Source organism: Lytechinus pictus, chromosome 6, assembly GCF_037042905.1.
Source record: "Lytechinus pictus isolate F3 Inbred chromosome 6, Lp3.0, whole genome shotgun sequence".
Lineage (NCBI taxonomy): Eukaryota > Metazoa > Echinodermata > Echinoidea > Temnopleuroida > Toxopneustidae > Lytechinus > Lytechinus pictus.
In genome coordinates, this window is record NC_087250.1 from 22486224 (window position 1) to 22623692 (window position 137469).

The following is a 137469-nucleotide window of genomic DNA, read 5'->3' on the forward strand; positions in this document are numbered from 1 at the left end:
GGCAATGTGAGGCTTTGCCTCCAATCGTTTGATTAGGACTGTCACCGTTTTATCAATATTGATGTGATTTTTTTTTCACTAAAATAGGTGACTGGTCTGTGATATATTTCATCCAATCAGGATCCTTATCATCATTTGATAACTATTGATATTCATTAAAACCCATTGCGTTTCAGACCTTTGTGACTTTGAAAATGGTAACTGTGGATTCAGTCAGATGACCTCTGACACGTTCGATTGGGAACTGATTCAGGCCAACACAAGAGGAACAGGTCCTATTGTAGACTACACTTACAAGACTAGTTATGGTGAGCTGCAATTGATGATACCCTACCTCATGTAACATGCACCCGTTTGATACCATTATTTCATTTAGTCACATGTAGTTTTGACTTTGCTCAAGTCCTTTACTTTCTTTTTCTTTTTATTTCTTGTATATCTGATTATATGTCTTTTATTTTCAAATTATGTTTTTGATGACACTAAAGCTTTGATTTCATGAAGGTCAGTAGTCTATTGTAGCAAAGAAAATTGTGTGTTTCCAAACATCAATTCCAAGTGCCTGATATAATATTTATTCAATATATTTTGTTTTTATTTTGGTTTGAACCTCTGTTTCAAAATTACCAATGTAGAAGACGAGAACAAACAAATCCATAAGTTTGGAATGACAAGACAAGAATAATCACTTTTTTTTCTTTATTGTCTGGTTTTAATCCAAGCATTCAATCTTGAAATATTTTTCCACACTTCTGAACATTTTGTTATACAATAATTTCATCATGCCAGCCATATTCTGGATGTCACTAATTTAGGTCATTTAGTAAATATGTAATGTGAAACCAAACTATGAACATAATTCAAGTTCTTTTTAATTCTTTTAAAGGACACTTCATGTTTGCTGATATGACCAGTCTCTCTTCACCTAATGACTATGCAACGGTTCAGACTGGGTTTTATGACCCCACCCCTACCCCTCAGTGTATGAAGTTCTCATACTATATGGGCACATCACAGGCTTCTGTTCTCCAGGTACATGTAATTGTCCTTTTATAGATTCGTTCATAGGATCAGAAATATGCTTACAATGGCAAAACATATGGGTGTTGTCTTACAAATTGTTGCAAATTGATCCAAACAACCACAACTATATGAAAATCCATTATTGTCATCATTTTTTTTACAGAAAACATGCACAACGTCCTTAGTAAACAAAAAGAAGCACACTGAATTTTCAAGAAAACAATGAATGTATGAATATATCGAGAAAGTATCATAGACAAACATGCATTTAGGATTTTGGTGTTTGATAGCTTTCAATAGCTGTGGATGATCAGATCAATCAGATCAAATTAAAACTTAACGCTGAAGGTGATTTGATTCACTCACCATCCTTGCGTAAAATGCATCTTCTCCACTCAAACATTTAATCCAGATCCTACTTTACAACCAAATACACATTAGTCTTATCACAGTGGGGTTTTCATCTTACCTAGATATGTTTTATAAAGCTTTGTAACATAGCGTCCTGGTACTCATTTTACACCTGGGTGGAGAGTGGCAAATTTGGATTAATGTAGGGCTTAATGCCAATATCTTGGGTAGATGTGGACATATTGTTTGAGGTAAGGATCTAGTTTTTTTTTCAAGGGTTTCAAAGTAGGAAATGGATATTGTACATTTAGAAAAGTGTATAAACATTATGTTTGAAACAATGAAATATCAAATCTGCTTGTGATGAAATAAAAAGGGGAAGAAACTACCTCAAACTGATCTGACATACCTCCCATCTTTGATAAGTCTATATATTAGTTTAAACTATTTTTGCTAATAATATCTGGATCTGTAGTTATTCAATTTTCTTGAAATATAGTGATATATCTCTCGTAGTTCTTAAATGAAATGTTACTTTCTACATTTTGTGTGTTTGAACAATAATGTTGTGGTAAGAAACCCGTTAAAAAGGTTATTGTTTCTTTCAAAAATTCTTGTTTTTCTTTTATTCATAAGAATATTGTATTATACATGTTCCAATATAACGATTGTTCTTTAAGTACACTTGCATTTGTGAAATTAAAGAACAACAGCAAAAATAGTACAGCTGAATATAAATGAGTCAATATCTTATACTCATGATTGAAATTAGGTGCAATCAAATAAATGTTTCCTCATTGCTTTAAAAACAGTTTCGCTCACATTTCAAGCTCATTTCTTTTTATCATTCTAACAAAACAAATATTCGTATTACACTGATAAGGTTTATCTACATGAAAGGAGCATTGGAGACTCGAGAATGTGGCAGATGAATACGGTCACAGGACCAGATGAATGGCATGTAGCTGAGATTAATTATACCAGCGCAGACTCTCATAGGGTAAGATGAATAAATAGGTAAAGATGATGGTGTGTGGTGGTGATTGTGGTAGTGGTGGCGATGTTGGTGATGATCGTGGTAAAGATGATGAGGATGATGGTGATGTTTGGGATGGTGGTGTTGATGGCGGTGATGATGATGATTGTGATGATGATGTTGGTGGTGATGGTGATGGTGTTAGTATTTATAGTAAAAGTGGTTGTGGCAATAATGATGGAAGTGATGATAATGCTGGTGATGGAGGTGGTGATAGCAAATGGCCGGGATGATGGTGATGTTGACTGTGCTAGTGATTCTGCTGGTGGTGGTGGTGGAGGTGCTGACAATGTTAGCTGTGGAGAGATGGCTCCTATAAACACTGATGATGGTAAACAACAAGATTGAAACCTAGTACACTGAATGCTAATGTGTTTTGATTAGCAACATAGTCATAGATATAACAATGGGGGCATTCCTAGAAACTCACAATCAACTGCAAGTCTATTTTGTGTTCAATGCTCAATCATAAATTTCTTATGATTATAAATTTGCTCTTGATTACTGATCTGCTTCTGGAAACCAGGGGGTGTTTCACAAAGATTTAAGTATAACTTAGAGTCGCACTTGAATGCATAGTTGTGTTTGGTATAAAAGACATCACCGTATTGGTCAGATCATGCAAAGAGTATAAACACTACGTATTGATCAATAAGATATTGCGTTGCGTATCATATACACTTCGGTATCTAAGTGCGACTCTGAGTCATACTTAAATCTTTGTGAAACACCCCCCATGAGTGTAACTTATTGACTATTGCTAAAACAGATCTATTAACTATAAGATTGCAACATAGATTTGCAAGAGATTGCAAATATTTTCTTCTTATACCCACTTAGTGTTCTTCAAAAAGCTTATACTGGTATCTTTTTCAACTGTCACTGAATTATAGTTCCGATTCCAAGCCTCAAGCAATCAGTTCCAAGTCAGCTCTGGCGTTGCAATCGATGACATTATAATATCAACAGAACCGTGCAATCCGTTTGGTTCGTGCTCCTTTGAGAATGGGCTGTGTACTTGGAAGAATGATCAGAACATGGACGACTTTGATTGGCTACTCATACATGGAAGGACGCCCTCAGACGACACGGGGCCAGGAGTCGACCATACTCTTGGAACACCATATGGTAATTTTTAAATGTCTCTGGAGCATTGTCCATCAATGCGTAAACATGTGTATGCATTTTAGTATGTAAGTGCGATCACCTTTCTCCACTAAACGTGTAGAGTATTTCATGTTGCAGTAGTAACAGTTAAATTTTACAATAAATTACTAATCAGTAGTGATGAAATTATGTTAAAGGATGTCTTTTGGGAGTGTTCTGTCTCATTAATTTCAACCTAAGCACAACCAATATCCCATTTTCAGATACTTCTCTTTCTCAAATCTTGATTTGTCATTACTTTATCATTAGGAACCTATGTATACGTTGAAGCCACTGGTCGCTCAGAGGGTGATGTCACAATCCTCAAGTCTAGTGACTTCCTGGCTGTGTCTCCCCAGTGCTTGGAGTTTTACTATCACATGGGCGGAGCAGATGTTGGTTCCCTTGAGGTCCAGACCTGGCCAGATAGTGCCACTTCACCAAGCACCAAATGGTCCCAGGACCAGGACACTGGGGACTATTGGAGACAAGTCCAGGTACTGGATGGGCTTGGTCCTAAAATGAGCTATATCCACTTTTACTGATAATCGAAACACAGGCTTCTGCCATTAAATATTAATACTCTATGGTATTAATGATATACAAACAATGATATTGATTGAAATATGGTATATTGCTTTATCATGTATTGGTGATAATCAGTTATTGGCTTAAGGTTAGAATGTGAACAGTTTTTCATTTTATTATTGTTTTAGCTAACAGTCAAATTTGTGAATGACTTGGTTTTAAGATTAGGATGATCTATCAGATAACACGACCTTCTTCACTATGTTATAAAACATTTTATACTCATCATTTTGCTCGGGCATTAGAATTACGCACACTTTTACTTTTGAAACAATCCAAATGCCCTCAGCTGTACCTGGGCTGTGTTAGAACTGTTCAAACAGTACCTTATGCATATAGTTTATATAAATGCCCTCAATAATATGTATTATTATAGATATATGGACTGCTTTGAGAGGCATGGTTGTTTCTAGAGGCTCAAGGGGACCACAACGCGACTATGCCCGAGGGCTTTGCCCGAGGGCATGGTCTGGCCGATGCGGTACCCGCGAGCCGAATTGAAACAACCATGACTCGAATATAAAAGCAGTCCATATATATTTTATGAACCGAATTATTAAACATAAACGTTAGCCTGGTCTAGGTTTAGATCTAGTAAAACTAAAACAAAAAAGCCTGCCCCTGGCCTAGGCCCAGAGCTAACGTAAGGTCTAGGCCCTTACTTAGCCCTGCCCTGAAGTTAGGTCTCAAAATCGAATATCAAAGCAGTTCCCGAGCAGTTCATACCGATAGGCCCTACTAGGCCTAGGCTATATATTTTTAGGAACCAAATTAGGGTTTGATTCTGAATAGGGTCTAGGGCCTACAGTGTAGCTAGATCTAAAGTTCAGTCTTAAAATTTAGACTAGAGTATAATCTAACGTTAGATCTAGTCGACTAAACCTACGTCCTAACGTTAGATCTAAAGTCTACTCTTAACTTCTTAGCTAACGACAATTAACATTAGATCTACCCGTCCTAACGTTGTCGTTTGTCAATACCTAACTGTCCCAGGCTATAAGGTTAAGTAACGACATGAACGAGTTAAACGTTTATTGTTAGAAAGTGCAGTGACCGTCTAATCTTTTCACCTGACTCACCTTTTGCGAGCATGCATTTGTGCGAACTTCCCCAAGACTTGATGATTGATATACATCCGTTATGTCCTTAATAAGCTAGTTTTATTTTCAATAAATGCCATATATTTTATCAGGAATTAACAAGCAAAAGTCAAAGATCGGCATCGTTCCATCGATATGTCATATCCGTTGCGCGCACTTGCGCAATAAGCGCGTAAATGCGCGAATTGTCTAAAACTTTCGATCAAATCGCGCGGATATTTATGGTATCCGTAATTACCGCAGAAAGCAACATTTTGCATGCAATCAAATGGGGATTTCAGCCAAATTTTGCTATGCCCGTCGTTAAGGGGCGGGTCAGGGGGCAACGGGCAGAAATCTTGTTAACTATGCCCGTTGCCCTTGGTTACCACCTTAGTTCGTTGTTTTGAAGGCATGGTCGTTTACATGACCTCAGTTTTGACCAATCAGAGGAACGGATTATTCGACATTCTTAAAGAGAGGTTTATAATTTATACTATTTCTCCTAGATTACTTTGGATGCTATTCCTTCAGCCTATTCCTATGAGGTTCTATTCAAGGGTACAGTTGGATCTTCCTTCATGAGTGATATATCATTAGATGATATCATGTTTTATGATGGGGAATGTTCTGGTAAGTTGGTTGGTTGGTTGATAGATTGATAGATTGGTTGGTTGGTTGGTTGGTTGGTTGGTTGGTTGGTTGGTTGGTCGGTCGGTCGGTCGGTCGGTTATTGATGGTTTGATCGTTTGCTTGTTTAGTCAATTACTTGATTAACTAATTTATTTTTTATTTATCAATACAAACAGAATATGTTTATTTGATATATGTCACTGTTATATGTATTCAAATCAGCTTTCTAAAAATTTAACAAGAATGCAGTTAAAGAGTTCATGACATTTAATACAATACGATCGATAAGGACAAGACCCACGAGATGACATAATATGTAATATGTTTCTGGATGCCCTAAATGTACAAATGTACAATTAGTTCAATAAAATGACATTTCAAATCAATCTGATGCAAGAACATGACAACAAGATATAAAAGATACTATAACACACATTACAAACTCACAAACTTCCATGAAGACCATATTATAAAAAGACATGCGTTGCCAGTATTGAATTTTAACTGTATATGATAATAAAATCACTTAGAAAAGATACTAAACAATTTACAAAGAATCAATATGGAAGAGGAACAGTCATTTTTTATTGCATCTTCTTTTCTTCTAGATCCTCCTACTGACTGTGACTTTGTGTGTAACGATGGAACTGACAAATGTCTACCCAATAAGCAGGTCTGTGATTTTGTATCGCAGTGTGGGAATGGCAATGATGAATTGGACTGCGGTAAGTTTTGGTGCTTGGAGCACTTCAATGGTTAGCAATGTAGACCCTGTTACTGTTAGTGTATATTATATTCTACATAAATCAAATACTGTAGTCTGATTGGTCTAAATAGTGTCATGTGACGAAGCATATTCTCACTATTTTGCGATGAAGATGAAAATGAAATACCCACTGAAGAAAATTTACTACTCCGTGACATCAACAGTGCACTATTCCATCATTGACATCACAGGTCATTGACACAGATCATGCAATCTCTCGGGCGCACTGGTCAGCGAGGTGATTCTACCGGGCAAGTCTTCCTACAGATAAAATTGATCTATCCGTTGTCAAATTGAAACCGAATAATTGCAATTGACTACATATATTTTCTTGCAACACCCCCTATGTATAATTTGTTACAGGTACAACTTGTACATTTGAAGTGGACACCTGTCGTTGGTGGAATGCAGGTCACGGTACGCACAAGTTCAAACGTAACCAGGGATCTACTCCCGATAGTAACACTGGTCCTGCTTATGATCACACTACACTCACTTCTGCTGGTAATATTTCTCTCTTTCTCTATAATTGATGAATGTAAGATTTATAGTGAATGTGAAATGTTTGTCGTTTCCTCTTTTCATTTGATTGCTAAACCCTGTCTTCTGAAGTCAGAGTTGCCTAACTCTGTACTACATGTATAATTATGGGAAGCCAAAAATGTCCACATCTGTGAAAAAGTTTGTGTTTCTTATGTTCACTGTGCTCTTTAATCATGCTATAACGGGGAATAAAACTGATTCAGATATTAGTCCCAGACATTTATGGATGATTTGTGTGACAGATGAGCTGATAGATTGAACCTGTACTATTAAACATTTGTGGCACAATTTGCTATCCATATTTACACTCTGACCTTAGAACAAAGTTTAAATGAATCCAGAGTTCAGAATATGGGCCTCAGAATATAAGTACACATTAAGAATCCCATACAGAATACAATTATCACAATCATGTACTGTTGATTTGAATAAGATTCCATTGTACTGTTCCATGCTGTGGAGATAAGTGGAATAATAATAGAAAGATCTAGGGAGAGAAATCGTATTGGTAGAAATAGATGTAACAGTATTAAACAGGGCTGATTTTTGTCTTGCCTGCGTAGCGGAGCGAGACATAGGTATCACTATTTCCGGCATCGTCGTCGTCAACAATTGTGTTGTACACCCAATAATTTTCTATAGCTTTGAGGTGGGATCACCAAATTCATACCAGAGGTCCATCTCCTAAAGGCACAGGTTAAGTTCGAATATGAGTCGAATTTGAATAAGGTCAAAGGTCAATGAACTTTCCATGACTGGCACTGTGCTGTGTTGTACACATAATAACTTTCTATATCTTCGAGGTGGGATCACCAAATTCATACCAGAGGTCCTTCTCCTGAAGGCACAGGTCAAGTTCGAATATGAGTCGAATTTGAATAAGGTCAAAGGTGCTGTGTTGTACACATAATAACTTTTTATAACTTTGAGGTAGGATTGCCAAATTCAAACAAGAGGTCCATCTCTTGAAGGTGCAGGTCAAGTTCGAATGTGAGTTGAATTTGATTAAGGTCAATGAACTTTCCATGACTGGCACTGTGCTGTGTTGTACACACAATAACTTTCTATAGCTTCGAGGTGGGATCGCCAAACTCGTAACAGAGGTCCATCTAAGTCATATAGCATACATGTAGTTTTGACATGCAGTCTCTTCATGACTGCAATATGCAGGCGAGACAACGCTTGGCGTTTACCTTGTTTAAAACTGATGGCGGCAGTAGATATTATAAGAAAGTTTTTTTTAATTAACATAACCTTGCATGTATTTTAATTCTTGAATGTTTTAAAGGATGGTCTATATGCTATGTATGTACCATGCACAATTACATTATTACCACTTCAAAATAGTATGAGCGAATTACGACACTTCCATAAAAAACATACTTCTTTTCCCACATAGACCAGTATTAAAGAAAAATCAATGTTTAAAATGTTCAATATCTCTCCCATTATCACCATAATCTTATTCTGATTAATCTAACTTTATAAAGGATGGTACATGTATGTCGGCACCACGCCTAACAGCGGTGCAGCCTACGCTGTCTTATCCTCTCGTATGCACCGGAATGCTGCAGCCACCTGTGAGGTCCGGTTCTGGTATCATATGCTTGGTGACAACATTGGGAACCTACAGCTTTGGGTACAAGAACAGTACTTCTTGATGCTACCTTGGTTTAAGTCCGGGGATCAAGGAGACCGCTGGCAGGAGGGAATCGCTGGACTGGGTCGCATCCATGGCGGCTTCAATGTAAGTCTCTAAAATTATGGCTAAGGGGACTATTTCATGAAAATGGTCGGCACTGGCAAGATTATCATTATCATCATTATCTAACGGTTACCATACATGTCAGACACCTGCCCTTCCGTGTCAGCCAAAGTGAAAGAAACTTGTCAGATCGGACAACTTGTCAGAAAATAAATGTTAATGAGATGCTCATTTGATGAAGATAACCATCGGGATCAGGCTCCTTACCAAGAAGTCTCTGAGGCATCCTTCTGCAAGGTTCCTGCTATGAAGAACTATAAGCCAATCCATAGACAATTACAGTAAAACCTGCAAATTGACGACCACAGTTTAAACCAAGAGACAAAATCCTCGTTCTAGCTCCCAACCTGCGTATGACAAAAAAAAGTCTGGTCAAAATTTACACAAGGGATTTTTACTGATAATCAAGGAGGAACTGTCAAAGAATGCTTAACTCTTAACAGAATACTTGTGTCTTATTAAGAGGATAAGTATTCTCTTCTCTTGAATATTTTCATTCTATTCACTTAAGATTTCATATTTTTAAAAGACTTTCCTCCAATAACTTTACTCTAATTGATACTTAACTCTTGTATATTTGTATAGAATACTTTTCTGTTACGTACTTCATTTCATATTACTCAATGTCAATTTGTAGGTGAAGTTCCAGTCCATACGTAACTTTGATGTTTTAGGGGATGTGGCCATAGATGACATAAGAATGGAGAGATGTGGTCTTCCAGGTAAGTCACTCCATTAGATTTAATGTGATTTCTGTTAATCGATGGTTATTTATAGGCTACATGCTCTTTTTGTCGAGCCCTCATTGTCAGAAATACTTTTTGTACATTATGACAATGCACTGTTTCCATTATTTTATGTTCATCTTATCTTCTCTTTTTTTTGTCAGTTCTTTTTGAGAATGAAAATATTTTGAATTGAATTATGCATCGTCTGTATTTTTAGCTGCCATCCTGAAGGGCCATTTTGTATTCAGTCAATAAATGTATTGCTGTACAATATCATGGGAAACCATATTCTAGATCTATTTTCCCCTTTCCCTATATGTTTTAGGGACTCATGGCATGCCACAGTCACAAACTTGCATCATATGATATGCAGAAATCTCATACAAACTAAATTTCAATAATATAACTTTAAAAATTGTTGAAGGTTCTTTGTTATTAAGTATAAAAGTAAAGGTCCAAGATCTGATAAAAGGTCCTTTTGTCTAATAAAGTGCACTTTCTGTGATGTACTGTGGTAACTCAACAGTACTTTAAAGTTGATCAAAACCAATAAGAAGGCAAATATATATAATAATATTGCTCTGAGATTATCACCAGCACAAACTTCTTAATGTTTGTTTTTATCATAACCAGCTGAGCAGTCTTCTGCATGTGCCAGTGATGAGTTCCGTTGTACCCGCAATGCATGCATTAACATCCATCGTCTGTGTGACTTCACTGATGATTGTGGGGACGGCTCTGATGAAGACCCCGCCATCTGTGGTAATTATTACTCAAATAGTCTTTCTTGGTATTTATTTTCCATTCAGCGCAAGCATATGTTATTGTAGAGTAAATTGGATCAGTAATCAGATTCTTTAAGAATTATTATATGAATGGAGCAAAGCAATTTCACAAAGTATGTTCGTCTGATCCCCCAGATGGGAACCTCTCTATAAGTTTTGTAGTTTGTATAAATAGGTTTATTATTCTTAATGGGTTTAGCACTACATGTACTTGAAGTGAATTCAATAAACAGGAACATGGGGGTGAGGAATAGACAAAAATTGATTATTTCAAGGAATTGCCTAGCACAAGCTCGATTGCTCAATTTTACATCTTTTGAAGATCCCGCCATCTGTGGTAACTATTACCCCATTGTCTTTTTGGTATTTCTTTTCATTTGGAAGGTTTTGTCAGCATTATTATATTTTCATTCAGCAGAAACATAATGTCCTGTCATTGTGGAGTAAATTAGATCTGTAATCAGATTCTTTAAGAATCATGATATGAATGTAGCAAACCAACTCCACAAAATATGTTCATCTGATCCCCCATTTTGGGACCTCTCAGAATTAAAAGTTTTCTAGTTTGTATAAATGGGTTTATTGTTATCAATGGCTTTGGTACTACTTGAAGTAAATTCAATAAAGAGGATTAAAGGGTTAGGAATAGACAAAAGTCAATTATTTTATGGAATTGCTTAGCACAAGCTCGATTGCTCAAATTTTTTATCTTCTTTTCTTTCTGCAGGAGGATACGACCAGTGCAGTTTTGAAGATGACTTTTGTGATTGGACCCAAGATGTCTATGATGATACTGACTTCATCAGAAAGACGGGACCATCGGATACAGAAAACTATGCTACAGGACCATATAGAGATCATACAACACAGTATACAGGTAGGCCATCTAATAAGTAAAGTGGAACCAGATTGACTATCAGTGGCAAGTAACAGTCTTGGTGCTCTACAACAACATAATATTACTGATTGGCGTCATCTTTCATTTTTGAAAGACAGAAGTACTAGGGTTCTGAAAGAATCACATTATTCATATTTCAGATAAATATTTGAATGATTTAATGTGCAACAATTAGAAGAAAAAATACTGTCTTGAAAAAATATATGTGAAATAGACATATATACATGTATGTTCAAATTAAATCATCAAAGGACTACATACATTTTATTACATGTGTTTGTGGGCCATTTCAAATCTTACTTTTTGGAATGATAAGATTTTGTTTTTACTGTACCAACCCTAAATCACTGGATGCTTTTATACCAAGTATGCATAAAAAATTGTTATATGTACCACATGCAGGCTTCTATACATGTATGTTCAAATTAAATCACAAAAGTACTACATATTACATGGGTCTGTGGGCTGCTTCAAATCATATCTTATAAAGATTATGCATATTTTGTATAATAAGATATAAAAATATCTTTATTATACCAAGTATGCATAATCTTTTTATGTAAAACATGCAGGCTTCTATCTGGTAATGGACTCAAGCGAGCAAGGTTTGTCAGAAGGAGATAAAGCAAGATTGTTCAGTCCTGCTTATCAACAAGTCAATCAGAACAGATACTGCAGGGTAAGACCTGGGGAGTGTTTCATGTAGCATCTTGTTAATGATTTTTCACTGGAAAACTTGCTCTGAGCCAATCAGATGCAAGGATTTTAGTAGCTTGTAACAAATATTCAGTGAAAATCACTGACTGATTGTTTTGATGAGATGGTTTCATGAGATTATGTTACTTTCTGTGCATTGTTTTAGTATCATTTTGTTTGTTCACCACAAATACCGTAAGCTTCTTTGAAAATTCTGAGATTTTTTTGTCAAAGTATGATAATTTGGATACTGTTTAATGATATTAGGGTTGCCTTAATTTCAGCAGGTTTGCTTGAAAATACCAGGGTTGATTTTGTCACAATGTGACATTTCTCAACTTCGATCTATGTAGTATTTTCTAATGATTCAATTTAATGGCATATTTCAGCAAGTTTCTCAAAAAATACTTTTGTTTTATTATTTTGCATGTACTGCTTGTTGAAAATTCTAAGAGAGAAAACATATTGACATTATATCCCCAAAGGAATATGAAAAACAGATAAAAATTTTCTCTCAGACTGATGGATGTATTTTTTTTCTTTTTTGCTAGAATCATCCCACCCCTGTCACCAAAATTTCCCATTCAAATATGTGCTCCAAACATCCCATTCATAAATAAATATGCTTTGTAGACTTCAACTGTCAAATCAAATCAACTTTTCATATTTGGAAAGCCAGGAAGCTTTGTCACCAATCCGCCTGATGGTGTTGTTGATGAATCTGTCCATGAAATCGTATCAATTGTTTTAAATTGTGTTTTACGCCATTTTTGTAAAGAACTTGACTAGTCTAGATATTTCTGTTCCCTAATATTCTAACAAAGATCATATTTAAAGCAACTTTATACAAGAAATGGTGCTCAACCTGTTACTCAAATTTGTCAAATCTTTGGAATATTCATATCATCTCTCGTTAGTTCCGTGTATGGTACCACATGTTCGGGAGTGACCTTGGAACCTTTAACATTTACTACCGGGTCGGCATTGGAGCCTATCTCACACCCCTCTTCTCAAAGACTGGGCATTCCAATGACTACTGGGAGCTTGCAGATGTTGAAGTCACATCAGACCTAAATTTCCAGGTAATATTTATTGATATATCACAGGTATCACTCTTTATCAATGTAATGACTACTGGGAATGTACAGTTGTTGATGTTATATCAGATATAATTTTCAGGTAATATTTATGGCTATATCACAGATAGAATTTTGTATCACTCTAATGATCATTGGGAGCTTACAGGTGTTGAGTCATAACAGATCTGATTGTCCAGGTAATATATAATGTTATGTCACAGAGCAATTCCTCTGCTGAATAAACATGTATGTAAATACTTGATGCATGTACCTGCTTAAAGATGTTACAAAACTAAACAAAATGTACCTTAGACTTCAATGCATTTTATAGACCTTTCTGCTTTATGAACTAATGTCATTTAAAGTTGTAGATACATGTATTGCAGAAGTCATAAGAAAATTCTAGGAATAATCCAAAAGATATTTTTTTCTAATTTGATTGAATTAGTTATACATGTATCTTTTTTGTCCCTGTTTAATGTGAAAAAGGCTGTTTTACCCCCAGAAATGGTGAATTATGCTTCCTTCAACATACTACACACACCAATATTTGTTTATACACACCAAGGTCCCGTAACTTAAAGGTTAGCGATTAATCGTAAGCTTGATTTTACGATTGATTGTACATTGTAGTCAATGGAATCTATCATGGAAAAATGTTCTACGATCATTGCTAAGCTTTGTGTTACGGGCCCCAAGTCTTTGTTTTGTGTTATGTTTTCCTAAGATTGCTATTGAAGATGTAAGGAGAAAGAGTCCAGTTGGCATTCTCTTCATACATGTATGTTGCTATTCTTTTCTTTTCTTAGATTGTCATTGAAGCTCTAAGAGGCAACGGTCCAGCTGGCGATATTGCAATTGATGACACATCTATAACATCAGATTGCATCAGATCACCAAGTGAGTTCAAACCTTAGCATTCTAAAATCAAGTTAACACAGATATTATGTGCATACCGGATGTCCCCCTCCGTCTAAAAATATCCTGTTGTTATCAAAACTTCTCAACAACAATGCTGATTTTTCCTCACAAAAAGTGGATGAAATGCTTTTATGTTGCATACATATAATATTTTGCATATCCAATAGATAAACTTGTTCCAGTGATAGTGTTCTAACCTTCAGATTTAAGGGCACAAGAAAACTCCTATCTAATATTTTGGTAAATTTTTAGATTATTTTACTTTTCTATGTATCTTTACATTCTGTAATCTCTTCAACCAAGTATGTTGGTACTATTTTCTTCATTTTGATGTTTAACACTTGCTTTAATTCTGTCTTTTTTTTCCCAACCCATCTTTTACAGCTGAGCTACAACCAGGTGCTACGTCGCCCCCTATAGTTACATACGGTCCATGTGGGCAGGGCAAATGGCAATGTGCTGATCTTAGCTGTATTGACTTGGATCTCTTCTGTAACTATGAGGCTGATTGCTTGGGAGGGGAGGATGAGGCTTCGTGTGGTAAGGATATGAAGAAGGGCATATCTATGATGGAAGGGAAATGGAAGAGGGGTGTAAAAGTGAGGCAAAGACTGTAGAATGTCCTGTTGTAAAACTGTCTCTCCCCCCCCCCCCATAAAAAAAGCAATCACTTTCTTGGAAAACTTACAAAGAAGAAAATGTGATTTCTTCCCATTTATCCCATGAGAGCAGGAGAGATACACCACACAGTTTGGGGTCAAAGGGGGCATTGTGCACTCTCACCCCCCCCCCCTCCTTCATTTGACCCAACATTAAGCTTACTGTGAAAAACCTATTGCCTATTGTCTGAATATAAAGCCTAACTGCCCTGATAGGGACTTCGCATAGAAGGTCCCTCTCAACAAGTAGTTTTCGTACTAGCCTTGTATCAAGACCAACTAGTTGATTAATTTGACCAGTCATTTAAATATTCTGATTAATTTATGTTGTTAATTGATTGCATGCCTGACATATCATGTGTGATAAGTATGTTTAGTAACATATTCAGATTCTAAAAAAATATGGTACTCTCAACAATTACCTGAAAGCTTTCTGTACTGACTGCACAGAAACATTGTTAGCGATAACAGAGGCCCTGTTACAATCTTTACTTTGGCAGCGATGCCTAAAGTTACAACAATGCATTGCTTCTGTAACTATGAGGCTGATTGCTTGGGAGGGGAGGATGAGGCTTCGTGTGGTAAGGATATGAAGAAGGGCATATCTATGATGATTGAAATAAATGTTTTGACTTAATAATTCGAAAGATGTGGCTGGGCTTACTCTTGACGCTCTGTTAGGCTAACAACATTTGTGTGCGACCGGCACTGAAGGATTGCCTGACATAGCAACCACAGAGGCGTGCCAACTAGATTCCATGTATTTTAGTTTATTCATTACTAACAGAAATGCCTTATTACATGCTTCCAAGGAAGACACATGCATTAATAATAATTATAATAATAGCTGGACTTATATAGCGCTTTTTGCCAGAGGATACAAAGCGCTTGCTATTATTACCCTGGCTTTAGCATGAGCTACCATCACCGGCGCTCAGTGCATGCAAGGAATTAATCGTACCGGGTACCATTCACCTCACCTGGGTCGAGTGCAGCACAGTGGATAAATTTCTTGCTGAAAGAAAACACGCCATGGCTAGGATTTGAACCCACGACCCTCTGTTTGAAAGGCGAGAGTGAGAACCACTAGACCACGACGCACCCACATTAAAGTTTAATCACGTAATAGACAGAACTATAATTATTATGTAATGTTTTTAGGATCGTGTGACTTTGAGAGTGGTCAGTGTGGTTACCAGGATGATAGCTATGGAAGCTTTGCTTGGAGTAGAGACCAGGGGAGTCTGATCAAAGATGCTGGAGGTAAGATGATTTAATATGATTGCAATTTAGTTACAAAAAAAAGGGAAGGTGGTGAAGAAGAAGCAAAAGAAGAAGAAAAGGAAGAGAAGAAGAGGAAGAAAAAAGGATGAAAAAGAAGAAGAAGAGAAAGAAGAAAAGGGGGAGAAGAAAAGGAGGAGTGTGGTGAAGAAGAAAATAAGAGAACTCGGTGAAGGAGAAGAGAATAAAGGAAAATATATTTTTAAAAGGGAGGTGAAGAGAAGAAAATGAAAGAGAAAAATTTGGAAGATTAGTTTTGAAGAGGAACAAGTAAAATGTTGAAAAGTTTCTAATCATATCTTTTTCAAATTTGTAGGCAAATTATTTAAAGAAGAAGGTACTGTGGTACAAACAGCCTGACTATAGGCTAGTCATATTTTAGAAGTTTTTTGAAGATGCTGGTGTGATGATCTCAGGTTGCCAGCTAGTGCATAAGGCATGATTAGATCTTTTTAATATTTTGTCACCATTCCATTTAAATCTTTCCATTTAAGAAGTTCGACTATTATGTGTCATTTTTTATATCAAGGTTTCTACATGACAGTTGGCAGTGGCAATGGACAGTTCAATGAACCAGCTAGACTTGTGAGTACAGTCCTTCCTGACACTGCACCAGCTTGTACCCTGACATTCTGGTACATTTATCAGGTAAGAGACTGTATATTAAGGCTATTCTTTAAAACACTTGCTGATATACTTTTTTCGATTTTTTGCATTTAAAAAAAATCTAAATTCTAAAAGCTAAACTTTATTTACAGACGGTTGAAAATAATGCAAATGAAAACTGTAATGATAAGTATATTTTAAAGCAATTACTGCAACATTAGTACCCCACCTTCAGTGTAGCAAGATATAAAGCAGATCAAAATAACTACCCCCCTCCCCAAAGGGACAGCAATGGTGAATGGTAAAACTTTAGGAGAGGCTAGTAATTATGGTTTATTGCAGAAAATTACAGCTCCAAAAATTTTCAGAATTGCATGTTTGGGATTGCTTTTGATTTCTTGAGTTGTATATCAAACGCAATCTTTTCTGTTACTGACCCAGATTAGTTTCAGTTGGATTGCAATATAGAAATAATATGGTTTCTTTGGGAGCATTTCATGAAACAAAATTGATTTTACTGACTTGTTAAAAGCTACTGCGAATCCTTTATTCTGATTGGATAAGAGCAAATTATGAAGTTTTTCATTTCATGAAACACCCTCATTTTCATTTCTAAGGTGTCAACTGCTGCGAATGTCCCTCTTACTGAGTTCTACATGCAAGTTGCAAATGCTAGTGATCCAGCGGATTCTGCAGATTTATGGAGGGCTCCCCCAACATCAGTGGCAACATGGACTCAAGCTACAGTCGGACTAGGAAGACAAATATCAAGCTATCAGGTAAAAAGAGTGTACACCTGTCAAAATATGTGCAGGGTCATATGGCAATGCTCCCCCACCCCAACCCCAAACAAAAGAATGATTATCATAAATGAATGTATAAATTGATAAATAGATAAATGAGTAAATAAATAAGTTTAATGAAATTCAGAATTTAAAAAGAAATTTAAAATTCAAAAGATAATTCTGTAATTTGTCTTTGGTGAAACTACAAAAATCAATGAACTTGAACACCAACAAGAAATACAGCCCCAGTCCAAAATGCTTAGCATTTATCCTTTCAGTACACACCCTGATAATTTCTTTTAACCAACCCAGAAGTTGGTTTGATGTGAACAGACCAATTGTTGATTACGAAAATTGCAATACATTTTTGCATTCGATTTTGCGTTAACCAACAGTTAACCAAGGATAGCTAAGCGATTTCTGTGGTTCAACCAACAGTTAGTAAGGGTAGATAAACACTTTTTGTGTCTTAACCAACAGTAAGGATAGCTGAACAATTTCTGAGAAGGAATGAAATCTTCAGAAGCCTTGTTGCTCAACAATTATGAGAGTTTTTTATGACAAATTTATTCATTTCATGATGGAGTTATTGTGCGTAATTTTTGTACCATATTCAGAGTGCATTTCATCTTTTTTTGTATGATATGTACATCCAGTGGCTTGTAACACAATCATAGCAACCATCGTAAAACTTTTTTTACGATTGATTGAATTGACTACATGAAAATCAATCTTATAATCAATTGCTAGCCTTTGTTTTACAGAACCCTGGTATGGTTTACTATTGCTACTTGTACTTTCTCCTCCCAACAGATTAAATTTGTTGTTGTCATTTCGGATGATGACGATGTCATTGCTGTCGATGACATCATGCTCACTGGCTGCAAGGTGGAATCCTATAGCCCGTGTGAGGTTCAATGCGACAACCTACTTTGTGTTCCGTTCTCAGAGAAATGTGACTACTCCGATGATTGCACAGATGGGACGGATGAAAGGACATGCGGTGAGAGTCCATTTGCTTTATTGTAAATTTTTTTGCAGCTCTGATCCATCTGCGTAATATTAAAAAAAACACAGCTAGCACGTGCTTCAAGTAATCAATGTGTACACACTAGTGCATACATTAAGCAAACTATCAGATTATGCAGCTCTTAAGCAGAGAGCGATATGACCTTGGTAAATATACCGTCGACATTTACAATGCAATTATATTCACCGAGGTGACATCAAAACTTGGAATATAACAAATGCGATCCTTGCAGCTATGATCATGTGATGGCATATTGATCTATCACTTATTTGAATCTACACAAGCATCTATTGATTCCTTGACTATCAGATTCCATAATTTCCATGTATAAAAGGTTTGTACATGGACCCTCAGGCTAAACAATAAAGAAAAAATATTTTTAAACTTTGTACAATCTCTAGTAGATATGAACCAATTCTTGCATACATGAGCAAAGCACGAAGCACCAGTGAGTGTTGGCTTGAGTCATGGATATACACATCCATATTAACTAACTATTTACTAAATGAATCAGTTTTCCTTTCCTCAAATTGGCAACATTCATTTTTTTAACCCTCTTACATACAGTAGTCTGAAAAAAAATATGGAGACGATCTAGGTCAAAATGAAGGATAATGGTAAAATATTATTCAAGAATTGCCAATTTGCACTTTTCAATAGTGATGATATATTTTTCATTGCATTGCAAATTTTGGAGTGCAATGACTAGGGTTAGTCGCATGGTTTTTATTCAGGAATGGCCCAAAAATTATTTATTTAACATAAAAGATTTCTCTTTCTGATGATGTACATCTATTAAGTGTCTTATCTGATTGTTTAAACTATATGCTTCTTAGCACAAGCCAGTGCAAGATGCAGATATTGTAATATCCTCGATGTTTTTTTTTTGTTCTCAGATTCATATCAGAGATGTGACTTTGAAGCTAATCTTTGTGACTGGAGCCAGAACAGGGAAGATGATCTTGACTGGTTGTGGATGACGGGTAATCAAGGGGCGCAGGGTGGTGCCCCTGGTGTTGACCACACCCTAAATACTCCCTCAGGTGAGTGTTTATTGGTGATTGGTTGTGAATGAAGGGTAATTAGAGGGCGCAGGGTGGTCGCTCTCGTGTTGACGACATACTAAATACTCCATTAGGGGAGTGGTTATTAGAGATGATCTTGATTGCTTGAGGATGAAGGGTAACCAAGGGGTGCAGGATGGCACACCTGGTGTTGATTACACCCTAAATACTCCATCAGGTGAGTGTTTAATGAAGATTAGTTGTGGATGAATTGTAATCAACAGGGACGGGGTGGCAGCCAACTAGTGCCAATCTCACCCTGAATAATCATATTGGATGAGAGTGTAATGGAGGTGATCTCGATTGGTTATGGATACTGGGTAGTCAAGGGGCGCTGGGAGGGCGCCCCTGGTGTTCACCACACCCTAAATACTTCTTCAGGTAAGTGTTTATAGGAGACTATCTTGAAGTTTGTTGATACCGGTATTCAAGGGATGCCGATTGGTGCCCCTGGTGTTGACCACCCCCTGAATACTCCATTGGTTGAGATGCTGACACCAGTTGTTTACACATTACTCTTGAACTTACTAACTTTCTCAACAGGTTTCTCCTTATTCTCTATGTTATTGTTTATTCTGGTTTTTCTCCCTCTTCTTCTTCTTGTTCTTTATCTTTTCCTTCTCATTCTTCTTCTTTTCCTTCTCATCTTCTATTCTTTTGCTTCTCGTATACTGTTTCTCCTTCTCTTTCTCTTCTTCTTTTCCTTTTCCTTTTTTCTTTCTCTGCTTTATCTTTTTCCCTTCTCCTCTTCCTCCTTCTATGATATGAAGTGGGACTAATATAAATTATCCTCTTTCACGATTGATCTTCTTTACAGGACACTATCTCTACCTCTATACCTACGACACCGATGTCAACAAGAGAGCAAGACTTGATGGTCTTATTTATTCCCAGCCGAATACTGCTGGTGATTGCCAGGTAGGATGACATATTTTATTATATTTCATTACTAACTTTTGAAATATGTTCTTACCTTGAGGAAATATTTTAATGGTTTCTTTAATTTTATTCGAAATGGTGGCACTCACACATTGAATACAATTAGAAAGAGGAAAATGTGCTTGGAATTGAGCTGTTCCTAAATGCAAACCATTAGTCATAACTGCTCTTTAAACACTCTTTTATTGCATTACAATTTAAAAAAAAATACTGTTTATAAATGCCTTTTTTAATAGAACACTGCCATCTTCTTAAACATTGAGTCTTGTTAAATGATATTTATTTGATTGAATTTTGTATTGAACTACTTTTGTCAAGAAAAAGCACTCCAAAATTACAAAGGGAAGGGATGGCCTGTCATAGCGCCAAGCAATAGGCTGTGTCACATGATGAAAAGTTTTCAATGACTGACCTTTGCCTGAGTAATATAGACACATTATTTCATGAATGCTCCTGATCAAAAGAGGCTACTGAAGCATGTGAATGAGAATAAACGAAGGAATGATTCCAAAAATCGAAATATCCAACCTTTTTTAGCAACATTGTGTTATCATCATTATCATAAGGCTATCTGTGTTATCAATATCATCAATTGTTATCAATATCGATCTTTGATTATTTTTTTTCAATCTTCCACACAGATGAGGTTCTGGTACCACATGAACGGTGCTAATGTTGGTACACTGAGGGTCATGACCCTGATATCCCTCTCTGATTACCCACAATCCATCTGGTCAAAATCAGGCCCACAGGGAGATGTATGGCTGAGAGGCATCGTTGACCTTGACCCAGGAAGTAGATTCCAGGTAAGAAATTGGTGATTTGTGGCCCGTCGCAGAAAAGTTACTATTATGTTAGCTTTGCCATTCAATGGTAACTACCACGCTGCCCAACTATGGCAAAAGGAAGCAAGTGACACATCAGTGAAATTTGAGTTTTTGTTGTTTCTGAAACACCCTTTGTATGTTGCACGTTCAGACATGCAAATTTCGGGGAAGAAATGATCGTTCTATGGAAAGATATTGTAGAAAATATGCTGTTAAATTTCATTGATGCCTATGTAATGACGAACACATATTGCTCATTTACAACAAATGATACTTTTGTAACTTGCATCCTTTTTGCCAAAGTATGGCAGCATGGTAATGATGATCAACAGCCAATCAGAATCAAGGATTTCATGCAAGTTACCAATGGATTGTAAAGTTAACATAATGGCAACTTTTATGCAACGGGGCCTTGGGCCAGTATTCAATTTGATACTTAAACAAAAAATTTGAATATTTTACTCAGTACTTTGCTCAAGTAAAATACTTAACCATCTTTGGTATCCAATTGCATCTTTTAAGTGATATATTTTGGGGGAATGGGTGAATGTATGTTCAAGTGAGGTTTTCATTTATTCTATTTTTCCCTTTAGGTTCTACTAGAGGGTGTGGCAGGTGGTAGTGATGGTCATATGAGCCTTGATGATATATCATTTACACCTGGATGTGTAGTCTCACCAGACCAGACCCTACCCATTAAGGTTACTCCTTCAAGTAAGTACTGCCATTAATTTTACAACACAATGTTGCATTACTAGATACGCACATTTATGTTTTCCACTAATTTGTTTTTTAATGTTAAATGAAGATTTAGTTTACACAGGATGTGGTCACACCAAATGAGACCCTACTTTTCGAATAAATATATCCTTGTATTGTACAACATTACAACGTTGTATTACTAGATATGCACATTTATGCTCTGAATGTGGAACAGTGTGAAGTTTGCATCGGATGAGTAATCTCACCCGATCAGACCCTACACACTCCTGCCAATAAGTGTATCAATGAATTGTACAACCACACACGTTTCTGCTCTAAAAAAAATTGTGAATGTTTAACAATGATAAAATTTGAAGGATGGAATAAAAATATTATTGATTGTTATCTGTTTATTTCAAGGTGCCCCTCACTGCAACACAGGTGAACGAGCTTGTGATGATGGATCCTGTCTTGATATTACTAAATTCTGTGACTTCAAGTTTGATTGCAACGATGGCAGTGATGAGAAAGAATGTCGTAAGTTGGCAAAGCGTAATTTTAGGTTAATATGTATATTTTGTAATATTTGTAGCTTGTTTTATATACATGAAATCTGATATTCAGTTAGCGCCATAAGTGTCACTGGAGAGGGTGTTCACTCTTTAAATCCGCACCACTATTATTAATAACAATAATATTTTTTTCTTTTGAAATTGAGTACTGTAAGCTATATTGTTCATAGCCTAAAGATAAAGAAAAAATTAACCAAAATTCACTTTTGTTTTTATTTTTTACAGCCTCAGTATGTAGATTTTAATGTGATATGTACTCATATCTATTATTTATTTTTATCACCTTAATATTTGTATTCCAGTGTTGTTCATCGTCTAAGAGTAGAAGAAAAAATCAACCCAAATTCAATTTTGTTTTGCTCTTTTACAGCTTCGGTATGTACATTTGAAAATGATATGTGCTCCTGGGAGCAATCTCTAAACGATGATTTTGATTGGCTGAAACACAATGACTCTGATTCGTTGGAATACCTTGGACCAGATACAGATCACACAATGAATAGTCCAGATGGTGAGTTATTAAATCTCCTCTCACTCTCTATTTTTCCTTCTCTCCCTCCCTCCCTTCCTCCCCCCCCCCCCCCTCTCCCTCCAAAACAAAATTTGTATTCTGGAAAACAAAAAAAATTTGCTGTTGTCAAACCTATGTTCTCGCAACGCTGCTAGCACTGAATGATGTCACAGACTTTGGGATGGTGATTTTTTTTTGCCTGTTTGCTGAGACATGAATGCATGTAAGCAAGCAAACACCCAAGATCCTCTCTGAGGGACCTGGTAATGAGGATATTAAAATGCCGTACTAGCACTAGCGCATTAAGGGGGAATCAAACCCGGGTCACCAGAATCCGAATCCCCCATTCTATCGACTGAGCTAGAAACCTCCATATAGGACAGTGAAAAGTGCAAGATAGCCCAATTTCGAAACCTGCTTCTTTGAGTTATTATCAAGTAAAAGGCTTGACTGTCAAGCAATGAGAGTATATAAGCCTAGCTGCCTTGAATTGTTATGTTTTGTAATAACTTATAAAATAGCTCATAAGCTGTTAATTGGTATATGATTTGTCATTTTCACATTATATAGCTCATAAGAAGGACAGACCTTGATAGGTCATTGTCCTACTGTCTGCCCCTCACATCTGCCTTATGATAGTTTTAACCTTGCTTTGTTTTTTGTTTTTTGTTTTTTGCTTATTGTGCTGTATATATATTATTTTGATATGTTCTTTGTCATTTTTGAGAGATGTGAATTAAGTTGAATTTAATTGAATTCAATAAGCTTTTAATTGGAGATGATTGGATTATGATTCATTAATTTCACATTTAGCTTCAGTTATGATCTCATGTTCATGACACAGTTAATGAATATGTGTTCTGGTTACATTTTAATCTTTTAAAGGAATTTACTACTTTGTGGATGGGACTCAGCAGGCCAGCGCACAATCAGCCAACCTATTCGCAACCCTGGTTGGCCCACGGTTCAGCCAGGCTGGTCGTATGTGTACCGCATCGGTGTGGTATTACTCGTATGGTGTGGAGTATGGTTCGCTTGCTCTGAAGCGCAAGGTGCTTACAGATGAGAGGACGCTGATGGTCGTGAATGCCGGGAATACTGTGGAGAGCATGTGGATGAAAGCAGAAATTCAGATTCCACAATGTCTAGTGGACTTCCAGGTATGGTTTCTTCAAATTTTATAGAGGGTACTCCACATGTTGTCATGGTTATAATAGGGATTACTAATATGAATGATTGCATTAGGATATCTACTTGATGGTTGTGGATCCTGGGAATGCTGTGGAGAGCATGTGGATGAAAGCGGAAATTCAGATTCCACAATGTCTTGTGGATTTCCAGGTATGGTGTCCTCAAATAGAGGATGACAGTATTAGCAATGATCAAATTACAATTTCTACTACTACTAAAAATGAAAATAGTCATAATAATGGTGATTACAGACAACAAAGAGGTTGAAGATTGCAAAGATAATGAATGAAAAAAAGTGATGAGGGAGGAAGAAAAGAAAGTAGAAGAGGGAGAAGGAAAATAAAAGGATGAATGAAATGAAAGATCAAAAGAAAAAAGATTAGGAGAAAAGGAAGAGCAAAAGAAGAAAAATGCTTTAAAAAAAAACAAAAATGAAGAAGAAGTAGTAGTAAGAAAAAGATGAGGAACCAGAAGAAAGAGTGAGATCTTGTAATTATTTCATCATTTTTTTTTTCCTTTTGAATTTAGTGGATAAATAATTTCTAAATGTGTTATGATAATTATACGTGCTTATATACTATTGCTTAACATGAAAGTGTAATGTTGCCTGATGTCACTATCTTAACATCTTTCTTTCTCACTCATACTTTTTAATCATATCTCTCTTTTTTTTCTTCCTCTCTCTCTATCCTTCTTATCGTAGTTCCTTATCACTGCAGAGAACCGCCAAACCCAACCCTATGCTGGAGGCTTCGCTATCGATGATATACGATTTGATAACTGCGCATACGACCCATATACTCCTGTAACATGCGAGGTCGGGGAAGCGAAGTGTGGTACCGGCCAGTGTTATCCAGCTAATAACAAGTGCGATTTTACAAAGGACTGTTGTCTTGACAGTACAGATGAGTCAGACTGCTGTAAGTTGATTAATTAACTTAATTGATTAAGTTTACTGAAAATATATAATTACTTCATCAAATTGAAAGTTGATGAAGCATATGAAAACCAAGTGGCAGTCTGCCCTTCTGAGCATGCTCAGATCAGCTCACATCTATTGTAAATCCAGAGCATTGTGACATCATTACCTCTGTATGTATAGAGGGCACCCTACTGACCATGCTCAGTTCACATCTAATGTAGATCCAGAACATTGTGACATCATTATCTCTGTATTCGTGTGTGTCTGTCTATGTGTATGTCATCATTCTATTGAAGAACTTTCTCTGAATATTCTTTTTGAAATACATTTTTTTTTCCTTCAGCTCCAGACAACAGTTAAGGTATCTAAGAGTTGAATAATAGTGAAAATAAATACATATCTATTTGTGTTTTCTTTAGCTGCCTACAATAGATGTGATTTTGAGAGTGGTCTGTGTGACTGGGATCAGATGACAGAAGATGATCTAGACTGGACCACAGTCCAGGCCTCTACATCATCCTACCTCTCTTTTGATCATACATTAGACAGCAATAGTGGTAAGGAAACAGATGGAATACACAATGAGGACTATTGTATTTGCTGTTGTTGTTGTTTCTTTGTTAAGTTGTTTATTTGTAGTCATTGCTTGTAAATTTCCTTTTGTGCAGTACCCCAAGTAAAACAGTGTTTGATTTACTGACGGGGTCATTCTCAGTAAACAAAACATATAGATAAGTAAATAACAGTTTTGTTTACTCCAATTTTAAAGGTCTTAATTTTCTTCAAACTTACCCTTTGAAATTTTCTCTTCATTTTGTCACACTTATAAAACATCTCTCTTTCTTGTGTCTCTCTCATTTACTCACAATTATTATATTTTTCTTGCTCCCACTTTTTCCCTCAATCTCTCTCTTTATTCCTCTCGCATTCTCTCTCACTATCTACTTTTTTCTCTCCCCTCACGCATTATTTTCTCTCTCCCTTGCACATGTTTATCTCTCGCTCTCTCTCACTCTCTCTTTCTCTTTCCATCACTCTCATCCTCTCAGGTTATTTCTTGGTAGTCAGTCAGTACCAGCAATCATCACCGGGTTCATCTGCTCAACTTGGTGGTTTCATCATCAGTCCAGTGACAACTGGATGCTCGGTAAGTCTTCATCCTCTACCTAAGTAAAAAACAAACCTCCCCCTCCCTCCCTCCCTCCCTCCCTCCCTCCCTCCCACACATCCACATGCACACACAGTTACAAGTTGCTATGCTTAATGTTGCATATAGATAATTCTAAAATCATACTTTTGGGTTTGATCTGGATAATAGAGGAGGAAACGCCACACGATTAGAAGTTGTAATGGTAGAGCTTGGAGCAAAATAAATCTTGTTGAGATAATATTACACGTTGTTGTAACAAGATCAATAATTGTTGAAGTGTTTGAAGCAGTACTCGGTGTAGCAGGAGTAGAGCTTGTAGTGATTGCAGCAGTATTAGTAGCAGTGCACATTGTAGACATAGTAACAGGAGCAGATTTAGAAATAGTAGTTTTGCTAGAAAAGGTATTAGTTGTATTATAAGTAGTAGTAGTTGTTGTTGTAGTAGTAGTAGTAGTAGTAGTAGTAGTAGTAGTAGTAGTAGTAGTAGTAGAAGTAGCAGTAGTAGCATTAGTAGAAGTAGCAGTAGTAGCATTAGTAGTAGTAGTAGTAGTAGTAGTAGTAGTAGTAGAAGTAGCAGTAGTAGCATTAGTAGAAGTAGCAGTAGTAGCATTAGTAGTAGTAGTAGTAGTAGTAGTAGTAGTAGTAGTAGTAGTAGTAGTAGTAGTACTAGTAGTAGTACTAGTACTAGTACCTAGTAGTGAAGTAGTAGTCATTGTATTAATAATAGTATTAGTGAAGTAGTCAACATATTACTTATAGTATTAGTAATAGTAGTATTAATAGTAATAGAGGTCAATGTAGTCATACCAGAAGGAATTTATGGTCATATCCCAGATAATGATACATCTAAAATAACATCTTCACACACCCTATCATACAGATGAGGTTCTACTACTTCATGAGTGGAGATGATGCATCCATAGCCATTAAGACTAGGACTCTAATAGGAGGTCACATGACCGAGCAATGGGGAATGTCAGGTGACCAAGGATTGACATGGAATCGAGGATCACTCCCTCTTGTCAGTGATGATGCATTCCAGGTAATGGTGTAAAAAGATGCTGCGGTGTCTTGAAAATTTGTGTCTTTTATGATATATGTGCCAATAACATTGATAACTTTATCCCAAGACATAGAAGATAGCATAGGCTGTAAGTAAATATTGCTTGAATCAAATCTTTGGTAGATGTGTACATATTGGAATTTTTTTATTTGTAATATGACATACTAATTTGTATAGTGCAGAAACTGTGTGCATATATTCTTTCACACCCAATAATACAATTAAATCTGTCTATTAAGTCTACCCAAATGAAACAGACGAGTGGCCATTCTAAAATATGTATTACTTCCAAATGGATGACAATTTTGGTGGCCACTAAAGAATGGTTTTAACTATGGACAATTGGCCACTAAGACATGTTTGTCTGTACATATGCCACCAACATCTATCATCATGAGAGGCTTATGGGTCGAAAAGTTTCTCGTAAAACGTACAAGATAGCACAGGCTGAAAGTGGGAATTGAAGTGTTAAATGGATACCCGGCTGGATGTAAAAGACTATGTAGTATGCCTACGAATTGAGTGTTGGAAATCTGGTTGGAATGCTCCCCAGGGAGTGGAGAAAGTGGATACATTGTATGCGGGCATGCAAGGATCCGATGATGACTAGGATGGTAATAATTGCACTGTAAAGTGCATAGAAACAAAGTTTAATAAGCGCTATATAAATGAAACTATCATTTTGTTATTCTAACAATATAGTTGATTGAATGAATCCCTTTGGCAAGGAAGAATAAGGTTTAAGAAATACATGTATATGTGAGATTCCATTAAAACTTGGTGTTTAAGTGAGGATTGTAATCACTGGTGAACCTAGGATTTTCCAGATAGGGGGCAAATTTTTTGGAGGATATTTCGTCCGCGAAAAAATTTGACAAGCAAAAAAAAAAAAAGGTCTTCAACCCAAAAAAAAGGATTTCTTACCAGAAAAAAATTGACAAGCCAAAAAAAAAGTCTTCGAATAAAAAAAAAAAGATTTCTTACCAGAAAAAAAAATTTACAAGCAAAAAAAAAGGTCTTCGAACCTCAAAAAAAGGATTTCTTACCAGAAAAAAAACTGACAAGCAAAAAAAAAAAAAAAAAAAGTGTTCAGGTTAAAAAGATGGGTCACACGTCTGTTTTCATTGCATTTTGTGACTCGTCATTGGGGCAGGGATACGTCCCCTGCGTGAGTTGTGACTCGTCAGGGTGGCAGTCTGCCCCCCCCCCCCTCAGGTACGCTAGTGATTGTAATCACTCTAAAAGAGAGACTCTGTGATTGAAGCGTGGTGCTGAGTCCTCTGTGATGACCAGTTGTTCAGCAGTGGCATCACAATAAAGGCTCAACTTACTATTAGAAGCACGAAAGGAAGTTCTTTTGAATTAAGTTAAGTCATTTTTTAAAGACCACAGATGTCTTTCATTTTTTTTTAGACCACAGATGTCTTTTTTTTACTTTAGAGAAATTAATTAGATACAAAAAAATGCCTTGACCCGGGCAAATATTTGTTGAGGAATGCTAGTTTACCAGTACTTGAATGTATCAGTGTATTCTTCTTGGAGATCATTCCTCATTTCTCTTCTCTCTTACAGGTTATCTTTGAAGCAACTAAAGGATTAGATACCAATGCCTTCTTAGCTCTTGATGACATTTCATTCACACCCGAGTGTGTCCAATCTAGCACCCCTCTACCAAGAAGTACTACCACCCCTCCATCAACCACACCCACTACCAGAGGTATTTTTATTACCCCTCAGTTTCATCTTTACAATCCTATATTACCTTTAAAATCGACCACATCCATTACCAAGGGTGTACTTTTACCCCTTAATTCCATTAGTGCTTTCTAATTACTCTTGATGATTATCATTCACACCTGAGTGTGTAAAATCTAGTACCCCTCTACTAAGAAGTACTACTACCCCTCCAACAAGCACACCCACTACCAGAGGTATTTTTATTACCCTCAGTTTCATATTTACAATCCTATATTACCTTTAAAACTGAACACATCTATTACCAAGGGTGTAGTTTTACCCCTTAATTCCATTAGTGCTTTCTAATTACTCTTGATGATTATCATTCACACCTGAGTGTGTAAAATCTAGTACCCCTCTACTAAGAAGTACTACTACCCCTCCAACAACCACACCCACTACCAGAGGTATTTCTATTACCCCTCAGTTTCATATTTACAATCCTATATTACCTTTAAAACCGACCACATCCATTACCAAGGGTGTACTTTTACCCCTTAATTCCATTAGTGCTTTCTAATTACTCTTGATGATTATCATTCACACCTGAGTGTGTAAAATCTAGTACCCCTCTACTACGAAGTACTACTACCCCTCCAACAACCACATCCACTACCAGATTTAATATGATTTCATCGTTAAAATCCCCATTGGACACTTTTTTATGACGGGTTATAGTCTAGTACCCCTCTAACAAGAAGTACTACCACCCCTCTACCAACCACACCCACTATCAGAGGTATGGTATTACCCCTTAATCCCATCTTTAAAATCCCCATCGGACACTTTGTTATAGATAGAGGGTTGCAATCTAGTACCACTCTACCAAGAAGTACTACCACCCCTCCAACAACCACACCCACTACCAGAGGTATTTTTATTACCCCTCAATGTCATCTTTACAATCCTATATTACCTTTAAAACCGACCACAGCCATTACCAAGGGTATGCTTTTACCCCTTAATTCCATTAGTGCTTTTTAATTACTCTTGGTGATTATCATTTACACCTAAGTGTTTAAAATCTAGTACCCCTACGAAGAAGTACTACTACCCCTCCAACAACCACACCCACTACCAAAGGTAATATGATTGCATCGTTAAAATCCCCATTGGACACTTGCTTATGAAGGGTTATAGTCTAGTACCCCTCTAACAAGAAGTACTACCACCCTCTATCAACCACACCCACTACCAGAGGTATGGTATTACCCCTTCATCCCATCTTTAAAATCCCCATCGGACACTTTGTTAAAGAGGGTTGCAATCTAGTACCACTCTACCAAGAAGTACTACCATCCCTCTACCGACTACACCCACTGCCAGTGGCATGTTATTACCCCTTGATACCATCTTTACAATCCTTTTCTATTATATGATGCTGAATATTTTCATTCTTACCATTTCAATCAATAATGGCATTTGAATGATCACCCAATGTAGAATATTTGAGCCCCTTCTGTTAATCAAAAAGTCCTGTTATTTTGAAAATTGCCAATTTAATGTTGTTTTTACAGTGACGTCTCCAAGCCAGATAGAGACAACAGTGACATCGACCACCCCTAGAGAAAAGCCTACACCAGATAGTCAGACGGGTGGAAATTCAGGTTAGTTCTGCTTAACCCGTAGATTCGCCGTCTTTCCTTTAAAAAACATTTTGTTGCAATTTCTTTTTTTCCAGGATGATGATGAGAAAGACAAAGAATGTACTGAAAATGTTCATACCAATACCAGTGCATAGATGGTGCCTTTTAATAAAAAACAATAATTTTAGTTAATCATGAAATTAAAATTGGCAACAAAAAAACAACAGTAAAATCTTTGTTTCATACAATTTGACTGATTTTATATCAATATTTTTATGTTTTCTCAAGGCTTGAAAATTGATTAAAAATCCATGATTGTTGCCAATTCAAAGAGCAAACTCAAATTAATTTTAATCTCATGTAAGCACTATACTTTTTTACGTCCTCTTGCAGAAACGGTTTACATTGCTGTTGGTGTTATCTCTGGGATCTTAATCCTTCTCATCTTCCTTGTTCTGGCCTACCTTCTGGTATCAAAGAAAAGAGGGTAAGTTAGTCAAATAACTTGCATGAAATTGATCTCACCCAAATTTAGACATCTCTTAAAAGGCGAGAGTCGTGGATGTTAGCAGGAATCTTGCAAGTATCTTCTATTTATTTATTTATTTATTCATAAATCATTGTATTACATCTCAGATAAAAGTAAGGATTGAAGGAAAGTGATCTTGAAAGAAGCTTTGCAGGATTTCTGCTATAAGAGACATGGCATTGACTTATATTACAGTGCTTTCCTTGGGCCCGTTGCGTAAAACTTTTGCCATAAAAAAACTGGCAAAAAAACAAACGCTGGCAAACAAATTTATGCTGTTGAAAATTACACATTAAAAAACTCTGGCAAAAAATTCCCAATTTTTTTTATGGCAAAATTTTTATGCAACAGGCCCCGTAAGTTACACTTAACTCTTGGTGAAAATTTAATGAAACAAGTAATGATTTTCACTGACTACTGTAATTAAATAAGCTAATTAATAGAATCCTTGCATCCCTGATGTGACTTTTGGTGGCAGCGGTGGGATATAAGCATACCTGGGTCCTGTGAACATAAAGATTAGCAACTGACCACGAGGCTAATTTCTAATTTATAGGGCCCTGATGGAGTTTTAGACCTTAGCTCCACATTTCTTCTTCATGTTCAATTCTAGACTTTAAGATTTCAATCCCAACCCCACCTCCAAAAAACTGATTGATCAAGAGGGAGAAAAGGATTGAGAGAGGAGGTGGAGTAAGAGAGATATAGACTGAGAATGGCAGAGAGAGAAAAAAAGAGAGTAAGAGAGAGACAAAGAGGGCATTAGAAGAGTGTGAGAGAAAAAGAAAGATATAGAGAGTGAGAGAGAAAAAGAAAGAGACAGATAATCCTGATATAACTTCCGAATCCCGCGATACACAACATAACATCATGCCATCATACTGATACTGTTAGAACAAAACGGTAAGCACTTGCATTGATATTCCCTTCATTGTCTCTTTTTCAGAACTAAGCCACCGGTAAATGAAGTGAATATACCTGGTGCTATGGAGAACCAAGGATATGATACTGATCTTAACATCACGACTGTAAGTATACTAATCGGTGCAGGAAAAACGTGAGGGTAACGGGGGCGCTTTCACCCTTGTGACAGCCGAAATTGCCCTTGAAATTCCTAAATTCTACAGTTAACCCAAGATCTGCTACATAAACAAACATTATTCAAGGACATTTAGAAAATGAATATTTTACATACTGCAGAATAATAAGATATGCATTTGAAGTATAATGACTTGTTGAGCAAAAAATATAGACATTAAGGGAATAGACCCCGCAATTCAGTTCTTGACCCCATATGGCAAAAATAGCCCTTATTAATATGAATCTTTTCCTAGCCTGATACTAATCCAAGTAGGGGGTTGGGCAAGGGGAGGGGGCTCATCACACTGAATTCATCTCAATTGGTAAATAGCATGCATCTTCCTGTTCAGAGGTGGATCTGTAAAGGTTTTTCATATTGTACGTCACTTCTAGAATATGGTCATGGAAGTGCTGAAATGCAAAAGAAAATGATGATATCATACTTAAATCATTTATCATAGAAATTGAAGAACAGTACATTATTTTGTAACAATCAATTACAAATTCATTGGCATCATTACAATTTCATTATTCCTTTATAAGTAAGATATTCATTATTACAATTTCATTATTCCTTTATAAGTAAGATATTCATTATTACAATTTCATTATTCCTTTATAAGTAATATATTAGTGATTTTTGCAAATATTTATGATTTTCCCTCCAGTTTGCAATGCATGATATTGATACCAATATGTTTGGAGCAAGTGGAACATACAACTCAAATGTAAGTATAGATGAACACGATAAGACTTAAATCGTGTATGTATAAAAAAAAATTATAAATACAGAATTCCCTAATTTCGTTTTACTACAGGGCCCCATTTAATAAAAAGTTGCTATGATAGCAAGCAACTCTTGCTCTAAAGTCTACTAACATGAAAACATTGAAAATGCTGCTTCCTGATCGGTCTTCCTATGAAAGTTGACATTCCAGCAAGGGTTGCTATTATGGCAACTTTTAATGAAAAAGGGCCCAAAAGTATAAACTGATAAAACTATATATTTTTTCCCAGTCACATAACTACCACAAGACTAATCTCAAGGGTATATCATTGTGGGGTGTTTTTTTTTTCTTTTTTTTTGTAATGACTATGCGTGGTCATAAAGTTCCTCAGTTATTGGGGACAAGTACATTTTCACATCTTTTATAGTAATTATAACAATATGCCACACATATATATCACTTAGGATAGTGTTTCTAAGCATTTCATGAAACAAGTCTCAATGACTCGTTATAAGCTACTGAAATCCTTGCATCTGATTGGCTTAGAGCAGACTAGTCAGTGAAAATCAATGAGAAGATGCTTTATGAAACAATACCTAGGAGAGAGGGAACAGGGGAGTATTTCACAATCAGTGATTATAAATGACAACTGTTATAAGCTACTAAAATCCTTGCATCTGATTGGCTCAGAGCAGACTAGTCAGTGAAAATAAATGAGAAGATGCTTCATGAATCACTCTCCATTCTTTTCATTGACATCTATAGCTTTGGGGAGGTAGGAAGGGTATTTTGGTACTTACATCCAACTAAGGGGAGTTGGCCTCGATAGGTCTTTGGCCTTTGCCAATCCCCTACATCCACTGTATTTTGGTTTTACCATTTTCTTTTGTCATTATATTTCTTCTTTTTTTATGCATTGATTGAATTTTGTCATTGTTTATGTAATTATTATATTTTGAATAAATGTGAATAAAGTGAATTATGAATAAATCACCCTTCTAAGTCATGTATTTTTATTTCACTGCTGATTATTCCTAAATCTTTTTTTCTTCCTCAACTTTACAGATATCTGGAAAAGAAGGCTTCTCAAATCCTACTTATTCAAACCCATCAACGGATTATCCGATCAATAACGATTCAACGGCGTAACCTTTCAAAACCAGCGCATATCCTTTCTTATGCATCAATTAAATTACCTATTAACAAGTTGCCTACTGAATTGTCCAATTTCCAAAGGTTTTGTACAGAGGCGATCTAGTTTTAGTACGCGAAGGGTTAAAAATGCAATTTTTTTATGACACAACAGTGTAACCCTTCAAAACCAGCGCATATCATTTTTTTGTGCATCAATTACATTACCTATTAACCTATTGACTACGGAATTATCTGATTTGCATAGGTTTTGTATGGAGACAATCTTATGGTTGTAGGCAAAGGGGTAAAAATTCCTTTACTTTTTTCTTATATTTCAAGGTGTGCTTAAGCCATCAAAAACTTTTCTACCTTTTACATTGTTATTTTTTTATAGTACCCTTCTACGTTTAGTACAATAATAATATGACAGAGATTTCTTTCAGGAATCGAATCCTGGACAAATTTTTGATAATGATATTGCAGGTATTTGTACGAGGGAAACTTGTTTTACTCTGATGAATATCATAATTAAAATGTATTTGTCTATCTCGGTAAGCAGCCCTTAAAAACAATGTAAACAACCCTGAAATTTATCATTTTATATGTATTTAATTAATAATTTCAATTTGAATAGTATTTGATAGTATATGTTTGTACATTGTATTTTGTATATAATAAAGCTATCATTATCATACGCAAGGCTGTATATTTTGATGTAAGTTGTATGTACTTAAATGACAAAAGAATATGTGTGCTTTATATATTTCATTTTCATTAGAAATTGGGGGTTACACGTATTAAAATACCAATAATACGTTAGACAGTAACAATAAATAACTACTAATAATCATGGGTATACATGCATGTGTGCTATTTTTCTATGTGATAGATATTGATATGATTTATATTTCTTAATTTATGAAAGAAAAATGTAAAGATTATATTTATGCCTCAAATCTCTTATTGAGATCATAGGCCTGAGCCCCATCTTACAAAGAGTTACGATCGATCCGATCAACCTCAAGTTTATGGAAATCCATCAATGTCATCATTTATTCTTAAGGAAATTTGCACGATGTCCTTTGTAGACGAAGCGAGGCACGCTGAATTGTCATGACAGCCATGAACATGTTTAGGTCATATCTTGAAAATATTTTGAACAAACATGTATTTTAGATGTTGATGTAGCTGGATTTCCATAGTTGCGATTGATCAGATTAATCCCAAATATAATGACGGGCCCCTGACATTTGACGTTGGGAGTTCTTGTTAAAAGTACTCCCCATGGAGGAGTAAGTGATCTTTTTTCGGGAGAGCCAGAACCTGATATCCAGAGTTAATACTTGATCTGTAAAGGGCTTATTAGAAAAAAATGTCCAATGTTTGAGCAGTGTGTGAAAGTGGGATTTTATTCAACATATTTATGTTGTTATTTTCGTCGGTCAAGTTTCAAGGCTTGTTCCATTCCGATGTGAATATTTACGTCTATATTGATATTCTGTAGTTTTTTATCAAGGAAATAATGATAGAATTTTACCACTAATAATAACTTTATTTCAATTCTTTGATGGTTTTACAGCTGTGAAATGAGAGTTAATATCATTTGAACATGAATAAAGCTAAGTCAACCGAACTTAGTTTTGCACTCGGGATATGCATCTTTGTGCTTCTTTTTAAAATCTACTTAAAGGACAAGTCCACCCCAACACAAATCTCATTTGAATAAAAAGAGAAAAATCCAACGAGCATAACACTGAAAATTTCATTAAAATCGGATGTAAAATATTAAAGTTATGACATTTTAAATTTTTGCTTAATTTCACAAAAAAAGTTATATGCACATCCTGGTCGGTATATGCAAATGAGGGAACTGATGACGTCACCTACTCACTATTACCTTTGTATTGTATTTTATTATATGAAATATTTAGATTTTCTCCTCATTTTCCCGTGAAGTAGAGTTTTATTCCTTACTGGAATTACCATTCTTTTGATATTTTATGGTGGTCCTAGTTGTCAAATCTGTAAAATTAGAAATATTGCATAATTCAAACGATAAAAAACAAAAAGAAATAGTGAAGAAAGGAAGGACATTGAATCTCTCATATGCATGTCACTGAGTCGTGCATATAACTCTTTTGTGAAAATTAAGCAAAACTTTAGAATGTCATAACTTTCGTTTTTTTAATCCGAGTTTAATGAGATTTTCAGCGTTACACCTCTCTTTTGATTCAAATCAATGTTTGTCTGGGGACGGTGGACTTGACCTTCAACATAATTGGCTAGATATTCGAACCTGTTCGGTCTAAAATTATTTTAATGTAACACCCCCCCCCCCCCTTGGCCATGGGGGCTGGGCTTCGATTGATTGATTCGTCAGTTGGTTAGAAGATTAATTGATTAGTTGATTGATTGAGTGAGTGAGTGAGAGGGTGGGTGGGTGAGTGAGTGAGTGAGTGATTGTTTGATGGATTGATAGTGAAAGATAGGTTTAGAAAAAAGATGAGAATAAGTTAGAATAAGAATAACTGGATGAAAATCTTAGAAATTAATTGATTTGCAATTCCTGTAATTTCAATTTCAAGGTAAAAATGTTTAGGGACACATTCTTTATTATCCTTTCAAATTTGTTTCAGTGTCGCTTTTATTTAAAAAATTAAAAAAATCATATTTTAGAATATCAGATGCTGACGTTTTGTAATTTATATACCGTCCATTACCAATCGACAACAAAAAAATGGGAAAATGGAGATGGTGTATGATTAGGTTTATAGCTCGTGTGTAGGCCTAGGTCATTTAAAAAAAAAGTATAGTGTTTCGGTTTTAAGCTCGCGCATAGGCCTACTGTCGATCCCTGTTCTAGTCAATATTTCTTTCTTTTAGTTAATATCCAAAATACTGTGTGATTGGTGTGAAATTGCTGAAATTTATGTGAAATTAAAATCAATATCCAAAATAATGTGTGATGTGAATGATGTGAAATTGCTGGAAATCTCAAGAAAAATCAGTGGCATACAGATGGGGCGGGGGGCTTGGGCCGCTTGCCCCCAACAATTTTCACGACCAAACAAATAGAAAAGGAAAGACAGAAGAAAGAAATGTGATGACATTTTCTGAATATGATGTCAAAATCTATCACCAAAAAATCTTTTTCTTATGAAGATGTCGGAATTATTGCTTGCTAGCTCAGTAGCTCTCGACATTTTATAAATTTGGCCCGATCGATACGCCATATCTCACCCCCTGAAAAATATTTCGCTCATTACGCCACTGAGAACAATCAATGACTAGATGTAATGACCATTTTTTATATGTTACCGAAATATTTCACCATGATATTATTCGTATTTGAAATCGTTATAATCCCCCCCCAAAAAAAAAAAAAAAAAAAAAGTATATTTTCAAAATGAATATCATATCAATCATTTTAACTGGCCAACGTGACTTTGGGGGTAATTTTCTTATATTATACAACAATCAAAACAACGTGTAATATACAATCTAGAATATCCTTTAAACGCGATTATCAGTGTGCACAATTTCATTTTAAATGACCCAACCACGACGGTGCGCCCCCTCCCCCCCCCCCCCCAGTCTGCAAGCACAGACCCTGATTGAAACTTTGATCTACAAGTGTCAAGTGTGTATCCATGCAAAGACTATAGCACATACAAAACTTGCTGTTTCAATTCTGAGCGAGAGTAGAGGGCCTTCAGTACACAAGGCATGAGTAGGCTGCAATTCAAACCCTTTACTCGAGTGAAGGGTTTGCGCAGCAGACTCCGCCCCCCCCCTCCCCTTTCCCTTCAGCAAACTACATTTCTCTAAAATGGGCCAATTTATTATCTTTAGTTGGTTATTTGATCCTAAAATAATTGAAAACGGATTATTGACGTTGCATTAGGCTACTTTATTTTACTTGAGTGTTTGATTTACAAAAAAATGGCTTGATTGCCACTTTGAAGCAAATTCGCCCCCACATAGGCAGAATTTTTCGATTTAGCGAATATGATTTCTGGTTATATTACAATGGGCATATCCACAGTCATGCATAGACTGAAATTATCAGTTAACCCAAACTGACACTTATTCGGCTTTGTTTTAATTTGTCACTGGCCGCTCTATTAATTACAGTATATGTTTTAAAAAAATAATTACGTAGAAAAAGTCAAAATGCTCGAAGCAGAAGGCACAGAATATTCAAAGTGCGGCAATTAGCATTGAAAGAATGTGCCTATATTCCTCATTTTAATTGCACACTAATTTATTTATTTCTTCAAAGCCAAACAAATCGTAGATCCCATCTTATGGTTGTATGCAATCTCAGGGGCCGCGGAACGGTTTTGAAAGTAAGGGGGGCTGGGCCAAAAGAGGGGGGAGCTGACCATGCAAAAAATCACAATCAGATGGTCCTTTTTGTTCATTGTTGTACACGGATTTTGAAGAAAAAAAAAGAGAGTGGGGGCTGAAGCCCGCCCCTCCCCCCAGTTCCGCAGCCCCTGTGCATATAGCTCTGGCATTCAATTAAACAATGAAGGTGTTTCTTTAGCACTTTTCGTAAAACAAACAATAAATCTTAAGAATAAGAAGCATAAGATAAGAAACATAATTATGCAGATTGGTAGAAAAAGGTAGCAACTTTTTTTATTATATAACAGACAGTTGGAGAGATAAAAACATTTCTAGTACATAGACCTACACTTAATATAACATTTTTTTCTGATCAAACCAGAGAGGAGATTTGGAATTAACTAAATAGTATGTTAAGATCAATAATCAAGAGATCAGCCTATATACTTATGTCTTTTTTTTCTCGGGGAAAATCCATCAGAATAAATTTTTGAAATGCTATATCCCGGCCAAAAATACGCATTATCTTTTTTTTTTATTGCCCAATGATTTATAAATGCAGGGGCCGCGGAACCGAGCGGCTGCATGGGTGGGCTTCTGCCCCCCCCCCCCCTCACTTTCAAAACCGTTCTGCGGCCCCTGCAATGTTTGCCTGACTGAGCTGCTGCAGCTTCTCAGCTTCTTTGGTTACGAAGGGCTCGAACCACACCAGCTTTTCCTCATTTGTAGTATATATAGGCACTCTATCTTTAAAATATTTGCAAAAATGTGCCGTATTCATAACGTGTACCGACTATGGTTACCTTGTCAACATGTCAAATTCCCTGGTAACATTGTTCTAACCTCACCAAACATTTGTGAATGAACAAATGTTAACTTTAAAAAAACAACGAAAGCAGAAGAAGAATGCAATATATAGTAATACAAAATGACGGATTTGCCCCCAAAATCATATTATCAACCAACCAAACATTTACTTTGTTCGTTTGTTTATGTACAGTTTTGAATATTGTTATGATAAACTGTATTTTTCATCTTTGTGTATTGTTAAAGCCATTAGCCATTGGAAAAAATTATTTGTATGCATACATTGACCAATAAAAGAATATTTGTTTCTTTTTTTAATGATGTGCAATTTTTAATTGTAGAGGGTACTTATTTAAGGCGTGATGATTAGTATAGTTCTCTATGCGCGTTACAATTATTAATAGGCAAAAAGTAACAATTCATCAACTTTTACAATAACATAAACTAAAATATAATAGGCCTATTACTAAAAATAACAAAGAAAGGGGAATTAACTGAAACAGGTCGACAGTGCCTCATTGATATGCATAATGTAAAATAATTAACATGGTAATAACCAGATACAAATACGAGAAATTAAGAACAAAATGAGGTAGGCCTACAGGCCAAATGAAAAATATACTGACCTTGATAAAAGAATGTCATCTTCCTGCATTTGGTTGTGAAACATAAAATAATCACATTAATATCAACGCCCATCTCAAATTTGACGGCATGATTCGTTTCAGATTAGTAATCTAATACTTTGTTTATTGCATCATCATCTGTACGGGAGGGTAGGTATAGTCCTGTCGATCTCCCGGTCGTAAACACTTGATGCATAATTATAAGACTAACAAGTACAGTGCGGGCGTGGATGTCAGACAATTTCAAAATGTTTGCTTGACCAAAAAGAATCTAATCCGTATTCAAATGAGTTGAAATGAGTATTGCACCTTGTATATTCATGTTACCCTATAATGGTAATAAACTAATTTTTATCATTTATTTATGAGTTACCAATAAAACTTTTATTGGTTTTAGACCAATAAAACAATCTCGAATTTTGAATACCAACTAATATTGCTGGACATCACACAATAATAGCTACTGAAATCAAAGTGGATTAGCGCCAGCTCTTGTCGATGTGCGGCAAGGTTAATTGCGAAATCTCGTCCCGTCATATGAGATGATCGTCGCAATTAATTGTACGCTGCTTGTGTTTTGATTGAGATTAGATTTGGGTCTTGACGCTCTCGCAACGGACGTGTTATTACTTTGGTGAGTTACTACTTAATTCTAAAAGTATGTCGTTTGTGTATAAAACAGAAGAATATGTGTTCATGTTCTGCGTTGTTATAAAGTAGATGGGTGGGAAATTTTGTCCTGGGACTCCTGCCCTGCAAAAGCCAAACGGGTCACTGTCCTCGCTCTGCCCGATGAAGTCCCGGGGATCGGGAGCGAACCGTCGTCTGCAGACTGACGTTAGTTCCTCTGTTTTTTCGAGTCGAGCGACGCGGGCCTTGGTTCTTGGCTTGAACAATTCACGTGAAGACCTAAGTTAGACAGGAATGACCGTCGTCTCAGGGGATTTAAATAACAATTTCTGACATTGTTGTCGTGGATGACTCTGTTTTCTGGTGGCAACATGAAAGGCACCTGCATCATTTTTCAAAAAAATGTCAACCATTTATATCTGCCATAATTCCACATTTTGCATGGCTATTACTATTTGGCATTAGGCATCAAAGTTAGTCAGTTGTTTAACGCTGGTTGTTAACTTTATGGACTCTAAACAGTTAATTCGAAGGAAAAATCGGAAGCATTACAGGATCACCCACTTCTTCCGTATGATGATGATGATGAAAGGAGAGGAAAGGCAAAGTGTGTTTAAAAAAAAAAAAAGCAAACCAAATCAATGTCACAGAAGTGAGTGAGAGAAGTGAGAAGAGCTAACATTATAGGAAACTGCTGGCTGCCCAAGATTCAAATTGTTTTTCTTTTGTTAGCCTTTTCTGCATTATACTTTTGTTTTAAACTTTCTTTTTACAAATCAATATTTCCATCAATGTTTAAATTTTCTATTTATATAATTGCAGTGTTTTATTTCAACCTTTATGTCAACAGATGGTCTTTCTTAATCATATAGAATTAAATTGTTATCACTTTTTTTGAACAGACAAAATATTTCATTCATTATTTGCTGTCCTCATTGTTACAGGAAACCTTTGTGAATCATTCAAATCCTTAAAATCTCGTCATCATGGGTGGTTTATTCTCATCTGAAGAAGTCAACATGGACGGCAAAGAAGCTACGTTCATAAGAGGTAAGAAAACTAGAAATAGTACTAGTAGAAGATTTGGGAAGACATTTGAGGGCCTTGCATAGCCTAGGGCTAATGGATGATATAGGCCTACCCTTGAATAAGATTTTTTTTTTTAATGTAAAACCTTTCTCTGATCTTGGTACTCTCTTTATTTGTCTTTTAAATTACAAATTTAATAGGTGGATATTAGAAATCTACATTATCTTTAAATTCCAGCTTATTCCATACTTGAGAATACACAGATGTTTTAGGTGTTGATCAGGTTCTTGATAAAATAAATCTTCCTGTAAGATCTTTAAGAATGTTAACTGTCCACACATAATGGTTTCCGGACATACATTATATGTGTTCGGAAGTATGAACTGAAACAGTCGCAAACAGTTTTAACAGATTTAACTGAAAAATCTTAAAGTTTTTTGGTTGGTTTGTTTTGTTATTGGGTATTCGATTCGCAAGGTACAGGTTACAAGTCAGATTGAAAATGCTGAGTAATCTTTAGTAAAAACATTAAGTTGGGGGGGGGTGGGAGGTTAACATCAGAATTAAAGAATGAGACAGTAATTATTTTTTTGTAATAGATCTATACTATGAATATATCTGTTTTGTGTTTTACTTTTTTTATGAACCAGGAATAACACATGACAAGTGTGTTGTAGTCTTCTCCAAGACTCACTGTCCATTTTGTCACAAGGTGAAGAAAATCTTTGAGGACTATGACGCTAATTATGAAGTTGTCGAGCTGGACAAACGTTCTGATACGAGTGCAATGCAAGCTGTCCTTGGCAAAATGACTGGTGCTTCTACGGTAAGAACATGCTGATCAAATATTAAGCCTTATGTCTATATGATCTTTTAATCTTCAAATTGGCCTTATTAGCTATTCTCTTGTTTTCAATTTTCTTTTTTGAAATCACGTACTTGGGTAAGGGAGAGGTGCTTAAACGGTAACATATAGTGATTCTGATTTCTCAAATAAATTTATTTTATTCATCTTTTATCCTTCTAATTGGTAACATAAATAAACAATTTGGCAAATTGAATTAAATACTTTAAAAAAATTAAAAGCCTTTTTTGTTCAGCTTTCGTCTACCAAATTTGCAACAAACATTTGGGACAATGAAGTATTAGAACCCTGATTTAATCAGCTTTGGCAACATTCTCTTTAAATATTTTGTATGTATTTATATTTATCAGAAATGGAAAGAAAACCCTTTGTGAAATGCTCCCCTAATGAGATTGTGAGAATTTTAGAAACTAAATATTTGAAACTAATTTTTGAATAAATGAATATGTTACAATGGCAATAGTATAAATTTACACATGTCGACTGTAGTCAAGAAGTCATCTCTAGATTATTGTGAGCAGCACTAATTTTTTTTACTTTCCTCCACAGAGGTACTTAAAAAGCATCCACAGAAGTGTTGTTCAATTTGCTTTAAATTTACACTTAATAATATAGACATTGCATTTATGCTAATACGATAAAATCAGCACAAATCAGGCCTGATATTTAAATAGTATGCACTTCGGTATTTTATAGAAAATCCTGCAACAATCAGTTCAAAGGTTCACTTGACATTCTTAAAGTCTATGCATACATTACTGTGTATATATGTTCTCTTAATGTGTGTGTCTCCACCAAAATCATTACCTGTTGGGTTTGAATGTGTATCATATGATTTCAATATGTTTTTATTTAATTTCTCTTGCATTTGTCTGTAGTGTGCTATTATAAAGCCCTGTGTCCTTTATCCCCTTGATGACATTTTCCTCTTGTGATGTCACAGGAGGCAGAATTGCTTTGCAACTTGCTATAACTATGTAGTCTGCAGGCACAGACCCTAAGTTTTCACAATTTGCATAATACACAATGCAGAGTCTGAAGAAGTGAGACTAGATTCACTATGTGGCTGACACAGAGAGTCTTTGGAGTCTAGTCTTCACCCCAGACCTGTTATTGGTTGAAGTGTCAAACATATGAGTCTATGCTTGCAGACTAATTATTTGCCATTATTGCATCACAAATTACAAGTCATACAATACCATCTCACAACCTTAATAACAACAAAAAAAACATTTTTGACAAAGAAGTAACTGCATTGTATGACACTTTTAACCCAATAGGTTATGATTTGTTGATGGAACACGTACGTGCATAGCGCCAACTTAATGTGTTCCGCCATCTTGCTTGTTGGTTGCCGATAAAATGCGCATTTTCAGATTTGTTAACGCTCAGTTATTACCCATGACTGAAACATTGACCAATCAAAAACTAAGATTCTATAAGAAATATGAATATTCATATACGAAAGTATAAACATAGATAATTCAGTTTTATGTGAAATTTAAACCCAATACTTCAAAATATGGTTAGTTTTATGTCTCTAAAATGACCCTTAAAACCAGAATTTTATTACTAAAAAATAAAGGTTTTCCAAAGTTGCCATGGTAATGCGGTCTGAGATATAAAAGCTTAGCAAACACTTCATTTCAGTGATCGAGGATGTATTTGTTTACGGTATACGTCTACATAAATTATAACATTTTTTTCCAGACCATGGATGAACTTTCAAAAAGAGACATTTTAGGCAATTTTTTACGATTTCCGGCAATTTTCTGACACAGGCACTTTGAAGAGGTAATTTTTACAGAATTAGAAGAAGACATCATGGATTTTCCTAATTATCACGACGGATATGCAACTTACTCGTAAACAAATCAAACAAAGTCTATGATACATTTTCGATAATGCAAAAAGAGACATTCAAGTCTCTGATTGAGAGCCGCAGATTGAACATTCGCACGGCGCAATGGTAGCGTTTTCGCCGAATTCGTCGGGGCGAAAACTCCAAGCGAGCCGTACCACTCACCAGTCCCGAACGCTGCGCTGTATGTTTGATGATTTATCTGGTGCCATTTTGTGCTTATAAATTTGTTTTTTCTACAATGCCACTATCTCATTAAAATTGTTTGTCATGATAACATTGGAAATATTATCGTTTAATGGCCCAAAGGATCGACTGTAATACAATATACTTTGAAATATTGTCAGAGAGTGATTAGTTAGGTGATGTTTATGGTCAGAATTTAGTCATGGCTTCGGTCGAACTTACGCGAACGCGGTCACTTGCTCACGGGGCGAGTCGGCCTGGCCCTTTGGTGGAAGGCCGTTAGGCAACGTGCAGTGCAGCTAGAGCAGAGTTGGGGAGTTATAGGTATAAAAATACTTTGAAATAAGTAATCTGCAAATATTTTTGTCTTATCCCTTTGGATTACTTAGATAAGAAATTCAAATTCTCAAAGTTTAAATCAAATTTTAGACAGTGACAACAAAGAGTGTATGGGGGGGGGGTGGGTCTTGCATGCCCCCAATTCACGAACAAGAAAAAAAAAGGAAAAGGTAAGAGAATCTTGCGAAATTGTTCAATTGGATTTTTGTAACCAAAAGTCAAAATTATGCTTATGTCGCTTGCTTGCAACTATATATTTTATAAATTTTGCCTGATACGCCATATCGTAGTACCCTCAATTATTTTCACTTGTTACGCCACTGACATGACTGATATAACATCTACTAGTTTATGATAACATTATTTGGTTGCGGGATCAAAGCATCAGCTATAGCTAAACATTTATACTTTATGCCTGTTCAACTTCCAATACAGGTTTAGGCCTGTATTTATGAGATGTTAAGATCTATGGGTGCCTTTATTATTTTCATTTTCAATTAAAACAATTATTAATTATGTACTAATTTAGTATTAACCTCGATGATACATTTTATTGTGTTAAATCGTACAATTTCTGTTGTATTAAGCCCCTTATTAAGCCCTTTTAAAATCATGCTCAGTAGCAGACCCCCCCCCCATATATAAAGACAATAGAAGTGTATATAGAATTAATTGACCCCCCCTATTGAGGACAAAATGAAATAAAATACTCAAAATAATCGACCGCCCCCCCCCCCCCCCCTTTGACGAGGCAGCTGTCGGTGGCCTGATGTCTTCATTGACTTCTTTTTGCTTGTAAAAATAATATTAAAGAAATAGGGACTACCGGTACTCTAAGTGTCCCCTATGAAAATTGATTTGGATCTGCAAGTGCATGAGGCTGCGCCCCCTCCAACGTCATAGCTACCCCATATCTTTAGGTTCTAGCTCTCATATTTTTCAGCTCCCTGATTTTTTGGAAAAAAAAAACGAGGCGAAAGAAAAGAGTGAAATAAATGAAATACGATTAATCAAAATTTGAGTTGTTTGAAAGAATTATACTTATCAGAGAAACTAAATTAAATTCTACAACCATGAAGAATAACAGCAATCTTGATAAATTCTTTTTTTTTTCAAAATCAGAACCAATCAACCTTTTTCTGATTATTCTGTCACTTTCCATATTTTGGAGAAAAAAATAAAAGTGTTCATCGACGCCCTGTACTGCATGATGAAACTGTATCCCCACTCGGCCCTCGTAACCCCCCCCCCCTCTCTCTCTCTCCCCCCCCCCCCCCACAATGCCCCTTGCTCATTTCTCTTATCTCACCTTGACCTTAATTAATTAATCTTAACTATTTGGCGGTACAGTCAAACGTGACTGGTCGCCATCATAGTTTCATCCCCAACAAACAAGGAACAAACAATAACAATTCTGTTTTTCGACACAACATCATTCCTTTCAATACGCGTAAGGCTATACGTGGGCATGCACAAACAACGTGGGTTAACAAAAACTGACCCGCGTTTGGACTGAAATTGTGATTAAAATAAAAATGTTATAAATATGAAAAAAATATGTGTATAATGAAGGAGATTTGATAAACGGAAAAACATCAATCGCTAATTCATAAAAATGCTGGAAAAGATTTGACAGAGGTTTTTAACAACGGTAATCAAGGGGAATTAGTGTATGGGTGAATGGCGTTCGAGTTTTAGCCGAGCGTTAGCCGGTGAGGGCGCGGGCCAAATCTGCCTGAATCTGGCAATATGGCGTCGTCCATTAAGCTGACGTTAGCCAGCGGCGACTGCACGTACGTGGGAAAGACTCATCACATTAAGAGAAGATATTTTGCATAAATGTAAGGGGACATTTCAACTATTCCAACAACATGTAGAGATAGGTATATGTATTTACAAAAAAAGATGTAGCCAATATGATGTCAATTTAGACAGTTTGACTCATCTTAGCCAAAAGACCACTGAATAGATGTGTATTTAGAGCATAAAATTATTTCAGTCCATACGTTTATAGTAAAAAAAGAAAATGATCATTACTTCATGTCACTTTTGGGTAATGTTACAAAATATCAAGTACCACTGCTGCATAATTGAAGATCAATATATTTTTTCAAGTATCGTAACCGTATATGCGTAGGTATATCGTTTACATACCAGTACATCTACATGTACAAATGGGACTGTGATGATTTAAAGTTTTGATATAAATTGTTTGAAGAAAGATTTTATTTCACCATCAGTGATGTGATTAACTAGGGAAAGTTTAATTATCAAACTGTTGATTTAGATAAAAAAAATTACCGGGAAAAAGAAAGCAAAACAATGAAAAGTTTTATTAAATTTGGCTGTAAAATACAGAAGTTGAATGATATTTCATGGGAGTTTTACTTATTTCAGTCAAACAGTATGTAGTTGATATTCAGAGTGCTTGTACTTAAATTAAAAAAATATATTGAAAATGCCTGTGGAGTAGTCTGCAGGCATAGACCCATGTTTTTTGTTTTTTTACAATTTTGCATAGTGCATAATGAGTAGTGAGACTAGATTCACTTGTACAGTGGTTGGCTTGACAGAGAGAGAGACTTTGGAGTGTAGTCTTCACTCTAGACATGGTTTTAGTTACGTCCCTGGTTAAAGTATCAAATATGAGTCTGTGCTTGCAGACTACTTGAACTTGTGATGTTCTGGAATATCTCTTGTCCAATTCTATAAATTATGTAGATTTTTTTCCTCATTGTACATGTATGTAATGTACTTGTGAATGTCAAACAAAGCTTGATTCCTCCCTGAACATGTGAAATTATTTTTTCTCAACCTTTTGCCATATTGTGATTATTTTGATTAAGACTGTGGTTTTTATTGTCATTTCTGAAGAAAAAAATGAATTATTCTTTAATTCAAAAATACAAAAGATAGAGTGCTAAGATGACATCATCCATATCTTGAATGTAACTGTTTTGTGAAAATAAGTTAAACTTTTCAAATCAATGTCAATAACTTTTGTGAGAAGTCACACATACATTCCCTAATTGCAGAATTTTCAGTGCTGTGCCTATGGTATTTTTTTGTCTTCATAAATTATGCAAATAAACAGTTTGGGATTGGATTTCCATTTAATTGAAGAATAAACAAAAAGTTGACAATTTCATAACTCTTTCTCTCTAGAGCTCTTATTTATGACAAGGCGCTTTTTCACTTTCTTGGAAAGGAATAATCATATCTTTATTTTAAAATGAGCACAGAATTAATATTCAGACCTGCCAGCTGTCCTGATTTTATCACGATTGTCATGATTTTCAACTTTCAAAATGGCCCCAAAATCAGGATATCTTGATTTCTGATATTTCATGTGAGAAAAAAATGTAGGGAAAATCCCCCCCCCCAAGAATTAATAAATCTCAAATAGACGACAGTGCTATTTTTTTAGGGGGGGTTAAAGGCCCGGGGGGGGGGGGCACTCAGTACATAATGCATAGTGGGTATGTGCCGCGGAGGGGACCCCCGTTTTTACACTCAAATTTCCGTTCCAACATTTTTGTCTTATTGAGAAAAAGAACAAAGAAAGCCGCTCCAAAGCATAGCATTTTCTTCTTATCGAGAAAAAAGAAGAGAGAAATCCGCTCCAAAGCTTCGCAAATTTTCCGTTACGCCGTTCCAGCCGTATTGATCTGCTACAATGAGCCGCAATTTTGGTGAAAAGCGGCCGCAGAGCGCTGTCCGACCATCGCATCTGCGTTAGCGCGCCCGTGCCTCCGGGCTAGCTGCATGCACGTATGCCCGTTCCATAGGGATGAAAACGCACTCATTCACAGGCGACCCGTACCAAGGACCCCCGTTTTCACAAACATTTGTAGTGCCGAAGCCCGTTCTGAGGACCCTCCTTTTTACAACAAGCCCGCTCCAAGGCCCCCGTTTTTTGTCTCGCCCGCGGCACATACCCACTACTTTTTTGGTCGAGTGCCCCCCCCCCCCCCCCCCCCCCCCCGGGGTTAAAGGACCAGTCCACCCCAATAAAAAGTTGATTCGAATAAAAAGAGAAAAATCCAACAAGCATAACACTGAAAATTTCATCAAAATCGGATGTAAAATAAGAAAGTTATGACATTTTAAAGTTTCGCTTAATTTCACAAAATAGTTATATTCACATCCTTGTCGGTATGCAAATGAGGAGACTGATGACATCACTCACTCACTATTTCTTTGGTATTTTATTATATGAAATATTCAAATTTTCTCCCTGTTGTCGTGTGAAACAAAGATTAATTCCTCCCTGAACATGTGCAATTAGCATTGTTCAATTCTATATGGTCCAATCAAGTTGGTCCTTATTGCCAAATCTGTAAAAAATGAAATATTGCTTAATTCAAACAATAAAAAACAAAAGAAATAGTGAGTGAGTGACATCATCGACTGTCTCATTTGAGTTGTGCATATCACTGTTTTGTGAAAAATAAGCGGAATTTTAAAATTTCATAACTTTCTTATTTTATAACCGATTTTGATGAAATTTTCAGCATAATGCTTGTTTGATTTTTCTCTATTTATTCAAAACAATACTTTTCTGGGGTGGACTTGACCTTTAAAGTTGAGAATCCAAGAGCTCTGCCCTTGGACCTTAGTCTGCAGGCACAGACCCTTTGATCAACAAGTGTGTCTCCACTCAAAGACTAGTACATACAAAACTTGCTGTTTCAATTCAGGGCCTTCAGTACAAGGCATGAGTCGGCTGCAATTCAGACCCTTTACTCGAGTGAAGGGTTTGCACAGCAGACTACTTGGAGCTTGCCAGGGGCCTATTCTGGTCCCTGGCCATTTTAATAAATAGTTGTCCAGATTCCGCACTTATTTATATTGGCAGGTATGAATATCTGGGACTCACTTCATAAAACTTTATAATTTACAATGATAGTTAAAAGCTACTGAAATCATTCAATTTAATTGTAAAATTGTATTGAAATTGTGCATTTTTTAAAAGTCTTTGTGAAACAGGGACCTGATATTTTTTCTTCTTACTTTTATGTACATGTAGGTTCCACGAGTATTCATCAAGGGGAATTGCGTCGGTGGCTACGACGACACGAAGAGACTTCAGGACTCCGGTCGTCTGGAGGAAATGCTCAGGGATTGTAATGCCATAGAATAGCCCTGCCTCCGCATCCCTCAAAATGATTGTACGGCACTGACAAAGGAAGATAAGAACTTTTGATGATTGTATTTATACATATTCATGGAAAAGATGTTGTTTTTTCCAGGGGAACTCCCTCAAAATTGTCGTCCAGGGCCCCGTTGCATAGAAATTACTATTACAGAGCTGCCAAGTAGTACAGATTTTCAGTTTTTAGTTAGCACTGAAAAATGAGAAGAATACTGATGGTTTCATGCAAAATACTAATTTCTCAAGTTCCAGTTTTATGTGTTGTCCTACGGTATTACTTCGAAAATACTGATTTCCTCACCAAAATACTTATTTTCAGCTTTTATCGTACTGAAATGTTCGTTTTCCGGTTGGCAGCTCTGCTGTTATACATGTAGTAACTTTGCCATCCAATAGTAATTACCATGGTAACAATGCTAATCAGCCAATCAGAATCAAGGATTTCAGGGAAGTTACCATTGGATGACAAAGTTATTATACATGTAATTAACTAGTATGCAATGCTGCCCAGTAATGACAAACAAAGATAAGAAAATTGATGATGGTATTATTTAAATCAACCATGGAATATATTGATGGAATTTTTTTCTGGGGCTATTTTGAAACTGACATGTACTTCACCAGTCACAATTCTTTGACTACCTGTTTATCTGTTTCAACCAGAGAACAGAAGATTCAGTGGACCGAATCTATTGTTCTCTGGTTGAAACAGGTAATAGTGAGTCAAAGAATTGTGACTGGTAGTGTAGTCAATCGCATTGTATTAGAGTTTACCTTGGACTCCATGGCCCGTATTCTGAAGCCGGGTTTAAAATCAAACTCTGGTCTAAAGTTGTGGTTTAACTATGGATAGCCAATTGCGACATAAATCTCTGACATTACATGTTCAATGTTAGCTCATTTGACTCTCAAATCATTCTTAACTGTCTGGGAGTGGGAAAGATGAATAAGATACTTGTCTTCACCGTTAAAAAAATTAGGGAAGTGCACAGTAAACATAAGAAACATGCAATGTAAACACATTTTGACAAATCTGGCTTCCCATAATTTTAGCAAATAGTTAGATTGTGGTCTTTATTAAAGTTTAACCCAACTTCTGAATAATGGCCTATGGATGCATGAAAATCTAGAATACATGTACTGCATGAACAATGCATCCATGAGTGAAGCCAAATGAGTCAATGTCCCAGCAATAGCTCCTTTTTCATCTTTATTATCTTCAGCTACGCAATTAATAGAATAAATACTGCATTACATAACATTTGTTTGTACCCTGTACAGATGGTTCCATTGTCAATTACTTCCCCACAATTACCGCCAAATATGTAATATTTTAAATTGTGTTTTCTCACTTACTGTGCATTTTAAGTGGTTAAGTAATGCAGGGTACTTTTCGTAGAACACGATACAATGCTAGTTTAAAGAAAAACAATTCATACTAATGCTATGCCTATTGTGAGGTTCTCTTTATTTTCATTTTGATTTGTATATTAATGCCTTGTGAATAATCTCTACATATATGCATCACAAGGCACATATATCAATTGATGAAATTATTATGTTCAATACAATCTGCACTTCTTCTCTGAAATATGATTTATTTTTTTGTGTAGATCTATAAAGACAAATGTATTTTCTGATATTTTTTATCTTCATACTTTGTATTTCTTGCCTTATCTGCATTATCTGATTTCAGTTCTTTTATGTCTTTTCTATTGAAGTTGTGTTGATTTCACATCTTTATATGTATGTGGGGTGCCCTTGTATCATTGATCTAGGTAGATTTAGATGGTTCTGTTATTTGCGATATTAAAGGGGAGGGGGTCATTCTTTAAAAAAAAATTGTACAATCAAATTGTGCAAGCTAGTGTCACTGCAAATAAAAAGGGGGGCTCATAGAGTACGAATGATTAGGTTTTGTGTTGGTGGAGGGCCCTTATTAAGTCTTATTGAGTGTTGCAAGAAACTTGCAATTGATCACTTGTAAGTAAATTTTGAGTCCCCAAATCAATCCTAATTCATGCAATTAATTGCAACTTTTCATTAAGCCAGTTCACGGTTAGCTCATGATCAACTTTTCTCACATGACCTTTGTGATTTTTCATTAGGATTAGCACTACCATTTTCAAATGTAGATGTTGCGTAAGCTTTACCGGTAGAGTATTCAAATTCTAAGAACAAAAAACATTGTATAGACCTGGGGGGCGTTTCATGAAAGGACTTGTCGGACGTTTTATCCGACAGTTACCATAGTAACAGTACCTCTCAGCCAATCAACATCAGAGAAAGATGTCAGATCTGACAACTTGTCGGATGAAAATGTTGATGAAACACTCCCCAGGTGACTAGAATAGTACATCAGGGATAAAGTTTGGAAATCTGTTTTATTGTCTGCCTTTGGCACATTTGACTATTGTTTAGGCTACTGTCAAATACCATTGATTATGAAGGCTCTATTTATTACTCTTCAGCTTGGATGTGATAAATATTTTGAAAAGAATACATGAATAATCATCAAATCACAAATGCCTATGTCAGTGAATTTGAAAGCCACCTTCATGGTTGTCTCCAATGACCTTTTTCTGCTCGTGCGCAGTTTACAACCGTGAACAGGCTTATTGATGATCAATTGATCACCAGTCTGCTTCCAAACAATTTGCATTATAATTGATCCATAAATCTGTAAATTTGCAACTTAAATTTGTTTTGCAATTGATTGCAAGTATTTTTTGCAACTTCCCTATTAAGATGTTGACACTAACTAGGCTTCCCTAGCTTTAAAAAAAAGCTGTGAATGTATCATATAGATAAAATATATTTATACAATGAGGTCATTTAAAATTAATACCCTGAAACGTATCCACACATGCCGGTTTGTTATTTTCTAAATCTGTATCCAATATACTACAATTGTAAACTTATAGGTCAGTATATTTTTATGGGTTGCTCACGTACATGTATGCCTTTGTCAATTGTTTTTAGATAGTACACATCCTTGGCCTCATTGCCTGCTAATCTTTAATCGGCCTTGTCAGCCACCTGGCATTGGATTGTATTTGTAAATCTATTTTAAACCTCATTTTATTGGCCTGAAATGTAAAAGATGGGTAGTATGGTGTGCATTAATATAAGGCTGAGGTTTAATTGTGTTACATTTATTGTGTATGCTCGACCCAGCTCAACGCAAGTGTTGGTTGATTTTTATGGTAGTGGTGTATGTTATTAATAATAATAGTTACATTTATATAGCGCATCATACTGTATGTTTCTAAAGCACTTTACATTGTAACTATTATTACCCCAATCATAGGATCCATTACTGTTCCATACATAAAAGTTACCATCTCCACTCCCTGGGGAGTATCCTGACCATGCAAACGTTTATTCATGAACATGGTTTATTGGTGCACACGTGCCAATCTAATCACATTGACTTATAGTTAGGTTTACATACATGTAGTGTTTGTATGGAGGATGAGGATTTTTGAATGTGCTAAAATCATTGACAGTGGTTGATTTTTGTAAGAAACATCACCCCTCCCTTCTTGTCAGTGGCACATTGGGGGGGGGGGGTATTGATTCAATTCGACTCCTACAAGTGAGAAAATTGGCCCTTAACTATTTTTCTACAAAGTAAAGTGACAAAGTAGTTCAAAGCTAATGAATTCACAAATTCTGCACAATGATCTAGTCATTTGACCTCATCATGTGACTTCATCATGTGACGACAATATTAATATCATGTGACAGGATGAATTATAAAACACCAATTCTGGCAGATATTCAATCTGAAGTTTCCCTCCTATTTTGAACACTAAAATACCACCTGGCAGACTCATTCAATATTTCCTGAATTAGTTGATCATATTGGCAAATGCAAGTTTTGATTGTTTTTCGCACAACTTATAATCAGATTTAAAAAATTGATAAAAAATGGTACATGTATGTTTAGTTTAATGATACCAAGTATCAAGCGCAGCAGAGTATTTGTATGTACATGTACATACTAACTGTGTTACATAAATGGACTTTGGATTATATTATTATTATCTTAATTTGGGTATTGTGTCATTGCAACAGTAGTATTCATGGGCATGTATAGGTAATTATTGTTTTGCTATTTGGATCCTTTGAAAAGCACTATATGAATCAAGCTATTCCTATTTTTAGGGTGTTCCATACACGTTTTCTAATGGTAAAGTCTGACAAGCTGTCTGTCTGTCACAGTTCATCAGAGCGTTTGTCTCTTTGTTTTATTCCAGTATTCATTTTTTTTTTGTAATGCTGAATATGTATGATAAATCCAAAAGGATTGTTTTTTAAAGGATGAATAAATAAACAATTTATTTGAAATAAAGATCATTTCGGATATACGTTATGTGAAATATATTATTGGATGTGTTCCTGAAAGTTAATAGAACAATGTGTGTTTTCAAATTTGGTGGTTGTGCTGGTGTTGGTGTTCGAAAATAAAAATAGGGTGCCTTACATAGCAATAATACCTAATCATAGATTCAAATCTCATAATTTATAGATTATTTCATAAAAATTGTTATGATATCAAATTTGCAATGACAGTTGAAAGCTATTAAAATCTTTCAATCTGATTCGCTGATACTAAACTTGTTATAGAAATTGTGTATTTATTAGTATAACAAGTCTTTATGGAAATAGGGCCCTCACAAAACTTGTTACAATAACAAATTTGCAATATAAGGTACTAAAATTCTTCAATCTGATAGGTTGATTTATAAATTGTTATAGAAATTGTTCATTCATTGTCTTTATATGAAACAGCCCCATCACAAACACTTGTTACAATAACAAATTTGCAATGACAGTTAAAAGCTACTGAAATTCTTCAATCTGATATGGTTGATTTAGAAATTGTGTATTTCTTATCATAAAAAGTCTTTATGAAACGGGACCCTGGCCAGGTTTATTTTGAATTTTGTGCATTGGCCCAATGCCAACACCAAAAGGTCAACACCGAACTTGAAATCACCCAAATAGAATATCATTATGGCTTTGATATTTTAATAGTTTATTCATACTGATACTACGAGTATCACTTTTATAGCATGTTTAATGGGGAAGGTCACCTGAAGAAAAGTGAAATACCAGAAAAAAGTATTTAAAATAATAATGATGTTTTGAGAAAAATCCATCAAGGATTAAAGAAAGTTATTAGAATTTAAAGTTTTTGATTTGTGATGTATACGAGCATCTGTCCCATATGTTATGTAAAATGCATGAATTTCTTCTTTTTTTTTAATAGTCTATGAGGACTAAAAAATTTTTTTTTTCTTTCTGGAGCAGGTGTGAAATGATTTGTCTGATGATTTACTGAATGTACAACAAAAAACTTTTTTTGAGAAAATAAAATTTCATTGTTTTTTTTTTTAATTCACGACACATGGAAAGCTGCTCACATATGACGTCACAAAAAAAAAAAAAAAATCTTCAAATAACTTTATCTGATGAAATTTCCTCAAACCATCACCAATATTTTTTTTTCATTTTTGTGCTATTTTTACAATAAACTTGATGTCAGGGTGATCTTTCCCTTTAATTTGATACTATATTTGCAATAAATGGGGATGACTATTAGTTATTATGCTATAAATCTGACAAGTATGTACATGTATGTACTACTTGGTATGTATGTTCTAAAGGTATATTACTATTTATGTAATCTGCATGTTATATTGGATATCCTCTATGTTATGATGTATTTGCAATAAATTTGGTACTAACAGTATAACACAATTTACATGTAGCAGACCTCATTTGTGGACTTTTACATGTAAGTGAAGTAAAGGTGAACCCCGCCCCCCACCTCTTATGTCTTTAGGCAATAATATCCCTAAGAAAGGAAGTATTTTCCATCATTATTTCCTAAGTTTCACCTAATCATGTTTTGATTATACCTTTAATGTAACCCCCTCCTTGTACCATTCAATCAATATTATTCCTGAAATTAGAAATGGATGCCTACTTAAACACATAGCCTACATAGATACATTATACCATTTTTTCTTGTTCAGATTAACAAAAAAAAACGACAAAATACATGGTATCAGAAATGGATGCATACTTTAACACTATAGATACTAATACAATATTATACCATTTTCTCTTGTTCAGATTAACCAAAAAACACACAAAATACATGGTATTATGAATTGACTATGAATGTGTAGTCTGTTTTCAAAAGGAACTGTCCCCAAAATGGTATCACTTAAGTATATCATCACGATCATGCGCACCAGCTGTGTAGTATTCAAATTATAATCCCATTGACCTTCAATTACTAGGCCTTGTGATTTTTTTAGCTCACTATTGTTAAAAGCTTGTGAAGGTTCTGATGATCTTTCTCTAGTGTTGTTTATTCATTGTGTGATTAAACAGTTTTGTGTTAAAGGGAAAGTTCACCCTGAAGAAAAGATTGCTGTAAAACTACCAGAAAAAAAATCATATTTGGTTAAGGTTTGTGGAAAATTCATAAAAGATTGAGATAGTTATCACAGTTTCAATTTATTGATTTGTGTCGTCATAAACGAGCAGCTACCCTTATGTTATAAAATATAAAATGCATAAATTTCATTTTTTCAAATAATAGTTCATAATTTTTTTCCGAAATAATTTGTTGATATAACTGAGGGTACAATAAACATTTTCGTTTTTTTGAGAAAAGGACATTTCATTGTTTTCAACTGCGTGATATGTGGGGGAGCTGATCACATATGATATCACAAATAAAAATTGAAATTCTTACTTTTTTAATCTGATGGACTTTCCTCTTACCTTTATCAATGTTTTCTAATATTTTCTTCTGCTATATTTGGAATAAAGTACTTTGGTCAAGGTGAACTTCCCCTTTAAATGCAGATCCGATCAAGGTAGCCATGCTTAATCCAGGTTAATAACATTGTCATGTTAAGCAGGGCCAGCTGTTAGAACAGTTTTCAGAACTGAAGGGGCTAATTCCCTGGGTAAAATATGACATTATTATTACTGTTATTATTACCAAAACCTTTAACCTACACTATACCATTTTCTTTTTTTGGGGGGGGGGTGCATGGTTTGCACTGACGTTACAAAGTGGCCACCATACTCTTACATAAACATCCATAATGAACCTCAATGTGCAATTATCCTTTGATCTCACACAGAGAACCATAAACAAGTATTTTATCATGTTTTCCCCGACCCTACCCTTAACAATGCCGCAGTTCTTTTTTCATGATGGAGGGGGTAGGGGTGGTGATAGAGCCCACCCCATTATCCGCTCTACTGACTATGAATAGTTCCAATCATTTCCATACATAATGTTGATGATGAAAAATGTCAGAAATTGATGTTTAAATCCCCATGCTAATCAGAGAGTTATTCTTTTCTATATGTATATTGGAACAGTCTTTGCTTTTGTTTACTTGGTATTTTCACGTCACGTTTGACCTTTAATCATGATTTAGTTTTAGAATTGTTAAGGGTCTGTGAATGTTGTCAATGCCCTATTGTTGTTTATTCATACATGTGTTGGTTCAGATATGTCATAGACTTTGCTATTTGCTTGTGTTTACTGGAATTGAATGAAGTATTTCATTTGCTAACAACACCTGTTATGACCTTGCTCTGTCTCAATCTTTCTCTTTTTTTAATTTCTGCTACACTCTCTTTTTTTGTGTCTCCCTCAGTCTCTCTCTCTCTTTATTTCTATTTCTCTTCCTCCCTCTCTCTCTCTCTCTTTCTCTTCCATTTTTTCTGTCTGTAATCTAATATAAAACATTTATTTGTATTTATTTGACCAATATAAAAAGTACAAATACATTACATCAGAAAAACTATTCAAATTTTACAAACCCTTTTTGGGGGATCTATTCCCCCCTCTCTCTCTTTCTATCCCCTTTTCTCTCTCTTTGAATATGAAAAAAAAAATCATCTTTCTATGTCTCTCCCTCCACTCCTCTCTCTATCTTTTATGTAAAAACAACATTTTTGTCTGTATGTGTCTCTCCATATCATCATTCAATCACTCTGCATCCCTTCCCCTCAATCTTTCTATTGCCCCCCTTTTGTCACAACTGCATATTACCTCAAGCACCCCCCCCCCCCCCCCATTCAATCGAACTCCAAGTTTTAGACTCATGGCACATTTTATTTTTTTACAAGTAATCATACAATTTATTGTCTGATGTTTACAGTCATTCATCTTTATCTCTTGTCATTTATACAGCTAAGCAATATACATTTACAAATATTAGGCTGTATAACAAGACTGATAATAATTAATACATTTTATACACTGTTTATATACGATACACTTTCTCCTGTATGCTTTTTCAACACATTTTTTTTGTATTTTCTTTAAAATTTGTCTCTTTTTGTAATAAAAACATACAGGCTATAAATTCATATACAATACATATTGATCCTCTATTTCCTACAGTTATGCTACTGAATGTTGCCTGGACCTGATCAACCGATTGCGCTTCTTGCAGCTCTGGAAATCACCTCACATGGCAGAGAGATGAAGATTTTTTTTGCTCGTGTCTGATACGCCATACATAAAATATAACATCGACCCTTTCATAAAGCTGTTCATAAGTTGCATGGCTTAATGTACAACTGGTGACCCTTTCTGTTTTAACATAATGCCTAGGAGTACATTTGTCCCATCTTTGGAGTCTCGGGAGAGAATCTGATGAAGCATCCATGTACAAGAAGGGGTCACCTGTCACGTGTAACTTGCAAACAGCTTTAGGAAAACACCAACAAGAAATTGACGGAAAAGGTCAATGCGCACACTTTGGCAACTTCAGATTTAAAGAAAAGCAGCATCTGTTAGGACTTCATACCTAATGTACAGATTGGTTCATACAATTATTTCCAGTGGCTTTTTTTCTTGGACAGACACCATATCCAGGCAACTTTCACATGGAATGACGTTTAGACCAAATTATACACAAAGAAAAAAAATCATAAAAAAAGAATAGATAATATGCATAAATCTATATTGTATGGTACAGTTTAGCCAGACCTTTTCTTCATATTCCTGGTTAATGTGATAATTGTGGTATTAGCTGGATTTTGACAGTGAAGTTTGCTTTTTTTTTAAAGTTATGGAAAAGGGATACAATAAGTGGATAATAATATTAGAAATATTGATAAAACCATTTATAGGGTGCTTTCAATGGGCATTTCAAAATACCAAACTCGGCTTCAATAGAAGTTTAGTAACCTAATACCCTTTCCTCACGACATTTTCTTAATCTGGACTACCGTTAACCCCATACTATCCCTAACACGTATTATAATTTTTTTCTTTTTCTCATAGGCCAAATAACCCCAGCTAACAAACAAATATCAGTACTCATGGGAGTAGTAGTAGCCATTTATTACCACTTATATGTATGTCTGATTGGACAACAGCACTGGCTCTGGTGTGAGCTTAATAACTTAATCCAACACTATAGGTGGGGCTAACTTGTCATTTAGCCCCAACTATAGAACGGGGTTTAGGGAAATTTGGCCATGTTGCATGAGACAAAATGAAAAATAGACAAAGCGGGTGTATATACATTACACAATAACCTAACACAAATGTGGAATTATGATCTAACCATGTTAAACCACCAAATCAGGAGCACAGAACTTGTATGAAAATGCAAAAACAACTTAATATTATCGAAGAAAAGATAGATTACATCTTTAAAACCACACAACGGAATTTTGATGGTATTCTTTTCAAATACAGATCTCCTTGTGTAAGAAAATGTGTTTACAATATACTGAACGTGAGTGGTCTTATTCCAATATGTACATGAATATCACATGATAACCTACATTGTAAGAATGAAGGTGAGCTTTCTTGCCCATAAAATACAAAAATTTTCCTTTGCTATATATACACTGTTTTATTGTCTGCTTTTAAGTATCGATGTTCTTTTAATTTGTAAGATTGTTGCTATGCCAGGCATTGGTAGTGTCAGTGTATTTTGGTAGGGAGGCAAGGTGAACTTTATCCTAAACATGACTTTATTTTTGAAAAAATGGGATGCATTGATTTACCTTCAACCCTCACTCTTAAAGATACTAATCTTTCTCCTTTGAATTCTATTCCTCCCAAAACTTCATGGCCCGTATTCTGAAGTCAGGTTTAACTTAGACCATGGTCTAACTCTGTGCTAAAATTATGGCAAGCCAGAAGTGTCAAAATTTTTATTAAGTTGTATGTTTCTTATATTTACTGTGACAATCATCTACTTATACTTCCTAGACAATTAGGAATGATTTGAGAGTCAAATGAGCTGAAATATGATATCTCTACCGTTAGTGATTTATTTAACAATTGGCTATCCATACTTAAACCACAACTTTAAACCTGAGTTTAAGTTAAACCCGACTTCAGAATATGGGCCCATGTAACTGACATAAGAAGAATACAGGAAAGGCTTACGATGAACCACACTGTGTCTCATGGGTTACATACATACAGAAAATCAGATTTCTTCTTTTCATAAAAATATTTATGCAGTTAGGATTAAATATTTCTCCTACTCAAAATGTGCTCATTAAACCAAACATAGACCCAAGCTTCTTACCTAAATCCTAATCCTGACAGCATTTTAAACCATAAACCCTCACTTTGTATGTTTTCAGACGAATCAGCAGAGGAGCATTTGTTATAAGAGCAAATGTCACATTTCCTAAAGATTAACTGATTTCAGTCAATATAAAACTATGCCTTGCCTAACACAGCATGGTCAGTATACCATAATTCGACCAACAAGAACGACACATTTGGTTAATCATAAATTTATCAGCAAATCAATGAACTGATTGATATATAGTTATGCTCTTTTTGCCTATGTAATGTAGAATACAAAAGGCATTGAAAATAAATAGCATTCAGAACAGCGTCAGATAATTTGTAACATTTGGAAACATGTACAATACAATATACAGTAAATGTTGCAGACAGGCCCACGTTTCAGACATCGGGGCCCCGTCTTACATAGATTTGCAATTGATCCGATCAACCACAACTATGGAAAGCCAGCAATGTCCATATCTAAAATGCATGTCTGTTCAAAAAAGTTTTCTTGATAAAGTATGTTTATGCGTTTATTTATTGTCTTGACAATTCAGTGTGCTTCTCTTTATTTACAAAGGACATTTATGCAAATTTCCTGCAGAAAAAATTATGACATTGATGGATTTCCATCAAGCTAAGGTTGATTAGATCAATTGTAACTCTCTGTAAAACGGGGCCCAGATTCAAGACTATGTGTGGACACAGACTTTACTGAAGCCCCATAAATCATTTCATAATCTATGAGTATATTATTACCTATATGTAGTCACTTTATTTGTTTGGTACTATGCTTTATCTGGATAAATCCTTCATCTTCATATTTTGCTGTTCATATAAATGAGCGGATAGTTCAATGAAAATGAAATCAAATAAAATCATGTCAAATATATTGCCTAATTCTAATTACATTTCTCTCTGTAGTAAGACCTAAGAGCCGTAATACATTTATCATCACAAAGATCAATTTCATCTCGAAACACATTATTCACGTAGGTCTATCTAACACGGACCAAAAACACACATTTGATGTGGAGAAATTAGACAAATATAACAAAAAATATTATTTTCATTCACAGAATTACAAACTAATGCTAATAGTACCCCACATGTGGCAATTAATAGTCAAACTAAGAAATATATTTCAAAATATTTCTTTCAAGAAACCATGTTTTTCACCCAATGAAAGGTCATTCCCTCTAGCCCTGTTTTTAGTCTTGAAATCAGGCTGCTTTACACAGCTTTAAAATTGCGATGAATGTGGATTTCCAAGGCTCCTTTTGGGGGATTTGAGGGACTACATCCCCCCACCCCCTTGTAATTTTTTCCCTGCTTTAAATTGGAAGCCTAAAGAATGTTATATCTTTCATAATGTAGTCTAAAACTGTAAGTCCACGATCATCATAATAATAATATTAGTAATAATAATAATAGTTACATTTATATAGCACTTCATTGTTTGTTTTTCTAAGCACTTTACATGTAATTATTATTACAGTCATAAATAATTTTCTGCTATTTTCATACATTATTTACTAAGAAACAGAATAGAATATAGAGAACTTTTCCAAGCTTCCTTTTTAATGATGAAGATCAAATAGTCTTCATCATATCTTTTAAATCAAAACGTAAATAAATTTCCCATAGATTTATAAAAGGGTATAGGTATCAAGATGAGGCAACAAATATACATGACTCTATGGCAAGAGATTACTGTGTATTGGAGTCTCCTTAGTCTTGGAATTCAGTCCCCATCTGGGGTCCAGTTTCACAAAACTTGTTATGATAACAAATTTGCCACAACAGTTCTAAGCTACTGAAATCCTTCAATCTGATTAGCTGATGGTAAATTTATTATAACAAGTCTTTATGAAACAGGACCCTTATCTTCAGCTTCATTGGGAAAAGATTTTAATTTGCTGACCCCATGCTGGTGGAAAGCACTAAACTAGAGGTAACAGTGTTAGGGTTACATTAATGGAGACAGCTAAAATTGCTGTCCAGGCGAAAGCGTTTCTTCAGCGTTCATGGGATGATAATCTTAATTTGCTGACCCCATAATGGTGAAAAGACCTGATCTAGAGCTAACAGTGTTAGGGTTACATTAGTGGAGCCAGCGAAAAATGAAGTCCTAGCAAAAGATATCATCAGTTTTCACTGAGAAATGATTAGAATTTGCTGACCATATACTAGTAATGGAAAGGAAAAAAAGGTTAAACAAGTGGAACCAGCTAATCTTGCTGCCTCATCTAAAGGCAGCTTTCACTGTAGTCCTGGCTATTTGTTACAAGCTACTAAAATCCTTGCATCTGATTGGCTGAGAGCAAATTAGTCGTGAAGAACATTAGATGTGAATGCTCCCTTGACCTGCTCTCCTTGAGAGACGTCAATAATACCCGGTCACATTTGCTCTATGGCGGCTGTACAGTGAGTCGAAAACGGCTGTTTTATTCATCTTTATTCAAACCACCTATAAGTAGCTGGTACAAAAAATGTTAAAACAGCTGTTTTCGACTCGCTGTACGGCCGTCGTAGATCAAATGTGACCCAAGTATAAGTATAAGGTGAAATACTTGGCCAATTTCTTGAAATTAATTCCAAAATTGGCCAAATATCTTATCAAAGCCCAAAATCAAAGTGAGATACCAATTTGCCTCATAAAGCAATGAATGGGATACCCGCCAAGAACAGTACTAAATTCCCCATGAATGCTTTAATACAATAATATTGCTCTATATCTGGTCAAATAAATGTACTCTATAAGAAAGAATCTTGAATTTATGTACAAATTTCATAAGAGATATTCATCTCGACTTCAATCTTGATTATGGCTTGTCGTGAAAAAATAAAAACAATTTATGATTCCACGACAGTCCTTGTGCCTCACGCGGGATTCCGAACAAAAAAACGAAAACATGAAAATAACTCTGTTACTCTGATTATTTTGTACACTGTTAGGCTCAACCACCTCTCCATTGCAAATATAAAATCTGTTAAAAGCGCATCATGGTACACGATTCTTTTGATACAAATAATTGCCTGGCTAGACAACAACAGTAGAGGGCACTATGCTACTCGTCTGAGTTGGCTTCTTGTTTGCTGTTTTGCGACGGCGAGACAAAGTGTTGCATCTGTTGTTTCTGCATTTGGAGGGGCTTCTTGACCTTGTCCGCTTTTCGCCATAGGGTCACTTCCTGTGAACAGAAGGGGACATAAAAAAATTGTAAACATTGTTAAAATTATTCAAGCCAAGAATAATTTTTTACATGGATAGCATTATAATTAATAAAAACCCTGAAACCAGAAAAGAACGAGATGGAGCCACGTGGCCAAGATCTAGGGTTCAAATCCTGGTCTGAGGTAGTGTAATTTTCTCAAATTATTTATCTGTGATTATTTTCAATCCTACTATTCATATCAAGTTATTTTGAAGTACATGTATACTCTTTTATTACAAGCTATCTTTCTGCAGCCTGTCTGTCTGTCTACCTCTAACTGATTCATAGATTTTCTTTCTTAAAGGTCAAGTCCACCCCAGAAAAATGTTGATTTGAATAAATAGAGAAAAATCAAACTAGCATTAACACTGAAAATTTCATCAAAATCGGATGTAAAATAAGAAAGTTATGACATTTTAGAGTTTCGTTTATTTTTAACAAAACATTGATATGCCCAACTTGGTGACATGCAAATGAGACAGTTGATGATATCCCTCACTCACTATTTCTTTTGTTTTTTATTGTTTGAATAATATAATATTCCATTGTTTACAGATTTGACAATAAGGACCGACTTGACTGAACCATATAGTGTTGAACAATGCTTATTCCACATGTTCAGGGGGGAATAAATCGTTGTTTCACTTGACAATCAGGAGAAAATTAGAATATTTCATTCAATAAAATACAAAAGAAATAGTGAGTGGATGACGTCATCAGTCTCCTCATTTGCATACCGATCAGGATGTGCATATAACTGTTTTATGAAATTAAGCAAAATTTTAAAATGTCATAACTTTCTTATTTTACATCCGATTTTGATGAAATTTCAGTGTTATGTTTGTTGGATTTTTCTCTCTTTATTCAAATCAATATTTTGTTGGGGTGGACTTGTCCTTCAAGTTTAATTTACATTTGTTCACCAGCAAGTACTAGGTTTGAAGACAGACATTTTTCCTCATTTGTAATTTACCCTTTCTTGTACTTCTCTTTACTTTTGCTCTCTTTAAGCGCCTTGAGCATTTAATCAAAATGGAAAAGACGCTATATAAATCATATGTATTATTATTATTTCCTGCATCTGAGCCATTCAACTAAAACAGCAAGGGAGTACATTTACATTGTAGGTTTAATGATCCTAGCTTGTGAAAGTGCAATTTTCTAACATTTTTTTATTGCTATAAAAGATGGAAGAACCCTTCCCCCTCCCCAATATAAAGAGAGATATTAAAGACAAGCATTATAAAAGAACAAAAGGAAGAGTCAAAGAAAGAGAGAGAGAAAGATAGACTGACAGACAGAAAAATACAGACACAAAGACAGACGGACAGGGGGAAAAACAGAGAGACAGACAAGAGAGACAGACAGACAGACAGAGAGACAGGGAGAGAAGGGAAGATTAGAAGACTAAATTTTTTCTGACCTGCTGTTTGAAGTACCGTCTTTCTTCCTCATCAACAAGTACAAGATTAAGGTAATAGCGAACAGAGAACTTCTTGTTGACGTCTCTCATCGTTGGCGTCAGCTCGTACCCCGAAAGGAACAGCCTGATGGGTATTGATTCACCTGGGGTCAAATGATATTCCACAGGCCAAAGGTTAAAAGGTTGATGACAACATAAACAAATTCATATTATGTAATACGGAATCGGAATATAGTGGCATGTACTTTTGGGGGGATCTACAAAAGATCAATAGATTTAATGCATGAAATTCATAGAAATATGTAATTTATACATGTAGATAACTAACAGAGTACTGCTTAAGTATCTTGGTTTAATTATATCCTACATAAATTAAATCATGTATGCTGATTGGTTTAAATAGCATCATGTGATCAAACATATTCTCACTATTTTGTGATGATGTTGAAAATGAAACGCCCACTGAAGAAAAATTGCTATTCCATGACGTCAATGATGGAATAGTGCACTATTCCATCATTGACCTCACAGATCATGACGGCGCAATCACTTATACGCATTCTGCATGCTGAGTGCGTGGCTTCAATCAGCGCAGCGGGTAATCTTGGTTCAGATTAAAAAAGGATAAACTACGAGTACAAGAACTAGATTATCAAGGATAAAGTAGGATATAAAACAGGCCTGTATTTCGAAAGTATAGAGGGAATTATTCATCCTCCGTTGTACTGGCAAAATCACTATAATGTGAGATGAGAATGGTTAATCAAATAAGCCTCGTGGGTTTAACAGTTCCATAGTTACCTTATGCTCACAAAACCTACTGATGCACTCACATTTTGCTTGTGCATTTAAATAATAACCCACACTTGTTACCTTGAATCAGCCTATAGAGTACCGAAGCGATGACGTCAGTTGCCATGGTGTCACGGCAGCCTGGTTCTAAACAAATGAACCCGGTGGGTGTTTCTCATTGGAAAAATGGCTGCTAACGAAATGTCATCACTTGCAACCTCAGAATGATGGTAATTTTTGCGAATACAAATGTGTAAAGGCAATCATCCGCTGCGACTCTGTTTCGAACCAGCTGGTTCGTTGTCATGAGAGTGACGTCACACTTCGGTACTCTATACACCCTTGACTAATAAAGTCTCAGGCGTGTTAGAACTGTTCCAAAGGTACCTCATGACATGGGCATAATTATTACTAATGCCCTAAATGATGTGTATTATTTTTATACTATTACATATCAACACAAAGCAGACACATACCTCTGACTGGTGCACCATCCATGATTTCATATTTTGCTATGGTTTCATTTTCATTGAATGTGTTGGGACCTGAAAGATAAACAAAAGAAAATATAATTACAATTGTATTTCTGTCTCTGATTCTGATTGAGACTTAGGACGAAGTTTGTTTTGGAAGTCATGCAAGTGATGCTCAATTCAATGTTCATGTTGCGTCTCTAAATTTCACAACATTGTAGGGTAGTGTTTATCCTCCATATTCATGACAGATGTAACGTAAGAAATAATTCGGTGAAAATTTTTATTCCATAATAATAATAATATTCATGATTATTTCTTGTTTTGAGCGTTTCATGTACAGTTAAACCTCCCTATTTCTATGTGGGAGCCTGGTTTAGTTGGTCCAACTTTTCTTTAAATGAGAAGATCATGGGTTCCATTCCCAGCTATGGCATGTTTTCTTTTCGCAAGAATTTACCTACATTGTGTTGCATTCGACCCAGATATTGTAAATGAGTATTTGGCAGGATTAATTCCTTGAATGCACCAAGCACCGAAAACAGCATTTCAAGCTAAAGCCAGTGTAATAACGATACGATAATGCATCTCAGAAGAGATTATTTCTAGATAGATGGTGCTTTACAAAGGGACTTGGATATCATCATCCTGGCATTAGCTCAGCAAGCCTATTACACCACCCAAGAATTTTAAGGGATAAAGTCCTGTATTGTACCGATTTACCTCAACTGTACTGAGTGCAGCACAATCTATCATACCATCAGCTTCTTCTGATTTCATAATACATGTACAATCATTTTTTGCTGCAGGATTAAAATAATTATGAGATAGCAACTAGCATTCCATAAAAAGTTAAAGAGAAATTCCAGTAGTTGCAGTAAACACTGATTTCATGAGAAAGTCTGTAAAACCAGGCTTAATTGTCAGTATATCATCGAGGATCTAGATCTGGTACAGTTACATAAACTGAACTTTGTGAAATCTTGAAATCTACGCTGAAAAATGTTCAGACTGAACTTCCCCAACACAGATAAGCGCACGTGGGACTGTGTATAATTATTGCTTTGAGCGTCGGGCCCCGACGCTCTACCCGAATCCTGTGCTTATTTGCTGATTTCTCAGCAATTACACAATTTCTTTCAGAATCCTTTGGCACATACGTTTTATTTATACAAACAGACACTTTGGTGGTCATTTCATTGGATTCTGTACGAACTCATTTTGATATCGTTACCAAAACTAGCATTTACCTTTAACCTAGTTTTAATATGAGAATACCACTGAGTTTTCAAAGGAAATATCATTTTACCTGATCCAGTTGTTTCTCTTTTGATGATAGCTAGTTCCATGTGTTTGATCTTAATCCTTACCAGAAGGAAATAGATTTTACCAACGATAACATCTTTGAGATGGTATCTGTAAATGAACAAACAGATGAACAAATTAATTAGTCAAATCAAAAATGAAAAAAAACCTTACGAGAAGAAATTCAAATTTACCAACAGTTAGTATCTTTGAGAGATTATCTGTAAGCCAACAAACAAATGAGAAAAAAAGTCATATCAGATAGTAAATTGTATTTTATTTAATAACTACATTAGCCGGCATGCTAAGAAAGCATTTACGCTTCTCATATTCAAAGAGATCAAATGGCTTTATCTATTATCATCACAGAGTATCACAATATAATACATTCAAGGGCTGCACTCTATCACATGATAATCAATGAGATTATGCATCAAATATCACATGCACTTTGACAATTGAGCACAAGATTTGGTCAGACTTATATCTTTGTGAAATCCTCAAATTGTTCAGAGACATATTCAACTTTACAAACACCAATGGTTGTGAATTACTCTTAGAACCAGGTGAGTGTTTCATAAAGCTACTCACTTTGATTTGTTGTATTCAAATTCTATATGGAGGCAGTCTTCAATACCAACTTCCATCTTGATGGATGAGTTGACCTCGGGGTAGTGTGAAAGGGTGTGAACGACAAGATCCATCTCACGCACTGTGTCTGTCAATCTCTTGGTGATAGTTACCCGTAGAAAGTATCTGCAAAGGGTCAAATGTCACACGTAAAAGTATAGTGTACCATCATTATCATTTTATCAAGGATTAACATGGAATATTATTTTTGAAGAACATAGACCATCTCAAGCACTGGGTCTGTCAATCTTTTGGTGATATTTACTCGTAAAAAGTATCTGCAAAAGGTCACAGGTCAAGTTTCAAAGTTTAATCCTAAAACAATGAGAAAGGTTTAGTAGGAAGAATCTGCAGGTCAGTGTTCAGATACAAAAGTGTTACGTAGGAGTTTTACAGTGTCATCATTTTTAAACCTGTTAGACAATAGCTGGTTGAGTTATAGGAGGGAAGTGGATAATATTTAAACATTTTCCCGCCAATTTAATGATTGTCACTCTAAGAATGCATCTACACAGGGTTAACGGTCAAATATTAACAATCCAAAGCAAAGAAAGCTCCATTGGCCCATATTCTAAACTCAGATTTAATTAAAATCCTGATCTAACATTGTGGTTAAACTATGGAAAGCAATTGTGATGCCAATCTCTCCTAGCAGAGGTTAACTTTATCAGCTCATTTAACACCTAATTCATAATAAATAAAAACTCTCTGAATAACCTGTTTCTTCACCATTAAAACATCAGTATACACGTCATTAGATTTATGAGCATACAGGGTAACTACATATCGTGTATTTTTTTTAATCCAAGAAATGGTCTGTTGAGAGAAATGTGTGCCACAGCTAAAACCTGATCAAAACAAGTGTATAATTTCAATGAATGTAAATAGATAATGAGATGATACTTTAAATTATATCGCGCACTTGTGAAGTGAAAAGACAGAAGTGAAACACAATGGTGTACCTACCTTAACCTGACATTAGCACCTGTGTATGACTCGTATGGTTTTTCTACGTTGAGGAATTCAAAGGGATAACTGGTTGATTGCGTGAGCTCTCCTGGTCTAGCAAGCTCTTTGACAAGCGATGTGAATTCATGATGGTTACCTCTGTCGTAATACAGCTCTACAAAAATAAAATGATTGTGAACCGCGAAAACAAATTAGAAAGTTAAAAACCTTAAAGTAGTAAATACCGGTAGGTGGATAGGTACATTTGACGAGAGATGTGAAACGATTGTTACCTCAGTCATAATACAGCTTGACAAAACTCAAAATATTGTGGAAAAAATTTGAAAGTTAATGAAACCAACAACAGCAAATAAGTGAACATTCACACACAATCTTGCTTATAATACCTTAATAATACATGAAAGCAGTTGCACTAAACACTTATCTCATGAGAAAGTCTGTAAAACCAAGGTTTATTGTCACTATATATCTGTGCCAGCCGCACAGAAACGTTGTTAACCTAACAGAGCACTAACAGTAAGCCCAGACACATCTTTCGGATTGTAAAGTCAAAACAGTTATTTCAATGTATAAGTAATTCGTTGATTGAAGCACAGGGCCTTTGTTAGTGCTAACAACGTTTCTGTGCAATCGGTACTGGCTGGGATTCCACGTTTATTTAGCTTTCTTGCTGTAAATCCCCATTTTTAAAATCTATGGTGACTGTGATAACTTATAATGAAAAGCTTCTTGCAGGATTCTTGCGGGAAAGACATGGATCTGACTTTTTACATTAGACACCGTTCTCATTATACATTCTAAAACTAGTTTACTGGAAATCGGTTCAGGAAACCAGTTTGGAAGATCGCTTTGCTAGCGTTCCCATTTTATCAGCCAAAAGTGGTTTGCAAAACCACTCTCAGTGGGGGCGACATATTTCGTGCGAAATTTGAAACCATAGCATAGACATTCTACACAGTGTGTGGAGTCGAGCGCTCAAATTGTGCAGAGAACGTTTCCGTAGAACGGTTGTGTCCTCACTTGCGCTAAAACCAGTTTTACAAGGCAAAGCGATCTTGAAAACTACATCACAAGGTGGTTTTCAAAACTGATTAGGAAGATTGCTTCCAAGACCGCTTAAGCCGTTCTCATTACATGTTAAACACGTTTCCAGTAAACTAGTTTAGGGCGGTAATGAGAACGGGGTCTTTGATGTTTTCACCTTCTTACCTATTTGACCAACAAACTCAATTCGGATGCCTTGATGTTCAAGTTTCTTGCCTTTAAGAGTGACATTAACCTTAAAAAAGAGAGAGAATGAACAAAAGTTCATCAATACAATTTAAAGGTCATATCAAGATAATAAAATGGTTCAATTCAAATTCAATTCAATTTACTATTATCTTTTTAATTCATGCAATCATGACGTAAATATTTACAATCATACGTGTACCTGGAGTATTCTGGGGCCTCAGATCAATTTAAGAGTAGGTAGGCAGACAATGCAGTACACACAATCAGATGGTAATTCATATGTTTCTATACATGCCCACTTTCCCACGGCCCATAAGCACATTGTACACATGTAGTAAGCAACATGTACAATGTAAGACTATCAATTATTTATAAATACTAAAACTTTTTAAGATAAAGGCTTGAACCGAACTCAATTCCATGTGAACATCTATGTAGCATGGAGCTGAAGTACAGACCTTACCAAAGATAAGAAAATCAACGAGAGCCACATAAGCATATTGCTTTACGTCTCAACATCCAAGTAAATCCAAGTATAAAGCAAATGCGATTCAACTCTTTTATTTTCTATATATTCTATAAACAATAAATATGCAAATTGATAATCTATTTTGTTAAAAATTGTTCTTTTATCATCAATATTGAGTTCCCTATCTTATTCAAGTTTGAATTTCATTTCCCTATGATCTAATTTTCATAAATTATGCAAATGAATCTAGAAAATTAATGGACATTGCCAATTTAAGAATCAAAATCAGATTAAATTAGATTCTATAAAAGTAACTATCTTACCCTTCCTGTTAAGCTCTCTCCGTCATAGAAGAGATAGAGTTTCTCTTTCCTGCCATCATCTGTCTTGATCTCTGCCTGCTTTCTTGTCGCGGCATCGTCGAGCGCGATGTCGATGTCGGCCCCTTGGCCAAGCCCAAAAAAGCTCTACACAATACAAAGAAAAACACAAATAAAACAAATAATTCAAAACTCTTATGAAAAATGGGAAAAGTATTACTGCCATCATTTGTCGTGACCTGAGCTTGCTTTCTCGTAGCGGCATCGTCGAGCGCTGGCCCCTTGGCCAAGGCAAAAAAAGCTCTACACAATACAAAGAAAAACACAAATAAAATAATCCAAACTTTAGTGAAAAGTCGGGCAGAACACTATAAGTAGCAGAATTTGAATACATATATTAATCAAATTTTGACTGAAAGAATTATAAAAAGTTCAAAAAGATCTACACGATAAAAAGAAAAACACAAATATAAAACAATCCAAACTCTAGCAAAAAGTCCAGCAGTATACTACAATTACCTTGACTAAAACGAATTAGAGGAAATTCACTCCCAATTCGTTTGGCTGAAGAAGGGGTAACATGCAATAATCAGAATTTTTTCCTGAAATTGATAATATCCGCTCTTAATCTGCTACATGTATATAGACCCCCTGTGTAAATAAAAGTGCTTCGCTTTGAACTTACCCGTCCAAATTTTACACGATTTTTAAATGGCATGATTATTCCTGAATAAACCAATTGCACACACTTTTCAGAAGAATTACTGAATGTAAGAATGATGTATATGCCAACAGTTATTAAAGCGAGAATGAAACAGTAGGAAATAAAATTGTTTCAGTATAAACCACTACCAGTAGAAGTTCCACAAGTATGTCATAAATCATATCATAATAAATAAGCTCAAAATTATTTAATATTTAATATCTCAGATTACATGGCATTATTTAATTTGGGACAGTAATTTATACTATCATTTGTCTTTATCTTCATTGATGAAATTTTGTTTAATTTCAATGAGAACAAAGTTATATCTCAACTCTTGTCACATGTAGTTCAAGTTCAGTTTATGGGAGGGAATTTATAAGCTATTTTAAGAGGAAAAGGTTAGCATTGACTATTTAAAAGCACTCATTGAAACTGGCAATACCACCCTACTGTAAGCTCGTGTGGAAAAAAAATCTTTATTTCTAATTCTAGTGCACTCTACTTACATGCAGTTTCAGCCCCATGGGCTAAGCTTCTCTTCTAAAGACTGATATATCCGCTCTTTCTTCAGAGTTTTTTTTAAACATTTTCTGATTTTTTTTTGTCCTCCTCCTACACAGACGGATGTTGTCTGCCATTGGGCTCGTAGTGGTGGAGGTTGGACCGACGCTTGCAAGTAAGATACAGTGTCTATGGAGAAAAGGGTGCGCTAGCGCAACCTCCTGGTGAACGCGCCAGCCAATCACATTCACGAATGTGATTGGCTGGCGCGTTCGTACGTTCAGCTGTATTACAAACATGACGGCAAATGATCGAAAAATAACCTGGCTGATCCTGAATGTTTGTCATACAAATTTGGTATTTTCCAGGATATATTTTGGAAAGATGGTAAGCTGATTGCATGTACCTCTTTATTATTGCGGCCCTTTTTGCCCATCAAAAGGAGGAATTACGCAGTAATCAAGGAGGGTGCAGCAAATTTTCTCCATAGATGCTGTAGTTAAGCGTCAGTTGAACCTCCACCAAAACAAGCCGATATGGCCTAGCCGTCATCGGTCTATTGACGGAGGGGATACCGCAGAGCCCGACGAAGTCTCAGCGGAGCATATCTATCCCTGAAAGAAATAGACTAATTTGTTGGTCTAAACTTGTGTGTGCTACGACACCTACACACTCAAACCGATAAATAGGTCTATTTCTGTCAGGGATATGCTCCGCTGAGGCTTTATCTAGCTCCGCGGCATCCTCTCCGTCAATAGACCCGATGACAGCCATTGGGCCCGTAATCGTGGAGCAAATAATTGCTGCTTAACTACAGCGTCTATGGAGAAAGGGTGCGCTTTTGCACCGTCCTCAATTACTCCTAAATTTTGCTTTTTGACAGGGTAAAAGGGAAGAAATAATAAGATGAATTCATATTACATATATATTCAGCTTACCACCTTTCCGAAAAATATGCCGGAAAATAGTGAATTTTGATGACAAACAGATCAGGATCAGCTAGGTTTTTCTTTGATCGCCATCGTCAGCACAGCTACAGCTGAGCCTACCAGCCAATCCGCTGGCGCATCCATACGCTCAGCTGATCTCGATCTGTTTGTCATCAAAATTTGCTATTTTCCAGCATATTTTTTAGAAAGGTGGTGAGCTGTTTGTATTTGATATAAATTTATCTTTATTGTTTCTTCCTATTTCACCCCGTCAAAAAGCAAATTTAGGAGTAATCGAGGAGGGCGCAAAAGCACACCCTTTCTCCATAGACGCTGAAGTTAAGCGGCGATTGTGTGCTCCATTATTACGAGCCCAATGGCCGTCATCCGTCTGTGTAGGACTAGGAGGACAAAAAAATCAGAAAATGTTGAAAAACTCCTCGGAAACAGTGACTTATCAGTCTACTGCACACTGCATCGTTTTAGGCGAAAGCAACCATGATTGATTAATAATAATAATTAATAAAGATTAAGTTAGTAGATCGACAGAGTGAGAAATTACAGTCTAGTTTTTATCTAATTTTATTCAAATTTAAACAGAGACGGATTGTCCCTGAAAACAAGGATATCCTCATTAACCAAAACAAATCATGTCTGATAAATTGAGATTGTCCTTGTTTATGGGGACAGTTTTTCATTTTCTTCACTTACCCCTGCGAGACATGGACGGCAATCACGGGTACTGAGAGTGCTAATAGATCGATGAGCAATGTTAGAAAATACCATTTTGAAGAACAATTTATAGATCTAGATAAAAATTATTATTTAACAAATAATAACATTTGAATTTTACTTTTAAATAATTATTATAATAATTATTTATAATCAAACTTCAAATTTTATTATTTGTTAAATAATAATAATAATTTATATCTATAAATTGTTCTTCAAAACGGCATTTTGTAACATTGCTCATCAAAACTATGTCATAACGAAGCAGATCAAGGGTCAAGCTTATTGTATTTGTGGTGTTTACGAATGGATACATGAGATCGGTCTGGTAAGAAACCTCTCATTTTTCATATTTATCCTAAGAGATTTTTCACACCTTCATACGCATTAGGCATATGAAGGTTTATAGATAAATGAAATCAAGGAAAAGAAAGTGATTTCTACTTCTAAAGATAGATTTCCTAGGGAAATCATTCAGTGTTTACATATCTCGCTTAGGCATGTATGCGCATGTCAAGGCTCTGTGATGAAAAAGTAGACCAATGCGTAAAAATAATTTTTAAATATCATCACGGAGTCCTCAAGGCTAGACTTAGATAAGTTATTGCACTCGACTGATGTCAGCACTTGACAAGTGAATGAACTTTCCTAGATTTCCTGTGTGGATTATTCTTAAAAAACTGAGACAGTCAGTAAACTGGGACGATCCCAATTTGCTGACCGGCGTGGTGCCTCTAACGTTATTTCTAAACTTAATCATGTTAATAAAGTCAGACATGAGCCCGAGGGAAAGGGGGACACTCAGTATATAATGCGTGGTGGGTGAGTGCCGCGGAGGGGACCCCCATTTTTACACTCAAATTTCCGTTCCAAGGCAGAGCATTTTCATCTTATTGAGAAAAAAAGAAAGAAATCCGCTCCAAAGCTTTGCATATTTTTCGTTACGCCGTTCCGGCCGCATTGATCCGCTACAATCAGCTGCAATTTTGGTGAAAAGCGGCCGCAGAGCACTGTCCGACCATCTCCTTCGCGCGAGCGCACCCGGCGCCAGTTCCATAGGGATTCACACACAGGCGACCCGTTCCAAGGACCCCTGTCATGCCTGTTTTCACACACATGATTTGTAGTTCCGAAGCCCGTTCCGAGGACCCTCCTTTTTTTACAATAAGCCCGCTCCAAAGCCCCTTTTTTTTGTCTCACCCGCGGCACATACCTACCAGTACCACTTTTTTTGTCGAGTACCCCCCCCCCCCCCCCCCCCGGGGACATGAGACAATAATGAGTTGATAGACAGTCACACTGCACCATGCACCTTCGACTTGGTCACACAAACAAAACAAAAACTTTGGCCAGTTGGCAAAAAACTTTGTCATGCCTCATGGCATGTTCAAGAAATCAAGACATTGCCAAGACATGACAATGTCAATATCTGTCACACTTTGATTCTTGGCTCCAGGCCTAACAGTTAGACTCTCAATCTCAGACACAGACAGTCTCACAAACTCAACTTCAATTCCAATTTCCATCTGCAATTGCAATTGCACAACGGCACAAATCGAGAACTTGAGTCGCTCGTCGAGAAGACACAAGTTCAGTCTTCACAGTCACACTCATCACAATCATTCACAGATCACACTCACAGCTCACATCACATCCATTTCTCAAGCTAAAATTCTCACAATCAAATTTTAGTTGTCAGTGATACTTACCATTGTTCTATAACCAGAAAGTACGCCTCAGTAGTTGTTTGGTAGTGATTTTATTGTATTTACCCTCGTTTTTCCGCGAACAGTCTTGTAAAAATGGGTGGATATTTTTTGGTCACGCGAAGTCTATTGAGAGATTGTCATCACGTCTATAAGTAACTGTGATTCGTATTTCTCAAAATCCTCTCGCAAGATCTCATACAAACCACCGAGAGAAGTGTCTACTTACCACTCTTTTTATTTTATCCAGTTGAATACGAGCGCCATCTACGTTAATCGTTATGTATGTGCTGCGGACGATTTTTTTGCGACTGAAAGCTATAGAAAATGCTTGAATCCGAGGAAACGATGTCCAAATCTAGTTATTTGTGATTTGTAAGTTATTCTTTGTTATGTACTCCACTATCTTCAGTTGATTTCAGGTGATTAGCTATTATTGATCTGTCATGTTTTAACGTGTTTGATGTTTATTAAATTTGGGGAAAACTCGCCAGCATTTTTTGTTACGTATGGGACTGAAGTGAAATGGGAATTGTGTTGCGTGAAGGAGCAGGTGATATGTGCGTTAATTCTGTGTGTGTGTGTGTCTAGGCCCTAGAGAAACTCCAGTCCAAGTCCATAATCAAGCTGACCAACATGCAAATAATTGCTGATCCTCGAATATCTGGGGGGGGGGGAACGAGAGGAGATGAGATTGCAGAGATGCCAACCCTCCCGATTTCATCGGGAGGCTCCCGAAAATTCATCCCAACTCCCGCCCTTACGATTACCATCCTTATCCTCCCGAAATTACGATTTTTTTTTTGCATTGATCAAATTGGATTGGAAGTACATGTATCGTCTGCTGACTTTAGCATGTAGTAACTCCATTACGTTCGCTGCTACTAAATTCTGTGTGAAAGGCAGACAAATAAGGAGCAGCGAAAAGCTGGTGCATGTGATATGCCCAACGGGAATCCACTGTGCACCAGGCCGGTAGGCCCGGCTAGCTTCGCGAGGCGTGTGCGCTCGCGGCCGCTGGATTTGTCGTGTCGTGCGATGGAATATCGGTGTGTGATTTCGGCGTATTGATGGGTTGATATTGACACGAAATGGCGGAAAATCAACAAAAGAAGACCAAGAAATGGTCTCAGAAGTATAAGACTGAATACAGTCTCCAGTACCCGTGTAATCGGAAGTCGGAAAGAGGAATTTACCATGCATTTTGCACAATTTGCAGCGTGGACATTAAAGTTGAGCACGGAGGTCGTGATGATATTCGGAAGCACGTAGGGAGCAAACGGCATACGGACATTGCGAAGACGAGATCTTCGAGCTCCACTAGTACCCTGTTGACTTATTTCACCAAGCAAGGGACCAGCGAGGAGGAAGACGTTACCCGCGCTTTAATAATAATAAAAGAGGATAATTCCTCATTATTATTGTTGAACAGGTACTTCTCTTCTATTGTCCCCTCATTTTTTTTACATGTAAAACTAAAAATGCATATTTGATATTTTTCTTTATTTTTTATGTTAAAAAAGTGGGAACAATGTTTTTTTAAAAACATGTGAAATGCTCCAAAATAAGGGTCAGATTGCACCAGAGAGCATCTAGAAACCCAGAGCTTCCAGCTTGCAGGACCCCGGCCGCAAGGGTCGAGCGCTCCGCGCTCGAGATGTGCGCTACGCGCACATAATTTGGTGTCGGTTGCAAATCCTCCCTAATTCTGATTTCCAAAAGTTGGCATCTCTGAGATTGCGGGATTCATAAATGGTGGCATGAAAATGTGGCCTTGAACTTGAAGGACAATTCCACCTCAACAAAATGTTGATTTGAATAAAAAGATAAAAATCCAACAAGAATAACACTGAAAATTTCATCAAAATCGATGTAAAATAAGAAAGTTATGATATTTTTAAATTTCGCTTAATTTCACAAAACAGTTATACTTATACTAGATCTATGCACATCCTGTTCGTTCTTTTGTAGAGCGGTTCTACAAAGACCATTTCATGAAACGGGCCCCTGCTTATCACAATTCCATTTGCCGCCAAGGTAATCGTTTTGCAGCAAATGTAAGCAAAGAAAATTTGTCTCCCAAACTGGAGACTGTCTCTGAAATTTGATACCCAAATTCTTCACAAAACATAATAAATCGCCCACATGGGAGACAGTTTCCCAAATTGGCCATGCGCCTAGGGTTGCAAAGTGCTGGAAACTTTCCGGAAATTTTGGAAAATGTCCATGGAAAGTTTCAGGAATTTTCAGCTGCCGGGAATTTCGGAAATTTTCATTTTTCACAAAAAGTGTTAAATTGTGTTTTTTAATACAAAATTATAAATTGATATCCTCAAATATTATATTTTCATTTGTATTTAAACTATTCTTCATTCTTTAAATTGCCCAGGGTATAAAATATTCATCAAACTGTACATAAATACATTATACATGTATATGTTCAGTAACATGATGGAGCATAATGTACAAAATAAAGCTTTTCATTTCAACATGAAAAAAACAAAACTTTGCATTACACTATTTTTCATTTTTCTTTATTTTTGTCAAAGGTTTTTTATGTAAGAACCTGCCTTCCATTTACCATTACATAATAACATGTTAATAGAACAGTGCCCCCTACATGTACCGTAGTCTGCACACACAGACCCTTATTGAAACTGATCCACAAATGGGTCTTCACACAAGACTAGCATGAATACAACTTTCTGTTGAACAAAAGGACCTTCTGTACACAAGTTATTGGCAGAAACCTTAGGCTGCATATTCAGATCACTTTCCTCAAGTGAAGGCTTTGCACTAGCAGGGCTCGAAATTGGTGGCGGTCAATTGACCGCCTAAAGCTCCGTCGGACACCCTAAAAGTCGGGTAATAGTGCCCGGGCTGACCACCAGAGAAAATAAATGTAGAAAACCGAAAATGAGTAGGTCTAGAACGAATGAAACCTCTCTCATGTAGAGCGTTTAAACTTACATTTTGTTGCTTAAGTGCTTACAACAATGATAACAATTGCATTAAAATACTTGATACAGGTTTGAAAATGATACAGAGGCAATTTGTCAAAAAAAATAAACAATGACTGTATTGTATTCACTGTTAAACACCAACTTCAAAGAGCTCCGAATAAATTTTAACCCATCCGGCCTTCCCCTCGGTACACAGTGTACATGTGCGTCTTAAAATAGAACACACACAGAACAGCTAATTGCTGATCTGTGATTGGCCAGCGCTCCACTGATGGGAGTTGCTTTCAAGCGCGCGTGTGACCATTATCAGAAAAGGTCATGACTTCAGAGAAAAAAATCAACCCCTCCCAATCTGTGTGCGTGTGTGAGAGAGAGAGAGAGAGGAAAGGAGAAAGATAGGGGGTTGAAATCATTGAAAGCGGGAACCCTTTCATGTTTCAAAACAAAGCAAAGCAATCTGTATATTACCCCCTCCCCCATACACAGGCACACCAATTTTCCCCAGAGGCCTAAAAATAACATTCCAACATGTACCCTTCGCCTATTCATTCCATGTCTCGACTAGTCTCCAAATATAGACCCAGTTATAGGTTCAAATTATCAAAAAATTTAATTTGGAACTTAGGAATTTTGATTTTTTAATTGAATAATATTTTGCAATTACTTTTTTTTAAATACAGTGTGTAGCATCGTGGGCAGTGCAACAAGCTTGGGTATGGCACGTAGGCAAGGGATGTTTTTTTTTCCCCAAAAAAAGTGTCTCTGTCACAAGAATACGGCGTGAATGTATTGTTTACTGTGAATTGGAGACAAAAAAGACGTAATTGGACTTTGGACTGAGCTGTGAACAATGATCTGGACTGATTCATTCATATGCGGGGGTGTATAAAAGCATTGATTCAGGAAATTTTTTCAATTGAAACAATAAACTGAAAGTTATTTCATGTAATTTCTTTTGACATAGTCAAAGAAATCAAAGGGGGAATAAGTAGTCATACTTTCATTTGTGAGAAACAGACCCTTGATGTTCAATGCAGTGAGGTCCAGTTGTATAAGTGTGGCATTGAGAGTTGTAGATTTTCTGCATTTTTGGTCACTAATAACATAGGTCAACTTTTGCGATTTTAGAAGACGTGATTCCCAACGAACAATCGAATCATTCAATTGTTTTTTCAGGAAATAATCGAATGGTAAAAACGACATTCGTCCCAGGCCTAAACGACATGATCACTTGTTTATGTTTTGCCTCATCCAAGCCACTTGTGGTTTTGTTCCCACTCTTTCTGTAATGTATACTTCTGGGGCCCATTTCATAAAAAGTTGCTATAAATTCTTTCGCAGCCAGAGGCTGAAGTGTGGAATCTTTTACAAATAAAAAATATAAACATTACATAAACATCATAAATAATTACACAATTACACAATGCAAAATTAAGATACTTATATGATATCCAAAAACAAACTATGAGTACAGGATTTCATGCATTAAAAGAAAACAAATTAAGCACAGAGACTCAGAGTTTACCTTAGAGAGAGTGACAGAGAGAAAGGGACAGGGACAGAGAGAGACAGTTACACAGAGAGAGAGAGAGAGAAACATGGACAGAGAGAGAGAGAGAAACATGGACAGAGGGGGAGAGGGGGGAAGGAGCGAGAAAAGGGGGGGGGGTTGAAAGTGAAGCCTTTATATCAAGTTAGTACATTTAGTATTGGGGGTAAAAAAAAGGAAAAAATAGTTTACACATGTGACAGACCAAATCATGACAACAAGTCTCGGTTTGATTCACTTTATGGAGTGAGTGCACTTCAACATTTCCACGGCAACGACTGTTAACTTGGTGTGATGTTTTGACAATAAATTTATCATAACCATGATCAAATGTGAATTGAATGATGTTCTTTCCAATTTCAGTTTGGTGAAGTTGTATTCATTTTATTATGCATGGTTTCCCTCAGTGTTGGTGAGGGTGTTGTGCTTTTATTTCAGAAAAAATTTCATTGACCCTTGTTCATTTTAAAACGTACCTCTAACTTTAAGTCTAAAAGTGAACAAGTCTCAAGTAAAACAAAGGTGTGAAAAGGATCATGAGTAATTTTTTTATCTCCTTTGAAACAAAGGCTTGAGTTTGTCCTTTTTAATCCACAGAAAGGTTCCACCAGTAATGTAGTGTTTCGCAGCAAACTTACACATACAGAGTTGATACTTTACAATTTGTCATGATACAATATTTTCAATATGCACGTAATGACCACCTAAAGTTCAGTCCAGGGTGCCCGGCTGACTTCCAAAAATTAAAGTTAAAGGACAAGTCCACCCCAACAAAAAGTTGATTTGAAAAAAAAGAGAAAAATCCAACAAGCAAAGCACCGAAATTTTCATCAAAATCGGATGTAAAATAAGAAAGTTATGACATTTTAAAGTTTCGCTTAATTTCACAAAACAGTTATATGCACATCCTGGTCGGTATGCAAATTGGCAGAATGATGACGTCACCCACTCACTATTTCTTTTATATTTTATTATATGAAATATGAAATATTCTAATTTTCTCCTCCTTGTCAAGTGAAACAAAGTTGTATTTCTCCCTGAACATGTGGAATTACCATTATTTTAACAGTTTATGGTTAAGTTAAGTTGGTCCTTATTGTCAAATCTGTAAAAATTGAAACATTGTATTATTCAAACAATAAAAAACAAAAGAAATAGTGATGGACATCATCGACTCTCTCATTTGCATATGGCTGAGTTGTGCATTTAACTGTTTTGTGAAAAATAAGTGAAACTTAAAAATGTCATAACTTTCTTATTTTACATCCGATTTCAATGAAATTTGCAGCGTTATGTTTGTTTGAGTTTTCTCTATCGATTCAAATCAACAATTTTCTGGGGTGGACTTGACCTTTAATCGAGAGGCCTGACTAGTCTGCTGTGCAAAGCCTTCACTCGAGTTAAGGGTCTGAATGTGCAGCCTACTCTTGCCTTGTGTACTGAAGGCCCTCTCGCTCAAGAAACAGCAAGTTTTGTGTGTGCTAGTGCCTAGTCTTTGAGGAGACCCACGTACTTGTTGATCAAGGTGTCATTCAGTGTTTGTGCCTGCAGACTAGGTTTGCACAGCAGACTATTCCCATTAGTAGTTATGGCACTGACTTGAGTCTTTAAATGGGAAAAATCAGGTCCAGGAACGAACAATGTTAAATTATTAATTTATTTCTGAGATGCCCCCTCCACCCCCCTAAATTGGGGGGGGGGGAGCAAGAAATAACAATATGATGGCTGACTTTGAAAAAAAATCAAGATGAATAATTTTTCACAAAGGGGGAAAAAAAATTGCACTAAGTTTGTTGACCTCAAATGAACTTTGACCTTGATTGAGATTAGTTATTTCATATTTTTTGTGATATTAAATGACAATCTCATATCAGTTTCATTTAATTTGATCTAGTATTTTGAAAATAATGAACAAAGTGTTTATTTCTAAGAGGGTTAATTGAATTGAAATAAACTTTAAGCTTGAAGCAGCAATCTGTATTTATACTCATCAAATTAATGCCGCTAACAGCACCAAGTTCCCCTTCTGCAATTCAGAAATAACTGACAAATAAAGTAATGATAATAAAATACTAATAATAATGCTTATAACAACAATAATGTTATAATTATTATTATTGATAATGATTCTCATCATCTGCAAAAAGATCAGAATATCTAATAGGCATCATTCGATGAACAATGTATATCCTCGTGTAAAGCATGCCGTGTACATATACATGTACTGCAATCACACGTACCATTTACTAATACACTAAATCAACTTTTACATGAAATTCATTGAAATTCTGCTTTGTCTGACTGTCATAGCATAATATTTGGCTTGAAACTTGCTGACCAAGCACAATTAAGCATCATCTCCCAGGGTACTCCTTTCAATTCCTGGATATAAATATCAGAAAATTGCTACCTTTTGAAAATTCCCCAAATTCCCAATAAATTCCCGTTTATTCCCATTGAAAGTTTCCACCGCGAAAATTCCCGGGAATTTTGCAACCCTACGTGCGCCTCTACTGGTGAAGATGTGTATCTTCTTCTTCTTCAAGCTACACTGACTGCCTCCTTCAATCCTGAAGATTCTTGCAGTATTGTAGTACCGGGGACCAGCAGGTGCAATACACCGGGTGAACACCCTACTCTTTGACGAATAGTGTATTGGTTTTAACGTGCATAGGTTGTGACTTTCGTGTTCAGTGCGGGTGTGAATGCAGTTGGAAAACACTCTGTCCATCAGAAAGAAGCAAATGTTGGTCCCATGTATAGGAGAGTCACTCTCCTTTACACGGGACCAACATTTGCGTCCTTTCTGATGGACAGAGTGTTTTCCAACTGCATTCACACCCGCACTGAACACAGCAGTGAGGCACGCTAACACACGATGCTAGCATCAGTTTTTTTTGTTAGACGTCTTCCGGCATGCTGCAGGACTCCAACGCACGCACATTGAGATCTATGATCTTATCCGCAACAGGCGCTCTAACTGACTGAGCTACGCTGCCTCTCTGGGCCGCACAACAAAATATAGGCATTATAGCATACACAAATAACATAATGTTCGCTGCAGCAATCGGCATTATTACATGACGTCATCCAGCTATGATCGCAAGCCAATATACTAAGCATGTGCATTGCAAGCCTCCCAGCTGTGCCCAGCACAACATGGCATCCAAACAAGTGTGCAACTCTCTTTCACCTCGTACCAAAAGCGACATAGAATTTCTCTAATTATATATTTTATTTCAATAATGAAAGGCATTTTCAGACGATCTATTTACTTCTCACATTTCTGTCAAAATCATACACAATAGCTCCATAGTCACATCATGTTCGTCAGAGTGTACAGAATCTATCGCAACGTGTACAAAGTTAGTGGAGTGCTGGGTTTCTGAGCGCCACATGAATATGCATGAAATTGCCAAATATCGATAATTTTCGATCGATACTTGAGCGATCCGATCACGAGCCAAGACAATTTCAAGTACTGTATGGAAAACGTGGCTGAATATCGTTATCGCTATCGAAACTTTTGCATACTTTTCGGCCGAATTATTTTTGTGACCACGTGATCATGACATGATCTGCGCAGTGAACCAATCAGCGGTCTCTGAATCGCTGCCGTGAGCTGTGCGGAGCTTGGCTGGTTGTGTCGCACAGTCAATGGGCAACATTTCATAGTGGGCCGATTGTATGAAAGGGTCTTTCATGTCGCCCATCTTTTATGATGGGATATGCAGGATATTTCTGAAATTTAAGATAAACAAATAAAATTTGTCAGCTAGCTTTTAAATCAATTTTTATACAATTTCATGAGATATCACATGTTATAAACAATAATTTTGTTAACTTTAACGTACAAATAAAATATATTTGCAGGTAATTTATTGTAGATGCGTTTCACATGGCGCATCATAATAAATGGGCGACGCAAAAGACGGTTCTTGCAGAGACCCTTTCGTGCAATCAGCCCTTGGTGAATTCTTTCAAGATAATGCAAAAAAATTAGTTTTAAAACAACAACAAAATAACAGTGCCTATTGACTTTCATGCAGCCATAAAATAAAAATACCATTTTAGCAACCTAATTTTTAACCTTTTTTCAATTCTTGCCCAGATTTACTTTCCAGGCCAAGAGCCAGATTCTGGAAACCAACCTTCAGACAAGCCTGTTCACCACGGAGTTAGCTCCAATCTCCCTTCCATCACTCCCTGCTGACCTTTGACCTGACCCCCCGGTGAACTCCGTCCTCTTGTGAAGTAACGTACCACATCTGAAGAGCCAGCATGTCTAGTCGAGGGAGCAAAGGGGTGGAGAGAGTTCCCATCCAGAGCACTGCGGGTGCTATACCCGTCAAAAATGACAAAGGTAAGTTCTGGGCCCCGTCTTACAAAGTATTGCATTCGATCCAAGCAACCACAACTATGGAAAGCCAGCGACGTCAACATCTAGCTTGTTTGTTTTTTTAATGATATTTTCTAGATATGATGTATGTTCATGCATTCACTGTTCTCTTGACGATTCAGTGTGCTTCTCTTTGTTTTCAAAGGACATTGTGCAAATTTCCATAAGAAAAAATTATGGCATTGATGGATTTTGATATACTTGAGGTTGATCGGATCAATTGTAACTCTTTGTAAGACAGGACCCTTGGCAGGTTGCATGAAGCTTAGTGATTGATCGTGGTGTTGATTTTTACAATTGATCATACACAATAATCAATGCAATTAATTGTAGAATCAGCCCTAAGATCAATTGCTATGCTTTATGTAACAGGGCCTAATTTTTTCTCTCTAAATTCAACCATATCAGAATCGGACAAAGGCACTAAAAGATTTTCAGACATATTTTGTACATGTAACACTATTTTCATTTATGGGTTGCTGTTTTTTAAATCATTAGGGTTTTTTTCATAATTTTTACCATTTAATGCAAACAAAGATCACCTGTATTCCAATGCTAATCGACTTCCAATCATAATATTGTAGGAGTGACACCATACATGTACTGTAGTGACAGAATTACCAGAAAATTGAGCCATTTTCATTGAACAAAAGGTTCAACAAACATGGATTATACCAATATTGTTATCATTTTAGGATTCAAAGATTTATTTTGGTAATCTGGCTGGGTCTCCTGATGGAAATCAAAACCCAAGAAGAGAAGCAATCTTAATGGAAAGAGTGAAATGAGAGGAACAATATAGAGCAAGTTTCATCAAAATTGGTTATAAAATAAGAAAGTCTTGTTGTACTTTCTATGGGGATCCTCAAATTGGCAAACATGCTTCAAAATGGCTGATTTTGTGGACAACTCTCCATTTGTTTTGTACACAAATTTTCAAATTTTCCCCTTTATTTTACATATTTCACATCATCCCCGCCTGACCTTGACATATGTGGTGTGAAATATATATTCCCATGATATATGTTATGCTCAGAACGGGGCAATATGCAATTTGAAAGATAATGGGTGAAATCTGAAAAATTTTGTACAAAACAAATGGAGAGTTATCCACAAAATCAGCCATTGTGAAGCATGTTTGCCAATTTGAGGATCCCAGTAGAAAGTACAAAAATACTTTTTAAACATCCATAACTTCCTTAATTCACAACCGATTTTGATGAAACTTTTTTTAAATTATTCCTCTCATTTTATTATTCCTCTCATTTTTCTCTTTCGAATAAGATTGCTTCTCTTCTTGGGTTTTGGTTTCCTTTAAGTCTGACTAAAAATTTGCAGACAAAGGCAGGTTGCATGTAACTAAATTATTGTCACAACGGTCGGATCACGTTTGTTAGTATGGGTAGCACTTGAGCATGATTTTCACTCAGACTGAACAAACTAGTATCATGATTAACATTTTTGTGTTTTTTTGTTTGATATTATTCAGGTGAAATTAGTATGCAGAAGGTAAAAGTCAAGAGATATGTGCCTGGTAAAAGGTAAGTAAGAGTTTATTTATCTTTTTTTTGTGGGGGAAGATTCTATATCATGGGTGTTCTGCCGAAGTAATGATGATCTTTAATGATAATAATATGCATTTATATAGCGCCATCTATCTAGAAATAATCTATTCCAAGGCGCATTGATTATTATTATTACCCCAGCTTTAGCTCGAGCTGCCTTTCAGCGCTCAATGCATTTAAGTAATTCATCCTGCCGGGTACCTATACATCTCACCTGGGTTGAGTGCAGCACAATGTGGATAAGTTTGTTGCTGAAGGAAATTACACCATGGCTGGGATTTGAACCCACGACCCTCTCTGATGATCTTTATGAAATACCAAGTTGTTTAACCTATTGCATACTGGTACCATATGGACTATGTGCAATGCCTTTGGAGATTACAGAACTCGGTAGTCAGTGGATTAATAACCTCTTTTTATTCAATTTTTATTTTCAGACCTGACTTTGCACCTCAGTTTAGTAGCGATGAGGATGAGGAGGCTGAGGGACCTTTTATTGGGAGACGCAAACAGCATTATCAGTCGTCAAGGCTCGATGCTGAAGACGCGAGAATCAGGAGGTTACGCGTCAGGCAGGAAGATGATAGCGATGACGAAGAAGATGAGAGGTGGGTACTGTGCGAAGTCATGGGGGAAGCAGGCATTGCTCGGTTTTTATTCAGTACAAGAATAATTAATGATTATTCTTGGACTGAGTTCCTTCTTTCAATTTTTTTTGCATCAGTACGACGGACTTGAATGACAAACAGACTATTTTGTGGAAATAAATACCCGGTAAAGCTTTTTTGCAAATTGTGTACGAGTTGATCTGCCCATGATTCTGCTTTTTTTTCTCTCTCTTAAAAGTCTGCCCAAGGGAGGCAGGAAAGATGGTCTTTATGAGCAGGTGCCCTTTATAGATAGGTTTCTATTATACAGTAAAAGATTGATTGGAAGATGATTTCTATTATAGATAGGTTTCTATTATACAGTAAAAGATTGATTGGAAGATGATTTCTATTTAGTAGGGGAGAGAGATAGGGTTCCCATGCACCCGAATGATATATTTTCCTAACCTACATTTTTGTAATCCTTAAGATGTCTAGTGAATGAATTTTGATGTTCCCAAAACGAAATATTGTCCCATGGGGTTCAAATTCAAGATGGCGTCCAAAATGGCCGCCATATTCATGGGATTTGGATTTTCGTACATAGATTCCGACACAAACATTCATTTGCCACAAAATTAGTGTCATATGAAAGATAAATAAATTTTCTACAAGTTGATACTATTCATGGGTGATGAAATGGTAATTCGGCTGAGATTTTAATGAGAAAAGTACAATTTTGAGAATTTTTTCCAAAAAATTGAAAATTTGTGAAATACATGATTTACCATAAATCTAAGGAAAGTAAAGGAATCGCCTCGAAAACTTTTAGAAAACTTTTCTAATATACAATTATTAAGTGGACGAAATTCCAAACTGATATCATTATTAGTCACAAACTTATTATGTCTCAAACTTGAAAATTCAATTTTCAGAAATTTAGCTTTTTTACTGCATATCGGAGACTTGGATATATTAATGTATATTGTCACATTTTCAACCCAGAAAATGGAAAAAGGCCTTCATAAAATGCGAAATTATCTATTATTTTGTTGGTAGAATTTACTACAATCCCTTTATTCTTCGATTTCAAGTCGGTTGATAGTTTTTAAAAGAATTAAGACTTTTGGCCAAAATTTGTATGTTTTTGGTAAAAAAAAATTGCACATGCACTGTTATTGATCAGATTTATTATGAATATCAGTAATAAATGCACAATCTCAACATTCGATATGAAAGAGGATGTATCAACGAGAATATTTGCAGGCTTCATGCCACCATAAGTATCTTCATTTGCTTCAGATAGAAGGAAAATATGCTGAATGTATTGAGCGATTTTGCGCTAAAGTGAGGCCAAAAAGCAACCTTAGTGTGGCAGTCACATCCATGAAAACGATTGCAAAGTGATGAATGGTATGTCATTCAAATAATACAATAGCTTGGATCAGCCTCTCGCATCGATTGTGTAGGTATGACTAACAAACCGTAATGTCCAGTATGTAATGTGCATGGTAATAGAAATGTATCTGATTCAGAAGGATGCAAAGACAAAAAAGGTGTTTCTGTTACATTATAAAGAAATTTATTAAATATTGTCTCTTGGAAACAGTTATAAGATACACTAGCACTGCAGGTAATAAAGATGAAGTTCTTACACATCAATACACAGCTCAAAGGAATATGTCGAAGCTACCCCCACTTTATCTGTATTTTGAATCTATGACCTGTATTCCTAAATCAGGTTTATCTTCGAACACAAAATTAGTGTCATATGAAATATGAATAAATTTTCTACAAGTTGGTATTATTCATAGGTGATGAAAAGGTAATTCGGCTGATCTTAATAAGAAAAGTGCATTTTGAAATTGTTTTCCCCAAAAATGAAAATTTGCAAAATACTTGATTTACCATGTATCTAAGAAAAATAAAGGAATTACCTTGAAACTTTCTAGAAAACTTTCCTAATATACAATTATTAAGAAATTGATTTTTTTACTGCATTTTACAGACTTAAATTACTATATTGTCATTATCTTTACCACCCCTTTTCACCACATTGATAAGTTTGTCTAACCTTCACCTTTTCAATCCTGGAGTCGTATACTGAATGAATTCATTTTGATGTTCTGAAAACATGAATATTGTCCCTTGGCCGCCACTTTGACGGCCATCTTGGATTCTGACAAAAGAACTCTTACAAATATTTTGAGGGTGTTCTGAGTATGAGAAATTAATTGAGTGGGTTATCTTTATTCTTTACAATTTAAATCAAACAATTCTGATACATTAAAGTGCCAAAAATGACAAAAACCTCTTTCTGTTGACCAATGTAAAGAAGGGGAAGGCATTTTTGGAACATTGAGATGTGTATGGCTGTGTTATTAATCTATTTAATATTTTCAAAAGTAGAAAATGTGGTGACGAATCAGTACCACGGAAAAGGCCTCCTGTAAATTGCATTTTACAACTTCCAACAATTAACTTATATCATGTCAAAATGCAAGCTTTATGGTTCTTAGGGAGGACTTTGACAAACAGGCAGTCAAGCTTAGAAGTCATTGGCAGGCTCATGTGCCACATTTGGGCGATCTTTTTGAGCTAAAACTTTGTGCCAATGTACGTGATCTTGAAAGATATATTCCTGATCCAGAAGTTGTAAACTTTGGACTGGAAAAGCAATTTTGCTTGCTGCAAAATTCAAGAGAATGTTATTCTCTTTGAGAAAAAAAACATGATATTTTCTTGGTTGCCATCCGGGCAACCATGATGGCAGTTTTGGTTGCCAACGTCACCCGGGCGACCGCTAATTTCGATTCCTGCTTTGGAGTGGGGATGGTGGATGGAATTTCCCTCAGGTGTGATCCGATCCTTCTCAAGATTCCTCCGTTTGGCTTTGATACTTCGTAAGACCTGGGTTCCTCACTGGCTGTCCTACATGCAGAGGTGGTAGATCAGAACTTGCATGTCGATAATGCACTTCTTTCACCTTGCCTTGCCTATTCAAGAGAAAATCAGTGGCAGTAGAATCTCTCGAGAAATAGTGACTTGATAACGTGGTTCTGATGGGTCTACCAAATAACATTTCTGCTGGTGATCTAAAGTAACTTTCGACTGGTGTTGCTCTCAGGTTCATCATTGCTAGTTGACTGTCTTGGCCAATCTGAGAACATTTTGTACGAACCATCCTCTGAGCTAGTCCGTTTGATCTTGGATAGTGTGGAGAAGAAGTAATGTGCTTGATATTCGACTTGCTTGATGTTTCTGGCATGTTTCACTCTGCTTTATCAACTGGTCGATGTACTCGTTGATGTTTGACAAGAACACTGTCTCACGAGCAAGTCAGTTGGTACATTCGATTCCCATGTGTCCTAGGTGAAGCTGTCCAAGGATATCATTCCTCAGTGACTTCGGTACGATGACTTGACTTCCCGTGAAGAGTATTCCATGTGATAATCCGATGTTATCTCTATACGACCAGTACTGCATAAGGGATTTCAATAACTCTTGGATTGTTTCAGGCCAACTCTTAGTAAATATCTGCCATAATGGTCTAGGTATTGGATCATTAGCTGTTTCTCTCTGAAGTTCTGTCGTCTTGTGTTTTCCGAAGAGTAATAGGTCGATCGCATATGCGAATCTTTTTCCTAAGAGCAGATGGATTTAACTCTGACACCTAACGGTACATGCTTTCTTGGGATTACAAAGTCAACTCAATGAATCGGAAAGAATCATGTTGTTTCCAGGTCGGTAATTGACTTGAATCCTGTTTCCTTGGACTTTGATTATAAGCGATCGCTGTAGATGCAGCAGTGCACTTGTAAGAGTTTTTTCCATATAATTTCCAGTGGTCTGTGATTGTTTCACTTTGAATTCCTTCCCGAACAGATATGTATGGAAGCGTTTGATACCAAACATTAGGACTAAGATTTCCCTTTATGTTTGAGTAGTTGGACTGTGCAGTGGAAAGACTTTGGATGCAACCGCAGCAGGTTACCATCCTGAAGCAAGGCATGCTCCTAGATCTTTCATTGATGTATCCATCTCGACAGGCCTCTCTCTCTGGGTCATAGAACTGTAGGCATGCACCTGATGATACTGCACATTTCATGCTGTTCAAGGAATGTTCATGATCATCGTCCCAGATGAACGGTACTTCCTTGTGGAGAAGTTATCGAAGTGGTGCTGACTTTTCCCACAAATTAGGAATATATGCTGCTAGGTATTTGAACAATATTAGGCATTTCTGAACATCACCCTCTTCGTCCTTGGGTAATAGTACTTGGGTAATGTGTTGGCTTCTACCTGGCTAGGATCTGAGTAGATATCTGATCTAGTGCACATGGAGCCAAAGAAGTTGATAGGTCTCTTGATTGTGCACTTGGAGCTGCTGAACACTGAGCCTTCTTGCTTTGCCGTCTCCATGAACAAGTACCGATTCGTGTCGTGTTGATCTTGTCCTTCAATAATTAATGTGCTGCACTTGCGTGGTGCGTCTATGGTAGGTTTAGCGATGTCCTTGACATGAAGCATCGTTTTTTCCTTCGAAACTACCAATAGCGTCGAACTGCTCTGGAAATGCTTGTTCTAGATCCTCATCACTTGTGATAAGTATTTGTTCAGGTTTAGGGTTAGGTGTTGGTGTGTCATAATTGTACATTGAGTAAATTGTGATAATTCCAAGGTCAGTGCAACCTAACAACCCAAGGATAGCTGAAACCTTGACATCTGGTACATAGAATGTCTATGTTGACCATTTTGGACTGTAACATTTTATGTCGAATTAATGTACCTTTACATTTAATTGGAATCTCACCATAAGCTTCAAGTTTTACTGTTTCACTAATGATTCCCACTTTGAACTTATATTTCCTTGGCGTACGGACTATGATAGTGTTATTACTTGCACTTGAGTCAATTCTTAGGTAGAGCTTATGTTACCCGGCTCTGTGGGCATATGTAAATGTTAGCAAATGCTACTGTGCCTTCTGAATTTACAACTGTGTGTGGTCCATTGGTATGTATTATGTCAAATTATGCAAAGTTGGATTGACTGCCCTTAGACTGATAATGATCAGGATCTGTGATAGTATCGTGTGATGTGTCCATTTCGCTGATTGGTTAGTTCTTTCGACGTTTTGATTTTGATCGTGATTTCTTTTGTTTTGGTAAACGACTATCACATACCATGTCAGATCTTCGGTCATCTGAACTACGTTATGGTTTTCAACTATGATCACTTTTTGACTGACGACAGAATTACCCCTAATGATTTTTACTGTGGAGAGCAAATTCCATTAATATTGACCCCCAAATGGTTCATAGTTATCTGAGAATGATAATTGAGGTTTTTTCCTTCATTATGAAAGCAAACGGAACAGAGTTGTAAACATAAGAGATATACAATAAACAGAATATTGGCTCTTCATAAATTTAGAAAAGAGTTAGAACGTGTTGGAAAATAAACCTGATTTTGGAATACAGGCCATAGATTCAAAATACAGATAAGGTGGGGGTAGCTTTGACATTTTCCTTTCAGTTATGTATTGATATGTCAGAACTTCATCTCTATTACCTGCAGTGCTAGTGTATCTTATAAATGTTTCCAAAAGACTTCAATAAATAGATTTCTTTATGATGTAACAGAAACACCTTTTTTCCCTTTACATCCTTCTGAATCAGATACATTTCTATTACCATGCACATTCTATACTGTACATTACGGTGTGTTAGTCATACCAACACAATCGATGCGAGAGGCTGATCAGAGCTATTGTATTATTTGAATGACATACCATTCATCACTTTGCAATCGTTTTCATGGATGTGACTGCCACACTAAGGTTGCTTTTTGGCCTCACTTTAGCGCAAAATCGCTCAATACATTCAGCATATTTTCCTTCTATCTGAAGCAAATGAAGATACTTATGGTGGTATGAAGCCTGCAAATATTCTCGTTGATACATCTTCTTTCATATCGAATGTTGAGATTGTGCATTTATTACTGATATTCATAATAAATCTGATCAATAACAGTGCATGTGCAATTTTTTTTTACCAAAAACATACAAATTTTGGCCAAAAGTCTTAATTCTCTTAAAAACTATATCAACCGACTTGAAATCGAAGAATAAAGGGATTGTAGTAAATTCTACCAACAAAATAATAGATAATTTCGCATTTTATGAAGGCCTTTTTCCATTTTCTGGGTTGAAAATGTGACAATATACATTAATATATCCAAGTCTCCGATATGCAGTAAAAAAGCTAAATTTCTGAAAATTGAATTTTCAAGTTTGAGACATAATAAGTTTGTGACTAATAATGATATCAGTTTGGAATTTCGTCCACTTAATAATTGTATATTAGAAAAGTTTTCTAAAAGTTTTCGAGGCGATTCCTTTATTTTCCTTAGATTTATGGTAAATCATGTATTTCATAAATTTTCAATTTTTTGGAAAAAATTCTCAAAATTGTACTTTTCTCATTAAAATCTCAGCCGAATTACCATTTCATCACCCATGAATAGTATCAACTTGTAGAAAATTTATTTATCTTTCATATGACACTAATTTTGTGGCAAATGAATGGTTGTGTCGGAATCTATGTACGAAAATCCAAATCCCATGAATATGGCGGCCATTTGGACGCCATCTTGAATTTGAACCCCATGGGACAATATTTCGTTTTGGGAACATCAAAATTCATTCACTAGACATCTTAAGGATTACAAAAATGTAGGTTAGAAAAATATATCATTCGGGTGCATGGGAACCCTACCTCCCTACCAGACTAATTATAGATAGGTTTCTATTATACAGGGGTGTGAGAGTTCAGATTTTTATCTGATTTCAGATTTTTTTGTTTTGATTTTCAGCTTAATTTCAGCTTATTTTTGGCCTTCCTCTGTACAAAAAGTATGGGAGCTCTTTCTATTTCAGACTTTTTCAACACTCTTCGGCTTTTTTCAGATCTTTTTATTTGTGACCACTCACACCCCTGATTATACAGTAAGGCCCGAATTCACAAAGGTCGACTAAAGTTATACCGGGGTTAAATTTAGTCGGGGGTTAACTAATACCGGGGTATAAAGTTAGTCCACCGCGCTATTCACAAACGGTGGACTAACTAATCCATGGACTAACTTTAGCACCCGGTGCTAAATTTAACCCACGGCTGAGTTATACCCCGGTGATAACTTTAGTCCATGGATTAAATCATGGACTGAAGCTAGCATACTATTATAACACTGCACTGAGCATGCTCAGTGTAATAAAGCAGTACTGAGCATGCTCAGTGCCGTATTTGAGAGTTTCGTCTGCTAGGGCCATATGAAACGTCGCCATTGCATCACATGAGTTAGGAAGCAGAACTCAACCCCAAAATCATGTATCAGCAGCATGAACTTGAATTCCTTAGCAATGAGGTGTTGACAACGAACATTGTCATTACTTATTTGTTAATATTTACCAACTTAGGTTCGGACTAACGTTAGCGCTGCCTGCTTGCGAGCTAGCTCGACTGCGCCTGCAGCATCGTACCATATCGAGAAGTTCAAACTCCGTCAATGTACGGTTACCGTGCGATAGGTGCACTGCAACGTGAAGAAGTTTTAACCTTTTTTAGACAGCTGCAGCAGCCGGCTTTTTCGATGGGGTTTTACACATTTTTTTTCAATTCCTTATTTCTCAATTGGTTAGTGGAGGCAACGGAGTCCAGCGGAACAATGACAGAGACCAAAGTTTTTTTTGTTTTTTTTGCCTTTTTGGTCTAATACTAGTATGAAGTCCAGATCGATCGCCATCGTATTACAGTGCAGTTAGACGTGGATCTAGCTAGTAGGCCTATAATAGCGTGCCGTAACTGCGTTTTAGGCCTGAGGAAGTTACTTAGATCTACGGAAAAATAAATCTAACGTTACACGCCAATTACATCTAGATCAAGTGCACATTTGTTGAATTAAATCATAACCAATCTGATTGTATAATCCTACCTACCTTATCGTAGTCCGGTGGAACTTTGCCCGGGGCTAGCTTTGATAGAAAATGGAAATATGGAATTGAATCTTTGTTTGGGTTATGTACTTGGTAAATGGTGGGGCCAGCGTCGCGTGGGGCGAAGCGACATGACCTTGATCTGATCTCGCGTCCACAAGCGCAGCGTGCCCCTTTTCCTTTCCCTCAGAATTGACTTTCCCATTCGAAGTAATATTTTCAATTCATTTATTTATTCTTGTCTTTTTATATGGTGTATCTCAATAAATTGATTTTAAAAAAAAATTAAGCGAGCAAAATTTTTTTAAATTGACATTAAAATCCTAGTTTGTGTTAGATTTTCACATAATATCAAAAAAATATTCTATTTCACCCTCGTTTCTTTTATCTTTTTCTTGGTCGTGAATTTTTTTTTTTTTTTTTTTTTTTTTGGGGGGGGGGGGCAAGAGCCCCAAGCCCCCCCCCCTCCCTATTCTATACGTCAGTTCTACCAACATCTCTAAAAGGAGCTGAGATACTCATTAGTAGCTCCTCCACACTCACTGGTCACTCTTGCAATCGCATTATTCCCAACCTTAACCTATATACTCAAGTTTGCTTTGGAGGGGGGGGGGGGGGGTCAAGCTATTCACCATGATTGCAGTATTTTTTTCCTTAAAGGAAACACCATTTCCTTATCAGAAAAATAAAGACTTATCAATCCTGGATAAGTGTAAAGGGTATTCCACCCAATCATAATAATATATTTGAAATTGGGGAAATATCAGTGGGCTAAATATGGCATATCAGGTAAAATAAAAACTTGCGAGCAAGGAAAAATATTCAAAATTTTAATATCAAATATCCAATTTTGTGATAGATTTGACATAATATTCAGAAAATAATGTGTTTCACCTTTCTTTCTTTTCTTGGTAATATATATATATATTTTTTTTTTTTGGGGGGGGGGACTTTTTTCCATGGTCAGTGGTCCATGGTCCGCCCTCTATACTTTCAAACTGAAGGGACTAAATTTCCTAAAATAAAATAACTTTTAAACAAAGATTTATGCTATAACACCACTGGCCATTCTCTCATTGACACATGTAGCTACCTTTACTCCTTTCATTTCTCATTCGCTTCCATCACATGTACATTATTGTGCATCTTAACGTGCAATACTTTTCTCTCAATTAAATTCTATTATAAATAATTTTGCATTATACCCTACAACAAGTTTCTTAAAGTATATCCTCCTGCACAAGCAAGCAATCACTTGACTTTCTTCATAAACAACCTTAACCAACATACCATTACCACCACCCTGCCTTACACATAACCTTAATCTCTCCTGAGCACAATTTTTATCTGAGAGTAAATAAAATAAGTCTTTCTTATATAAATTTATTTTTTGCCTCCTGCAAGAACGATGAACCATGCAGCATATGGACAGAATTGATAAAAGAATTTCATTTTTGTTTTCTCCCGACACAATTACTTGAAAACGATATAAAAGGACAAGTCCACCCCCACAAAGTTGATTTGAATAAAAAGAGAAAAACCCAACAAGCGTAACACTGAAAATTTCATCAAAATCTGATGTAAAGATATTAAGTTATGACATTTTTAAAGTTTTGCTTGACCACACACTTATATGTACATCCCAGTAGGCATGCAAACTATTTCTTTTTATTCTACTAGATGAATTATTCAAATTTTCTCTTCATTGTCAAGTGAAACCAAGATTAGTCCCCTCCCCCCCCCCCTCCCCGAACATGTGGGATTTGCATTATTTTAATACTATAATTTTGGTTTAATCAAGTTGGCCCTCAATGTCAAATCTGTAAAAAATGAAATGTTGTACAATTCAAGCAACAAAAACAAAAGAAATAGTGAAGGACGTCATTGACTGTCTTATTTGCATGTCACTGATCTGTGCATATAACTGTGTTGTGAAAAATAAGCCAAATCTAAAAATGTCATAACATTCCTATTTTACAACCGATTTTGATGAAATTTTCAGCATTATGCTCTGTTGATTTTTTTCTATTAATTCAAATCAAATTTTTTCTGGGGAGGACTTGACCTTTAAAATCAAAACTTATATGTACATGTGTAGTAGACAGAGCAGTTTATTTAGTGCATTACTTTTTAAGGTAGATTGAAATTCTTTACATAATGATACGAAGATTGAATAGACTGTTTACGTTTTCTTAACAATGCATCAGAAACTCTGAATGAAAATAGATAAACAATGGATTAAAAAAAATTTCATGAAGATTTTAAACTCTACAGCTAAAGCATGAATATCACAAGTAATTTGTCAAATATATTTCTGAAAGAAATTAAAGGATGATTCTATAAAATAGTAATATCAAACAAATGATAATAGCTTGCAATGTATTTATAGTGCTTACTACAGAAATGTATCTTAGGCCCTATAAAAATAGGTTGAAAAAAAGGATGTTCAGCAAAAATGATATTTTATAATTTAAATTTGATAAATTAAGAAGCTGCATATGCTAAGAAAAATGACTGTTTAGTTAACAAAGAGGTTTTGAAATTGAAATCATGAGGCTTCAAACATTGATTGTTGATTAAAACGAAATTGGTATAAAATATACCTGAATCATAAGAAAGACCAAGTCCATCTCATGCCAAACTTAATTAAACGAAAAAAATGTTGCTTATACCTCTCGTGTCCCTGCTTATACATTAGCCCATCATGTGTGTCATTTATATCCTGGAATTCACGTCCCAAACCTTTTGTCAAACAAGAAAAATGTTGTGATTTTGGGATTTAAGAAGCAAGATGGTCATTTGATCACGAATGATAAATCGGAATGCATGAATACATCCTATCAACCAAGCTACCATATTTTTATCACAAGTGTCCACTTTCATGCACAGATAATCCAATGGAATGCTTAATACCCGAAGCACACCGTCCTTTTCTATTGACAACAGAATGCAGGCAGGAATTCATCAAAGAGAGGAGCAACGGATACCTGCAATAAGGATCAAAACAAAATGAATATTAGAAAATTTGCTCTTCGGTATTCTTTCTGGAAATATATCTTCGTTGATCAAGCAATTAATAAATCCTTTACCTGAATAAGCAAAATGCATTTTTTTCTATTTTTCATTTCTCCTGCAATAGGAAAGTTAGCAGATTATCTATATTTTTTTTCTTCAGTGAAATCTTTGAAATTGTCTTATTTCACATATTAAGAGTATAAAATTAGAAAAAAATTTGACCAACAACATTGAAACTTGATAAAAGACAGTAAAAGACATGTAGTAGGGGGCCAATATATTTTTTCTTCATTATCACATACCTCTAGTAGGTGTTGAATACAGAGAATATCACATTGAAAACTGAGTGAGTATACCAACCTATACATTTACAGAAGACCTGTTCTTCCTGCTAAGTACAGGGCTTGTTCCCCATCAGGACTCCTGATGTAGACATGGCCTGGATTGGCCCCAATCGATAGCACCTATGACTCTTGGAAACCTGAAGCAATCATCAAATTGTCGCTGGGTGGTTTGAATTTCTCGTCATTGGAAACTTTATTCACTGTTACTCCTTGCTATTGCCTCAGAAAAATCTTTGATGATTCTGCACACGGATGACTGTGATATAGTTGCTTTGTCTGCTTGCATCTTCTAAAAGGTACCTTTAGTTATCGAATGATAAGTGATGTTATGTAATTGGTTTATTGATATGAAAGCCAATTGATACTTTACCATTTACGTTTGCAAACATTGTGCTTCTGTTATGACCTGATGTTTATGATGCACTGGAACTGCTTAAAGAGATTTTTCTTTGATTCATTAAAAAAAAAACTCTACTGCAATAACAATCCATGCAAAATGGAGAATATCTCTCTAGCTGAAATGACATACCAATATTTCTTTTTGAGTGGTTATAAATCATCCTTCATGATAATTTCCCACTTGAATATGACATATTTGTATTAAAAAATGTTGCTACATTGTAAAAAATGAGAGAAAAATAAAATCCCCACCTATTTCCAACCCAAAGGGTTACGTGTTTCATTCCGACAAAAACCTTTCTGTGAAATACCCCCAACACTCCCCCTCCCATGTAAGGGGTTACTAGTACTCCTGGCTGAAAGCAGAAACAAAAATCGTACAATTTGGATGATTAATAATGAATATTAGGTTTTGCATTAATTATTTCTGTAAAACATGTGCATGTTTTCATGAATATGCAAGAAATAGCCTGATGATGTCACATCCACACATTTTCCACACATGAATGTACAAGGGTTCCATGATATTTGCTCTGGCGACAATTACTCAATGGAAAATCTGCATGCTAAGCAAAACATGAAACTTAATTTTCATGACTAGATACTTCCAATCCTTGATCCTTACATTATTCTGAACTCGCAATAACTATCTTAAATATATAATCAGCAGTCAACCCCATTTTTACATTCCTGGAGGAAAAAATTAATGATTATAATTTCAGATCACTAGAGAACAAGTGGGGATATGAATATTGCATATGAGATACACAGAACTGTTTCCCCCAAGTTATGTAAAACTTTAAAACTGAATCAATTCATAATTCTCCATCCAATATTGATGGTTTTTGCTAGTCGAATTGTTCTTTATCAAAATCTCATCATTTTTGGCCTGGAAAATCACTTTCATAGAACATAATTTGACCCCCCCCCCCCATTACCCTCTGCTTTATAGTTTGCACATGAAAACTCACCAATGACATAAAAGAAAGTCCTGTCAAAACCTGTAACATGACAGGCAATGTGTGGTTCTCTCTGTTGGTACCCCACTCTGAGAGGTTCATCCTCGTAGTATTCAAATGGATTCTTCCTGTCTCTTAATCCATGCTGTGGTCTTTCTATGTGTTGCTGAATCTGCATGGAAGTTGGAAGATTGTGTTGAAGAGTCACCATGAATGGGCAATTTACTCTTTGAATTTCATTTAATTCAAAAGTGTTTAAAATGAGGAACAGAATGTGAAAGATTATACAGAAATCCTTAAAAAAAGATAGGATAAAAATTCTAATTGACATGAGTAGCTTTTCTATTTACCTACTTGTAAAAGTGAAGAAGAAAAACCTGCCAATTGTTGCTGATCATCATCATTGATCAAACCACGCACGTCTTAGAGATGCTTCTATGAAAACTGATTAACTGAATCACTTTCAATTGGCTTTAATAAAGAAGGCAAGGCACTAATTTTATGGAACTTTGTTTACACAAATAGAGGTTATTGCTTGCGAGTGATTTTCGAATAACATATTTTCATGAATCTTCATCAAAGTCTCATTAAACCTTTTTTTCTACCCCCCCCCCCCCCGGCATTCATCAGACTGACAATGTTTTCTTTCTCTCTTTTAAATAAATATTCAACAAAATGTCAGGATTAATTGGAGATCAACAAGCCTTAAAAAAAAAGCTAGTGACCAGTAGACAAATATATATGTTAATAACACACAAGCAAGGTCCCCCCCCCTCTTCTTTTTTGTCAATTACTATGACAAGAATGAAAAAGTAACATACATGTCACATGATACATTTACAATTACATGATGAATTCAAATCCCGGAAATAATATTTTATTTAAGAAGGCCATTTTAATGACATTTAATTTTTTTTAAATATGAATTGATAAGGCATACCTCACTCTCTTGCAAGACGGCACAGCAGTTCAAAATTGTGAGCCATGTTTGCCTTGTCTTGATTGATCACAATCTGCCGAGTATGTATGGTCTGTTGCTGATATGGAAGAAAAAAAAATAATGAAAAAAATATTCATTCATCAATCATACTGCAATGTCAAAGTATAAAAAAAAATAATAAAGCAGCTACAAATGTAGATTGATAAAATCCGCTGTTTCAGAGGAGTCTTGTAACATTTTCTGATTTTTTTTTTGTGGGAGGGGATGCTGCGGAGCCACATGAAGTCTCAGGGGAGCATATCTCTGACAGAAATAAACCTATTTATCGGTCTACTACAAATGTAGAGGACTTAAGATCAAATGCACTTGTCTGTGGTCTCATGTGAATTTAACATTGAAAGGACACCTTGTGAAAAAAAAAATACTTGAAACAAAGAGGGTGGGGTAGAGAAAATAACCCCCAAAAGAGAGAATTTTCAAAGTTAGACCTCAGTTAGATCTACTCAAATTATTAATAAGGCCTAGGATTTCCATTATTTTGTAATGTTTTGACGACACCGTAAATCTAGTATAAGTGATCGCAAATGCGATGCCGAAGGTCAGTAAAACTTAGTTTTAGTAAAAGTAAAATCAGCTCATTTATAGCTGTTGGAGTAAACAGCGGTGAGTGGAACCCAATCTTTTTTTTTTTTAATTTCCAAAAATAATTTAATCAGGGCTTAGTCCACTCATCCTACGAACGAGCCTTAGTCTTACTAGAGAGGTGACCCTTATTATAATATTTTTTTTTACTCCAACGATGTTGTAGGACTAACTCTAACATGGCTACCAGGTAAGCTTCATAGCTTGACCATCTATCCAAGCCAAGGCAAAGCCAGCCCAGAGTAGAATGTCTATACCGGCTCTGTATTTGTAACGTTAGTGTTTAAAAAAAAATTATTTGTAATTGTAATTTGTATTGCTGCTATCCTGCCAGGAGTCCTGGCCTTGCCTTGGCCTTGCTTTAGGCAAAATTAGATGCACAGTAGATTGTGTTGGCAGAGCCAGGAGAAGTGGCAGGGGTATCGTAGACAACAAAAATTTCATGAAAATCACACGAAATCGAGAATCACTCAAAATCACTGCCTGGCATAACTAGTAGTAGTATCGGCCTTTCAATCACGCCTACCTTGCCTGTGTAGTGTACGCTAATTGCGTCTCGCACTGCACTGCACTGCTCATAGATATGAACGCACACAAAAGTACATGGCTGGGACTGAGCAGCTTAGAGACGCGACGATAACAATGATTCAGACCGATTCAGATACCATTTCAAGTTTTCGAGTATACTTTTTGGAAAGTTAAAGCTATCAATAATAGTTACAGATGGAACTGAAGGCTCCGTCATGATTTAAGCTCCAAAAATTATGTAATTTACTTACAATCTCGGTGGAAGTCGTGAAATATGAAGCTTTAGATAAGCCGATCACACCAAATCTCGTCTCTGTCCAAAAAACTTTTTTCTTGCATGCAGCAAACTTTTCCGCAATCGAAATGCTGCTCTCTGATTGGTTAAAACAGTGGACTAACTTTAACCCACCGATTTAGTCCACCCCAAAGAGCTGACTAAGTCGTGACGTCAAATGACGCGTTTTATACCCCGGTATAACTTTAGTCGACCTTTGTGAATCGCAAAAGTTAGCCCCTAGGTGCTAACTTTAGTCCATGGATTAAAATGACGTCAAATGACGCGTTTTATACCCCGGGTATAACTTTAGTCCACCTTTGTGAATTCGGGCCAAAAAGATTAATTGGAAGATGATTAACCCTTGTCTAATTTAGGAGATACTTTTGCATTTTCTCAACCAGCTTGCTAGCAAGTACAAATTGCATATGGTTGGAAAGATGAAAGAGTACTTTAAAAATTGATACCATTCCAGAAACTGTATGTGATGCTGTTCCTGATTAAAGCCAAGTATTTTGAATTAATCATTACCCACTCAAAATTGGCAACATGATAAAATCACAATTTAAAAATGCAAATTGGCAACTCTTCAATACATGTATCCCTTCATAATTGATTTAGACTCGTGTCATATTTCCATATTTCATGTTCGAAGTATAATGAATAGGAAATTCATGATTGTTGCCAATTTAACGAGCATAGGAAGATTAAAGATAAATTCCAGTTGTGGGAACGATCTCAAAATGACTTTCTACAGAATTTAATATAATGATCACCAAAGTGTCTGTTTGTATGAATATTAAATATGTGCCAAAGGATTCTGGAAGAAATTGTGTAATTGCTGAGAAATAAGCGCGGATTCGGTCACTTCCGTTGGGTCTTTATTCCTGCAATAATAATACACTGTCTCACGTGTGCCTATCTGTGTTGGCGATCTTCAGTGTGATCGTTTTTTAGCTAGATATTATGATTTCACAAAGTTCAGTTTATGTAACTGTACCAGATTTAGATCCACGATGATATATCAATACACAGGGTTGTTTGATTTAAATCATGTCGATTTAAATCATGATTTAAATCGCGATTTAAATCACTTGATTTTTTTCAAAAAAATCACTGATTTAAATCAACTTTTATGAAAAAAATTAGTTTTCTCTATTTTCTCTTCTTCTTAACAGATACTTTCAATGTAATCATTTTCATTTCTGTTCCACATGCTTTAGAGATACTTTAAAAGAATGATACACCCTCATGGAGTCTGATTTAACACCACTGTTTTATTTTCAAATTGTAAAACAAGCAAAACTGATGAAAACAACAAGTTTCTAACGAAGTAATGATAAATAACTCTCTGTATGTACACCAAACTGTTAAATCTTCAATAAAATAATATATAAAATCTACAAAGGTGCTCAAAGTCCACAACTTGGATACTATTACAAAACAGCTGAACTACTTGTATGTACCTCCTTCTTGTTACTATTAATACCCATTCTTTAAATTACTTAAGTTGAAGGCATATGTGTACATTGCACTTTTCATGGTGTGTTTTCATCCGCTTCACAATCCCCATCAACTCAAAACCACATAGTTTGCACTTTGCTCTGCATCCAGTTGCAGATTTTGATGGCAGTTTCTCAAAAAAGTACCAAATGGGGTCTGATTTTCTTCCAGACATGCTTATTCATGCATCACAAAAGCTGCAAAACCCTTGTTTATTAGCTATTACCAGCTGATAGTTGGGAAGTCCCCCATGTGATAGTTTTAGGAAATATTCCTAGCTAAAATCCCCCATGTGATAATTCTAGGAAATATTCCCAGCTAGAATTCCCAAGGGCAGTATAGGAACCCTAACAGGCCTTTAATAATGTCAATTTTGTTGGAAATTCTAAAGTTCTTTGAGTACTTCATGCATTGGAGTAACACTTCGGATGTTTTGAACTGACTGATATAAAAATTTCAAGAGTTTAAATGTATACATAATACATAACATTACTTGGGCTTCCATAAAATTTCCCTCTCTATAATGCAAATAAATTAAAAAAAAAAAAAAAAATTACCTGTATATAAGTGGATTATTGTGTCAAATAGTACAATACACAATGTTCAAAAGACTACTTGACCACTATTATTGGTGTAAAACAGTTTAAATATAGTTTAAAACTTGTTAAGTGTGACCATTATTTTTCGTTGGAAAAAAATCAAAAAAATCTGATTTAAATCATAAAAATCCGATTTAAATAAAAAAAAATCAAATTTTTTTGATTTTTTTAAAAAAATCAAAAAAATCAACAACCCTGTCAATACATTACCTTGGTTTTACAGACTTTCTCACGAAATCAGTGTTTTACTGCAACTACGTTCATTTAGCTTTAATTTGAACTTATGAAAGCTCTAGTGGTCTGAAAATGTTTTTCTATTATGACCGGTAAACTAACTATATTGTTCAATCTGTGTAGGATTGCACGTCACAGGCATATCCACGGTCCAGAGATTCTCGACGAAGACAATAAGGAGGAAGAAGAGAACGATATCAGTCATCGAAGCCAGGACCGTGGTCGCAGGCTGCACGAGCGGCGCGAGGAGAGCTCCGACGATGAAATTGTCGCGGAAAGAGAAACTGAGGTGTATTCGAGGAGCTTCCGGGAAGTGGACCGCCGGGAAGCAGCGCCCAGCAAGGTGTATCGGATGGAGGTGGAGGAGAGTTCGTCAGACGAGGAGGAGCTCGATGAGGAGGAGATCGAGCGGAGGAGGGCGGCGATGAGGGCTCGAGCTAGACAACGTTTTCAGGAAGATGAGGAGGTAGGGTAAAGGGGGAGTTACGGACTGACCGGCAAAAAATGTTTTTTTACTTTCTGGGGGGCACTTTTCATGACCTAATGCCTAAATTTGCTTTAGGATTAGCTTTGATATTACAGTAAATCAGTATTTCCAAGGGCTCATTACAATATACAGTGCTCTTGAGCCCTGTGTAATTTTTTCCCTTGCAGACCAACATTGAGTGTTGTCTCATATTGACTGTGTGTTATTCATAATTAGTCTGAAATATACCATTCTAGATTACTTTCAATGATACAGAGAATGAATTAGCCTATAATTTCATTCGTGGAGAGAAATTGAAGTATTATTTTAAGAGGAGAAGCACTTGTTTAGCTAAGTGGTAGCATAATTATTTCGGTATGAATGTATTGAGTAATAAATTACTGTGCTATCATTGAAGCGGGACTATATTACAAGACTCAGAATATTGCATTATGGGTTAGAAACCTGGCCAGATCCGAGTGCTTGGAAACTTAAGATGGTGCTATACAAAGCTACTGGTTGTATTAGCTTTAAACTTCCTTTTAAGATTTGTAAACTCATCGGCCCAAATTCACAAAGGTGGTTTTTAAAACCATCGGTTGAACCCATGGTTCATGCAGATTTCCTGTATAAATTACGCTTATTTACGGCTTATGTTGAAAAATGTCCAATGCTGATGCGCGCTTTTGTCAAATTGCACAAAATTGACGCCTGTTGCCGTGGTTATCCACGCTATTATTTTTATTCATGAGTCCACTGTTTGAAGAGTGGACTCATTAATTCAAAACAGTGGACTTATAAATAACCACAGCAACAGGGGTCAATTTGGCGCAATATGATAAAAGCGCGCATCAGCATTGGACATTTATTTAATATACGCGGTAATTAAGCGTAATTTTTACAGGAAATCTGCATAAACCATGGGTTCAACCGATGGTTTTAAAAACCGCCTAGGTGAATTCGGGCCATAACCTTTCACCTTTGACCCTCTTAGGTGCTTGGAGTGGACGATGAGATCAAGAAGGAGAAAGTAGATTCAGAAGAAGAGGAATCCTCAGAATATGAGGAGTATACAGACTCGGAAGAAGAAGATGGACCAAGGTTAAAACCAGTCTTTGTTGCTAAGTAAGTGTTCAAAACCATTATTATTATTATTATTATTTGTTTTGGCATCACCTGTGCCTGGTAGGCGTAAAGCGAACTGAATCACTATGACCCGCAGGTCTCTCCTCCCGAATAACTGATTGGGCGGAGTGCAGGTGGACCATTACACTGGGATTCCCCCTACTCTTATACGAATAGTGCAGTGGGTTCTTAACGTGCAAAGGTGGTGACTCTCCTCTACACGGGGCATCCATTTAACGTCCTATCCGAGGGACGGATCCATAGCCTGCATCTATGAAATATGGGAGAGACGTTTACTAAAAACGCACTGGCTTCAGTCATCCGCCCGGGGTGGACTCGAACCCACGATCTTTGGTTCGACGGGCAGACGCGTTACCGACTGAGCCAACAACGCTCTCGACTGATATCAATTTTATAGCCCATATTCTGAAGTCAGGATTAATCTAAACTCTGAGCCCCGTCTTACAAATACAATTGATCCGATCAATCACAACCATGGAAAGCCTGGAACATCAACACCTAAAATGCATGTTCAAAATATTTTCTAGGTATGTTGTTTATCCATACATTCATTGCTTTCTTGAAAAGTGAGGGTGCTTCTCTTTGTTTACATAGGACATCACGCAAATTCCCTTTAGAAAAAAATACGACACTGATGGATTTCCATACATTAGAGGTTGATTGGATCAATCGTAACTATCCGTGAGACGGGGGCCCTGGTCTAAAGTTATAGTTTAACTATTGTCAGCCAATAGTGACATAAATAAATGTATTTTAATGTATGGGCTCATTTCACTCTCGATTCACTCTTCACTGTCTGGGAAGGATGAATAAGATAGTTGTCTTCACCATAAAAAGAGCACAGCAAACAAAAAAACCATACCATGTGAGCAAAATTTTGACATATTTGGCTTCCCATAATTTCAGAATAGAGAAAGACCATGGTCTAAATTAACCCTAACTTACCCGGGGGAGGGGGGGGTTCAGCCGGTACAATGCATTTAAGACATACATTTTATGTATCTAAGCGCTTACAGATATATTATTACCGCGATCATCGGATTCAATCAGTCATTCCCGCACACAATGTATGCACATCCTCCACTCCCTGGGGAGTATTCCAGTCAGTCGCCGGTGAGGCGCACACAGTACTGGACAAGCTACAATGACTTTCCCATCCTACCTGGTACCCTTTTAGCACCTGGATCGAGAGTGGCAAAGTGTGGATTAACGCCTTGCCAAAGGACACTTGGCAGAGAATTCACATATAATCATTTGTTTATGAGCCACTTTACCATTCTATCATGATTTTGTAATTTCATTGTTTTCAGGAAAGATCGTGTCACTATTCAAGAAAAGGAAATAGCTGCTATGAAAGAGCAGGAACTAGAACAAGACGCCAAGCGCAAGGCTGAGGAAAGGAAAAGAGAAACGATAAGAGTAAGTGTCATTCTTTCAACCACTTATTAATTCAATTGAACTGGGGCATCAGGTTTTATGTGAATTCAACGTCATTTACCTGGGACAAGTAGTAGGCATCTTGTCTGCGTAGGAACCAGGCCAATAACACATTGACTTTATGGGGCTTATTAGGAATTTGTGTGGTCATATATCGGGCATTGTACCGACTCCCACCGAGTTCGTGTGTGATGTCATCAATTTGTTTGGTTCTCTATTATTATTTTAAGTAGTAGCTGCGTTATTATTATCATAAATATTATTGTTGTTGATGCTGTTGTCATTATTCTTACCATCATCATTACCATCGTCACGATGTCATCATCATCATAATCCTCGTCCCCATCCTCCTCATTATCATCATTATTAATATGAGTATAATATTTATAAATAATATTTTGATTATCATCCTGTCATTGTAGATGGTGGAGCTAGATGCAAGGCAGCTCCAGCAAGTGGAGGAGGACGTTGGTTCCAACGAGCCAAACCTCTTGACCGTAAACACCGACGACGAGAACGACGAAGTCGAGTACGAGGCTTGGAAGGTTCGCGAACTCCGCAGGATCAAACGTGACAGGGACGAACGTGAACAGTGAGTAGAGTTTCTTGGTTCCCGAAACATTAATGGTTTGACTGACTTTTGTGATTGATCATACACATTAATAAATGCAATCAATTCTCGCTACCCCAAATAGCGATTTCGCCGAGATCCGGGAAAATCCCTGTAACGCGCATTGCATTATGGGATAGCTTTTCGGTATTACAACTTCCTTATCGGAAGTCCAGTGCACTGTTTTGCCATTCAGATCAACAGTGCCGTCATGCACAACAACACAACGTCGCTTTCGCTCGGAAAGTTCGTGATCACAACCCTCTCTTTCACATTTTCACGTGAAATATATTTTTTATTTCTATTTATAATTCAAATGGAATCAAAACTGACCAAATTAGATAAAAAGTATTATAATCTGTACATATTACGCTGATTTCAGCGTGGTGGAAAACTCAGTATCGCGAACCTCGCGCGAGCATAACTCTGAACCGGAAGTGTTGATGACGACCCGACGAAGTGAAAATTATCTCGTCTCGCGCATTATGAGATTTTTGTTCCTATTTGGGGTAGCGAGAATTGTAGAATCAGCCCTAAGATTAACAGGTCGCTGGTATATGTAAATGTCTTGTACTACAGTTGCATGTCATCCTTGGTAGAGTGCAATAGAACCAGGTAGGTGTTTCATAAAGCTGTTCGTAAAGTTACGCACAACTTTACGAACGACTGCAATATGTTCTTAGGTCCTGAATCATTTACATAGGGACATCACATAACACAAGAAAGGATCACCAGTCGTGCGTAAAGTCATTCGTAACTTACGAACGGATTTATGAAACACCCACCTCGCCAGTTTAAAATCCTCTCAACTTTAATTTAAAAAAAAAACAATTAAATACATGAGAGAGTTCAAAAACGTATGATACATATTTTAATACATAATTTAAGAAGATTATGAAGATGACATCTGCCAAACAAAATTGAATTTGGGTGTTTGATATGCAAATAATATTTCTTGCATATGAATTCACATAATTCATGTTAAAGAGCAAGTAATAAGTATTCAATTCATCATTTTACACTCTGTAATTTATGATATTAGGAGTTTATGAACAATTTTTTTTCTTATGCCTCGTTCGCACTGCCATGTGATCCTGTACGAAAGCCGAGATTGGCCTTTCGTAACTGATTGCGAAAATTTTTGGACCATTCAAAAAATTTTCTACGATCAATACGTTTGCCACGACTGATCTGATATGAACTGATACAATCTGATATGACTTGATACGCTCGCTACGATTGCGCCACAATTAAGAGGATATTTTAATCGTGGTGCCAATCATGAAAGTGGGAACTAGGTATTAGCCAGTGAATGGTGACCAAGGTAAGGGGGCCACCTGGCCCCTCCCTCCTCCAAAATAACCCAATTAGGGTTAAACTTGCCTTCTTTTTATTTTGTGATTTCAGGATTGAGAAGGACAGACTTGAGACGGAGAGATTAAGAAACATGACGGAGGAAGAGAGAAGAGAAGAACTAAGAGTGAATCCTAAACAGATAACCAACAAACAGAGCAAAGGAAGATACAAGTTCTTACAGAAGTATTATCATCGTGGTGCTTTCTATCTGGTGAGTGTTAAACCTATCCAGCCTGGGAGGAAGCTTATTTAACCCCCCTCCCCCTCAACATTTTAAGAAAAAAATCTGTAATGCAAAATGACTGTGTCGCGATGTCTCATTAGTTTGTTCTTTCGGGTTTAGCAATCTTTTCAAGACCAAATTTACAATGCCCTGTTACATGTTTTTAAATTGATGCTACATTTATTGTTAGTGCATGTCAGACCCAAAATTGCTCAAAAATTGATTTCGTGTACAAATCCGAAGCAAATGCTGTATGTAGCTAATAGTCATGAATGTAACATTATTTTCACTTTTACTGATTAAAAGAAATTGATTTCATGGTATTTATGATTGACCTATAATTTTGAACAAAAAAAAAACATGAAATGATAAGAAATTTGAAAATAGATAAAGGTTTATAAGAAAAAATGTTATTACTGGCATTCATTAATGATCCTAAAAAGAGTGTCCAGAGTCTATTTAATAATAATAATGATAATAATAGCCAATTTTTATCTAGCGCTTTTCCAAGAATGGCTCAAAGTGCGTTACAGCTTATTATTACCTTGGTCATTGGATTCATTTCAATCCCGCACGAAAAGTGCACAATTTCCACTCCCTGGGGAGCATTCCTTGCATTCATCGCAGCCTCATTATGGCGCTGGCAAATTCAAACATACAATATCTTTCGCATCCTACCGGGCACCCATTTAGCACCTGGTTCGAGAGTAGCAAAGTGTGGTTTAACGCCTTGCCAAAGGACGCTAGACCGCGTTGGGATTCGAACACACGACCCCCTGTTTACAAGGTGAAAGTCAGAACCACTACACCACGGCTCTTCCACTTCTATTTCGGCTCTACGGCTCTTCTATTTAGTAGTTTTGTAGCTTTATTTATAGATTAAAACCTGAATTCAGATTTTTATGCATTGATTAGCATAATTCATTTATGATTAAAATAAATTTGATAAATTTTGGTATAGTTCCCTTTCCAATTTTAGATATTACTTTGCAGGTGACGTGCCTGCCGATTTTCGTCGCAGTCAATGGCATGATCATTTCTTCGTAGATTTGACAGAGTAGTGTATATAAATGTGCCAGATGTAGATGTATGATGATTTGATGACGATTGACTTTGATTTTAAAGAATTTCTTATGAAACTATTGTGTGCTAAGACTACATTAGATAAGCTCTAAATCATTTTCTTTGACGTTTCCTTACAGGATGATGAGAAGGAGGTTCTTAAAAGAGATGTCTCAGGAGCCACTCTTGAAGATCACTTTGATAAGACCGTCTTGCCTAAAGTCATGCAGGTAAAGTAACTTTTGGCCCCAAATTTTCTTGAAGCTAGAAACATTTTGAAAGCTTTTGTTACTTAAAGGAGAATGAAACTCTAGGAGCAAGTTAGCTTTTGTGAAAGCAGAAAAATCAAAGAATAAGATCAACAAAACTTTGAGAAAAATAGGACTAGCAATAAAAGAGTTATGAGCATTTGAATGTCGAGATCACTAATGCTATGGAGATCCTCCCATTGGCAATGCGACCAAGATCTGTGATGTCACACACGTACAACTCTCCCATTTGGACACTGAAAATATACCCCAAAACATCTCTTTTTGCTCATTCTAATCATATGACAAACGATTCATCAATTATATAATGTTGTGAAACCTCTGTACTTGTCATCTCATAAAGAGAACACCTCACCTTGTGATAGACTCTATAAAAGTGAGAATATAAGTGAAATAAGTACTAAAGTAATGAGGGAGTTGTACGTGTGTGATATCACAGATCTTGGTCGCATTGCCGTTGGGAGGATCTACATGGCACTAGTGATCTCAATATTCGAATGCTCATAACTTTCTTATTATTCATTCAATCTTCCTCAAACTTTCAACAATATGTTTCTTTGATTTTTCTCTTTGATATGGATTCAGCTGGTTTCAAGGGTTTCATTCTCCTTTAAGGAGTATCCTATAGATTTCAAACTTTGTATCATTATGTAATGTATACAATGTCATATATTTGTTAAAAAATAAATGAAAGAAAAGAAAGAAGAAGAAAAAATAAATAAAACAAAAACAAGTAGGAGAAGGGGGAACCAGGAAGGAAAGAAGAATTAGAATAAAAGAAGTAAAAGGAGGAGGGGTGGAAAATGAGGCAAAAGGGAGAAAGTAAGGGGAGAGGACAAGAAGGGTGATAAGGAAAGAATGAAAATTTGTAGAAGCAAAAGAAGAAGGAAAATCAGGAGGGATATGAAAATGAGCCAAGCAGAAAATGACGCATTGGGATATTTCTAATAAGATACATCAAACCGTACCAAAGACGGCTAGAAACCATACCTAATTTTGATGACCCAAAGGACTTTACTAAAGTCAGTGGGGTGTCAGCTTTTGATATAATTTACACATGGTAGATCCCTGGTAGATCAGGATTTATGACTAGCAGACGTTATGTAATGCCACTGGAAAATACCTTATGGTAAAGTCATCATCTCACTTTCTGTGTCCTGATACTGTTGCCCAAGACTTGGCTGAAGATATCTTTTTGGCACTCCGAGATTGCTTTCCCCAAAGATATCTCTGCTACTGGGTATTTCCAATAATTTTTTTTTACAAAGTCTGGGGTCAGCAAATAATAATCCATTTTCTATGAAAGCTATTGCCCCACTGGCCCGTATTCTGAAGTCGGGTTTAACTTAAACTCAGGTTTAAAGTTGTGGTTTAAGTATGGAGAGCCAATTGGAGCATGAATCCCTAACAGTAAACATTCAGTTTTTTAACTCAAATGACACCCAAATTGTTCATAATTGTCTGGGAATGATAACTGAAGTATTTTCTTCATTATGAAAGCAAAAGGAAACAAAATATTACGCATAAGAAATATAAAATATAAACTTAATTTTCGATTTCTTGGCTTCCCATAATTTTAGTACAGAGTTAGACCATGGTCTAAGTTAAACCTGACTTCAGAATACGGGCCACTGACTTTAATAAAGTTCGATTTCCTAACCTACTGGTACAAATATTTTTCTTCCTTGTCTCTTGCTCTTCAGGTCAAGAACTTTGGACGGTCTGGTCGTACCAAGTACACCCATCTTGTCGATCAAGACACCACCTCCATGGACTCAGCGTGGACCAACGAAACGGCTCTCTCCAGGAAGTTCCAGACCTCTGTCGCCGGAGGCATGAAGCAAACCTTCGAGAAACCTACCGCAAGGAAATCAAGGAAGGCTCCGATGCAATGAGAGTGGACACTCTAGAAAAGTGGCTGTCGTTGCAGCTGAAAATTCATTTACTTTACAGTGGTAAGTTTCCTCAAGGATGTTCCAGACAACTGTTACTGGTGGCATGAAGCAAACCTTCGAGAAACCTACCGCAAGGAAATCAAGAAAGGCTCCAATGCAATGAGATTAGACACTCTAGAAAAGTGGCTGTCGTTGCAGCTGAAAATTCATTTACTTTACAGTGGTAAGTTTCCTCAAGAATGTTCCAGACAACTGTTGCTGGTGGCATGAAGCAAACCTTGGAGAAACCTACCGCAAGGAAATCAAGAAAGGCTCCGATGCAATGAGATTGGACACTCTAGAAAAGTGGCTGTCGTTACAGCTGAAAAATTCATTTACTTTACAGTGGTAAGTTTCCTCAAGAATGTTCCAGACCACTAGAATCCTTCCCACTACCGCAAGGAAATGTAGAAAGGCTCCAATGCAATGGAATGAGTTTTGAAGAAAAAAATCAGGAAAACTGGCTATAGTTACAGCTGGAGATTCATGTACTCTACAATTGAAAGTTTCCTCAAGGATGTTCCAGATTGCTGTTACTGGGGGCATGAAACAAACCTTAGTGACACCTACCTGCTACCGCAAGGAAATCAAGAATGGCTCCAATGCAATGAGCTTGGAAAAATCAGGAAAACTGGCTATAGTTACAGCTGGAAATTCATGTACTCTACAAATGAAAGACTTCCAAATGACATTCCTGGCCATTATCTCTGGCAACATGAAAATGTCTTTCAAGAACATATGAGAAGAAAGCCTGGAAAGAAGTCAATGTAGTGAAATTGGAAAATCAAAAAATTGGCTGTGGTTACCTCAACCCCTGTGCATTACAATTGAAAGATTTCTCAAGGAAATTTCAAACCATTGCCTACATCAGGAAAGGCTCGAAAGACTCCAAATGCAATGACGGCCCCATAACAGAAAGATTAACCATTCCAGACCATTTTCTCTTGCTGCTTGAAAGTTAAACAGCAAAGTCTTAAAAATGATACGTTTTTTTACTGGGAGCCATTGTAAGGAAGGTAAAACAGGACTAATGTGAGTGCACCTGGTGGTTAGAGATATGATGGGAGCAACAGAGCTGCAAAGTAGTACTAATTATCCGTATTTAGTACTGAAAAATGAGAAGAATACTGATGGTTTCATGCAAAATACTGATTTCTTTAGTTTCTGTTTTATGTGTTGTCCGTTGGTATTTCTTTGAAAATACTGATATCCTCACCAAAATACAGATTTTCAGCATGAAAAATACTGACATGTTCTTGATCGGGTTGGCACCTCTGGAGCAGAAGCATTGTAAAGTTTCTGGAATTTGAATTAATGATCCTAGGAAAGATTGAACAAAAAAGAATCGCCAAAATCGAGGCAGGAAGGAAGTAAAGCATGAACCAATTATTCTGTTTTAATCAAACTGAGTAAAGGTTAAGTTCAAGATATCCTGAAATAAATTTGTATTGCAAGTTAATCTAGATGTTCTTCTGGGTGCATTGAGATTCCTTCATAATGAAAAATAGATATCAAATCTTGGTTGTTACTTCAACTCTCAGCCTATACAGGGTCTGAAACTTGAGACTAACATCATTCATGTGCTAGCACAATGGGCACATGAGCACTTTTAAAAGCAAACAATGGGCCCAGGGCTATGTCATTGGGCTGTTTGGCTTTATTCAAATCCTGAACAATAGAATAAGGTCATGTGGGGGATTAGTATTGTAAATAGGGAACTCTGAACTGAGTTCCAATCTAACCTTGGTGTGTATGGTCTAGGTTTACATCCAATCGGTCTACAAGCAGATAATGCTTTTGAACACCATCATGGCTAAACCCACTTGGTCGACTATCAGTTTTGTCTTGGAGCCGATTGGTCCAACCATCACATGACCTGATTGTTATTTACAGGGGTGTGAGATTAACGATTTTTAGCTGATTTTTTATTTTGATTTTCAGCTTGATTTCAGCTTATTTTGGTTTTCCTCTGTCAAAAATTATGGGAGCACTTTCAATTTTACCTTTTTTCAATACTCAGCTTTTTTTCAGCTTGTTTAATTTGTGATCACCCACACTCCTGCATTTATACCTCAATCACATTGCCCTACGGCGAGTCGAAAACAACCGTTTTAACAGTTTCTGTACCAGCTGCATAGGTGGTTTGAATAAATATGAATAAAACAACTGTTTTTGACTCATCGTACGGCCACCGTAGAGCAAATGTGACTGAGGTATTAGTCTCGTAGTCTAATTCCCACTTTGTCTGTTTGTTATTTTTTACTTTGTCAAATGAAAATTTTGTTATTTTTTCATTCATCTATTTGTATAGACAAAGTGATGTTATACCAAGTGACTATTAGATGAAATGGTATAGCCTTGGTGGAAATTACTCAAAGTGGTTTATATGTAAATGGCACTTAATCAAGGTATTGATACATAGAACTTTCATTGATCATGTATGTTGAGTGCTCCAGACTTTTCTGTAAACTCCTTAAATAAGAGATGTAATGATTCAGTTTTGTGCAACAAAGTTGTTGCATGGTATATATATAACTGTATAGAATTAATTAAAGACTTGTAAATAAATTCATATTAAAACAAAACCTGTCTTGTATTTCTGTGTGTTTGATACTTGGTTGATTGTTCCTCTTCAATATGCTAAGGGGAGTTTTAACTGGAGATTGTTTTGATTCGTAATCAAGTGTTTTTAGACTGAAAATTAAATTGAGGGAGTTTAGTAAAGAGGATACGACAGCCGAAAAAGAAGTAGATATTAGAGTGAATGAATGAGTGAGAGAGAGAGAAAGAGCGAGTGAGTGAGTGAGATAAAGAAAGAGCGAGTGAGTGAGTGAGAGAAAGAGCAAGTGAGTGAGTGAGAGAAAGAGCAAGTGAGTGTGTGAGTGACAGAGGGTGGGTGTATATGTGTGAAGAAAGGGATAGAAAAAGAAGACTGGAATTTAAAAAAAAATAGCAAAATGATGAGAAAGATTTTCAAGATACATGAGAGAAAACAAACATCAAGAAAACTGGTATGACTGAAAAAAATAAACAAGAGACACTTAATGAATATACAGGGAATAAAATAAAAACATGGGTGGAATTGAAATTGAATGAAAGAAAATATAAAGTGGGGGAATTTCTTGAAACTATAATAAAAGAAATACAAAAAACTCCTTACAACCCAAATGGATGCAATTGCCTTAGTGAAAAGAGGTTCCAAAACAAGGCCACAATTGAATAACACTTCATCCCCCCGCCTCCGATACGGCCATTCCTAATTTCTTTCATGAATGAACGATATGAATATTTCGGGGAATATAATTTGTTATCAAAAGATAACACATTGCTGCAGTCATTTATATGATTACGACCGTTGTATGAAAAACTGTGCTGTTTATTGTCACTAGATGGCGCTTCAACATTTGGTCTTGTGGCTCGTCGACTATGAGCGCATGCCATACGCTAGACAGCTGAAATCACCCTGTTTTGTGGAGGCTAGCCGGGAAGCTAGGGAACATCAAAATAATATTAGAATAAATCGTTGTTAAAATGTTCCACATACAATTAATTCATCTAAATTTCAAGGATTAGAAGAGAAGCAATCTGGTTGGGAAGAGTAAAATGAGCCGGACGAACAATTTAAAAAAGTTTCATCAAAATCGGTTATGAAATATGCAGGTTATGGACATTTAAAAAGTGGTAAAGTCTTGTTGTACTTTCCATGGGGATACTAAATTTGGCAAACGTGCTTCGGAATCACAGATTTTCGGGACAACTCTTCATTTGTTTTGTACCCAAATTGTCAGATTTTCCCCAATATCTTTCAATTTGCACCTTGCCTCCTTCTGAGCATAACATGATGGGAAAATGATAATTCACACCACATATATATTAAGGTCGGGAGGAATGTGAACCGATTTTGATGAAACTTGTTTTAAATTGTCCCTCTCATTTTCCAATAAGCTTTGCTTCTCTTCTTGAATTTGGCTGAAAATCTGTAATTTGAACCAGTAGAGAAAAAATCAAACTAACGAAACATTGAAACTTTCATCAAAATGGACAGGGAATACCAATGTTATAACAATAAAGTTATCCATTATCCGGACAGTTATAATTATGCATGTCTTCATGAATATGAAATGAAACTGGTTAATGATGCCATGTCGCCATTTCTACTTTGTGCTTAAAATTCACATTTTGTCCTCCAAGAATGTAAAAGTATGTTTGACTTCTGAGTAAGTGTGTAAGATGATTATTGCTGAAACTTATTTTTTTAGGGAGACAATTAATGTTTCATGAAATTTGTAATAAATAAGAAAAGGGAAACTGCCTTCACATGGTATTTCCGAGATTTTCAAAATTGTCAGATTTTGATGGAGTTTTCAGTATGTTGCTTATTATCCTTTGTATTTTGTTGATACCTCTTTTTTTCTCTCCTCTCTAAAGCAAATTACAATTTTCGAGAACACTGTGGCGTACGGGACACTCGAAATGTGTCGTACGGGACATCTCTAAATTGAAGCCAAACTTACTTACTTTATGTCTCTTTGACTTCTTCAATCACTTTATTTGGCTGATGATAATGATAATCCTATCAAACTAAAGACATTCATTATGTTAGAAACCGCTATTGGCTGAATATTTCTGTCAATATATATAAACAAAATAATGTGTCGTACGGGACACTTGTGTGTCGTACGGGACACTTGTGTGTCGTACGGGACACTTGTGTGTCGTACGGGACACTTGTGTGTTGTACAGGCACTTGCGTGTTGTACTGGGCAGCCTGAATAAAACAATGAACTTTTTATCAATCAGAAGGGGAGCATTGCCCCTAAATTCTTCCTTTTTATGCAAAGTCTTTTAATAAGTAGTCATTCAGGACAATATAATTAAGTAACCTCAATATATACAATCGGGAGCAATATGTTATCATTTTTTTTCATGATGGGAAATATACAAGGGTTCACAGCATTTTTATGAGCTGAAAAACTTGAGGTTTTATGTGAAGTTATATCTTAGTGAATTAATTGATGATTTCCAATACACTATTTAAACAATGTGTGAATGAAACTGTTTGTGTAAATTATGGGGCTAAAATTTTATAATTTTTCATATAAAATGTATATATACATGATATAGATCACAACTGTCACTTGTAATTCCACAAAATATTTTCTTTCTAAAGAAATGCGGTTCTACTTTTTCAAACCTTTCTGCATTTAATGAAACCATATGGTTTGTCTTATTTTCCAGATTTTTTTTTGAACAACATTTTTTTTACAACTTGAAAAAAGTAAGGAGTTTCAATACTGTATATAAAAAAATTAGTGATGATCAAGGGAAGTCCAAATAGATGATTGATATGTAATTTTTTTTTACATCTTATAATAATTCCACATTAGCATGCAAGAGGAAGTCATCTTCCAGGCTAGGGTGAATCAATTATAAAAGTTTTCTTTTCATGCTCAATGACAAAGAAATTAACCCGCTCTGACCAGTGAAAATCACCAGTTTAGCTGAAGGGATTCACCGTGGAATACGCCTACATGAAATCAATCAAAATGGTTAGAATCACCTATTTCATGTTCTATGAAGATAAGAAAGTACTTTTTCAGGTCACTTTATGTCAAATCAATTACTTGAATTAAAATAAGCCTACTATTTATAGTTTCTGAATCCAAATCCTGCAATTAAATGCATTATATATTGTGTGTCGTACGGGACAACTTTTAATAGGACAATTATTGAAAAATGAAGGGCAGTAATTAGATCCTTATGGGATAAATCGATCACCCATGGGTCAAAGAAAGAGAAACTGATATTGTGAAATTGCATCATCAAAAATAAAATTGTAGGAAAAACTTTTTTTTTTTGATGTGTCGTACGGGACATTGCCAAAAATAGGTTCGGAAAAATCAGGGCTGCCCCTATTATGGATCATGAAAATGTTGTAGATATTATTTGGAACCATCAATGATACATTATTCCATTGACCTGCAATATTTTCAATCTTCTTGCGCTTTGCCAATAATTGTTTCAGGCAGTGTTTGTACTTGACTATTTAATTAGCAAAATTATTGAAAATTGAAAATTCCATTGTTCCCCCCCAAAAAAAACTATATCTGACTTCACTTTTGGTTAAAACTCATAATTTTCATAAAATTTAGGTATCATAGTAAAATATTACACTACTTGTGACTTATTGAAAGCATGTTGAAATTTAGGATATTTTTGAAGTTCTAGTGTAGAATCGCCCATACAGTATTTTATAGAGGACCACACTCTTCACTTTAGTCCGGTGTTATTTTGTAATTAGCGCTATAATTGACAATACAAAACGAGTTTTGCAACTGAAAATTTCGCACGCTAGGCCTATTATAATTATATTCTCTCGCGGAAAAAAAAGGTTCTAAATATATATCTTATCAATCAGAAATCACTTCATAAAGGCTTTGCTCAACTTAACACACAACTAGTTCACGTATATAGATAATAATCTCATGGTGAATATTCGTTTACACCAAAATGCCAATTTCGACATGATATGCTTATGTGCCCTTTTTGGTTTTGCCCCCAAACGAAAATACGTTTCGCCATCCTTGCCTAATGGTGTCAGTTTTAACACTCCCATATTTTAAGGTGTGAACTAAAACTGTAATTTATTTCTGCTGATTTTAATTATACCTGACTCTTTGCCTGGTTTTGAAAGTTCGTTTTGTCATGGCGGCATTCTGTTTTCTAATAATTCTGTACTGGATAAAAAAGTACGAATTTCCTTTTTTCTCCATTGTAGCGATTATTAGAATGCGAAAACAAAATTACTCCACTGTCTAAAAAACATTATCATTTTCCATCCGAGTATTAAAACTTTGCATTCGAACAAGTGACATTTTCATTTAACTTGACGCGATATTGATTTTACAATTTAAAAGCACTTGAATGAATCCTATATACTAGTAATTTATAGTTGTTTTGAATATTATAGTACGAAATTTGGTGAAAGAAAATTGAACACTTAACAATTTTATTCTCATTCGCGCAGCACTAGATGATTTGGATTTCAGAAAACACTTCTTAAATGAGGGGGGGGGGGTGGGCCTTCATTATCTATTGAACCCCTTTTTTTTGCTTTTCAAATTTATCGGCACCAATTTGATCTCCATCTTGTAGTGAACCCCCCCCTTTTTTTTTTGCTTTTCAAATTTACGTCAGCACCCCTAGTCCATAAATCGTTAATAGGGCCCTGAGGGGGGGGGGGGGACCTGCATATGTCCTATAATGCCATATTTTATGGAAAAAAGACATTGAATTTTATGCAAATATATTTGCTTTAAAATTTCAGATTATGTTGAAAGATACCAATTCAAGATGAACCGGTAAGGGATCAAGGATTTCATAAATGATGAGGGTGGGTGACTGTTTACCCTATTCGGGGGGGGGGGGGTCTGTGTCGCCGAAGAAAATTTACATGGGGAAACGAGTTGAGGATCTAGCGGTCGGAACCCCCCCCCCAATACCATTATCATGTAGGCCTGCACAGTGGCGTAACAGGCGGGGGGCAGGGGGGGCAAGCTGCCCCCCCCCCCCCGGCGGAGCTCACCGGGAAAATTAAAAAAGAAACGGGAAAAAGAAAAAAAAGGGGGAGGGAAGGGAAAGGGAAAGGAAAGAAAAAAGGGGAAAGGGAAAGGAAAAGGGAAAAGAAAACTAAGAAAAAACATAAAAAAGGGAAAACGGAAAGATAACGGGAAAAGGAAGGAAAAAAGAACAAGTGAGAAAGAACAATTCGCACCGATATACAAATACATTAGCATGATTAGTAAGACAGGGAAATAAATTAAAGATGACAAAAAGGCAAACAAAAGCTGGAAATAAAGGCAGAATGGAATTAGCCAAAATCTAAATTGGAAAATAAAGACTAGGGACAAGATAACGTACACTACCGGGCTGCCGAGGATTGAGATAACGAGCGGGAAGAAAAAGGGATGATATATAGCATAATGTCGTATGAAAGTCTATCATAAACTTGCTAAATCTCCAAAGGCTCTGTCCAAGAGTCAAGACCCCGTGCAGTGGGGGCTTTTCATCTGTAACCTTTAATGGGTTCTATAACGGGCCCCTATATGGACCCTTCCTGCATTAAGCTTTACGTTGAAGCACTGGCGTACCGGGGGTGGTTCCACAGCAAAGGGGAAATAAAAGAAAATAAAGGAGGCAGCGAAATGAGATGAATGAAAAAAAATATATGACATGATATTTGCTATAATGATGTAAAAATCTATCACATAATTAGAATTTCATTTTAACAGGCCATTTTTTTCTGGCTCGCTTCGCTCGCTGGCGACTTTTTACAAATGTTCCCACATTTGCTATGGTGTGCCCCTCACAATATTTGGATGATTACGATACACAACTGTATTGAATTTATTTGTTGTGTTAAAGCTATATAAATATACACGCAATTTGATTAAAATAAGTGGCCATCTGTAAGGTTTAAAATGGCTTTGATATCAAGAGGTTCCGGGGCTCTGCCCTGGACCCCACCCATAAGGCACTGATATATGGATGAGTTTGGACCATGGCCCCCAAAAGTTCTACAACCAAACGAAAAAAAAATGAGGAAAGAAAGGAAAGTGTATTATATTTTTTTGAATATCACGTTAAAATTTATCTTCGTATTAGATTCTCATGAAAAGGTGATTTTTTTTATCTCGCTCGCTTCGCTCGCTCGGGACTTATATTAAGCTACTTCTTGCCAGAAGCGCCATACTCGGCCCCCTCGAGCATATAGAGCTTCGCCCTGATGCTCACAATCATAACAAAAATCCTGTTCACCATGGCATACAAAAAAAGAGAGAAAAAATGAAAAAGAGGAGGGTGAAATATAATATCATCTTTTTACCATTATGTCAAAATCTATCACAAAATTTGATTTTTTGGAATAAAAATGTCAAAATTTTTTGCTCGCTCGCTTTATATATATATATATTTGCCCAATACGCCATATCGCCCCCTCAAAATTTTTGCCTTATGACGCCATTGCCTGTTCCATGATATGACCGGGAAATTTTTGGCTCTTGCCCCCCCCCCCCCTGGCCACCGACCCCTGTTACGCCGCTGGGCCTGCACTGCAAAAACTCCGTTGTTGATTTAACACCAGCCCGGAATCTATTATGTCCACATCAGATAATTGTTAAACAACCCCGTAAACAACACCAGTTTCGTTTCGGTTTTACACCAGAAAGGTGTTTATACAACACCAATAACAGCATCGGTTTGATTCCAAACTGGTGTTGTTTCTATACTTTTTTGGTGTGGACATATATAGATTCCAGGCTGGTGTTAAACCAACACCGGAGTTTTGACCCCAAGTATTTTCGGGGGGGGGGGGGGTGAAAAAGTAGGCCCTTTTCGTGAGGGCTTTCTGAATAATGAAAAGGAACTTCAAATTTGGGGGGGGGGACACTTTGCTCACAGGTGCAAAGTTTACCCCCCCCCTCGATCTGAGCTCCTTCTTGCATGTTTAAAGATAAGGTGCCTGGCGAACTGCTTAGTAATATTCGTCAGTAATATGTTCCAGGAAGTGGACCTAAAAATCGTTATTCAACTGTTTGTTTTACTTGTGTGTACATAATTTCGAGTATCCGCATGGACCCGAACATATTTTTAAAGGGCCCTAGTTCCTTGTCTTGACAGTAGGCCTACTTGGTTTCCAGAACTAGAAACAATTTATTATGTCGGTAGTGTTGCGTTTCCTTATCTTACATTGTTTATGTATTACTTTTTTTTCTATAAATACCAAATTGTGTGGATACTCATAGTTTGAAACAAATAATACGCCGGATCGGCGGCGATGCGCGAAATTTTCAAGAAAGTTTGAAAGTGCCCCACCCCTTTCTAATATCCGACAGAGGCCTCGAGATGGCGCTAGTTTACAAGGTCCTTTTTCGCTGTTACTTTCTCTATTGTATTTCAAGGCGTACAGTTCAATAGAGATTGCGCCCTATTCCCGTTTATCGCAGCGAATGAAAACCCGCTATGGCAAAACTGTGTTGTAATTTTACCACTCAATTTTGTACGCCCAATGCGAGACGCCGTGTGCTGCATGCATTGCAATGTTGGATAGTTATTTTTAAGTTGTTTCCGTGATTATTTGATTAGGATAGTTTGCTGACAGTTCGGATTATAAGTACTGGCATTTCTTGTGAGGTAAGTGAAAATGTTTAAATTTTGTTTTTGTTCATTTGAAGAATGAAATTCACCTGATTAGGAAGTTGGTTCTCGATCTGTCGACTCGACTCGAGGCGAGCTCTCGAGTCGCAGTCGATTCGACACCTCAACCTGGCCTGAAAGTGAGACTGAGAGATTGATTTGAGAGTTAATGTTATACCGAGGTTTTCTACCTGACTGCTAAGAAAGCACGAATGCCTGTGAGCAAGCAACCAGGGGACCAACGGCTTAAGGTCCTCTCCGAGGGACCTGGTAATGACGATAAAATGCCTTACCAAAGCCAAGGGCACTAGCGCACCAAATTGGGAATCAAACCCGGGTCACCGGAATCCGAAACCCCCGCTCTACCGACTGAGCTTACTTCTCAATCTCATCTGTTTGCGAGTGTTCAGCGATATTTTTCATGTTAGATTGATAATCATGTTATCAAACAATTGAGAAAGGACCAGGAATTTTACATGTCCAGTTGACAAGCATTTAACTTTTCTAAACCCTTTTTTTTTAAATAATTTTAAATTGGAATTTCACCACAGCATGTTGATGTTCAGGAGACCTGGCCTGGCACAACTCCGAGTCCGCGTCTGGGTGTAAAAAATAAAATGAAAATTCAAAATGAGTGCAAGTGGACAGTGGTGTACATGTTTAATTTGCATGTGGACGTCGTCTAGACTATTAATTTAGAACATGACAGAATGTTAGATTCGTGCAAGTGTGCATTTTTGGAATTATGATTTTGCTAATTTTGTCTACTCGCAATTTTCATATTCACTTTGCTGCACAATGACAATGTTTGAGCTTAACTCAAGCTCGAGGAGCTCTTCCACCTAATGACTGTTTATTAACTTTCATGGCATCAAATCATCCTCACCTTCATCGTCATCATCGCAGTCATCATCATCATCACTACCATCATCGTCATCATCATCGTCATTCACAGTCATCATTATCATCACCATCATCATCATCACCATCATCATCATCATCATCATCATCATCATCACATCATTGCCACCATAATCATCACCACCATCACAAGCATCATCGTCATCATCACCACCACCAAAATCAACATCACTATCATCAACATCACCATCTTCCTCCTACTCCTCCTCCTCCTCCTCCTCCTCCTCCTCCTCCTCCTCCTCCTCCTCCTCCTCCTCCTCCTCCTCCTCCTCCTCCTCCTCATCATCATCATCATCTCATCATCAACATCATCATCATCATTTTTTTCTCCACGCCCAACTCTATCGAAATCTATCAAAGTCCTGTTGACTATTAAACCTTGATGACCCTCTTGTTGACCTTGGAGATTTGTTCACCCTCACTTTTTTTTCTTCTGAACTTGTCGTTTTCCAAGGCAAGGGATTCATCGTTTTCATTGACGAACACAATCAGGGTCCGTGTTTGACAGGCAGGCCCTGTTTTAAGAGTAAACTGTCATATTAAAATCAATTAGAAGTCAACTTAAAATTTCTTCTTTTGTATGCTCATTACATGTCGAGTATGTATGCAAATTCTTGGAGCAAAAACAAAACTCTGTAGGTGTGTACAAACATTGTATGAGATCACTTTTATAATGAACATGTTCATAGTGGATGTTCAAAGTGGAGTCATATATGTAGTCTTCACTCTGCAAACACAGACCCTTACTATCAGTACTGTAAAATCGGTCTTTGATGATAGAATTCTTGAATATCTGGTATACCAATTTTAGACCTGGCTTGTAAGCAACATGTAAAGTACACAATCCCCATTCAAGTCCAGTAGTTTTAAAATTCTGACCAAGTCTGTAACATGTTTCAGCAAACTAGGGTTTGTGCCTGTAGACTAGAAGTCATCCATTATTCAGCTGTTGTAATGTCTGCTCAGATGGTGTGTTAGGCTCATTAGAAGGAACAGATAAACATTCCAACCTATTAACAGGGCCTGATTGCACCAAGATAAAATCATTTTCTCAGATTCTACATGTACATGTACAATGTATGTTGAAGGAAAAAAAATTCATGGGGGCTGGCTGGGGGCGATTCAGCCCCTGATAATGCTCCAAAGAGCCCAGGAAAATAATTAAAAAGGAGCGCTACACCATGTAGAAATTTCCATGCATTGCAGTGTTAAAAGCTTATCCATTGTTGCAGATTGAGGCAGTATATTAGTTGTGAAAAGTAGTCCCTTGAAAAAAACAAATTAAAAAAAATCATTTGGCTGCTAGATCCCATTCTCATTATACTTTTTCTTGAACAAGGACCCCGTTCTCATTACGTTTTCTAAAACTACACCATGTACAAGTAGTTTACTAAAAACCCGTTCAGGAAAACAGTTTGGAAGATCACTTTGCTAGCGTTCCCATTTGATCACCCAAAAGTGGTTTTCAAAACCACTTCATGTAAAGCGGTCTTGTTGCTATGGGAACACTCAGTGGGGTGACATGTTTCACGCAAAATTTTTAACTGCAGCGTAGGCATTCCACATACAGTGAGTAGTGTGCTCGAAATGTGCAAAGATCGCTTCCTGAAGAACTGCTGTGTTCTCACTTACACTTAAACCAGTTTAACGAGGCAAAGCGATCTTCAAAACTACATCACGAGGTGGTTTTCTGAACCAGTTTGGGAGATCGCTTCAAAGACCGCTTCGACCGTTCTCATTACACGCTAAACTAGTTTCCACTATTTAGTACCCAGTTTTAGGACAGTAGTGAGAACAGTGTCTTAGTTTCCACTAAAAAACAGATTTCCAGTAAAATAATTTTAGTACTGAAACGAGAAAGAGGTCATTGAGCTGGCTTATGTACACGTATAGAAATAGAAGGAAAGGTGAAGTGTTCTTCAAAAAGGTCTAGCATAGAGCAAATCTCCTACAGGTACATGTAGGCCCATTTGTTTTGGGAGAGTCAAGTTAAATCCGAACAAAAGTTGATTTGAATGAAGAGAGAGAGGGAGTAAAATACACATGCTTGTAAAGGCTGATAATTTCTCCAAATCGGATGTGATATTCATAGAAAGATATGACTTTTAATAAAAATGTTGCTTTATTTCACACAACAGTTTATAGATATTATGCACATACTGGTTTGTACATGTACATGTATGCAAGTGAGAGGATGAATGACACCACCCACTCCCATTCTCTATATGAATATGATATAAAATAAATTATGTCTTTTAAACAAAGATTTATTCATCCCTGAACATCTGGCATTACCATTGATTTAACATTTTGTGGTTCAATCAAGAGAGTCCTTTATACTGGTATTTTCAAATATGTAAAATTTAAATATTGTTAATTCAAAGTTCAAACAATAAAAAAAAAGAAGAAATATTGAGTGAGTGGCATCATTGACTTTCAGGATTTGCATCATCAAGTTGTGCATTTTACCATTTTGTGAAAAGAAAAACAAGCAAAATTGTAAAATGTTATCATAAAATCTTCATCCCATTTTGATGAAATTTTATTCTTGTTTTGATTCTCTTTTTTTCAGGATTCAAATCAACTTTATATTTTCTGGGGTGGATTTGCCTTTTAAGCTTTTGAGTGCTTGAGCTGTAGGGTGTGTAAAAAGTGAAAATGTACATGTACCTGTATGTTCATTGTATACACACACTATACGTGTGCATGTACATTTGTAAATGTAAATGTGCAAACAATGGATGTTACAATTTACATTCACCGATGAAATAGTTTGTTGTTATAGTACAGGTATCATTTATTTTCATTTTATTTCACCTTTTTATTTACTGTGGATGTGTATCATCATCATCATCACCATCACCACCAATACCATCATCATCATTACCATTTTGACCCCCACTACCACAAAAGGGTCTTTGCAAGGACGTGTACTTGTATCTTCCACATGTGGGTATTCCAAGTATAAATAAAAGTCTGATAGTGGAGACTAGCTGTACATTAGTAGGATAATGGTGGCTGGTAGTGACAGCCAGGCATCAAGTAAAAGCCTGTATGATCAAGTCTAAAGCATGCATGTGGCCTGAAACACCTGTAGACCGGTACATCTTGCACTCTAGGGGATTTCCCTGGTAAGGAGCCATCCGCATTCCATGTTCCTTTCATGCTAAACATTTCCCCCAAAACAATGACTCAGATATCAGGAACGATTCTGCTGATTGGAGATGGACGCACCAGCTCAAGTCCCAAACTACATGTACTCGACTCATAAAGTCTGGTTTAACTGTATACATGTACATGTAGGCCATGGCCTATTAAACTCTGTTGAAATTATTGGAGACCAATAATTTCAAGATCACGTTTGCACTTTTATCTTCCCTGTCTTAACTTTACCTTCTTTGTCATAAATGGTGAACAAAACTTTCAGTATTATTTCCAAGATTCAGTTTAATACGAATGATTCAAGTGTCACTGTATGGCAGCACTTGTACTGTATAGAATGTGTTGGAGAATACATAGTTTATAAAGACGAACCAAGTACTTCAACTTGTACCGGTAATTGATTTCTTCATACATGTATCTAAATTTATGATCAATGATTCAATGGTTTACATGTAACATATACATGTACATGTATTATTTTAGTTTACATGTAACTTTGGAAACAAGGTACTGTACATGTACTTGTAAGTACAGTGTGTACATGTTAATAGTAGATACAGTATTCATAAGACCACCAATATGAAACTGAAATTTTTGAAGAACAACTAGAATTCTATACAATTTTATTGCCCTTGTATTCAAGCAGTTTTGAAAGGACAACTTGAGTATCTATAAATCTATTTTATAGAGCCTGCAATTGAAGGCTTCCAAATGTTTTGTATGTAATTTTGTGTATGCAGTTGGGACAGAGCTTATTCTCCCCCCTCCCGGAAAAAAAATTACATGGGAGGGGGGGGGGGGGCGGGGCTTATAGCAATTTTGTTGTAGAATTACTTGAAAGAGCCCTGGAAAATCCCCATGTAATACAGCTTATCCGATATTGCAGATTTAGGCAGTAATTTGTGAAAGTAACCTCCGAAAATAAAAATTCATTTTTGCCCATCTCCCCCAAATTGGCAACATTTATAATTTTTCTTGTTGCTGCATGAAATGAGAGATGATCAAAATACTAAATAGATTCTAGAAATATGATTTGTATGAAAAAAGTGAAATTTTCATCACATCACCAAAATCAAAAATAATAAATAATCCCAAGAGATACCACCTGCATGTACATGTACACTGTAACATTGAAACTTAATTTTTCATCAGAGAATCTTTTTGGTATTTTCTGAAAAATAATACCTGCATATTTTATACGAGAGTAATTTCAATCTGACATTGACAGTGAATTTGCTGACTGACTATACAGTAATGTACCCGCATATATGTATGGTTCAGAACTTCAGATTTCCAGTGAGCACTATATACATACACTGTACGTGTACATACAGTACCGTTTACCTGGAGACCAAAATAAACCACAACTTAAAGGGATGATCCAGGGACTCGATTTTAAGGCGCGCGAGAGCGATCGCGCGCTACATGCGCGCCTTAATCCATTTTTGGTAGCGTGATTAATAGCGCACCTCGCGATAGCTAACCTGCGCGAAAATGCCTAAAGTCGCCCTCGAAATCACCCAAAATCATGCTTTCGGGGGCGACATAAAATCTGAATGTCGCCCCCGAAATTATTGCCGAGTGATAACAACTCAACGGCCCACTAGTGCCATATGCTCGAGCTCCGCTTACCATTTAAAAACCATCCAAAATCCACACTCAAAATCACGAATAAGCCTTAAAAGTAGCGAGTAGCGCAGTTTCAAATTCCGAAGTTGCGTTATTTTTTCTGTACCACGTATTTCCATACACATGGTACCAGGTATGGAAAAAAAAATCAACGCAACGGTCGGGAAAGAGTTGCATGTATAGGGATCCATTATGACTACCACCGTGTGCCATTTCGAATGCACATGTTTCCCCTACAGATATCACAATTCTGTGATAAAATAATTCGAATTACACAGGAAATAAATCCCAGTCTAGTAACCTAGCATTGGTGAGTTGTCATTCGGCTTTGCTTTTCAAAACGGCTTATTAACTTCCAAAATAAGTTATCTAATTTATCAATTATAACTAAAAAATCATTTGTTTTCTTTTTCTAGGGGATGAGGTATTATATCAGACAATAAATCATCAAACAAAGCTCCATCTTTTTTACAAGGACGGCGGCAGGCTCACGCATTGGCGCTTTTACTAGCTAGCCAGTTGGAGCTCTGTCTCTCTGCCAGAGCTCTGGGGGACAATTCGCTCAGTAAAGGCCTCAATGATGGTGATTTTCTGTTTCAGACAGAGTTTACATTTCAGGAATATTATTCAAAACTGCCAATAAAGTTTGATGATTTCTTCATTGTCATGTACATTTAAGTTCTTAATGAATACATTCTCACCAAATTTAGACTCCCCCATAGAGAAATTAAATTTTCATGGAGATCTGCGTTTTCAAAGAACTTCAGGAAAAGTTAGGGTACGTAAGTGGGCCTTTATTACATGTACATGGCTGACTAGGGTATTGTACTGGAATAAATGGAGTAGAAATTATATATTGAATTAATTTATATCCAAGTCCAACTCACAGTCACACACACACGCACACACCCACACACACCCACCCATCCACACACACCCACATCCAAGATTCTAAACATGATAAATAACTTTAAAAATCATACAATATTAAACAAAAAGTAATAATTCCTTAATAAGTGAACAGGTATTCCTCAAAATACAAAAAAGTAGCATTTAAAAAGAGCCCCTCAAATTTGACAAAAAAATTAAAATGGAGCCCCCGAAAAAAAAAAAAAAATTGTCAGTGACTTAACTTTTAGCCAAAGTCAAAACCTAACTAAAACAGGTTTTACAACACACAATCTAATTACAATACATTGTAAAACAATTATAAATACTTCCTTTGGTTGTTGATTGTAATTTTATAGTACATACATTTCCTCCATCCATTTTGTTAATTGGGCAAAAAGCTCCCCTTGTATGTTGAAGAAGAGCTTTTTGAAGTGCTCCTCTACCGCTCTCCTTAAAAGTTCTAGGAGAGCTTTTTATTGCTCCCCTTATAATTATAAAACCGAGTCCCTGATGATCCAGGCTGGAAATATTTGAATCTTTAATAATAAATAGAGTAAAATTCACAGAGCAAAATGCTGAAAATTTGATCGAAATCGCATAACAAATAAAAGTTATTGAATTTTTAATTTGCATTATTCCGGTGAAACAGTTCTAGGCATGTCTTTATGAATATTCATTAGGTGGGCTGATGATGTCATATCCCCACTTGTTCTTTGTATTTTATTATATGAAATTAGGTTTATTCAAAATGTTTCTACCAAGAACTATTAAAAAACAATTGGATTGACAACTGATTACATGTACATGTAAGTGCATTAGTTATTTTATTGCCACAACTTATTTCATCATAATGGAGACACATCATTTACACATGTATGAAAAAATGAAATATTTATGATTTCATGTACTGGTAATGACATCTAAGGAATGTGGGGATGTGACATCATCAGCTCATCTAATGAATATTCATGATGATATGCATGTAACTGTTTTCACAAAATATTGATAAACTTTAAAATTCAATAAGAATAACTTTGTTTATATTTGTTATCCGATTTCGATGAAATTTTCAGCATTTTCCTCTGTGAATTTTATAATAGAATTTTGGTCTATTTATTTAGATATAAATATTTTCAGCCCGGACCATCCTTTTAATGCGGGTCCATGGTTTTAGACATGGGTTTCTGTGCCACATATACTTGTATTCACTGTAATGCAAATATGGTTTCTTATTTTGGTTTTGGTTTTTACATCTTTTGTTGTATGTAGGCTAATTGCATTGAGCACAGTAGTAACACTTGAGAGACAATCAAATTGTCAGAGCTGTTCTTAAAATAATTGTCAAGTACTTCCTTCTTACATGTATTTCAAATTCTTGTGAGAACCAGTTTCTTCCATTGTTTTGGACAACTTCCATATTCATACACATACATACATACAGAATACAGTGTGTGCTGTATTTTATAGAATCTAATTTTGAGAAATGCATGTAATTCTCAATCACTGGACAATATACCTGTACCAGTCTTGCCAATCATGTACAGTGTTACATGTACAATGTATACTGTGTAGGCCTTCATGTACATCATGTTTCTCATGAAGTTGTATTAAAATTGGAGAATTTACATGGAGGCTGATGCAATTTATAAAGCAAGAGAGAAAATCAACAAGCTTTGAGCCTGGGTACATGTACTGTATATTGTTGAAACATAAACAGAAAAGAAAATTATGATAATATTCACATGAAAATTTGTTTACAAATTGCTTGAGAACATTTCATATTTGTACACAACAGACTAGATTTAGACACTGTGTTGTGTTCACACAGAAGTAGTGTACATGTAGAACCCTATTTCTAGAAATAACTCATTCTTGACCTTGCTGGTCTGCACAAATCTACATATATGTGATCAGCCTTTCCGTATATTACATGTTGGCCTAAATACAGTAGGCCGAAATGTACTGTTGTGTAGGCCTATTTGTGTAACCATCAGGAATAGCTCCATTGTGTATTACTCTTGAAATTGCATGTAAACCCATGGGGACTACAAACGGAACTGAAAGTGAAATGGGCATTGTTTGTTTATCAGCCTGGATCTCTAGTCATATCCTGGGCTATTATGATTTCCTCATCGTAAGTGGCCTGATTGCTACTCATGCTCGGTACTTGTTAGTGTTGATTGATTGATAAATGTGTGCATACATGTACATACCTGTTTGCCACTACTGGGCCTCGTCTTGCAAAGAGTTACGATTGATCCGATCAACCTCAAATATATGAAAATCCATCAATGACATAATATTTTTTAACAGGAAATTTACACAAATGTCTTTGTAACAAAGAGAAACACTAAGTTGATTTTTTAAGAAAAAGATGGGTGTATTGCTTTCAACAAAATATTTTTAATAAACATGCATTTTAGATTTGACATTGCTCGCTATTTGTGATTGATTGGATCAATCGCAACTCTGTGTATTAAGACAGGGCTCTGGGCTATTATATTTCCTCATCATAAATGGCCTGATTGCTAGGTACTAGTGTTGATTGATTGATAGATGTATGTATACCTTTCTGGTTTTGATTGGACTTGCTCAACAATGCTTTTCTCAAGATTTGATGAAGAGTCTTGATTCAAGTTTGATTGTTTTGTATTCATTCAGGTATTGTTTATAGAGATCTGTAAAATTATATTTTCATGTAGGACTTTGTGCTATGGATGAGATGAATTCACAAAGGGTGCACGGACGGGACATCACTGTCGAAGATATGGGGGGGGGGGGGATGGTCTCCCAAAGTTCCATGACCAAGAAAAATAAAATAAAGTTGTGTCCCCCAACGTTTTTGGCTCAATTGGTCTTTTACACATGTGCAAAATGGACAAAGAAGTGGACATGTCATTGAAAAATTTTAAAACAAATTTCAGCTTATATACAGTATGTATGACTATTTTCTCACTACATGTACATGTGCCTTCCTAAAACTACAACTACATGTACGTGTAGTTTAGTGGAAACTAGTTTAACGTGTAATAATGAGAACGGTCGAAGTGATCTTGGATGCGATTTTCCAAACTGTTTCATAAAAACACCTCATGATATAGTTTTCAAGATCGCTTTGCCTCGTTAAACTGGTTTTAGCGTATTAGTGAGGACACAACCGTTCTTCGGGAAGCAATCTTCTCACATTTTGAGTGGGCTACTCTACACACTGTGTGTAGAATCATGCCTACGATGCTGTTTCGAATTTTGCAATACCGGTATGTGAATTTTTTTTGAAAACCACTTCCGGGTGATCAAATGGGAACAATAGCAAAGCGATCTTCCAAACTGGTGAATAGACCTATAGTTGTACTATGTACATGTATAGACACTCGGGCCCGCATTCTGACATCAGGTTTAATAGACCATGGTCTAACTCTGTGCTATTAAAATTATGGAATTATGAATTTTCCTTACTTTGTACAATACATGTATCTTTCTTACATACTGAGCTCATGAATGGTGAAGAAAGCTATCTTATTCATCCTTTCGAAAAAGTTAAGAATGATTTGAGAGAAAAATGAGTTGATATATTGAAATTCTACTGTTAAGAGATTTACATGTATGCCACTATTGGCTATCCATAATTAAACCACAACTTTAAACCAGAGTTTAAATTAAACCCGACTTCAGAATACGGGCCAATATGCTCAAGGCCTGTAAAGTCTGGTTGTTTTTATCAGACCAGGGACCAGACAGTGCTGAGCTTGTTGCTCATGTATTGTACACTGTACATGTATTTTATATTTGATGTGTTTTATACATGTACTGTACATATATTGCCAATATGATACAGTATACGGTAGGCCTATAGCTTTGTCTTCTGCATGTAGGCCACAAGTAGGCCTACAGTACATGATGCCCAGCAATTCTGTATGCAGGTGCAGTTGCTGTCATTTCATATAAACCCAGTAAATACCTGTAGTGTTATGATGCAAAGCGAGAGGGAAAGAAAGGAAGGAAAAGCGAGTAACCGTTGAATTTACTGTAATAGATTTTAGATGAAGTGTGTAATTGTCTAATATCCTTGACATTAGTTTGGTGTGCAAACAAGCATAGGAAGAGTTGGTTATTTACAATGGACTCTTTCCAGTCTTGCTCATTTTTTGTTGTTGATACACTGTACATGCACTTGGTGGGTGTAAAAAGCTGTTTTTATTTAAGTTACAATTGGATGAAAATGCCTGACTGATGACCCTGTTCTTGTGCTACATGATCATGTACAAGTAATTAGTATACATGTGTGTTTGTTTGTAAAGTACATGTAAGATTTAGCACTTTAGAACATGTTCCAGTCTTTCTTGAAGTTGTTCAGTTGTACTTGCAGGAACAGCTTTACGACCAGCTTTGTGAAACTCCCACCTGGGCTCCATAGCACAAAGATTAGCGATCAATCTCTAAACGAGCTAACCAATCAAGATCAACATTACACGCGCATTTGGCGCAAAATAATGACCCGGATCCAATCAGAAGTGTTCTCTCATACTTGCTATTCATCGCTATAAATCTTTGTGAAACACCCACCAGGTGACTGTTTCATAAAGCAGTTCCTACATTAATAGTTACAAGCAACTTTACAACCACTGGTGACCCTTTCTTGTGGTCATGTAGGACTATACCATACTGTATACATGTACCAGGTTTTCGTCTAGCTTGATTTAATAGTTCCTGAGAAAAGGGTCACCAGTCGTTCATAAAGTTGCTTGTATTCTACATGTACCAACAGCATGAAATACCCACCAGGCCGTTGTACAGTAGTCGTGGAAGTACTGTAGTACAAATGGCTATGTGACAGTATACAAATAGCGAATAGGCATGAGTGCGATGGTGCGAGATTTCGTATGAGGTGAAAGAAACATGCTCTATTCAACGAGGCGTTCAATCTTGCACCATTGCACGAATAAGAATATTCGCTATTTGTGTTGTACAACGCCTCGGAGTTTAGCGAAAATATGAAAAAAAGAAGAGTTTTTCCCTGCAGTAATCTATGAAAAGGGAGCAAAAATATTGAAAGCGAAAAGCAAAATCCCACAAGCGCACATGATCTTGGGCAGCATTGCGCATTTAGCCAGCAGGCTATATATGCGTATTGCACCTTCATTTTTACTGAGCGCAATGAATAAAATCGTATTGTAACGTCACCTCCTAAAGTCGTGCAACGGTACATTTTGGACGGTACATTTTGACTGGTATGTCGTGTGTGCAACGGTACGAATGTTTGACATTCAGCCTCCCATTTGCTTGTGTACAACAAGCTATTAAGTAGGCGTTGTACAACATGTGACATTAATACAGACAGTGTACAATACATACCGGTACGTGTGCATATTTATGTATGGAGAAAGGTGTGCATTGTACATGGAGGCCTACTGTAATCTGTACAGGAACAAACTCACACGTATGTATCCAGACGTCTGGCAGAAAGGGGGAAATCCCCTATTGTTTTTTGGACATTCCCAAAAGGTCAACACAACACAAGGGGGTAGACTTGGGAAAACAATGGGGGCGAAAACATGAATAATGTCTACTGTTACATTTGCATACTTACATATATGTGCAGGGGTGTGAGAGTTCAGATTTTTATCTGATTTCAGATTTTTTTGTTTTGATTTTCAGCTTAATTTCAGCTTATTTTTGGCCTTCCTCTGTACAAAAAGTATGGGAGCTCTTTCTATTTCAGACTTTTTCAACACTCTTCAGCTTTTTTCAGATCTTTTTATTTGTGACCACTCACACACTGACTGTACAATGTACAAGGCCTACATGTACCGGTACATGTGTTTTATGACCGTGAAGGATATGCTGCACACATTTCTACACCAAATGTGTATTGATCAACAGTGTTCTTGTTTGATCAAGTGGTTTACCATAGTGTGTAGATTATGAGTTTATTTGCTAACCTTCATGCTTTTGTAATGATGATTCACATGAATAGTGTTGACTACTGTTTGAAAACCTTGGGTGATACTAGAGGAGCTACATACTGTACATTGTACATGTACATGTAGGTCCGTATTCTGTCCGTATTGTACATGTACATGTCCGTATTGTACATGTACATGTAGGCCCGTATTCTGAAGTCAGGTTTAACTTAAACTCAGGTTTAAAGTTGTAGTTTAAATATGGGAAGCCAAGAGTATCTAATTTTTATTAAGTTGTATATGTTTCCTATGTTTACTGTGCTCTTTCCTGATTCATCGATGGTGAAGACAATAATATATAAATGTATACTTCCTAGACAATTATGAATGATTTGAGAGCCAAATGAGCTGAAGTATGATATCTCTACTGTTAGTGATTTATGTAACAATTGGCTATCCATACTTAAACCTCAACTTTAAACCTGAATTTAAGTTAAACCTGCTATCAGAATACGGACCCATATCAATATGGCAGGGAATGTACGTGTAGGCTACATGTACATGTACATCAGTGTAGTACATGTACATGTACAATGATTCCCAAATCTGAATACATGCTCCAAACATTTATGCTTTGAGGCGACCATTTTTTTCAAAATCATTCGCTACTTTGAGTTTTTGTGCTACATGTACAGTGTGCAAACAATACCGTACCCTAGAAAGCATGTTTGATCTTTAATGTACTGAAAATTTTATTAATTAATTAATTAATTAATTAAGTTATTTATGTATTTATTCATTCATTTACATGTATTTACTTATTTATTTATTTGTTTATTTATTTATTTATTTACTTATTCATTAGTTTCATTTATTTTTTAATAAAGAAAAAAATAGGGGGGGGGGGGCTTTCAGTGTTCATGTACTTTGCAGGAATAAACATGTACATGTACACGTACAGTACTTGTACATGTAGTACATGTACAAGATTTGTGTCATTTGTTTTTTACCATCTGTACCAGCTGTTAAATTTTAGTCCTTGAACATTTGATTTTGTACCAGTCGTAAAAAATATTGGGCTGTCTATTAAATTTATTATTTCTTGAATACTAAAGTTTTTTTTTTTTTCTTTTTTTTCCTTCAGAATCTCTTGACATCTTTGAAGTTGTGAAAGTTGTAATGTAAGTATTGAATGTACAGCAATTGTACACATATTTTATTTTTGTTATAATACTACCTGTATTTGAAAAAAAAGATGTATTGGCAGAATATAAACAATTTCATTTCTTTCCAAAATTATTTATTTCACCCATAGTTTAAAGTACACGCATCATGCAGTTGTATGAGTTTTTATTGACCAAGTAAAAGATCTGGGCCCTGTCTTTCAAAGAGTTACGATTGATCCAATCAATCGTAACTCTATGGAAATCCATCAGTGTCATAATTTTTTTCTACAGGAGATTGGCACAATGTCCTTTGTAAACAAAGAGGAGCACAGTGAATTTTCAAGAAAACATTGAATGCATTCAGAACATACACATCATATTTCGAAAATATTTTGGACAAACATGCATAATACATGTTGACGTTGCTGGCCGTCCATAGTTGCGATTGATTGGATCAATCATAACTCTTTGTTAGATGGGGCCCTTTATTCCCTTTTTACAGTGACCCATTTCATCACAAGTAATTAATTAAATGATGGCATGGTATTGGTGATACTCGGCAAAATGGACTCTCGTAAATTTGCGCCCGATCTCCAACGAGTTGCAGATGAATGATGTGTCATGAGGG

At 36.2% G+C, this 137469-nt stretch overlaps 5 protein-coding genes and 1 long non-coding RNA gene across 10 annotated transcripts in view; 4 read left to right on the top strand and 2 right to left on the bottom strand.

Moving 5' to 3' along the window:
• LOC129263112 (MAM and LDL-receptor class A domain-containing protein 1-like) overlaps positions 1-35783 on the top strand; it is a 158035-nt gene extending 122252 nt beyond the window's left edge. For both annotated transcript variants that reach the window (XM_064101201.1, XM_064101202.1), the window contains 37 exons: positions 177-308; positions 887-1032; positions 2258-2374; positions 3304-3538; positions 3827-4053; positions 5733-5856; positions 6465-6581; positions 6986-7126; positions 8656-8912; positions 9568-9652; positions 10292-10420; positions 11171-11320; positions 11914-12020; positions 12955-13119; positions 13926-14016; positions 14422-14577; positions 15858-15959; positions 16507-16625; positions 17201-17362; positions 18182-18371; positions 19295-19441; positions 20280-20380; positions 21043-21207; positions 21822-21942; positions 22351-22467; positions 22873-23013; positions 23899-24173; positions 24908-25124; positions 25546-25683; positions 26176-26273; positions 27157-27318; positions 28912-29056; positions 30594-30683; positions 31056-31149; positions 32138-32219; positions 32940-32999; positions 34065-35783. In XM_064101201.1, the coding sequence (XP_063957271.1) occupies positions 177-308; positions 887-1032; positions 2258-2374; positions 3304-3538; positions 3827-4053; positions 5733-5856; positions 6465-6581; positions 6986-7126; positions 8656-8912; positions 9568-9652; positions 10292-10420; positions 11171-11320; positions 11914-12020; positions 12955-13119; positions 13926-14016; positions 14422-14577; positions 15858-15959; positions 16507-16625; positions 17201-17362; positions 18182-18371; positions 19295-19441; positions 20280-20380; positions 21043-21207; positions 21822-21942; positions 22351-22467; positions 22873-23013; positions 23899-24173; positions 24908-25124; positions 25546-25683; positions 26176-26273; positions 27157-27318; positions 28912-29056; positions 30594-30683; positions 31056-31149; positions 32138-32219; positions 32940-32999; positions 34065-34148 (5189 nt within the window). In that variant the 3' untranslated portion in view covers positions 34149-35783. The remainder of the gene's footprint in view (positions 1-176; positions 309-886; positions 1033-2257; positions 2375-3303; positions 3539-3826; positions 4054-5732; positions 5857-6464; positions 6582-6985; positions 7127-8655; positions 8913-9567; positions 9653-10291; positions 10421-11170; positions 11321-11913; positions 12021-12954; positions 13120-13925; positions 14017-14421; positions 14578-15857; positions 15960-16506; positions 16626-17200; positions 17363-18181; positions 18372-19294; positions 19442-20279; positions 20381-21042; positions 21208-21821; positions 21943-22350; positions 22468-22872; positions 23014-23898; positions 24174-24907; positions 25125-25545; positions 25684-26175; positions 26274-27156; positions 27319-28911; positions 29057-30593; positions 30684-31055; positions 31150-32137; positions 32220-32939; positions 33000-34064) is intronic.
• A 4633-nt stretch (positions 35784-40416) lies between these two features.
• LOC129262817 (uncharacterized) lies at positions 40417-55750 on the top strand. Of its 4 annotated transcripts, XR_010293948.1 has the most exons (6): positions 40436-40550; positions 41491-41596; positions 42226-42401; positions 49856-50591; positions 50720-52028; positions 52622-55750. XR_010293948.1 is itself a non-coding variant. In XM_054900813.2 (4 exons), the coding sequence occupies exons 2-4, from the start codon at positions 41533-41535 to the stop codon at positions 49967-49969; spliced, it is 354 nt and encodes a 117-aa protein (XP_054756788.1). In that variant the 5' UTR covers positions 40417-40550; positions 41491-41532; the 3' UTR covers positions 49970-55750. The 4 variants fall into 4 exon arrangements, 1 of the variants encoding a protein (XP_054756788.1); XR_010293946.1 differs by having other exon boundaries at positions 40417-40550; positions 49856-52028; XR_010293947.1 differs by having other exon boundaries at positions 50720-55750.
• A 2406-nt stretch (positions 55751-58156) lies between these two features.
• On the bottom strand, positions 58157-76154 carry LOC129263110 (vacuolar protein sorting-associated protein 26B-like). The gene is made up of 9 exons (XM_064101203.1): positions 75988-76154; positions 71414-71557; positions 70598-70667; positions 69386-69542; positions 68381-68545; positions 67794-67900; positions 66488-66556; positions 65220-65362; positions 58157-63772 (listed from the first exon to the last, which is right to left on the bottom strand). Exons 1-9 carry the CDS (start codon positions 75988-75990, stop codon positions 63650-63652), a joined length of 981 nt encoding a protein of 326 aa, XP_063957273.1. The 5' UTR covers positions 75991-76154; the 3' UTR covers positions 58157-63649.
• Positions 76155-76246: 92 nt separating this feature from the next.
• On the top strand, positions 76247-91049 carry LOC135154349 (microfibrillar-associated protein 1A-like). The gene is made up of 5 exons (XM_064100482.1): positions 76247-76359; positions 84608-84859; positions 86385-86436; positions 86898-87068; positions 90995-91049. Exons 2-5 carry the CDS (start codon positions 84778-84780, stop codon positions 91047-91049), a joined length of 360 nt encoding a protein of 119 aa, XP_063956552.1. The 5' UTR covers positions 76247-76359; positions 84608-84777.
• A 5356-nt stretch (positions 91050-96405) lies between these two features.
• On the bottom strand, positions 96406-100812 carry LOC129271648 (uncharacterized). Its single transcript, XR_010293827.1, has 4 exons — positions 100696-100812; positions 99768-99927; positions 98414-98697; positions 96406-98025 (listed from the first exon to the last, which is right to left on the bottom strand). It is a non-coding gene; the product is annotated as an uncharacterized LOC129271648 (long non-coding RNA).
• Positions 100813-101516: 704 nt separating this feature from the next.
• On the top strand, positions 101517-114326 carry LOC129263669 (microfibrillar-associated protein 1-like). The gene is made up of 8 exons (XM_064100483.1): positions 101517-101527; positions 104599-104941; positions 105936-106066; positions 107398-107506; positions 107947-108116; positions 109542-109701; positions 110916-111005; positions 112748-114326. The coding sequence occupies exons 1-8, from the start codon at positions 101517-101519 to the stop codon at positions 112937-112939; spliced, it is 1206 nt and encodes a 401-aa protein (XP_063956553.1). The 3' UTR covers positions 112940-114326.
• Positions 114327-137469: the final 23143 nt, after the last annotated feature.

Excerpts from the sequence above, each read along its gene's own strand:
- LOC129263110 (XM_064101203.1), bottom strand. Across the intron at positions 69,543-70,597 it reads TGAGTTTGTTGGTCAAATAG|AGCTGTATTACGACAGAGGT; the intron begins GTAAGAAGGTGA and ends TTATTTTTGTAG. Across the intron at positions 65,363-66,487 it reads GGATGGTGCACCAGTCAGAG|GTGAATCAATACCCATCAGG; the intron begins GTATGTGTCTGC and ends ATTTGACCCCAG.
- LOC129263669 (XM_064100483.1), top strand. Across the intron at positions 104,942-105,935 it reads GTTTTCAGGAAGATGAGGAG|GTGCTTGGAGTGGACGATGA; the intron begins GTAGGGTAAAGG and ends TGACCCTCTTAG. Across the intron at positions 106,067-107,397 it reads AAACCAGTCTTTGTTGCTAA|GAAAGATCGTGTCACTATTC; the intron begins GTAAGTGTTCAA and ends CATTGTTTTCAG.
- LOC129262817 (XM_054900813.2), top strand. The coding sequence starts at position 41,533 with ATGGGTGGTTTATTCTCATCTGAAGAAGTCAACATGGACGGCAAAGAA. Across the intron at positions 41,597-42,225 it reads AGAAGCTACGTTCATAAGAG|GAATAACACATGACAAGTGT; the intron begins GTAAGAAAACTA and ends TTTATGAACCAG. Across the intron at positions 42,402-49,855 it reads AAATGACTGGTGCTTCTACG|GTTCCACGAGTATTCATCAA; the intron begins GTAAGAACATGC and ends ATGTACATGTAG.
- LOC135154349 (XM_064100482.1), top strand. The coding sequence starts at position 84,778 with ATGTCTAGTCGAGGGAGCAAAGGGGTGGAGAGAGTTCCCATCCAGAGC. Across the intron at positions 84,860-86,384 it reads ACCCGTCAAAAATGACAAAG|GTGAAATTAGTATGCAGAAG; the intron begins GTAAGTTCTGGG and ends GATATTATTCAG. Across the intron at positions 86,437-86,897 it reads AGATATGTGCCTGGTAAAAG|ACCTGACTTTGCACCTCAGT; the intron begins GTAAGTAAGAGT and ends TTTTATTTTCAG.